The sequence below is a fragment of the Gopherus evgoodei genome, chromosome 2, assembly GCF_007399415.2.
Source record: "Gopherus evgoodei ecotype Sinaloan lineage chromosome 2, rGopEvg1_v1.p, whole genome shotgun sequence".
Classification (NCBI taxonomy): domain Eukaryota; kingdom Metazoa; phylum Chordata; order Testudines; family Testudinidae; genus Gopherus; species Gopherus evgoodei.
Genome location: NC_044323.1, coordinates 100,499,575 through 100,643,753, shown reverse-complemented (window position 1 = coordinate 100,643,753; position 144,179 = coordinate 100,499,575). Strand labels below are relative to the sequence as shown.

Sequence of the window (144,179 nt, the reverse complement as noted above, 5' to 3'; positions counted from 1 at the left end):
TTCTGTAAGGTATATATTTATTTCTATAGCCCAAGCTGATGAAGTTCCTGGAAAATTATAGTGTTTTTTTAAGATGATAATAGAATTCCTCTGTCTATGTAGTCTACCTATCGTTTTAAACTAGCGAAAACCTCTAATGTAGATCCACTTTAAACTGGGTTAAACTTTGCTTATATCAATTTAACTTAATTCGGAAAAGGTATAAACTGCCTTAAGTGTGTGCACATTAAGCATTTGCACCGATTTAACTAGATGGATTTTAAATTGATTTTAGTTAACACAGTGCAACTTTCTAGTATAGACAAACCATGATATAGAGAGCAGCCTGAACCTTTACTGGGATCCCACTAAATACAATCATATATGTCATGTTTATCTTGTGAAAGCCCATAGGCAACAAAATTGCTCCCAAATGGTGGTGTATTTCACAACTATGAAATTCTGCTCTCTTCAACTGCTTGTGCTCTTACCTGTTTCACTGCTTTTCTAAGAACAATTGTAAAATATTCAATGACAACTAACTACTGAGCATTTTCTTTGGTGTGTTTCATTACTTTTTTTGTTTGTTTGTTTTAATAAGGAGGTATCAAGTCAGTTGCCAGCTGTTAGTAGGCATTCAGTTACTACTGTGATTCGTGCCAGAGAAATGCCAGTTAACTAAATAATTAAATCTGCACAGACTGTTTTTCTGAAAATGTTTACAGCCGAATATTCAACAGTGTATGCTGCTGAACTGTTGGTGTTCTCTAATGTTCAGAGACCTGTCTTTATGTCCTATCAAAAGACTGGACTTCTGGAGGACCACAAAATACTCTACAGCAGTGATTCTCAGGCTTGAATCTTTGGAAAAGCAACGGTTAGCAGAGCCCTTTATGTGTATCTGAAGAATGAAACCATTTGAAAACCAAGGTGGCTGCGGTGCTGAGAATGGAAATGGTCCACTAGGAATACACAAGTGTTGATCAACCTTGGTAAAGTTCAAACAGTGGTCCAGTCTAGGTCAACACCTGAAAGTAGACAGTTCCTAAAGGAAGCTGCAAAAATCTCTGTGGTATGGAAAAACCTGCCCCTAAAGGAAGCTTTTTCCTAAACCTCTTCAGTTACTGGTTGGCTTATACCCTGAAAAAAGTATCCTATGTGGATCAGCCATATACATGTTATATCCCTTTTTATGAAGCTCTTGGCCTTCATAACATGTTGTGGCATGATTTCCACAGGTTAGTTGTGCATTGTGTGTAGGGGGGAGGAGTAAATAAATATTTCGTTTGTGAGTTTTAAATGTGTTGCATTTCAGTTTAATTGGATCTGCTCTTGTTCTTTTAGTATGAAGAAGGGTAAGCAGACATCCTGCTTTACTTTCCCCATGTCATTCAATATTTTACATACCTTTCTCATATCTATCTACCGATCTCATCTCTTCACTGAACAGTCCATCTTTTCAATTTCTCTTCAGATGGATGTCTTTCCATGCTTTTAAACATTTTCATCAAGTCCTCAGCCCTCTTTTTTTAATTTTTCCTGTTTTTGAAATTGAAATGCCAGAACTGAGCACTGTCCTCCAAGTGAGGGAGTACCAGGGATTTGTACTTAGAAAGTGCCTTGAAAGTTTTATAATGTCAATCCCATTCCTTACACCTTCTAAAATTGTATCTGCTTTTTTGGCCCATTGAGCAGATGTTTTCATAAAGCTACCCACAAAATTGCATTGCTCTTTTTCCTATGTAGTTGCAGTTAATTTTGAACCCAACAATGTTTAAATTATTCCTTCCAGTTTGCATCAGCTTGCATTTGTCAACCATCTATTCATCTGCCAATCCTCAGACCAGTTAGAACATCTCATTACCATGTAATCAACATAATGATCAAACTGAAGAATTGGCACTCCAGAGGATCAAGGCATGGTCGCAGAATGACTTGATAACCCTTTAGGAGGCCAAGATCATCTGTCAATGGGCTATACATCCATTCTACATCTGCATGATGTGCTGAATTTAAGAAACTAAAGATCTTTATGTCAAATGTTCTAAGACTTGTGTCTCTCCGTACTATAACCTCATTACACTTTCCCTCTGCTGCAGTAGGTGAGCATTTCACAGCAACTCAACAAACACACAATCCAGAAACAAAATACTCTCAGAAAGATGTGAAAATGTTTTTGGGATTTTTATTTACACAGGGTTAAACTGTCATGGTGCTACATTGGCTGCACAGGGGACAAGGGGAATAAGCCCTCCACCCCATCTTACCTGCTTAGCCTTGATTCTAGCCATGGTGGGTAGAGGAACATCTATCTACTCACCTGACACTACCTGCTGCAAGCAAAGGACAGTTTAAGTGTTTTTTAAAAAGTCAGGTTTGGCTGGCACAAATTGTTCTTTAATTTATATGATTTATTTGTATTACTGCAGTCTCCTGAAGTCCTACCTATGGACCAGGACCCTGTTGTGATAGGCACTGTACAAGCACAGAACAGAGAGACAGTTCTGACTTCGATGAGCTTACAAAGTAACCCATATTGTAACTCATCTCTACAAACCTATATTGTTCATGGCTTCCCATGTTTACACAAACATCCTTTTTCAGCACTGGTTATGTTTTACCAGAGACTGATGGACTTATCAGATGTTTCTATGATTGCAAAGATTGGCCTAGCCTGCTGCATTTTCATCTCTCTTTCCTTCTCTCCCACAAAGTCTGATGCTATATTTGCTTTTTTTCTATTGCTTTGATTCCTCCCTAGTTCTCCATGACTTCTTAAGAGTAAATGCAATTAGTTCACCAAGTCAACCTAAGTCTCTTAAGATCATGTAACGCATATCATCCAAGCCATATAATACATATTAATGCAATTTTTCCTACTATTCCCTCTTACTTGCTTTTTAGCAAAAACAATTAACCATAACCCTTCATGAAAAAAGAATAAGATCAGGAAAGTTGTATTTGACAGAAAATGGTAGAATACTTGTGAATGTATAGTTTTGTACAAGGGCTGCTATCAGCCAATGTTCCACTTAAATTATCAAAAACGTAACTACCTATAATGTGGTGGGGTGGAGGCAGGCAAAAAAGAGTCTTTGCATTTTATTATGCTTAAGGCTGTAAGAAAATTGTGGGCCATGACTTTTTTGTGGAAACTACAACTTTTAACACACATTGCAACTTATTATGGTTGCTGCAAAATAGAATGGCATTGTGACCCCATGTGCCAGGTTTCAGTGCTACTCACTCACAGGGTCACAATGCCACTCAAATTTGGCCCCTCACCAAAACAGCAACTATGAAAAACTATGGCCACAACTTTTGAAACAAAAAGTTACAACTTCCTTAACAGCCTTAGTTATGTTGTATTCCCAATTCTTAGAAACTATCAGGCATTCATTTACTTCAATGGGACTATTCCTGTGAAGAAAGTGCAGCGTGTGCATGAGTCTTTGTGGATCTGGGCCTTAAGTGTAGCCACTTCACTCCTCAGTGAAATACAGCTGCTTCTGCAGTGAAACTTGGCAACAACTTAATAGCATATAACAACACTACATAGTTTAGCACAGGAATAGTGTATCTGTTTGAAAATGCCAAGGGAAATTGAGTAAGTAGGATGTAATTATCTAGGTTAGAATTTGGCCATACAACCAAGTTTATCATCCCAATTTCCATGAAGTCTTCTTTGTGACCTGAACTGGTCAGGACCTTAGTTTTATGTCTCCTCCAAGAGACAAAAGTTTGGCAGCTCAGTGGCCACCTAAAAGCCATGTGGAGGGCAATGATTCAATGCTGGTTCACAGGGGAAAGTGCCAACTACCGAATCACAGACAACCATCCTGTAGTAGCTAGAGTCGGCATTCCATGATCTAGCCTAAAGTGAGCTCTGACAGGCTCCCAGCACAGAATATGACTGCAGACTATTAGATGTAGCCTATAGTGCAGTGAATCTTCCTTTTTTTCCCCTTAAGACTGAAAAAAGACCAGTCAAAGTTAGCAGTGGGGTGGAATATAGAAAGGTTAGTTAAACTAACAGTAATAATTTCTGATAACCCACTACCATCGGACCAGCCAAAAGAGAAATTTTTCTCAGCTTGTATATAAATATCTGAAAACAGTATATTATCTAAGTTAGTATGATTTCTTTTACTAGCAATAACAAAGCAAATTATCATCATATATCATGCATTTTGTGTCACAAACAGCAACCAACATTCATGACATCATCTGCCTCCATTTCTTTGAAAATTTAGAAGACGGAATGAGATCTTAGATGGCAACAAATGTGCATGATGGGAAATATAAACAAATTACTAAGCAGTAATCGCTCTCTAGTCCCTTGTATTAAAATATTGTTTCAGTTGATAGACAAGTTAGAGAGCTGTTTTTTAAGTGACTTAACAACAAAATTATAATGTATCTGATGTTGCAGAAACAATTTTTTTTTTTTGGAGGAGCTTCTTTTTTCCCCATTGCTCCTGGCTATAATTTTGAAAATTTCTTCTTTGAGAAAATGCAGCAGATGGCAGTAATGTACAAAGAAAACGCGATCTGTTGCTTATCTCAGGATTACGGCAAGCATATAGACTTTATCACTCCTCACACAGAGCTGGTGAAGTCTCCATTTTATTGTCTAGATTTTGAGCTGTTTCAGTATATTGTCAGCAAGTGTCTTTAAGCTGAGAAACAGAGAGATTCAAAGCCACATCCCTCTACCTAGCCCAAAAGAACATATTTTTGATGCTATCACAATTTCTTATTTTTAAAGAAATAGCTATTTATTGTTAAGACACACCTATTCAGAATAAGAATGTCATTTTGATTTTATTTTAGGCACTTCCTACAATACATGTAGCAGACATAAGGGATTCAGTGAAATATTTCCAATTTCATTTTTTTTTGACAGTTCAGTTGTATCATGGATTCATAGATACTATGGCAACAGTTATTAGAAACAGTTAAAAAAAATACCTGGCCCACTTTCTGTCATTGTGCCTTTTCATAGCAAACATGTAACTAAGGCCTTATCTACACCGGAATTTGAGCCACTGATGTAGCTCCACAAGCGCAAACCTCTAGTGTTCACATGATTTCTACCTCTGCACATCATATTGATCTGGTCTGAACCACGTTTATACTAGGGGTTTGCACAGGTACAGCTATATTGGTGGCTGGAATCCCACTGGAGACAAATGCAGAATTGTCAAATGCAGGGGCTCAAACATCATGAGTCAGGCCCCCCCCAACCAAGGTATTTCACAAAATAAAAAAAATGTGGGTTTGTTTATGTGCCTTCTGGTTTTTAAACCTTTTGGGTCCATGTTTTAAGTATTTTTCTTTGCAGTCAAGAGGGCTAGAAATTGAGATTCTCCTGTGATCACATCTCAAAGTACCTTCTTGTATGATTTTGGCTAAGGAATGGAGAACTAGAAAAGTCAGGCCTCTCTTCAGTTTTACCTGGGACTTCAGTTGTAAGAATTCCTTTGGGCTACTGTATTTGTCAAGAATACGATCAATGAGCCAGTATTTGATAAAACTAATTAACTACACAGGACTGAAGAAAATACTAGATCATTTCTATCTCTATCGGTAATTTCTTCAAGCGTCTTTGAACTATATTAAAAGAGATTGTGGCATTTTCCATCTAACCATACCCACTCCAAAACTATCTAACAGGCTAACATTCATGTATAAATGGAAAAGAGTAAAATTTATTTTTTAAATTACAGCTACATTTTTCATAAAATCACTGTGCCAGTCACTCCCATTCCAAACAAACAAATCACCTGTCCTTGTGGTATAAGTAATACAGAACACTAGGCAACATCAGTGGTGGCTGGAATGTGCAAATGGACAGATACTAGTCTCTACCATAGTTAAGATTTCTCAGTGAAGAGCCCACATCTAGCAGACTAATAAGATAATTAGGTGAACTATTAAGGGGAAAATCTTTGTTAAAGTGGATTTGAAGCTGTATGTACGAATCAGTAACTTAAAGTCAGATAATTTTGCAATATATGTACTAATTTAGCAAGAACATTGTAATGTTTGCCCCAGGATGCAGCAATTGCCATTAGTACCTTATAGATGAGCCAGAGGTTAACATATCTGCTTCAACACAACCCAGTGAAAACAATGCTTGAGTATTTCCTTCTGTTTGGCATTAGCACAGAGTCAACCTTCTCTTTTTAATAATGGAAAGGACTGGTTTGTTTTAAAAGACACCCATCTTTCACATATTGACTTCACTCATAGAAAGAGAAAGAAAGAAAACTCTTAAAAAAAAAATATAGCTAGTCAATGGTAGTGGTGGGAGGGAAAGCACAATACAATGATAACCCACCAGTAGCGGACCAACTGTGTTTCTGCCTGATTTAATCCCTATATATGACACACACTTTGATGACATTTTATGGTTAGGGGCTATTTTGCAATGCTATTCCCATTCACAAAAGAAAATACAACTGTGATTTCCAGCAGCAATGTAATAGAAAAAAAGGTATACTACTGCCTCTAAAATTATATTAGTTGAAATGATATAAAGTACCTAGCATATTTTGAGCTTTATTTATCTACTAGTGCATTATGGGCAATGAATATTTAAATATGAAAGCAAAACCAACTAAAAGTTTCACAACAATGAAGACTTTGGACAGTAGCTGTTCAGTCGTTCTAAGGATGAAGTTATGCTGGAGAGACTACTATATGAGCCACACCAATTCAGAGAAGGTAACAAAGATGAAATACTCCAGCTTAATTTTCTTTAAATATGAATGAGTATATTGTATTTTGAATACGAAACTACAAAAAAATTACTCCCAGCATTTTTGCCTTGAAGAACATAGAGGGTGATCTCTTACTGCCTGCAGACTTCTAGAAAGCATAAAGCATAAGACACAACAGCGTGTGATAAGAAAAGATCTTCATTCTTATTATTGTACATTATGGCTTTTTATTTTTAAGTTAGAGCTGTAAAATTATTTTAATGTCTTTTTATGATCTATCTCCTACTTTTTTACAAATAATTTATTAAACAATATTTTCTAAAAAGCCAAACACATTAGAGAGAGATATAAATCAAAACCTAGGTTTCCAAATATCCCCAGCTTTTCAATATTTGAAATTCAGATGTGGATCTCCAGTTGGCAACTTAAGCCCATCTCTAAATATGGTAAAATAGAGATGGTCTGACTCTAGCAAGTGTCATGCTGAAGCCAGCTCTTTGGGTCAAGCTTTTGCCTGTGGGGAACAAGGTATAACTCAATATCCCCTGTCATTGCAGGCAGGGGCAACTCCAGGCACCACCACGCCAAGCTCGTGCCTGGGGTGGCAAGCCCCGGGGGGCGCTCTACCAGTCGCCGCAAGGGCGGCAGGCAGGAAGCCTTCGGCGGCATGCCTGCGGAGGGTCCGCTGGTCCCATGGCTTTGGTGGACCTCCCGCAGGTGGGCCGCCAAATCCGCGGGACCAGGGACCTCCCGCAGGCAAGCCACCAAAGACAGCCTGCCTGCCGTGCTTCGGGTGGCAAAATACCTAGAGCTAGCCTTGATTGCAGGCTGACACTGCAAGAGGAGCGATTAAAAAGAAATGGTGAATCATGTAATGGAAGAAAATTAGGAAAGGAGACACACAGGAAAAGTAGCAAAAGGGTAAGATAACAGGTGAACGGAGAGGAGTGTAGAAGAGTCATGATGGATACAAATGCAGAAAAGGAAGAAAAGATAACAGCTTTATTAATGGTGACCTTAGATTTGGTACTGTGTGTTTCTAGTTACACATCTTTCAAACAGATTTATAAAATGAAATCTGATAGAGAGTGGGGAAAATTACCAAAAAATGTAACTTGGGGATGTTCACTGGATTACAATGCAATAAAGTCATTAGTTTGTTTTGTGGAGTTAAAGAGTAGAGATACAGTATATATACATCATACATTAAATATTGTTACACTATGTTAGTACTGTATACTAATGTAATATACAGCATCTGCTTGAAATGATAGTACACTAAATAAGTACATTAATTAGTACTGAAAGTCAAGGCTGAGCCTCAATAGATCAGGATGGAACCTTAATACTTCTCAGGATAAAGGACACATCACTTAAAAGCTTGGGCCCTTTTACTTTTGACAGTTGAGTTTCTATATAGATATTAATTGCAGCTCTGTAATTAATTCCCGTGAAATCAACAGGAACTAGGGTTTGGGATTTTCTATGTAGAGGCCACCAGAGACTTGGGTGAGCATGGGTTCTTTTAGTCTTCTGTTCCCCTGACCTTATGCCAGCTGGACTTTCTGAAGACAATGACTCTGGTTTTCTTTGGGCCAAAATAGGGTTGGCAACGCTTTCCCTCACTTTGTGATTTTGGATGGCCTTTATACAATGCCTTCCTCCATAGCAATCTCCTATGCAAAGTACAACGGTACTCCACTCACCACCACCACCAGGAGAAAGAAAATGCTGCAAGCTACACCCCAAATTTCTCTCCATTCAAACTGAGTAAAGTATCTCAGTCCATCTCTGAAGCTGCCTTGTTACCAGCTAGCAATGCAATCTGTGATCTGACAATGAAGCTGGAGTCTTTCTGCCTCAGACACCGTCACTAGTAATAAAGATTCCACAATTAGAATTTAGGTGACAATTCTGTTGATGACTCACAAGCCTGAATAGAAATTAACTGGACTGGATCTGCCATGCCAACAGGAGTAAGAATTTGTTTTAGTCAGCAAAGCAAGTGGGTGAGAGTCAGAGATAGAGCAGATGTGTTGTGTAGGAAGGTAACATTTTTATAAACACACGTAAAATAGTATCTATTTATAATATAAAACTTTCATTAATAATACAAGTATTTTAAATTTAAGTGTTTTGTGACATTATGATTTTTCAAAACAAAATCCCATGTCTTCAAATCAGTGCGTATACCTAACATTTTTGCCTGTTTTATGGAAATTCAGAATATAAAATAACATTGACTTAATTTAACCAAGTATTTTATGTTTATTTGTCCTTGTTTTATTATTCCTATTTCATAACTGTCACTGACTTCCTGCACTCATTTAAAATACTACATAATCCAGAAAGAATACCCTATAAAACACCACTCTACCTTCCTGTAGATGATAATAGCAGGAAACTGACAGGCCCAACCAACTAATATGAAATGAGTGATTTTTTTCTAAAGTTTAATTATGTTCTGATTTTGATCAGAAGAAATTAGATATTTCCTGCCCGCAATAAGAATAATTGAGCAACCGAGAAGTGAAGTATAGACAGCTGTGCACATTTGGTTTTTTACCTTGGTCTCTGTGGGACAGACATATGGAGGACATTTTTTTTGGAGGAGCTTCTTTTTTCCCCATTGCTCCTGGCTATAATTTTGAAAATTTCTTCTTTGAGAAAATGCAGCAGATGGCAGTAATGTACAAAGAAAACGCGATCTGTTGCTTATCTCAGGATTATGGCAAACATATAGACTTTATCACTCCTCACACAGAGCTGGTGAAGTCTCCATTTTATTGTCTAGATTTTGATCTGTTTCAGTATATTGTCAGCAAGTGTGCTAAGCTGAGAAACAGAGCGATTCAAAGCCACATCCCTCTACCTAGCCCAAAAGAACATATTTTTGATGCTACCACAATTTCTTATTTTTAAAGAAATAGCTACTTATTGTTAAGACCAGGGCCGGCGCTTCCATTTAGGCAACCTAGGCGGTTGCCTAGGGAGCCAGGATTTGGGAGGGCGGCATTTTGCTCCCCGCGGCGGCAATTGGGCGGCGGGGGGTCCTTCCGCGCTCTGGGTCGTCGTCGGCAATTCTGTGGCGGGTCCTTCACTCGCTCCGGGACCCGCCGCTGAAGTGCCCGGAAGACCGGGAGCATGGAAGGACACCCCCCCCCGCCGCAGAATTGCCACCAACGACCGGGAGCGCGGAAGGAGCCCCGCCGAGGGCGCCAAAAACCCTGGCGCCGCTCCTGGTTAAGACACACCTATTCAGAATAAGAATGTCATTTGATTTTATTTTAGGCACTTCCTACAATACATGTAGCAGACATAAGGAATTCAGTGAAATATTTCCAATTTCATTTTTTTTTTGACAGTTCAGTTGTATCATGGATTCATAGATACTATAGCAACAGTTATTAGAAACAGTTAAAAAAATACGTGGCCCACTTTCTGTCATTGTGCCTTTTCATAGCAAACATGTAACTAAGGCCTTATCTACACCGGAATTTGAGCCACTGATGTAGCTCCACAAGCGCAAACCTCTAGTGTTCAAATGATTTCTACCTCTGCACATCATACTGAACCGGTCTGAACCACATTTATACTAGGGGTTTGTACAGGTACAGCTATATTGGTGGCTGGAATCCCACTGGAGACAAATGCAGAATTGTCAAGTGCAAGGGTTCAAACATCATGAGTCAGGCCCCCCCAAACCAAGGTATTTCACAAAATAAAAAAAATGTGGGTTTGTTTATGTGCCTTCTGGTTTTTAAGCCTTTTGGGTCCATGTTTTAAGTATTTTTCTTTGCAGTCAAGAGGGCTAGAAATTGAAATTCTCCTGTGATCACATCTCGAAGTACTTTCTTGTATGATTTTGACTAAGGAATGGAGAACTAGAAAAGTCGGGCCTCTCTTCAGTTTTACCTGAGACTCCAGTTGTAAGAATTCCTTTGGGCTGCTGTATTTGTCAAGAATACCATCAATGAGCCAGTATTTGATAAAAACTAATTAACTACACAGGACTGAAGAAAATACTATATCATTTCTATCTCTAACAGTAATTCCTTCCAGCGTCTTAGAGCTATATTAAAAGAAAGCTAGTCAATGGTAGTGGTGGGAGGGAAAGCACAATACAATGATAACCCACCAGTAGCGGACCAACTATGTTTCTGCCTGATTTAATCCCTATATATGACACACACTTTGATGACATTTTATGGTTAGGGGCTATTTTGCAATGCTATTCCCATTCACAAAAGAAAATACAACTGTGATTTCCAGCAGCAATGTAATAGAAAAAAAGGTATACTACTGCCTCTAAAATTATATTAGTTGAAATGATATAAAGTACCTAGCATATTTTGAGCTTTATTTATCTACTAGTGCATTATGGGCAATGAATATTTAAATATGAAAGCAAAACCAGCTAAAAGTTTCACAACAATGAAGACTTTGGACAGTAGCTGTTCAGTCGTTCTAAGGATGAAGTTATGCTGGAGAGACTACTATATGAGCCACACCAATTCAGAGAAGGTAACAAAGATGAAATACTCCAGCTTAATTTTCTTTAAATATGAATGAGTATATTGTATTTTGAATACGAAACTACAAAAAAATTACTCCCAGCATTTTTGCCTTGAAGAACATAGAGGGTGATCTCTTACTGCCTGCAGACTTCTAGAAAGCATAAAGCATAAGACACAACAGCGTGTGATAAGAAAGATCTTCATTCTTATTATTGTACATTATGGCTTTTTATTTTTAAGTTAGAGCTGTAAAATTATTTTAATGTCTTTTTATGATCTATCTCCTACTTTTTTACAAATAATTTATTAAACAATATTTTCTAAAAAGCCAAACACATTAGAGAGAGATTTAAATCAAAACCTAGGTTTCCAATTATCCCCAGCTTTTCAATATTTGAAATTCAGATGTGGATCTCCAGTTGGCAACTTAAGCCCATCTCTAAATATGGTAAAATAGAGATGGTCTGACTCTAGCAAGTGTCATGCTGAAGCCAGCTCTTTGGGTCAAGCTTTTGCCTGTGGGGAACAAGGTATAACTCAATATCCCCTGTCATTGCAGGCAGGGGCAACTCCAGGCACCACCACGCCAAGCTCGTGCCTGGGGTGGCAAGCCCCGGGGGGCGCTCTACCAGTCGCCGCAAGGGCGGCAGGCAGGAAGCCTTCGGCGGCATGCCTGCGGAGGGTCCGCTGGTCCCATGGCTTTGGTGGACCTCCCGCAGGCGGGCCGCCAAATCCGCGGGACCAGGGACCTCCCGCAGGCAAGCCACCAAAGACAGCCTGCCTGCCGTGCTTCGGGTGGCAAAATACCTAGAGCTAGCCCTGATTGCAGGCTGACACTGCAAGAGGAGCGATTAAAAAGAAATGGTGAATCATGTAATGGAAGAAAATTAGGAAAGGAGACACACAGGAAAAGTAGCAAAAGGGTAAGATAACAGGTGAACGGAGAGGAGTGTAGAAGAGTCATGATGGATACAAATGCAGAAAAGGAAGAAAAGATAACAGCTTTATTAATGGTGACCTTAGATTTGGTACTGTGTGTTTCTAGTTACACATCTTTCAAACAGATTTATAAAATGAAATTTGATAGAGACTGGGGAAAATTACCAAAAAATGTAACTTGGTGATGTTCACTGGATTACAATGCAATAAAGTCATTAGTTTGTTTTGTGGAGTTAAAGAGTAGAGATACAGTATATATACATCATACATTAAATATTGTTACACTATGTTAGTACTGTATACTAATGTAATATACAGCATCTGCTTGAAATGATAGTACACTAAATAAGTACATTAATTAGTACTGAAAGTCAAGGCTGAGCCTCAGTAGATCAGGATGGAACCTTAATACTTCTCAGGATAAAGAACACATCACTTAAAAGCTTGGGCCCTTTTACTTTTGACAGTTGAGTTTCTATATAGATATTAATTGCAGCTCTGTAATTAATTCCTGTGAAATCAACAGGAACTAGGGTTTGGGATTTTCTATGTAGAGGCCACCAGAGACTTGGGTGAGCATGGGTTCTTTTAGTCTTCTGTTCCCCTGACCTTATGCCAGCTGGACTTTCTGAAGACAATGACTCTGGTTTTCCTTGGGCCAAAATAGGGTTGGCAACGCTTTCCCTCACTTTGTGATTTTGGATGGCCTTTATACAATGCCTTCCTCCATAGCAATCTCCTATGCAAAGTACAACGGTACTCCACTCACCGCCACCACCAGGAGAAAGAAAATGCTGCAAGCTACACCCCAAATTTCTCTCCATTCAAACTGAGTAAAGTATCTCAGTCCATCTCTAAAGCTGCCTTGTTACCAACTAGCAATGCAATCTGTGATCTGACAATGAAGCTGGAGTCTTTCTGCCTCAGACACCGTCACTAGTAATAAAGATTCCACAATTAGAATTTAAGTGACAATTCTGTTGATGACTCACAAGCCTGAATAGAAATTAACTGGACTGGATCTGCCATGCCAACAGGAGTAAGAATTTGTTTTAGTCAGCAAAGCAAGTGGGTGAGAGTCAGAGATAGAGCAGATGTGTTGTGTAGGAAGGTAACATTTTTATAAACACACATAAAATAGTATCTATTTATAATATAAAACTTTCATTAATAATACAAGTATTTTAAATTTAAGTGTTTTGTGACATTATGATTTTTCAAAACAAAATCCCATGTCTTCAAATCAGTGCGTTTACCTAACATTTTTGCCTGCTTTATGGGAATTCAGAATATAAAATAACATTGACCTAAGTTTAACCCAGTATTTTATGTTTATTTGTCCTTGTTTTATTATTCCTATTTCATAACCGTCACTGACTTCCTGCACTCATTTAAAATACTACATAATCCAGAAAGAATACCCTATAAAACACCACTCTACCTTCCTGTAGATGATAATAGCAGGAAACTGACAGGCCCAACCAACTAATATGAAATGAGTGATTTTTTTCTGAAGTTTAATTATGTTCTGATTTTGATCAGAAGAAATTAGATATTTCCTGCCCGCAATAAGAATAATTGAGCAACCGAGAAGTGAAGTATAGACAGCTGTGCACATTTGGTTTTTTACCTTGGTCTCTGTTCGACAGACATATGGTATTACTTTAAAGTGATATAATGGAATCATAATAGGACGATAATAATAATGCTTCTTACTTATATAGAGAGGCATCATATAAGGGTGTCTAAGTGCTTTAAAAAGGCATATAAGTATAATTAGCCTCAATAAACAGAGAAACTGAGGCATAAGAGGGGTGAAGTGAGTTGGTTTCACTATCACACGGGAAAGCGAAGAACACCCAGGTCTCCAGAGTCCCAGTCATTTGCCCTATTGTGTCATCAAGCATTAAAAGTATTAAGGGAAGGTTGGAATTGAACAGTGGACCTCTCACTTCCATGAATTGGTTTGAATGCAGCTTGGCAGTAACTGAAAGTTGTTATTTATTTTATGGTTGATCGCTGATGTATGAAAAATGGCTTGATGGTCTCTATTAAACTCATAATAGGCAGAGATCTACATCAGAAAAGAAATAAAAAAGACCACCACGCTGTGCACCCACATTGGCCCTCTCAGCAAGTGAAGGGAGGCCAAAGATTGAATCAGTATAAAGATTATATTAGCTTCAAAGCCCATAAAAAGCCCCTCCCTGGCTGAGGCACATTGGCGAAGCCAGGACACACAAGAGACATGTTTCAACGATTAGTTAAACAAATACATTATCATCTGCCTGACTTGTGAGTATAAGGACAAAAACATTTTAATTCTTGAAATATCTAAAATAAAAAACCAATACCATACAGCTGCGAATGCAACATTTTGTGCTCTGCTTTGTTGTGGTTTTGTCTGTTTCTAGTCACTTTCACAATGCAGGCTATGTTTACACTGGCAATTGTAGACAAAACTTTTGTCTTTCAGAGGTGTTAAAAAACAAACAAACAAAGCCCCCTGAAAGACAAAAGTTTTGCCTCAACAAGCACCAGTTTGAACAGCGTGTTGTCAGCAGGAGAGCCGACAAACAGCGGCTACACTGCACGACTTTTAGAGGCACAGCTGTAGCAATACAGCCCTGTCACTAAAAGCCGTGTAGTGTAGACAAGCTTACAGAGTGGATGATTTCACATTCCAGGGGACATATGTGGGTTAGGGATGGGGTAGAGGGGGTTACATTTTCATTAGTTTTATATAGCGAAGTAGGCTTTCTTAGCAAAGAAAGATTAAGGCCTGATTGAATGCATCAGCCAATCCTGGCCCTGTGCTCTGAAGTGAGTGATAAAACTCCAGATGCTACAGACACACACATACGTATATATTTTGTTCTATTTTTAAGTGCTATACTTAAATGGTTTTCTGAATCAGGGTCTACAGCAGTGGTGGGCAAACTGCAGCCCGCCAGTGGTCTATGTAAACAAACTGACTCATGGCCCGCCAGTGGTCAATGTAAACAAATCTGCGGCCCGCCAGTGGATTACCTTGATGGGCCACAGGTTGCCTACCACTGGTCTATAGTATTAAGATATGATAGTGTGTCTTTTTTATATAATTTGGCTTAAAATAAATAGGAATTGCTTCCACACACAAATTTAGTATTGCAAAACTACTTGTTCTGTAGTATTTAGTACTAAACTTTAGTACTAAACAATTTAGGGCCAGCAGAGAAGAGAAGATTTCAACCAGTTTAAATAACATCTGAATCTGGCCTTCAAAGCTTAAATACATAACTTTCATACTCCTGGATCATGTGATAGCCACAATAAAAGTATGTGAAGGTAACTGGAAGGGTTTGACTTAAGCCCACAAGAACAAGGGAAAATATATTCAGAAGGGCACAATAAATCTGTTTAATCCTAAAATTATATCTGCCACCCTATGCTTGTTCTAGACAGCATTTCATCATAAATTGATGTAATTTAATGCAACGTTGTTTTACAATAGTATACATATATATTTTTAAATCATCAGAAAAATTCATTGATAGCAGCTGTAACCCTAACTCTTCCAAGCCATTACGATCTAATATGTTTTAAATTACATTTTTTTAGAGGTGTAGAGAATATTTGGTAATAAAGTAATTGGTATTTATTCTTTGATGGCTGTTACAGACGACTATGTAAGCACATAATTGTGAACTCGTCGAAGTACATTATTTACTTGCTAGCCCAGAACAATAGGTCCTAAGTATCTTCATGAAGATCCCTAGGCAACTTTGAAAGGGTAATATTTTTTCTTGCATGACTGAAACAGCTCTGACTATGGATTAATCTATCTGTGAGTAGAACTTTTTAAAAAAAATCTGTTACATATAAAACAAAATCAGAGAAAAACAGCTAACAACCAAGGACAATGAACCAAATCAAATAAGTACCTCAATAAACTATATCAGTAATTCTGAGCCTTTACTTGCAACCCTTACTCACGTGAGTATTCTGATTGAAACTGGATTTCTCATTTGAGTAAGGATTGGTGAATCAGGCCCCTTGTGAGTGTACCATTCCATACATAGGTGGTGACTCTGTGAGTGCTCCAGGGCTGGAGCACTGACAGACAAAAAATAGAGGGTTTTCAGCACCCACCAGCCACAGCTGTTCCGTGGCAGCTGACGATCAGCTGCTTGGTGGTTCAGGAAAGGGCCTGGGGAAGGGCAGACAGCAGAGAGCAGTGGGCAGATGGGGGCCTCAGGGACGGGCCAGAGCAGGGGAAGGAAGAGGCATAGTGAGGACAAGGCCTTGGGGAAAGGAGTGCAGTGGAGGTAGAGTACCCCCCAGGGAAAAATAAATGTCAACGCCTATAATTCCTTATCGTCTGGTAAAAACATGCATTTCAAAATCAGTAGTGAACAGTTTAAGATCAGATTGGTACCTTAATTTTTATTTATTTTTAATGAGAATTATATTCCCCCTCCTCCCTTGGTGACAAAACGTGTGTATGAATGTGCGTGGGAATGGTGACTCTGGTAAGAAGTGATTAAGGTAAACAAGTGCACTTGCTAAACCACAAATTTTTTTAAGTAAACCTGCATCTATTTATAAATGCTATATAACACTTATTTTCTTTGTTTAATTGGAAGAGCTTGGGAGCAGTTCAAACATCTAATGTGAATAGAGCTAGATAAACCTTTATAGAGACACTTTATTTAGCCAATAAACCATATGAATGCTTGAATAACATGAAATTTAATGGTCATATAGTGTAAAAATGCCTACAAAGTATCAAGAAATGTGTTATTATAGCGTGTCTGGTGTGTTTGCTGTTTTTTAAATCTTACACCTCAGTTGATTTCTTTCATCCAAAAAACTTTTTAAAAGCAACTAATCCATAATATTGTTTGGAAAAAATTATTGAGAAATGTAAACAGTTATTGAATTAAGGAATATATAAATGATGTGCCGGATCCTGAGAGATGATGACTTCAAATACAGATGCAGAGGCGCAGTGCCTCTCAGGATTTGTCTCAGTGTCATTAACTTATCAATGTACTTTTTTGTACCCCTATAATTCAAATTAAATTGCTCTTCTAAGGTGAGATCTTGTATGTCAAGTTTCAGCCCTGAGCAAATTTTATGGATGGGTTACACTTGATAAAAAGGACTGATGATGGAAATGCAGACTTCAGTGTCATGAAATAGGTACCTTTCGAATATGTTACAAAAATATGGGCAGATGAAGCTATAGAGGTGTTCGCTCTAATTTATAACAAAATTCTCAAAGGTATTGAGGCACGTAATTCCCATTGATTTAATAGGAGTTGGGTGCCTCTACAGCAGTGTGTCCTAAGTTTGAAAACACTGTTCTATAGCTTTGAAGACCTGGACCAAAATGTCCAATTTTGTAATCACTATGCAGAGGAAACTCCCATTGAATTCAATCCATCTAGAAAACAAATGCAACATCTGTTTCATGAACCCAGATTCCTTCCTCTGAACTGCTGAGTAGGAAGGAACCCAGAAAGTATGGCTCTTCTGGGCAACTGTCACAACCTACATGTCATCATACCATACCTCTCAAATGTCTTTCATTTCAAGAGACATCACTCATTGATCACAAAACCAGCTCCATATCACATATATTTGGTGTTCCTTCACTTTTATTCCTGAAAATTATGTATGTCTGAAAAAATCATGTAACTAAGGTTACAGAAAGAGTCACTTATTAGGGAGGGAATCACATTATTTTCCCTGCATTGACTAAAGATTTGCATTTTCCCCGTTCTGGATCTTTGCCGTATGTTGCATCTCGCACTTGGGCATTGGCAGGTTGAGAGGCAGGATCACAACTCAGTGATATGTCTGAGTCCTGGTTCACACTTAAAATTTGGATTGACCAAGTTATGTTGCTCAGGAGTGTGAAAAATTCACACCTTTGAGAGCTGTAATTAAGCTAACCTAACTCTTTAGGTCAACGGACGAACCTAGCTACTGCCTCTTGAAGAGCTGGATTCCCTTCATCAATAGAAAAACCCTTTACATCAAAGTAGGAAGCATCTACGCTATAGTGCTACAGCGACATAGCTGCAGGCATGCCCTGACATTAAAAGAACTCAAACTCACAAAAATACAGATTTAGTTCAAGAGATTTCTGTTACACCCTGGCACCCCAATATTCACCACTGTCATGTAATTAAGATATGTTTTGTACAAAGTATGCCTTGTGAGGTATCATTCTAAAAGTCTTGATCTGCTAGACAGTAATATCTCATTGTATTGTATGTGCTATCATCATATGTGAAGTTATAAAGTTTGACTATGCATGTGTTACTGAAACACGTTGTGAGGTTGAAAACACCCACAAGCAGCTTTTCAGGTACAACAGTAAAAAGGCCAAACAATGTTAACAGTTGATTGAGGAAATGCACACAAGCACAAGGATTACACTCGGAACTGTGTACAATAGAAACCTCTCAGAGATAGCACTACACAATGGGAACTGTTTGACTTAGGTCAGAGCAAAAGAGCTTTCCAGCAAGTGGGAAGAAGATATAAAAGGGGGCCAATGACATCATGATGGTACCTCACTTTCCCTACAACAGCACACCTGGAAACACCTGAGGTGGAAGGACTAAATTGTGGGATGTTAAGGTCCCAGGCTAGAGGGACTTTTAGCCTGTGTATGAAAACCTGGAAAAGCCAAGGCAGCTTGTGTCTTAAGAATCTGCCAGCCTGTTTATCACTCAGGGTGACAATTTGCTAATTCATATCCTACATATTTAGTGTGTTATGCTCAGTTTGCAGTTTTGTTTATTTACTAAGGTAATCTGCTTTGATCTGTTTGCTATCACTTCTAATCACTTCAAATCTATCTTTTGTAGTTAACAAATGTGTTTTGCTTTCTCTAAAACCAGTGTGTGGAAATTATAACTTGGGGCAGAAAGCTGTTGCATATCTCTCTCCATAGGGAGGTGACTTTCATAAGCTTACGCTATAGAGTTCTGTGAAGCGCAAAATGGTACAATTTTAGGTTTACACTCCAGAGGCGGGCCTTAGCAACTGGGAGGTGCCTTAGCTGAGCCTTCCCATGCACAGCTGATCTCAGCATCTGTGTGTGAATCTGCAGTTGGGTGTGTCCCTACCTGTTTGCTGGTGAAAGAGGAAGCTTGGAGAGCGTGGCAATTTATCACAGTACCACAGTGTGAAAGGGAGCCCAGGGTGGTAGGTCAGACGTGCTCAGTGGTATCCCAGTTTCAAGTGGCACCTTGGGGGGAACGATCACAACTACAACAGGACCATTTTTAGTGGGTTCAGATTCCTCAGTTGTTTTCACAGCCTGCTATGTAGTCCCTGTTAAAAATTTTAAAGAAAAAAGAAATATTTAAATTATACTTTTCACAGGCAAAAAAAAACAGCAACAACCCCGAACAAAACAAAACCATTCATTTCAGGTGGCAGCTTACAGAACAGATCTCCACCTGTCCTCATCTTCTTTCACTTTCACAAACAGAATTTTAAATTACTAGGTAACAGGAAAAGAAGCCTAGAAACCTAATATTTTAAACTCCTAAGGGTCTGTGATCTTGCAAACCCTTACTGTGACACACTATGCCTAATAGTTAGGGTTTACATGATGGACGCTAATACAGTGTATTAGTTGAATATGCATCTGTATTTTCTCAATCGTACCTAATTATTCTTGTTCACATTAATAAACTATAACTGTTGTAATTCTATTTTTTATTCTTATTATTCTGGTAACAATTATCCATGTGTGGGTGTTTTCTCAATTTACCACAGGCAGTTTCTTATATCGTGCTCATCAGCATGCTATCCAAGAACTTTCCAGGATCAGGAAATTTAATAAAGGGGCTAAAGGTTGATCTCCATCCCTCTCTGATCCCCTCTTCTCCAAGGAAAATCGTATTGGTAGTATGGGTGTAGATTTTGTTTGTGTTTCTTTAATAAGCTCAAGTGTTATGTATTTTTTTCTCCTTAGGGAAAATGAGATTGAAAAAAATGCACCCTGCTTTTGAATTGGTTGTGGTAGTTGCTGTAGGAAATGATTCCAGACTGTTCCTGAGCCATTCCCTAAGAAAGCCTTATCACCATACAAACTTTGCCTTTTAGGTAGATTTCTGAGAGAAGAACCAGTGAGAGTTGTGGTCCCAGAGGGTGATCATGGCAGAGTTTATGCTCCCTGATTGGAGGACTGAATCATTTTAAACAAGAAGATGACATATAAATAGTGATTAATGTGCTTCTGGCACAAATGTTCAGCTGAGTAATCAGGGAAACTTTTAAGATGAGCAAACATTTTCACAAACCTCTATTGGCTATGAACAATGAATTATAAGCCCACAGATAACAGCTAACCAAATTCACCACTAAGGGTACGTCTACACTATGGGATTATTCCGATTTTACATAAACCGGTTTTATAAAACAGATTGTATAAAGTTGAGTGCACGCGGCCACACTAAGCACAATAATTCGGCAGTGTGTGTCCATGGTCCGAGGCTAGCATCGATTTCCGGAGCGTTGCACTGTGGGTAGCTATTCCATAGCTATCCCATGGTTCCCGTAGTCTCCCCCGCCCCTTAGAATTCTGGATTGAGAGCTCAGTGGCTGATGGGGCAAAAATCATTGTCGCGGGTGGGACTGGGTAAATGTCGTCAGTCATTCCTTCCTCTGGGAAAGCAACGGCAGACAATCATTTCGCGCCCTTTTTCCATGGATTGCCCTGGCAAATGCCATAGCACGGCAACCATGGAGCCCGTTCAGCATTTTTTTTTACAGTCACCGTATGTGTACTGGATGCTGCGGACAGAGGCGATGCTCCAGTGCTACACAGCAGTATTCATTTGCTTCTGCATGATAGCAGAGATGGTTACCAGTTGTTCTGTACCATCTGCTGCTAGTGTAATTTGGCAATGAGATGACGGTTATCTGTCCTTCTGTGCTGTCTGCTGCTATCATGGGTGCCCCTGGCTGAGATCGGCCGGGGGCGCAAAAGCAAAACTGGGAATGACTCCCCGAGTCAATCCCTCCTTTATGGTTTCTAAAAATAGAGTCAGTCCTGCCTAGAATATGGGACAAATGTACTAGAGAAGCAGTGTATCAGAGAGTACAGCTGCTCTGTGTCAGATCCCGCAGAAATGATGAGCTACATGCCATTCACGGGAGGTGCCCCTGCAACAACCCCACCCGTTGCTTCCCTTCTACCCCATCCTTCCTGGGCTACCGTGGCAGTGTCCCCCCCATTTGTGTCATGAAGTAATAAAGAATGCAGGAATAAGAAACACTGAGTTTTTAGTGACATAAAATGAGGGGGAGGCAGCCTCCCGGTGCTATGATAGTCCAGGCAGGACATTAAGCAGTGCGGGGGAGAGGAGCCCAGCATCCCACTGCTATGATAGTCCAGACAGTACAGAATCTTTTCTTTTCACATGAAAGGGAGGGGGCTGATTGAAGCTCAGCCCCCAATTGCTATGATGAAGATGGTTACCAGCCGTTCTGTACCATCTACGGGGAATGACCGGGAGTCATTCCTATTTTCACGCAGGCGCCCCCAGCCATCCTCACCTAAAGCCAGCCAGGAGCACTCACGGGTTGATAAGAAGGACAGCTACCAGTCCTACTGCACTGTCTGCCACCGGGGAGGGGAGAGGAGCAGATACTTCTCTTCACTGCTGCAGCATAGCGTCTACCAGCAGCATTCAGTAGACATAGGGTGACATTGAAAGAAGTCAAGAAATGATTTCTTTCCCTTTTCTTTCACGTGGGGGGGGGAGTAAATTGACGAGCTATTCCCTGAACCACGCCGGACAATGTGTTTGAACCTACAGGCACTGGGAGCTCAGCCAAGAATGCAAATACTTTTCGGAGACTGCTGGGGACTGTGGGATAGCTGGAGTCCTCAGTACCCCCTCCCTCCCTCCCTCCATGAGCGTCCATTTGAGTCTCTGGCTTCCCATTATGCTTGTCACGCAGCACTGTGTAGCCTGTAGATTTTTTTTTCAAACGCTTTGGCATTTCGTCTTCTATAACGAGCTCTGATAGAACAGATTTGTCTCCCCATACAGCAATCAGATTCAGTATCTCCCGTACGGTCCATGCTGGAGCTCTTTTTGGATTTGGGACTGCATTGCCACCCATGCTGATCAGAGCTCCACGCTGGGCAAACAGGAAATGAAAATCAAAATTTCGCGGGGCTTTTCCTGTTTACCTGGCCACTGCATCCGAGCTGAGATTGCACTGTGGGATACCGCCCGGAGGCCAATACCGTCGATTTGCAGCCACACTAACTCTAATCCGATATGGTAATACTGATTTTAGCGCTACTCCTCTCGTCGGGGAGGAGTACAGAAACCGATTTAAAGAGCCCTTTATATCGATATAAAGGGCCTCGTAGTGTGGATGGGTACAGCATTAAATTGGTTTAACACTGCTAAAATCGGTTTAAACGCGTAGTGTAGACCAGGCCTTATTTTCACAAATCACTTTTTTCATTATTCAACAGACCCTAAAGATACATCTACAACTTTTAAGACCTGGAATTAATTTGAAGTATAATGATTCTATGGACACATGTATTATTGAAGTGTTAATTAAAAGCTGTCGCTGAGCTTAAGGACTGCTGTAGCACCTGAAATGATCAGAATCAATTTTTGATCTTAGGTGTAATAGTAACCACCAAACTCAGTGGATGTGATCCTCAGGTGAGCGGGACCAGGAAATACAGTTGAGTAATTTACCAGCACTTCTTATTCTTACACATTTATCATAATACGATATTTTCATGCAGCCTAATGTACTATCCTGTCTTGAATGCAGAATATTTTCCCATGATAAAAAACATTTAATTTAGGTGAGGGCCCTTTGATTATTACTTATTGGATCAAGTGTATTCAGTCCTAACTTATATACCAGGCAGAGTATAAGATCTCAGGGACCAAATTCTACCGTGGTGTAACTACACTGGCTTCAAAAGAGTTGGCACCACTTAAATCAAAGGTAAATATGGCCCTAAAACTTTTATTTGTATCCTCCCTTATATGCAAACTTGTTCAGATTATAGCATATAAAATGCTAGTAAATATGTAATGAAGAACTGAATGTTAATTAAGTCAGATATTTTAGTAACTTGTAGAAATATATCAATATAGCAACTACCGGTACTTAATGACAGAGGCACAGGGAATTCTCTTTAGATTAATAACTTCCTGGGAATTGTTAATTTGGGACTATTAACCAATGTCAGATACATTTGGAACAAATCGCACAGATTCTAGTAGGTCCAGAATTCACTAATGCAGGATGTCAACAGCCAGGAAATGCAAATATTAAGTCTCTACAATAACCTTAACTTGGCTACATTGTACATCTGGTATGTTTTATGGTACACATTGAGCCACACAAATATAGCAAGTGATTTGTTGAGTTTTAGCTTACTATTATGCAGAGTTCTAATTCTAGTTCTCATAACACTGCTCTACAGCCAAAATGCTTCTGAAATAGATGTGGTCCAGCTTTACTAATTCTGGGTCACTGAGAACAAAAATGATGCTCAAAATTGTTGATTGGCTCTAGTTTTCAAGATATGCTATTGGGTCAGTATATATGACTCTTGACTTGGGAATGGCAGAGGAGAAGTGAGTTATAAAGGGAAGGGATCTCAATTTGAACCAGAAATGACTAAAATACATCTTTGACTGGATCTCTGAATAAATCTATGACTGGGTTTGGACAGTACTTGCTTTTGAGGCAAAACAATGAATGATGCAATCTGAAGCTGGTATTGCATCATACATGATATGAATTGCATCATGTTATTCCTAGAAGTCATGGATGATGCAATCATAATGAAGCTTACATCACTCTGCTGAACAAATTGCCCTATATCAGCTCTAGAAATCATAGTGTTGTGCTCTCTTATTTGTCAGTGTTTGATTTTGCAAAGGGACACATTTCTGTTTAGCCAAAGTGAGCAGAGATGCCTCGTACTTGTGTGAACAGTGCAGATAACTTCTGCTATGTTTGTGGTGAAGTGACTTTTGCATCACAAAAGTGCAGTATAACCACTATGGTTAAGAAAGCCTATCACCTTTCTTTTGGCTGCAAAATTGGAGATCAGGACAAGAGGTGGGCCCCACACATATGCTGCAACACTTGTGCAACAAATCTTCACCAGTAGTTGAACAGGAAAAGGAAATCTATGCCTTTTGCAGTGCCAATGATTTGGAGAGAGCCAACAGATCATACCAGCAATTGTTACTTCTGCATGGTACCTCCAGTTGGGAAAGGCGTGTCAAAGAAGAAAAAGTGGACTGTGCATTATCCAAACATTCCATCAGCTATACGCTCAATACCCCACGGAGAAGGACTGCCGGTTCCTGATGCACCAGAATCATTCTCACTTGAGTCAGACGAGGAAGAGGATGAAACTTCTGGTCCTGAACCATCAATGTCACAGGACCCACATTTTCTCCCCTCCTCCTCCTCTGAAGCACACCTCATAACACAAGGTGAACTGAATGACCTTGTCATGGATTTGGGACTACCCAAGAGTAAGGCAGAGCTGTTGGGCTCCAGACTACAGCAGTGGAATCTCCTGGCAGGCTATCAGGGCAAATGGAGCCCATCAATGCTTGCAGACTATTGCTGGACAGTGACAAGAGATGCTCCATTTAATGAATACAAGAGACAAGCCAAGAAGCGCCAAGTAGACACTGAATAGGACTGAACTATATACATAGTAGTTTTTTGCCTTTTGTTTCATAATCAATTTTATTTATATAACCCTTTTGCTGATTTTTAAAGTGTTACGTAAACAGGACAGGTGAAATATTATCATCTAAAGCAACCATAAACACATGAAAAGACCTAGGTTTACAATTTATGATTGAAACTCTACTATCTACACAATCTACATAGACATAAAATGTAAAAACTTAAATATCTTAGAAACAGTAGCCAGTCAGTTGTTTTAATTGTCATATTTGAATTCAGCACATCAAAATACATAATAAATATCACATTTTATCTCTGAAGCAGACGACTTCTCAAAAATTGTAGACCAGTGTAATAAGAGCATAAGAGCATCTCAGTAAGTTTGTGAGAAATGCTAAAATAATGCTAAAATATTGTTTTAAAAATTGAGGCACACCTGGACTCTGAAATAAATTTGAAAGATTGGCACCTAACAAGAAAAACAGGAATGGAAAAGACTGCCTCTGTGCAATGTGGTAGAGTTGACCCAGGAACATTAATGTAACAGGGTGCTGGCAAGGAGAAACAAGCCAGGCCCCTGTTAGCCTTGTTCCAGAGGAAGAAGGGTATTAGTTGGGCTGGCTGAGGGGCCACGACCTAATTACCAGAGTGGATCCACCTGCAGGCTTGGGTAGCCAGCCTGCCCTATAAAGCTGGCTAAGAGACAGGAAGCAGGGAGAGACAGGAAAGGGAGGAGTGTAGGCTCTAGATCCCTGCTGTCTGGGAAGTTAGTAGTCTCCCAGGGTGTTGGTCTCCGTAAATACCTGTAAATAATACGTGGTGGGAATGGACACAAACAATAAAAGGACACGGATGCTGCACTTCAGTTGGTATCTGACTGCATTTGTGGAGGGGCCGGGAGCAGGCACTGCTACAAATAACTTTTGCATTTCCTGACTAACTTTGCATGAATGTAGGATTTTGCTTGCTTATTTTTGGATATAATTTTCCAGAGTGTTTTTAAAAAAAGAGAAAAGCAAAGTCCTCAGTTTACCAAGTATAATTAAGTTAATTTTGTGCTTTTTATGTGGTATCCTCCACATGCTGGTTTGGGTACATAGGGATAATTGTATGTTCTTCCTCTGTGGCTTATGAGGTAGCTATGAGCTGCAACAGTCCTTGATGTGTAACATGAGTTTCAAGTTTAATAAAGTCTTTGTTTACCTTCAGATATGCCTCCGTGTGGTTTCTCAGCAAAACACAGCACAGCACACAGGAAAGGTAATCAATTCACAGTGCCAAAAATGTGTTCTATTCATCCATAGCATAAACAGCATCAATACAAGACTCCTCTATACTGAATATTGCCACACCAATGTTTCAACTGAGTTTTAGAGATGCCACCTTTATGGTGAGAAAGTAAGGCTATGTTAACACTGCAATTGAATGACAAAACTTTTGTCTGTCACAGGTATTAAACACCCCCCCGCCCCCAAAAAGACAAAAGTTTTGCCACAACGAGTGCCAACGTGAACACTGAGTTGTCGGCAAGAGAGCACTCCTGCCGGCAATGCGAACACCACTCATTGGAGGTAGAAGATTTTTGTTGGCAGGAGAGCCAACAAACAGCGGCTACGCTGCGTGACTTTTAGCGGCAGGGCTGTGGCCACACAGCCATGTCACTAAAAGCTGTGTAGTGTAGACATAGCCTAAGTCTCTGTGACCTTTTGGCCTCTCCTCTGGGAATGTCAAAAAGAGTGCTAGCTTATTGCAACTGAGGTAGTATTGGCCTGATATCATATAGGACAATGGACAGCTGTCAAATGCTAGCACGTCTTCCTTATTATCAACCCTGTCTGCATTCACACCAATGAACAGCAAGTGAATAACCCACTACCAACCTCCTAAACAATCCAGTCCCCAAGACACAGAAATATTCATAGATTCTCTTATCATGTAAATTCAGCTATGAGGGAAAACTCAGACAGAAAATTAATTCATATTGACTTTTATGAATTGTTCAGATTTGTACTCATTTTTGTATATTAGAAATGAGTCTATTTCAAATTGATTGCAATGTGATGGGGCCCACACTGGGTGCATGTAAGCAAGTTACCTCATGATATATTTCTAGCCTCACTTACAGCCAGATCTGCAAGAATTACACAAATACAAACATTTGCTTGCTATGTAGTTTTACTGACATGGCAGAGTGCCCTTTGTTATCTGAAAAGCTTTTTTAGTTGATCCAGTTGTGGGCAGGGTTACTCTCTCCATATATTTGACCACCCAGGACAAATATGGCATGCTTTAACCCCTACTATGTTCTCTGTCACTCTACTCCGATATGTCATTCAAGCTTTCAGATACAGAATGGTCTTGCTAGTCATATCATTATTTTACATATAATAACAATTACAATTTATTATGACAGCAGATATCTCTCAAATAACGATATCTTGCAATTCTAAGGATCTCTACGCACTTTACAAATATTTATTATGCCTAACTTTGTATCTGTAAATATGATCCTCATTTTAAAAATAGGGAAATTGAGGCACAGAGAAGTGTAGTTGCTAGATGTCACATAGCAAGTCAGAAGAAGAACGTAGAGTAGATCTTTACCCCCAGTCCAGTTCTCTAATCACTCCAGGATCTCAGCACTCCAGGATGTCAACAACTGATCGTAAACCACAGAACTAAATTCAAGTAGACTAGAGAATAGTTAGAATGAAGGAATTAATTATTTAAAAAAAACAAACAAATAGGTTAAATATCATGTAAATGCTGTCCTGTCTTCGCTATCAAATAACAGGGTTTTAGAATTGTTGTTGGGAGCCTCCCCTCTCAGAATAATGTTGATGATTCTTCAACCATTAAGAGTTAATAAGATAGCCAATGCTCTAACAAGTAAATATGCATCCTATCTAATAGTAAGACATATTTTTATAGACGAGATAATAGCAAACACATACTTCTTTACTTAGGAGATAAATGTGAGAACGTTCCCTGTTGTTTACCAATCAATATAACACAGAGACCAATAATCCCTACTTCTCTAATATCAGTGGAAATACATTTTTAAGTGGAAAATCCTCAAATTGAACTTTATTTATCTATGGTACCTGTCATTTTTTCCCTTTTATACATTAGTAAAATCTCATCCTGGGTTTACCAGTAGGTAGAAAATGAAAAGATATTAACAGAAGAGATGAGAGCACAAGCCATGAAGTTTTAATTCAGAACTAATCCTACACATACACTAAGGATGAATTTTGCCTATACAGTCAGATAGCCCTTTCAGCTGCACAGATTCATAGATTCATAGACTCTAGGACTGGAAAGGACCTTGAGAGGTCATCGAGTCCAGTCTGCTGCCCTCATGGCAGGAGCAAATACTGTCTTGACCATCCCTGATAGACATTTATCTAACCTACTCTTAAATATCTCCAGAGATGGAGATTCCATAACCTCCCTAGGCAATTTATTCCAGTGTTTAACTACCCTGACAGTTAGGAACTTTTTCCTAATGTCCAACCTAAATCTCCCTTGCTGCAGTTTAAGCCCATTGCTTCTTGTTCTATCATTAGAGGCTAAGGTGAACAAGTTTTCTCCCTCCTCCTGATGACACCCTTTTAGATACCTGAAAACTGCTATTATGTCCCCTCTCAGTCTTCTCTTTTCCAAACTAAATAAACCCAATTCTTTCAGCCCTCCTTCATAGGTCATGTTCTCAAGACCTTTAATCATTCTTGTTGCTCTTCTCTGGACTCTCTCCAATTTCTCCACGTCTTTCTTGAAATGCGGTGCCCAGAACTGGACACAATACTCCAGTTGAGGCCTAACCAGCGCAGAGTGGAGCGGAAGAATGACTTCTCGTGTCTTGTTTACAACACACCTGTTAATGCATCTGTCATATACAGATAGTTAAGGGTTAATGTCTCTTTTACCTGTAAAGGGTTAACAAACAGTGAACCGGACACCTGACCAGAGGACCAATCAGGAAACAAGATACTTTCAAATCTCGGTGGAGGGAAGCCTTTGTTTGTGTTTTTTGGGTTTTGCTTTATTCTCTCTGGGTCCTGGAAAGGACTAGACATGCAACCAGGTTTCTTGCCAATCTCCCTGCTACAGTCTCTTATATATTCAGAATAATGAGTATTTAGTAAGAAAGGCGGTTATAGTCTTTTGATTGTTTTCTGTATTTGCAAATGTGTAGTTTGCTGGAAGTATTTTAAATTGTATTTTTGCTGGGGGGAGGCTTCTTTCTAATGTCCGTAAGCTGACAGACCCTGTAACTTTTACCATCTAAATTGCAGAGATAACTTTAATTTTTTTCCCTTTTTATTAAAAGTTTTGCTTTTAAGACCTGTCTGATTTTTCCCCTTGTTGAGGCTCAAGGGAATTGAGTCTGTACTTAACAGGGAAGGGGAAGGGAGGGGAGAAGGGTGGAATCCCTTTGGTTTAGATTCACGGAGCGTGAATCTGTCTTTCTCTCCAGGAGCCCGGGGGGGAACACCTGGAGGGGAAGAGAAGGGAGGGGAAGTCTGGGAGAGGCAACGGTGAGGAAAGGGGTTTACTTTCCTTGTGTTAAGATCCAGGGGATCTAGGTCTTGGGGGTCCCCAGGGAAGGTTTTGGGGGGACCAGAGTGTATCAGGCACTGGAATTCCTGATTGGTGGCAGCTTATCAGATCTAAGCAGGTAATTAAGCTTAGAGGAATTCATGCTGGTACCCCAACTTTTGGACTCTAAGGTTCAGATTGGGGAAAGATACTATGACAGCATCCCAGAATCACATTTGCTTTTTTTGCAACAGTATCACACTGTTGACTCATATTTAGCTTGTGGTCCACTATGACCCCTAGATCTCTTTCTGCCATACTCCTTCCTAGACAGTCTCTTCCCATTCTGTATGTGTGAAACTGATTGTTCTTCTTCGAGTGCTTGCTCATATCCATTCTAGTTAGGTGTGCGCGCGCCGCATGCACGCTCGTCGGAGACTTTTTACCCTAGCAACACTCGGTAGGCCAGCAGGTCGCCCCCTGGAGTGGCGCCGGCATGGCGCCTGATATATACCCCTGCTGGCCCGCTTGCTCCTCAGTTCCTTCTTACCGCCCGTGTCGATCGTTGGAACTGTGGAGCACACCTAGCCGTTCTCCACCTCCCTAGCGTTTCACTCTTCTGTAGTCTAGTGTATATAGTTCAGTTATTATAGTGTTAGTTATAGTTATAAAGTTAAGTAAGTATAGTTGTAAATAGTTATACTGAGGATCGGGGGTTCGCCCCTTTTTCCTCCCCGCGGTGCCGGGGCCCATGCCTGGTTCACCCGGCTTTAAGCCTTGTGCGGCCTGTCATCGGCCGATGCCAACAGAAGACCCGCACAACTCCTGTCTGAGGTGCCTAGGCGAGTCCCACCTTGTGGACAAGTGTTGGATCTGCAAGGCGTTCAAGCCCCGAACTAAGAAGGAGTGGGACAGTCGCCTGAAGCAGATCCTGATGGAGGCAGCGCTGACTCCTCCACCGTCGGCACCGACTCCGGCACTGGGACCAAGTGTTGTCTCCGCTCTGGACCGCCCGGCGCCGGCGAGGGCTCCAACTTCCCGCTCGGCACCGGCCCGGCACCCTAGCCGGCACCGCTCCCTCTCCCCGAGGAGCAAAAAGCAAAAAGTTGCCTGCAACTGCACCACAGTCAGAGCGTGCCTCGAAATCTGACCGCCCGGCACCGTCATCTGCCGTGGCACCGAGCGTCGCCGCACCGTCGACTCCGGCCCCTCAGAGACCGTTGAGTCCGGTACCATTCAGCTCCCCGGTGAGGACAGGGGTCAAGCTCGTCGCGCCCTCCACGCTGGAGACCTTCTCAGCGGCACGCGACATCATCGCATTGACAGAGCCCGAGCTGCCCCAACCCCCGGCACCGCCGGTGTGGGTTATACAATCGCTGGGCAAGCCCGCCATGGTACGGCTGCATTCGCCAGGCACTACCGAGCAGCAGTCCCGATCTAAATCGAGGGACCACTCACAGCGTCGCCGCTCGAGATCTAGACGCCGCTCGCAGTCCCGGGACCGCTACCTGCGACACCAGTCGTACTCGCTGCACCGTTCGAGATCCCGGTCACCGTCGTACTACTCTCGGCACCGGTCTAGATCACGGCACCGACGTTCATACCGCAGCCGATCCCGGCACGGCAGTGGACGGCACCGGTCGACCTCCCGGCACCGAGCCGGTAGCAGGTCCCAGTCTAGATCACGGTACCGCCATGACTCCCGGTACCGTTCACCGGCACCGCGCAGCAACGTCGGGATGCGCAGAGGCCTGCCAGTCATCAGCGGCTCCTCCCTGGCCTTCGAGGCACTCGTCCGCTTCGTCCCATATGGACAGCGCGTCTTACGGGGGTTCAGATGTGCACGCCCTCACGAACCAGGGTCCACCTCAATGGTCCTTTTGGACGCCCTGGGCATACCACCAAGCCCAGGGCGAACCTTCGGGACAAGCTCGCTCCAACCCATCGGAGCGTCGTGCACCAGAGGCCACAAACAGTCGGCCCCCCCCTCAGGTACGGAGGAAGACCCCACGGATACCATGGGGCAGCAGGATTCCCGGGAAACGGAGGCCCCTCTGGACGAGGCTTCAGTGCAAGAACCGCTTCTCCCTGGGGTGTCTTCGTCCTCGTCCCCGGATGAGGCAGTAGCGGGCACGTCTTCATCAGGGCCCCTGCCGATCGATCTCCGGGCACATCAGGACCTGTTGAGGCGAGTGGCCCAAAACATAAACCTTCCTGTAGAGGAAGTCCCGGAAGTAGAGGACCCGGTAGTAAGCATCCTCTCGGCGGAGGCACCGACCAGGGTAGCCCTCCCCTTCATTAAGTCGATCCAGGCAAAGGCGGACACCATCTGGCAGTCTCCGGCCTCCATTCCACCCACTGCCCGTGGCGTGGAAAGGAAGTATATGGTACCATCCAAGGGGTATGAGTACCTCTACGTACACCCCGCTCCCTGCTCCTTGGTGGTACAGTCAGTCAATGACCGGGAACGCCACAGCCAACAGGCTCCTGCTCCAAAATCCAGGGAAGCCAGGCGCATGGACTTGCTGGGATGTAAAATTTATTCTGCTGGAGGCCTTCAGCTCCGTGTGGTGAACCAGTAGGCCCTCCTGAGCCGTTACAGCCACAACACCTGGGAGGCTGTCGGCAAATTTGCAGAGCTACTCCCTCAGGACTCACGACAGGAATTTTCATCTCTCCTGGAAGAGGGCAGGAGGGTTGCCAGCACCTCGCTACAGGCGTCCTTAGATGCCGCGGATTCAGCACTGAGGACTCTGGCGTCGGGCGTAGCCATGCGCCGTATATCGTGGCTGCAGTCTTCCGGACTACCGCCGGAGCTACAATACACGATCCAAGACCTGCCATTCGACCAGCAGGGCCTCTTCTCTGAAAAGACGGATCCCAGGCTACAGAGCCTAAAGGATAACCGGGTCATCATGTGTTCTCTGGGAATGCACACGCCCCAGACTCAGAGAAGGCCATTCCGCCCCTACCATCAGTGCACTTACACCCCGCCTCGCCCCAGACAAGACTTCAACCGGAGGCGAGGCCGGCCAAATCGCAGAGGATAGTCAGGTCCTCAAAGGGGTAACACTTCCGGGTCCGAAAAGCCACCGCAGGGACCCAAGGCGAACTTTTGAAGGTGCGCCTGAGAGCAGCATACCAATCCCCTCTCTGGATCCACTCCATTTCCTCAACCGCCTCCGCCACTTCCTACCGTCATGGTCCCAGCTGACTTCGGATCGTTGGGTCCTGAGCACGGTGCAGTTTGGTTACCATCTTCAGTTTGTTTCTCCACCCCCCTCCCATCCTCCCTCCTCGTCCCTCTTCAGGGACCCCTCTCACGAGCAACTTATCGTCCAGGAGGTTCACAAGCTCCTGTCCATTGGGGCTATAGAGGAGGTGCCAAGGGAGCTAAGGGGCAAGGGGTTTTATTCCCAGTACTTCTTAATCCCCAAGTCAAAAGGGGGCCTACGACCCATCCTGGACCTGTGAGGCCTGAACAAATTCATCAAAAAGTTCAAGTTCCGCATGGTAACATTAGGAACCATCATTCCTTCCCTGGATTCCGGAGATTGGTACGCCGCTCTCGACATGAAGGATGCGTACTTCCACATTGCGATCTTCCCCCCGCACAGACGGTATCTCCGCTTTCTGGTGAATCAGGACCACTACCAGTTCACGGTCCTCCCCTTTGGGCTCTCCTCGGCCCCCCGGGTATTCACCAGATGTATGGCGGTCGTCGCCGCTGCCCTGCGACATCGTCGTATCCATGTCTTCCCTTACCTCGACGACTGGCTCATCCGAGGCACGTCGGAAGAGCAGGTGACCAGACACATCGCCATCATCACGGAGCTGTTTGCGAGCCTAGGCATGACCATCAATCTGGACAAGTCCACTCTGGTGCCTACGTGGAGCATAGAATTCATAGGGGCAGTGCTGGACTCCAACCTCGCGACGGCCAGCCTCCCCCTGCACCGATTCCAAGCCATAGTGTCCATGGTCACAAGCCTGCGGGCCTTCCCGACCACATCTGCTCGAACGTGCCTCGCTCTCCTGGGGCACATGGCCGCATGCACCTTCGTCACCAGACACGCAAGACTCTGCATGCGCCCGTTGCAGACCTGGCTCGCGTCGGTCTATCGGCCACGCAGGGATGCCATAGACACAATCGTAACGATTCCACCGAATGTTCTAGGCTCCCTAGGCTGGTGGACAATGCCCTCCCAAGTGTGTGCGGGCCTACCGTTTCACGCCCCACAGCCATCAGCGTCCCTGACAACGGACGCATCATCGCTGGGCTGGGGGGCGCACCTGGGGACCCTGCGTACACAGGGCCTGTGGTCACAGAGAGAGTTGACTCTTCACCTCAATGTGCGGGAGCTACGGGCCGTTCGCCTAGCATGCCAGACATTCCAACACCATTTGCACGGTCGTTGTGTTGCGGTATTCACGGACAACACAACGGCCATGTATTACATCAACAAGCAGGGCGGGACCCGGTCCTCCCCGCTGTGTCAGGAAGCAATACGTCTGTGGGACTTTTGCATAGCCCACTCCATTCATCTAGTGGCCTCCTTTCTCCCGGGAGTGCGGAACACCCTAGCGGATCACCTGAGCAGATCCTTCCTGTCCCACGAATCGTCCATCCGTCCGGACGTCCTCTATGTCATTTTCCAGAGGTGGGGGTTTCCCCAGATAGACCTGTTCACCTCCAGATCGAACAGGAAATGCCAGGTGTTCTGCTCTCTGCAGGGTCGCTCCCCGGGCTCCCTGTCGGACGCGTTTCTCATACCGTGGATGGGTCGCCTTTGCTACGCCTTCCCACCCTTCCCTCTCATCCATCGAGTCCTGATCAAGGTCCGGAGAGACAAGGCCTACCTCATCCTGATCGCTCCGGCGTGGCCGTGGCAGCCTTGGTACACCATGCTGCTCGATCTGTCCCTGGCGAATCCGATTGCCCTACCTCTTTGGCCGGACCTGATCACGCAGGACTTCGGCAGGATGCGCCATCCGGATCTACAGTCCCTCCATCTGTCTGCATGGCTCCTGGCTGGTTAAGCCAATCCGAGTTGCGCTGTTCCGATGCAGTACAACAAGTGTTGTTGGGCAGCAGGAAGCCTTCCACGCGTTCAACCTACCTAGCGAAATGGAAACACTTCTGCTGCTGGTGCAGTCAGCACAGCCACGATCCACTCGCCGTACTAGTCCCCATCATCTTGGACTACGTGTGGTCTCTCAAGCAGCACGGCTTGGCGATCTCCTCCCTACGCGTCCACCTCGCGGCTATATCCACCTTCCACCCAGGCGAGGCTGGCAAGTCCGTCTTTTCTCACCCAATGGTGTCAAGATTTATCAAGGGCCTGGAGCGGCTCTACTCCCAGGTCAAACAGCCTACCCCTACTTGGGACCTGAACCTGGTTCTAACCAGGCTCATGGCGCCCCCCTTCGAGCCCTTAGCCACATGCTCGCTGCTGTACCTATCCTGGAAGGTGGCCTTCCTAGTCGCTATTACATCGGCCCGGCGAGTCTTGGAGCTTCGGGCTCTGACTGTGGACCCTCCATACACGGTGTTCCATAAGGACAAGGTACAGCTGCGACTGCACCCGGCGTTCCTCCCTAAGGTCGTTTCCGCCTTCCATATTAACCAAGACGTCTTCCTGCCAGTCTTTTACCCAAAGCCGCATTCATCCCGAAGAGAGCAAGAGCTCCACTCCTTGGACGTCCGAAGAGCTCTCGCGTTCTACATTGAGAGAACAAAACCCTTCCGGCGTTCACCACAATTGTTTGTGGCAGTAGCAGAATGCATGAGAGGCATGGCAATCTCCTCCCAGCGTATCGCATCCTGGGTCACGTCCTGCATCAGGACATGTTACGACTTGGCCAGTGTGCCAACGGAACCCCTGACCGCCCATTCTACTAGGGCTCAGACTTCCTCGGCCGCGTTTTTGGCTCATGTCCCCATACAGGAAATCTGCCGTGCGGCCACATGGTCTTCTGTGCACACCTTCGCATCACACTATGCGCTGGTACATCAAGCTAGAGACGATGCCGCTTTTGGCGCAGTGGTTTTGCAGTCCGCAACGTCTCACTCCGACCCCACTGCCTAAGTAAGGCTTGGGAATCACCTAACTGGAATGAATATGAGCAAGCACTCGAAGAAGAAAAGACGGTTACTCACCTTTGTAACTGTTGTTCTTCGAGATGTGTTGCTCATATCCATTCCACACCCGCCCTCCTTCCCCACTGTCGGAGTAGCCAGCAAGAAGGAACTGAGGAGCGGGCGGGCCAGCAGGGGTATATATCAGGCGCCATGCCGGCGCCACTCCAGGGGGCGACCTGCTGGCCCACCGAGTGTTGCTAGGGTAAAAAGTCTCCGACGAGCGTGCATGCGGCGCGCGCACACCTAACTGGAATGGATATCAGCAACACATCTCGAAGAACAACAGTTACAAAGGTGAGTAACCGTCTTTTCCTTCCTAAGTGGAGCACTTTGCATTTGTCTTTATTGAACTTCATCCGGTTTACCTCAGACCATTTCTCCAATTTGTCCAGATCATTTTGAATTTTGACCCTGTCCTCCAAAGCAGTTGCAATCCCTCCCAGTTTGGTATCATCTGCAAACTAAATAAAAGTACTTTCTATGCCAACATCTAAGTCATTGATGAAGATATTGAACAGAGCCTGTCCCAAAACAGACCCCTGCGGAACCCCACTTGTTATACCTTTCCAGCAGGATTGGGAGCCATTAATAACTACTCTCTGAGTACGGTTATCCAGCCAGTTATGCACCCACCTTAGTAGCCCCATCTAAATTGTATTTGCCTAGCTTATCGATAGGAATATCATGCGAGACTGTATCAAATGCCTTACTAAAGTCTAGGTATACCACATCAACCGCTTCTCCCTTACCCACAAGACTCGTTATCCTATCAAAGAAAGCTATCAGATTGGTTTGACACGATTTGTTCTTTACAAATCCATGCTGGCTATTCCCTGTCACCTTACCACCTTCCAAGTGTTTGCAGATGATTTCTTTAATTACTTGCTCCATTATCTTCCCTGGCACAGAAGTTAAACTAACTAGTCTGTAGTTTCCTGGATTGTTTTTATTTCCCTTTTTATAGATGAGAACTATATTTGCCCTTTTCCAGTCTTCTGGAATCTCTCCCATCTCCCATGACTTTCCAAACATAATAGCTAGAGGCTCAGATACCTCCTCTATTAACTCCTTGAGTACTCTAGGATGCATTTCATCCGGGCCTGGTGACTTGCAGGCATCTACCTTTTCTAAGTGATTTTTAACTTGTTCTTTTTTTATTTTATCTTCTAAACCTACCCCCTTCCCATAAGCATTCACTTTGTTAGACATTTCTTCAGACTTCTCAGTGAAGACTGAAACAAAGAAGTCATTAAGCATCTCTGCCATTTCCAAGTTTCCTGTTACTGTTTCTCCCTCCTCCCTGAGCAGTGGACCTACCCTGTCCTTGGTCTTCCTCTTGCTTCTTATGTATTGATTTCATTCTTCTTCTTGTTTCCCTTTAATCCCATAGCTAGTTTGAGCTTATTTTGTGCCTTTGCCTTTCTAATCTTGCCCCTGCATTCCTGTGTTGTTTGCCTATATTCATCCTTTGTAATATGACCTAGTTTCCATTTTTTATATGACTCCTTTTTATTTTGTAGGTCATGCAAGATCTCGTGGTTAAGCCCAGGTGATCTTTTGCCACATTTTCTATCTTTCCTACCCAATGGAATAGCTTGCTTTTGGGCCCTTAATAGTGTCCCTTTGAAAAACTGCCAACTCTCCTCAGTTGTTTTTCCCCTCAGTCTTGATTCCCATGGGACCTTACCTATTAGCTCTCTGAGCTTACCAAAATCCGCCTTCCTGAAATCCATTGTCTCTATTTTGCTGTACTCCGTTCTACCCTTCCTTAGAATTGCAAACTCTATGATTTCATGATCACTTTCATCCAAGCTTCCTTCTATTTTCAAATTCTCGAGTTCCTCCCTATTTGTTAAAATCAAGTCTAGCACAGCTTCTCCCCTAGTAGCTTTTTCAACCTTCTGAAATAAAAAGTTGTCTGCAATGCAGTCCAGGAACTTATTGGATAGTCTGTGCCCTGCGGTGTTATTTTCCCAACATATATCTGGATAGTTGAAGTCCCCCATCACCACCAAATCTATACCTAAGAAGATTCAAAAGAGTTCCTCCCTCGAAAGTTAGCAGCATAGATTAAAGCATCCAAAATCAAAACCAAATCCAATTGGAAAAATGGTAGCATATCAAGAACATCAGCTTTTTGCTTAATCACTTTTTGGTTACCAAGTCCTGTCCCTTTTCTGGAGATCTGCCATCCCAAACCTGGAGGACATGCAAAGTTGAAGATCCTTGCTTTTCTGAGAATGGCAAAATGTTGTCAGATCATAAGATGCAGGGAGAAAAAACAATGCCAGCTGCTCAATTTACTGAAAAATTCTGAGATAGATCAGAGGAAAGATTTTGGCTTAGGATCAGAAAAATGTTGTACTGGACTATTTAGCTTAAAAGAAGAAAAATTGAAATGAAGCAGAGGTAAAATATTTAACATACATATGTTTGCCATAACGTCAGTCTAGAATAAGGAGTACTTGTGGCATCTTAGAGAGTAACACATTTATTTGGGCATAAGCTTTCGTGGGCTAAAACCCTCAAAAGCTTATGGTCAAATAAATGTGTTAGTCTCTAAGGTGCCACAAGTACTCCTTGTTCTTTTTGCTGATACAGACCAACATGGCTGCTACTATGAAATCTAGAATAGTTTACAATAATAAAAAGCTCGCCTTAGAGCAGGTCTAGACATCATGGTAGTTAAAAAGCTCTTGGGCACCAATTCCTTGTCTACACTAGTGTTTCCAATATTGCTGCCACTGGCAACAACAACAGGAATTTTTTTCAGAAAAAGGATAAATGCAGACCAGGCCAATGGGGCTGTGTGGGATAAAAATGAAGTATGTCCCATAGTGAGGAAAACCAGAGAGGTATAGTGTCACAGTTCCCAAGATCACTGCACTTTTGATCCCTTTGTGGCCTCTCTCACAATACAGGTCAACTGCACTTTTATTCTCCCTTTGTGGTCTAGCTTCTGGCTCCCCAGCTGTTGCCTGTCCTGGGTCTCTCTCCCATCTGATTTGGGTATTTCCAGGCTGAACAGTTGGGTATTTCCAAGCTGAACAGTTCCCTGACTATATTGTGACCTCTGCAGCAAAAGACAGGCCTGCTTCACATCTTTCCTCAGAGATGGTACACAATGTAGTTGCCACGGTTAAGTTACCACACCGCCCTTAATAAACAATCACATGTATTCCTAAAGTGAATGCATTACAGATAAAACATACTAAAAACAATAAAAGAACTGACACATATCCCTAAAAATGTAAATTTAATTCAATAAGGTTTGTCCAGGATATTGCAGGACATTCCCAAATCTGTCTTTGAGGACATCCCTAACAGGTCTCAGATCTCTAGCCATCACCTTTCTTGGGGCAGGAACCCACATTTCTTTCCCTCCAGCTTTGGGATTTAGGCTGCAATTTCCTCCTGCATATCACTGTGATCATCTTTAGCAAGCCTGAGTTTCATTCAGTATTTGCTTCCCTGTTATCGTTGAGGAGCTATGAGAAGATTTACCAGTAACCAGCCAGCCTTCATAAAGCAAAGTATTTATTTACAATAAAATAATTACAGAAAACACATTTATTGAAAAGAGAAAAGTTTACATGCACCCATCTTCCACAGAGAGACCCTTGTAGATTTCAAAGTCCTTCAAACCCTTTCATCAGGGTCTGTCCTGGCTAAAGTCTCACATCAGTTCTTGGATTTAGTGAGAGTGACCCCTTTTCCATATGGAGGTTGCCCACTTTAGACAATTCATAGTTCTTTGTTTGCTGGATCTCTTGACTTGATCAAAAGAAGTATTTGCAATTTCCCCTGGGGGTGGTACTTCTATAGACTTTGTTGCCTGTCTAGGGATTTGCATGAAGTACCCGCTTGTGATGTTTGTTCCTAGTAAATCCCATCATTCATATTTAGCATCTTCCCCTCAGTCACTGCATTGTCTTGTTTCAAGAATGCAAATAACCCCTTCACATCTGGCAGGTAACAACACAAGATGAGAAGAGAAACTGAGGCCATGTCTACATCTAAAATTTTGCAGCGCTGGTTGTTACAGCTGTATTAGTACAGCTGTATAGGGCCAGCGCTGCAGAGTGGCCACACTTACAGCAACCAGCGCTGCAAGTGGTGTTAGATGTGGCCACACTGCAGCGCTGTTGGGCGGCTTCAAGGGGGGTTCCGGGACGAGAGAGCAAACCGGGAACGCCGCGGTTTGCTCTCTCGGTCCCGGAACCCCGAGCAAGCAGGTCTCCTTCCCTGCGGTTTGCTGGCTGGCTCCGGGACCGAGAGAGCAAACCGCGGCGTTCCCGGAGCCAGCCAGCAAACCGCAGGGAAGGAGACCTGCTTGCTCGGGGTTCCGGGACCGAGAGAGCAAACCGGGAACGCCGCGGTTTGCTCTCTCGGTCCCGGAGCCAGCCAGCAAACCGCAGGGAAGGAGACCTGCTTGCTCGGGGTTCCGGGACCGAGAGAGCAAACCGGGAACGCCGCGGTTTGCTCTCTCGGTCCCGGAGCCAGCCAGCAAACCGCAGGGAAGGAGACCTGCTTGCTCGGGGTTCCGGGACCGAGAGAGCAAACCGCGGCGAAGCTGGTTTCCTTTCCCGGTTTGCTCTCTCGGTCCCGGAACCCCGAGCAAGCAGGTCTCCTTCCCTGCGGTTTGCTGGCTGGCTCCGGGACCGAGAGAGCAAACCGGGAAAGGAAACCAGCTTGATTACCAGAGGCTTCCTCCTTCCACGGAGGTCAAGAAAAGCGCTGGTAACTGTCTACATTGGATTACCAGCGCTGGATCACCAGCGCTGGATCCTCTACACCCGAGACAAAACGGGAGTACGGCCAGCGCTGCAAACAGGGAGTTGCAGCGCTGGTGGTGCCCTGCAGATGTGTACACCTTCAAAGTTGCAGCGCTGTAACTCCCTCACCAGCGCTGCAACTTTCTGATGTAGACAAGCCCTGAGTCAGACATGCTTTCATAACAATAAATCAGATGTTTCCCAGTTCTGCACATATAGAATTGTATTGCTTTGATTTGAATGGATTTTAATAGGTTCTTTGCTAATTTCTGTTCCCTTTTCTTATTTGCATGGAAGCATTTGAGAAGTGGAACAGCAGATGAACCAATTTAGTAGAATTTAGGAAAGCTTTGGTTATTACTAAGTAAGCATTTAGAATATGATAATTATTGCTAAGCTTGGTATGTATTTTGGAAACAATAAAGCTGATGTAAGACAATGGCCAAATTCTTCTTCATTATACAGGCGTAAGAAAACAGAAGAATGATTCATTGCCTTATATTTCTTCCCTTTATGTTTGACTACTAGGTCTGCAATAAGATATGGTCTGATTTGGGTAATGTCTGAGCCTCTTCAGAGCACTGTAACCAATATGGATCTATCTGATTGAACAGGCTAAAGGCACCCCGGGTGAAACAGCAGATTGCACTTTTCAGAGTTATATGAATGTAACTAACTGCCGACTTAGGCCCAGCATCTTACATGTTTCAGCTTTGTTTCCAAACTATATACCAACATTAGCCATATTTTACATACTACAATATTCCAAATACTTGCACTTCAGTGTAATCAAATGATGGAAGGACTACAAATGTATGGATTATTCAGTACTGATTCCCATGCATTCATACACATGTAATAGTACAGTCATTCACTCATGGATAGAAATGATCACAGAAGCAAATGATATGCTGAATCATTTACATAATTAATCAATCGCTGATTCATTCATTTTTTTGAATCTGTCATTTGTTCTTAGAGGCTTAGAATCTGATCTCATTTCCACCTGTAAGAAGTAGGAGTAACTCCAATTAAGTGAATGGAGTCACACAGCTTTAGAGCAGCAGAATCAAGCCCTCAGTCTCTTAGGCCTTGGCCACACTTGTGAGTTACAGCGCAATAAAGCAGCCCCAGGTGCCGTCCCCATCCACACTGGCAAGGCACGTAGAGCTCTGTGACTCTGCAGCTACAGCGCTGCTGGTACTCCACCTCAGTGAGTGGAATAACATTTGCTGTGCCCCCGCTGGAGCCAGTGTGAACAAGGTGTTGCGTTACTATGCTGCAATCAGCCTCCAGAAACGTCTCATAATCCCCTTAAGTCAAGTGGCCACTGTTGTAATTGTTGCCGGCTGCTTATCAGTTCCAAGAAAAAGCAAACATTTACTGTTTGCTTTGAGTGAGTGTGGGGGAGGGGCGGGGGGTTTCTGAACTTACAAGACAGCAAGCTGGCACACTCTCAGCACCTCCAAAACCCTACTCTCTCTCCCCCCACATACATACAAAATACACCCTGTCACATTTCACCCCACCCCTCACCCCCATTTAAAAAGCACATTGCAGTCATTTGCATGCTGGGATAGCTTCCCATAACGCACTGCTCCCAATGCTACTGCAAGTGCCATAAATGTGGCCACGCCAGTGCGCTTGAAGCTATCAGTGTGGACAGACTGCAGCGCTTTCCTTACTGCGCTCTACGAAGGCAGGTTTAATTCACAGCGCTCTACGTCTGCAAGTGTAGCCATGCCCTTAGATACTAAACACTGCAAAATAACTCTTTGAAATGACTTTGCACTATTTTGAGGTATTAAGTAGGACTTAAGTGTTGCACAAGCCTTGTCTGGCCCTCTGTGCAGGGGTGAATTGCCTTGAAGCTGAAAGATCAGATTCTAGTCTCAGATATTTTAAATTTACACCAGTGTAACTTATAGCAAAATGTGATTTGAAGAATAGATTTTAGCTGTTGTGCAGCTGTCCACTTGACAGCAGTCCGTGAAGATGGGTATCAATGTCAGTGCATGCAGAGTACTGTCTTTCCTTAAAAAATGTTCACGTCTAAAATCCAATGCATATAATTGGTTAGGTAATTCCTCCAAATTGGAGGCATCATCTCCAACATTACAGCCCCAAAGAATAAATAATAAGTTTTCTAAATTGTTAGACAGAGATTAGCTTTTTTATCCTATGCTGTAACTTTGATATAAGTTTAAATTTGGGATTTTTCTTTTACTCAGCTGCCCATAATTAATGCATATACTAATTGTCAAGATTCTAGTTCAAATGCAACATGGTAATTAATTATGTCAGTCATTTACCCTGTTACAAATTCTGTATTTTTGTGTACTAGATTTTGATATATAATGCTGTTAGATTTTGGACTTTTTTAAATTCAAAAGAATCGCCTCCTACTATACTATGAAAATAGTAATGCTTTCCATCATAAAACATGAAATCTCTTATTTGTTACCCACTGATTCAGGAACAGAATATTGTTCTCTAAATAATGGTTTTCCCTACCGATAGAAGTGTAATCTTTGTTTTCACTATTTCTATCTGCTGAGATATGTACATAATAAATTAAGTTGAGGATCAGATTCAGTGTTTTCCTCCATAATGATTGTCAAATACCTACAAATCCTGGACTAGAAGGAATTAAATTGATTGACACAAAACCACCACAGCAAATGGGCCAATATTTTTTTCTGAATTTGCATTTATTTCCAGACATTTTTATCCAGGGCTTGGATTGTGCTGGTGCATATGGATCTGGAGTATCTGCATCTTTCTGCAGGTACTTTCTTGTTCTCCAGAATCTCAGTATAACTGATGCAGAAATGTCTATGGCAATGTCCAGACTAGGATTTAAAGATGTGCTGGCCACACGTTATCTAACATGTGCTAACTAACATGGCTATTAGCCAGGATGGGCAGGGATGTTGTTCCTAACCTCTGTTTGCCAGAAACTGGGAACGAGCAACAGGGGATGGATCACTTGATGATTATCAGTTCATTCTCTCTGGGGCAGCTGGCACTGGCCACTATCAAAAGACAGGATACTAAACTAGATGGGCCTTTGGTCTGACCCAGTATGGCCGTTCTTATGTTCTAACTTGGGGTATGTCTTACTAGAAAAAAAGTTGTGCTCTTACCTCTTGTTATCTAAGGGCTTGGCTACACTTGCGAGTTACAGCGCATTAAAGGAGCCCTGGGCGCACTAGCCCACTACCCGTCCACACTAGCAAGGCACGTACAGTGTTCTAACTCCACAGCTAGAGCGCTGCTGGTACTCCACCTCAGTGAGTAAAATAACGTTTGATGCACCCCCTGCTGGAGCGCCCCAGTGTCAGTATGAATGAGGTGTTGCATTACTGCACTCTGATCAGCCTCCGGAAACATCCTATAATCCCCTTAAATCAAGTGGTCACTCTTGTCATTGTTTTGGATATGCCCTTTGAAAACTCCATTAGACAGCTGGCATGCTTATCTGCTCCGAGACAAAGCAACCATTACTGTGGAATGTTGTGTGTGAGAGAAAGAGGTGGGGGGTGGGGGGAAGGTCTGCTGATGTCTGAATTTACAAGACAGCATGCTGACATACTCTCAGCCCCCACCAAATCCCACTCTCTCTCCCTCCACATACACACAACACACTCCCTGTCACACTCCACCCCCCTCCATTTGAAAACCATATTGCAGCCACTTGCACGATGGGATAGCTACCACAATGCACTGCTTTCTGTGGTGGTTGCAAGAGCTGCTAATGTAGCCACACCAGTGCGCTGTCAGCTGTCAATGTGGACGGACTATAGCACTTTCCCTACTGCGCTCTATGAAGGCTGGTTTAACTCAAAGCACTTTACATCTGCAAGTGTAGCCATGCCCTAACTCTGGTTTCAAAGAGGAGGTAAAATCCTAGTGAAGATACAGTAGTCTGTAGTCAACATAAAGACTGTGGAGGAGCTTAAAACTTCATCTGCCTTGTCTTCCCTAGGATTTTACCTGGTGTTAATTACCACATTAGCTAATACAAAGTAGGTATGTGGCTTAATCGCAGTTAACTCAAAAAAAATTAATCGCAATTAAAAAAATTAATCATGATTAATCGCAGTTTTAATTACACTGTTAAAAAATAGAATACCAATTTAAATGTATTAAATATTTTGGATGTTTTTCTTCAATTTCATAGATATTGTATTCTGTGTTGTAATTGAAATCAATGTGTATATTATTTTTATTACAAATATTTGCGCTATCAAAATGATAAATAAAAGTATATTTCAATTCACCTCATAAAAGTACTGTTGTGCAATCTCTTTGTCGTGAAAGCGCAACGGAGTGTTGTTCTTTTAAGACTTCTGAAAGTATGCTCCACATCTTGTCCCTCTCAGATTTTGGAAGGCACTTCAGATTCTTGAATCTTGGGTAGAGTGCTGTAGCTACAGTATCTTTAGAAATCTCACATTGGTACCTTCTTTGCATTTTGTCAAATCTTCTGTGGTAATGTTCTTAAAATGAACATTTGCTGGGTCATCATCAGAGACTGCTATTACATGAAATATCTGGCAGAATATGGGTAAACAGCAGGGGACATACAATTCTCCCCCAAGGAGTTCAATCACAAATGTAATTAATGCATTATTTTTTTAACGAGCATCATCAGCATGGAAGCATGTCCTATGGAATGGTGGCAGAAGCATGAAGCAGCATACAAATGTTTAGCATATCTGGCATGTAAATACCTTGCAATGCCAGCTACAAAAGTTCCATGCAAGAGGTAGGACTGAGTGGACTTGTAGGTTCTGAAGTTTTACATTGTTTTGTTTTTGTGTGCAATTATGTAACCAAAAAATTTTTTTTTTTAAATTGACATTTGTAGGTTGCATTTTCACAGCAAAGAGATTTCAATACAGTACTTATATGAGGTGAATTGAAATATACTATTTCTTTTGTTTATTATTTTTACAGTGCAAAAATACATTTTGATTTCAATTACAAAACAGAATACAATATATATGAAAATGTAGACAAACATCCAATATATTTAATACATTTCAATTGGCATTCTATTGTTTAACAGTGCGATTAAAATGGCAAGTAATTACGATAAATGTTTTTAATCGAGATTAATTTTTTTAGTTAATCACGTGAGTTAACTGCAATTAATCGACAGCCCTAGTTTTGGAAGAATACAATCATTTTTTTTCCCAACTTGACCCTGCTTTTATCAAGGATATTTCTTAAAAGTATATGAGATTATGTTCTTTAGAGTATACTATATTGTCCTCAGAAACACTTAACAGGGAATTAAATCCATTTTTAAAACGTGGAGATTCTTGAATAGCACCAGAGACTGCAAGTCACATTTTTCAGTTTCATCAAGTTTGTGCTGTCAAGCAATATTCACATTATTAGCTTTATGTGTGCCCTAGATTTTGAGTCTGTGAGTACATATATATGGAAATAAGTGACCATGATTACATATTTTAAGCACTATTTAGGTCAATGTAACTACTAAAATTTCTTAAATTGTCCAGCCTATTCTAGGCTTTAAACATACCTTTACAGAAAAAAAAGGGAGAGACTAGAAATAAATAACAACGGAGGGGCAGGGAAGGAAGGTTGAGGCGGGGAACAAGATGCTAAGAGTGGAGCATTGTATAGAGAAAATTCCAAAAAGGTGGGTGTAGTGACTGGACATGGGGAGAATGCACAGAGGAGTGAGATATTGGACAGAGAAGGGAGGTTTCACACAAGCACTCTGTGATAAAGTCTTTATCTTTAAATGCATTGTTAAACTTTACTAGTTAAAGAGACATTCTGCAATCAGGTAAGATTGAAAAATTTGCCTTCTACCAATGAATTTTTTAATCCTGGCCCCCTGGCTCCTAACTGAAAGAGTAATTTGATTCTTGTCACCATAGCCCAGCCCTCTTTATCTAGATTTGATTCCCTCAGGCTGAAGGGAGGCCAACAATCAAAGATCTGAGGAAACAATCATTTGCATTCTTGAAGGTTGCACATCCTTTTCAATGAATGGAACATCCAACTTCACCAGATAGGCACATTTGCTGAATATTTCTGCTAGTAAGGAACAATTACTGACATTTAAATGCTTATTCTTAAACTTTCATGTTAATAAATCACTGAACTAATGGGGGCAATTCACAAAATACACTGGTTTAGTCTGTGTCTTCAAATTGCAGGTATGTGTGACAAGGAGATGAGATGAAGGCTAGTTTTCAAAAGAATGGGTTATTTTTGTTCTACAAATTCAGGAATCCATGAGACTGCAAAATAAATAGCAAAAGATCCTTTCAAAACAAAACTATGCATACTTTAAAAAGCTTACTTAGAACACTTTAGAAAGTTACCTGAATCTGGCTTTTAAAGTCAAAATCATTTCCTAATTAAAATGGGTGGGAGTCAATTTCTTCCTTTCACAGCTGACTTCACACCTTAAAATGCATGACCCTACCCAGTAAGCTTTATCTCTTATAAAATTAACAATGTTAATTTGAAAGGGAATTCAGTTCCATTGTTTTTGTTACAAGTTGAAGTGATACTTACATCAGAAGCAAAAATACTGGAGTTTTCTTTTAAATCCCACAATTTTAAATAAAAAATCTATTATCCTCTATTTGCTGCAACGGCTTAATTTTAGAGTGAATTTCTGTGTATTGCTCTCAGTTCCACCTTTGCTGTGCAACCCTTTTCCTCCAACGGAAGGTTTTGTAGTTAAATTTTCTCTGAACTCTCTGTACAAGAGCCTACAGGTGAACTGGTCCAGGATACTAAAAGCATCTTGGCCTGTCTGCTAATTTCTCTGAATAAAATATGTTATATATCTATATTATGAGACGAGTAATCATTTAGAGGCCTGATAGTTTGTATAGCACTAGGGGATTAACCTAATCCCATCGGAAAACTGAGAACCAGCTGCTTGTGATGTCAGCTACATGAGACTCACACAGGCCCTCAAATTGCATGGACAGGTGGGAATTCTGATGTAACACCACAGGGCTAAAGCCCTGTAGTGCATTAGCTATGTAATCATTGTATCTTTTATTTTCTTCCTCTGTGTACTGCAAACAGTGTGTCTATGCTTGATTTTTTAGTTGTGTTTTACTTTCCCAGTATGATGATCAATTCAGTGAACACACACTGTGCCGTCTCATGGAGACTTTAGTTGTCTTTGTTTTAAGTTCTCTTAATCGAAACTAAATGTCATTGTGACTAAAATTATGTTTGTACTCTGTGTCTGGAAAAAACATAACTGTACAATTATGATTATTAAATTAACTTCTAAAGAAAAACATATGTCTGTGAAAATATAGAAGATACAAAATTAACTTTTGAAACTATGTATAAGGTTGCATTTCCTTTAGGGAAAATAATACCAAGTAATATTTGAATGGACAAACATTTGAAACAGAAACATTATTTTGTAAAGGAAAATTGATTTTGAAATTTATAATTTTGTAAAAACTTTCACCTATTAAAAGTATATTACTAAATTGATTACCAAAGTTAGTGCACTTAATGAAATAAAGATTATTTTTAAATGATTTGAAGATTATAAAAACAGAGGTTGGGTTGTGTGGGAGGGGAAAGAATGTATACTGCCTTTCACCTTGTAAACATGATAGTTGTGGATTGGATTAAGATAATGCTGTTATTGATTTAGGCCCCCATCCTGCCATCAGTTCTACACAGACAAACACAACCGTGAGAGCAGAGTCACAGTGAATTCATGTGGATTTGATTGCCAGATTTGGGCCACGAAATCTTATTGCTCAAATTGTCATTGATGGTTTATTGATTTAATAGAATTACAAAACACCAGTTTCTGAAAAAGGGACCAATAACTTCACAGGGAAGATTCACTTTTTCAGCTGAGACATAAATTGACGTGTTTAAAGACCAGCATATCAGAATATGTGTAGAGCAGTACTATGAACTAAATGATTGGTGTATCTGGAACACACTTGCCAGTACAGATACACAGAGCAGCTTATTTAGATTGCTACACCCATAGGCTGCCTACTGTACAAAATAATGTCATTATTATGAATGCCTGAGAGATGTTGGATGCATATAAAAAGTGGGAGCAGCTGGTGTTAATGTTGATAAATACAAAGTGGACCTGATCCTACTCCAATTGAACTAATGGGAACTTTGCAATCAACTTTAATAGGAGAACTGGACCTAGTGTGTTTCAAGTCGACTAGGTTGCACCTTGTTATAAACCCACCAGAAAAAGAAAATAAATAAACTCAGCTTTGGTCTTTAGTCACAGCTGGATCTCAAAGCAGTCAGCAGGGTCTGTGACATAATCCACAAGGCAGTGACTTAAACAATGTGTGTTTCCTCATAAGAGCAATAGCATGAGGTATGAACTCCTGCTGTCAGTCATCACATCAGGGGTGGAGCTAGCCTACATTGCTCCCTGCTAGCCAGGCAGGAAGCACTTTCAAGCTAAGGCTGTTCCCCCAGACAGAGATATTACCTAAGCCCCTCTGTGCAGAGATCAGTAGTGAAATTATTAGATGAATAATTATAAACATACTGCTGTAGAGAACAATCTACGTTTTAAAATTTTTGATTTACTTTGACATTACAGTATTTCTTTGTGAAAGTACCTCCAGATGTTAATATCGCTTTACAAAATTGTACTCCTCTACACTCAGGTGTGTGCAACTTAACAACAACAAAAAAAGTGAAGACATGGTATCTGTATGCTCCTCTGTAAATGATCACAAATAATTTTTTGTGGTTTTTTTCAAAACAGTTGGTTTTTATGGCCATGTGCATTGGTGAGAAGTCTCTCTTATTCCTCATGTCTAATCAACAACATTCAGCAGTAATATTTTATTCACATATTCAAATATAAACAGAGATGTTTCATTGGTGTTTTTGGACCCAATCCTGATAGTATTGAAGCCATTTTGAATTTCGTCATTGATGTCAAGGGGAACAGGATCAGGCCCTTTAATACTCAATATTTTATATAAAATTGATTATGTGATTGATAGAAAAAAGAAAAAAATATTTTAAACAATTCCAGAAGGCTGCCATATCCCATTCTGATTTTCTCCAGATTCTGATTTTATTGACATTGTCATTTAATTTATAAATGTCTTCGAACTTAAACATTTTTGAAAATGTACTACTTTTACATAGTTTTATCTTCATAGAGTTTTTAAAAACTAAAATTCAAAGAATAACTCCTCAAAATATCAAAGTTCAAATTCTTGTCAGACATTTCCTTAGTAATTGTTACATTGTGAATGTCTTGTAGATGTTTTCTTTTTTGTGAAGTAGATTCTTAGCTAAACAAATATTCATCCACCATGAAAATAAGTTAGAAACAAAAAAGCCACTTGGGTGGCTCTGCTGAGTGCAAAACAGCTGCCAACATTCTGTTGGTTGTTTGAAACTGACTGGGAGGGTGATCAGAAAGTCTGCTTGGATTTTTTTCCAATTGTTTTCAAATACAATTTAACATTTTAAGACTTTAGAACTGAATTTAAATGGAAAGATTCTTTTATTCAAAACCAGAAACAAATAACTCCTCCCCTCACCCCCCAAAAGCCAGGTCTTTCAGAGTGTTTGGTAATATTTAATTTCCTAATCAGCACTAGTTGCTTTCAAAAAGTAATGGGCACACAAATCATTCCATTCAAGTGCAGATAGAAAAGTGGAATGACATCTGTGCTGAGATGAGATCCAATGCATAGTACATATACTGTAATATTAATGTACTGGATCATGTGACTAAGCCAATTACAATCCATTATTTTAAAACTTATTCAATAATGACTACTTATACCTCCTAACTGAAAACAAAACTAAAAAGTTATCATGAAATAAAATTCTGACAATCAAAATAAAGTATACATTCCAAACAGTAAAGGAATGTGATAGCCATCTTGAATTTGGCAGCCATCTTGGGGTAGTTTTAAATAACTTCATATCCAGGAGTAATAAATAAATCACATTTTACAAATGTGAAAGTTTTGGTGGTTTTAAAGCTGAACAACAACTTTTGAAATTGTCAGTCATTGTCAGGAATTCAAAGAAAGATAGGGCAATCTGTCACTGACGTTACTATGAGAAGAAATTAGTTCAAATATTGTTGAACTCTATGCTTGCAAAAAAAGTTGTTAAAATTAAAGTAAACCTAGTATAAACCTGCTTACAAGATAATGAGCTAAAGACAGGATATAAAATCAGTGTTGCCAACTCTTGTGATTTTACTGAATGTCTCATGCTGTTTGGTATTTTTCTTAAAGGCCCAACTGCTGGTTGGAATCATGTGATTGCATAATAAACTCGACTTTTTTTTTAAAGTATATTTCTAGCCCTCATGGTTATAGAAAATAAAATTTGAAGCAGCTATAAGGGAAATAAAAAGCACCTAAAATGTAGTATTTAAAAGAAAAGGATGATTTTAAACCACGCTTGTGCTTTTGAGGGCTTGACTCATGATTTATTATATTACATTATATTATATTTTATATTATAGTGGCACCTAGGAGCTCCAGACATGGACCATGGATCTCATTATGCTAGCCACTGTACAAACAGAACCAGAAGACAGTCTTTGCCCCAAAGAGTCTACAATCTAAGTATAAGACAAGAGACAACTGGTGGATACAGACAGACAGACAAACAATGGAGCACAAGAAAACAATGACACAGTGCTGGTCAATATGATAGGTTGTGATCTCAGAACACCATCTGCTTAATTCTTAACTCTTAAAGGAGTTTTAAGAAGGGATTTATAGCTTAATAGACTGCAAGGCCAGAAGGGACCTCTGATCTACAAGCCATAGAACTTCCCCAAAATAATTCCAAGAGCAGAGATGCACAAACTCTTTGGGCCGAGGGCCACATCTGGGTGGGAAAATAATATGCAGAGCTGGGACAGGGGGTTGGGGTGTGGGAGGGAGTGTGTGATGTGGGAGGGGATGTGGTGTGCAGAAAGGGGCTCAAGACAAGGGATTGGGGCAGAGGAGGGGTGCGGGCTGTATGAGGGGGCTCGGGGAATGGCGTTGCAGTGCAGGAGGGGTTCAGGGTGCAGCAGTGGGCTCAGGGCAGGGGGTTGGGGTGCACAGGGGTGCAGAGTGCAGCAGGGAGCTCAGGGCAGGGGATTGGGGTGCAGGAGGGGTGTGGGATGTACAAGGGGGCTCAGGGCAGGGAGTTGGGGTGTGAGGTGCAGGCAAGGGGCTCAGGGCAGGTTGTTGGGTGGTGGGGTACAGGAGGGGTTCGAGCTCCTTCCCCGCTTACCTCAAGCGGCTCCAGGGTGGTAGCGGCACGCACTGGGGCCAGGGCAGGCTCCCTGCATGCCTGCCCTGTCCCCGGCCGCGTGCCGCTCCAAGAAGCACTGCGGCCCCTGGGGGTGGGGGGGGGCGGAGGGCTCTACGTGCACTGCCCTTGCCCGCACCTCCTGATACCTCCCCACAAGCTCCCATTGGCCATGATTCCCTGTTCCCAGCCAATGGAAGCTCCAGAAGGCGGTGCCTGGAGGCAAGGGCAACGCAGGGACGTGGTGCTGGTGGCGCAGTGGGCCGAATCCAAAGCCCTGAGGGGCCAGATCCGGCCCACAGGCCGTAGTTTGCCCACCCCAGTCCTAGAGCATACCTTTTAGTGAAACATCCAATCTTGGTTTTAAAATTGCCAGAGATACAGAATCCACCGAGACCTGTAGTAAATTGTTCTAATCGTTAATTACCTTCACTGTTAAAAATTTCCAGTATTAATTTGTCTAGCTTCAACTTCCAGCCATTGGATCAAGGTATAGTACCATTCTATGCTCAGTTGAAGAGCCCATTATCAAATATTTCTTGTTCTCCATGTAGATAGTTATAGACTATAATCAAGTTACCCCTTACTTGTCTCTTTGTTAAACTAAACAGATGGCCTCCAGGAGATCAATCATTGTAAATCATGTTTTCTGATCTTTTAATCATTTTTGTGGCTCTTCTCTGAACCTTCTCCAGTTTATCAATGTCAATATTTAAAGGAGAATATTGAGGTACCTTAAAATTCTAGGGGTTTTTTTGTAGATAATGGAGGTGTGTGTGTGCCCAAATTCATGTCCAAGAGGGTGCTGCTGCAGGGCTCGCTGTGTGCTGCTCAGTCCCTAGTTGGCATAGTGGGGGCAGTTCTGCAGGACAGAGGCTGGGTGAGAGGCATGCTCTGCACGCCCGGGAACACGATGGGTGGAGGGAGGGGGACATCTCAATATCAGCTTCTGCCTGGCTTTGCATAGCGGAACAGGAGCCAGGCGCTCAGTGCCAAACAGCGTGGCCAGCTGCGGTTCCATGGAAGAGGGTGGTGAGAAGGAGAGGCAAAGTGGTGGCTGCAGATGGCAGTGCCAGGACAGTGGGGGGAGAAGGGACAACAAACTTCACCCCAATGTGGTACAAAACTTGCAAGGGGAGTCCCCCTGCCCTCCCTAAATGTGGTGCCTGCTGACATCACTGTCAATAAGAAATATCCTAAAGTGAATGAGAGATTATAAGTATAGTGACGATAGGCTTTGAAGGGCCTGGAAAATGAAGACAAGAAGCTTGTATTTGTTGTAATGGCAAAAGGGGAGCCAGCAGAAGGACACAAAGAGAGGGGTAACATGGTCAAAGTGCCAAGCTAGGATAGAGGTGGGCAAACTACGGCCTGTGGGCTGGATCTGGCCCGTCAGGGATTGCTACCCCTGTGGTACCACAGGCCCCATGCCGCTCCTGGAAGTGGCCAGCACCATGTCCCTGGAGTCCAACAGGTTGGGGGGGGCAGCACGCTTTGCATGTTGCCATTGCCTGCAGGTACCACCCCCTGCAGCTCCCATTGGCCAGGAATGGGGAACCGCAGCCACTGGGAGCTTTGGGGGCAGAACCTGCAGGTGAGGGCAGTGCACGGAGCTCTGCCCCCCCTCACTGAAGAGCCACAAGGACGTGGTGCCTGCCGCTTCAGGGCCAGGGCAGGCAGGCATTCTGCCTGAGACCTGCTGTGTGCCGCTGTCACCCCAGAGCCACTCCAGGTAAGCGGTGCCAGGCCAGAGCACACACCCTGAACTCCTCCTGCACCCCGCACCCCAACCCCCACTGCACGCCTCCTACACCCCAACCCCCTTCTCTGAGCCTTCTCATATACCCCACACCCCAACCCCTGAGCCCCTTCCTGCACACCACACCACACCCCACACTCCCTCCCGTACCCCAACCCCTAGCCCCAGCCCTACATTCATGGCCCTGCATACAATTTCCCAACCCAGATGTGGCCCTCGAGCCAAAAAGTTTGCCCACCCCTGAGCTAGGAAAATGACCTTCACAGCAGTATTTTGAATTGATATGAATGGGGCAAGCTTGTATTTGTCAAGGCCAGAGAACAGATGTTGCAGTAATTGAGATGAAAGATGATGAGAGCCTAGACAAGAATTTTATAGTTATTTATTATTTGATTCTCATAATACCTAGGATTCCCAGTTGTGGACCAGACCCTATTGTGTGAGGCACTGTACACATAGAGAACAAAAAGATGGTCCCTTCCCCAAGTGCTTGCATGGATGGATTGGAAAGGAGATGATGCAGAAAGAATCAGCTAGATTTAAACACAGCCTGGATGTGAGGTTCTATAGAGGGTAAGTTAAAGCTGAAGACCAGATTATGGGTCTGAGTGATGGGGAAGGTAGCGGCATTGCAAGGGGTTGGCAATACCCTCAGAGAGGATATAATTAAAACCCCATGATCGAGCAGTGAGGTGGACCATACATCTTGCTGGTGCTATGATTTTTGTGTTTTGTTAACGTGTGAGGGGAGGACCTGGTGGGCTGTGGTTCACAGGCAGAGAGCACCACATGGAAGAAGGTGTGGACAGAACATATAGAAGACAGAAAGGAGTGGTTATCTATATGGTTTAGGTCAGTGGTCCCCAACCTTTTTCGTCTGGTGGGCGCCAGACGAGCCACGGAGAACTGTGGCGGCGGACAAGTATCCACCAAAATGCCAATGTCGTGGAAAATGACCACCACCCAGTTGAGTTGATCAGACAGCCTGAGGCTCCTTTATTGATTAATCAAAGAATACAAGCATATATGTAGGGAGAGACGACAAAGTCCCCTAGCAAGGGGAAGTCGCTCTACCTTACAGCAGTGATACCTGGGTTTATATAGCCAAAAACCGCACATTACCGTATGAACTCATACATCCGAAGATACCATATTTGGTTAATACAATGACATCTTTTAACCATCTACTAAAAATATATCGGTTATGAGCTAATTTGCAAGCTTGCTCTTTGTAACTTCCCCTTTTTACGGGTTTTTGTGTTTGTCAGGACTTTGACACCTGGTGTCCACCTACTTGCGGTTTTAGCAGCTGTGTTCCAAAACAAAATTTTGAGGAACTTGGGTCCAAAAATACATGTTTGTTCCTTTGGCCAAGTTATCTGGGGTTATTTTTATGCTTGCACAAGCTACTTAATAAACTACAGTGACCTAGCAGTTGTCAGTCTATTCCGGCAGTGATGGATGGGTTATTCAAGGGACTTTATGTCAGTTTAATCCCTTAAAGCAGCATTTAGATTGTTTAGCAGCATTTAAGTGTTATGTAGTGTATTAAGCCTCAGGCGAATTAATGATTGATTATTTTCCTACTTTTTCTATGTTAGTATGATTGAGGCCTATTGTCTTGATTTAATTTTTGGCAGCATCAAGACCTGGCTTTTGGGCCTGGGGTTAGTTTTCTTTATCACCAACAAGCTGCGTTATCCACAGGCGTCACCGCTGAAATGCCAAGCATCATCATCCAGAGGCATTGCCACCGAAATGCTGCCGAAAATCAGTGGCATTTTGGTGGCAACGCTTCTGGATGACACCGCTTGTCAGCAGAATTTTGGCGGATGCTTGTTCGCCGGACAGTACATGGGCACAATCAGACGCCCCGTTAGGCACCATGGTGCCCGTGGGCACCACGTTGGGGACCCCTGGTTTAGGTGAAGGACAGAGCAGAGATGACCGGAGGTAAGGGGCCCATCTACACTAGGCAACTTTTTGATCAGCCAGGCCATATCCACATGCACTAGAGGCCTGGCACAGATGCAGTTTTGAATTACTTGACCCATTTTTACTGAAGTCAGCTGCTTCTGGAAGCTGGCTCAGTCACGGCAGGTCCGGCTGCCTTCCAGGGAGCTACAGGGCGGCTCCACAATTGGTTTAGCCGAGCTCGTTTGGGAACTGGTTCAGCGAAGCCAAGGTCAGAGGCGGGGCTGTGATCGATGCAGGGCGGAGCGCGCCAAGCCCTGGACTGCCCGCCCGAGAGTGGGAAGCAACAGGCAGCAAGGAGGGACGCGGGGCTGCTGAGCTCCCCGCGCCTCCCTCCCGCGCGCGCAGAAGCATGACAGTTAAAACCGTTACAGCTCCCAATTTCGAACTGATTCAAACTCTCAGCAGCGCCGAAGAGGGCGGCCCCTCCCTTGCCGGGCTCCGCGGGCGCTTCCTCTTTCAGCAGCCCCCACGCTCCTCACCCGCAGCCAAGGCGGCTTCCAGGCTTTCCCTCCCCGCGCGCCCCGATTCCCTCGCCCACGGGGACTCAGGAGCGCGCAACGACTAACAGAGGAGCACAGAACTCGCCATCACCCCAGCCAGCGCGAGAACAAAGAGAGCCCTTCCACCCCCTCCCCCCCCGCACGTGGGGAGCGAACTCCCCGCCCCCGGCTCCGCCTCTAGCCGCTGCCGATTGGCTCAGGCGGCCCCTCCACGTCCATCCAATCGGGGCGGTGCTTGGTTCTCGCCAATGAGCGCGCTGCCGATTGGGCCGCCGGGTTTGGCGCTCGGTCCGGGAGGGTGAATCCGGCGGCCGGAGGCAGAGTGGAGTGGAGCGGGGACCCGGAGGCGGCAGCACCGGCGGGGGTTGGGGTGGTGAGTGAGCGCCCCACCGGCACCGCGCGGGCGGGAGCCGTTATTATAACCGGCGCCCTTTATACTGGGGGAGGCGGCGGCGGCGGTGGGAGGAGTGGGGGGTGGGAGCAGAATGAGTAGTGGGGGCCCCAGCCGCGAGGAAACTCACCCCCCCATCCCCGGGGACAGGGTGGCGGGCCGCGGGGGGAAGCGGCCGGCGGCGGGACACGCTCTGCCGGCCGGTGACAGCTGACGAGAAACACGGAGCGTGAAGCGCCCTTTGTCTAAGTTGGCTCTGCCCACCCTGGTGGAGGGGTCCCCCCTGGACCGACCCGGCTGAGACAAAGGCGGGACTAGAGCCGCGGGCTTGGGACCGCTTTGGACCCCTAGTCAGAGCGGGCGCCTTGGGGGATACGTCTGTGATTCTCCTCCTCAGACCTCCCCATTGACTTCAGGCTAGTGGCGGGAGCAGGGGCAGTTTGACCGAGGGGACGCCCCCCGCTCCCTCTTCAGTCCCCCTCAAAAGGGGAACGAGGTTTTAAATCCCCTGATTGAAACGCCACAAAATCCTTCGTTCCCTGAGGATGAGACGGGAAAAAATACAATTAACCTCCCCAAACGAGGGGGCCTCCCTGCTACGGGGAGAGGTTTGGGCATTTGAGTCTCATGTGCTCTTAGATAGTCTCCCGGAAGCTGATGTTCAATGCGGAGCTGTCTGTGGGTTGTTCCTTCTTTTGCTGTTTCACACGAGTTGCCGCTCTTGATTCTCCACTTTCCTCCTCTCTTCTCTTTGTATATGAAAATCCCGGGTGCAGGAAGGATGTTAAATGCAAAGGCAGTGGGGATGGTATTACTGGCAAACCTGCCCAAAGGCAACTCGAGTGAACTTCTAAGGACAGTAGTGGGTCCCTGTCTTCCCCAGCATTGCATGGCATTTCGCAAGTTCAGATAGGCTGGCGACTGTGATTCTAGAACAAAGTGTGTTGAACATGAGGCATGCTCTTACTAAAAGCATGGTTTGTCTTGAGTCATTTTGGTAGGTGTAAGGGGGTGGTGATGGAAAGAAAGAGCTGCCTTTTTATTACAATTGTAAGATCAAAAGAGTGACAAATATGACAAAATAAGATTGTTGCGTGATCTGGTATTATTTTGAAGTGTTTGATATTAACAGTTGCCTGCAGTGATTCAGAAGTTATTGGGAGTGAGAAGGAGAAAAAAAGCTTGTAGGTGTGTTTATGTAAATTAATTTGGGTTTTGTTCCAGTGGCTTCTCTCTTCTTGTTCTGGAATACCATCCACATTGTTCTGGAGTGGGAACAATACAATATAGAGCTAGAGAGTTGGGAGTTCAAATCTCTCTTCTCTTCCATCTCAGAAATTAAGTCATTGGAGACTTCATTTTTATATTTGAATTTCACTAATACATCTTTTGTGCTACTTCACTGAATGGTGTTGTATACAAATGTATCACTATATAAATGTACAGGGATTAAAATACGTACTGAGAATTCTATCGAATTTCTAAACTGGGATTTCCATATTGATTTCTAGGGTGTAATGCTTTCTAGAATCTGAATGTAATTTGTAAGAGTTAATTAAAAGGCCACTCTTTCTGTTTATCCCAAGTGTCCATATCAAATTGGGAGCCTCTGGAATGTTTATTTGTGGTAACCAGAAAGCATGTTGTGAAGGGTGAGTACTTGTATGCATTGTACTGTAAGTACTTTCAATGTGGTCTGTTAAAATTTGAATACGCAAGACCTGCTGATATCTCATGAGCAACTCTGCAATATAGCACACGTACTTGTGTTTTTCCTGCAGTATTTTAGTGTGGAATCTTGCATGTAAATAGGCTTTTTAGTAAAAAGTTCAGCTGTTTTCTTATGTGCTTTTTTAATCTTTCATGTGCTTAGCTGTTGTGAAGATGATTGTGACATCAAATAAACGGTTGTATCTTTAAATAATAAGACAGATTCTTAAGAAACATAAATTCTGTTTTCACAAAAAATGTCCCTAGTAATTAGAGAGCAGTGATGGAAGTTTCTACTTAAACTTTTTTTTTTTAAAAGCTTTACATGAGGTGTCAACAATTGTTGTCTTAGAACTATGCCATATTCAAGATCCCAGTTTTCATTAATAGAAATCTGTAGGATTTGGGTTTCTCACAGGGATATTAAAATATAGCTGTACTCCAAAAAGTGACTTTATGGAATTCCACTTTATCACTGACTTGCAAATCAAATTTGCGTAGTTTATCCAATCTATCTAAACCCCACACTGTAAACTGAGGCTGGGAACTTGAAGGTCAAGCTGTTTTCTTTTCTGTCTCTCACTAGAACTACTAAAGACTTCAACTGGAATTTAGTTAGCAAGGTTGAGAATAGAAACCAGTTCTCTCTGATAACATTACAAAGCAAGGAAGACTGAAATATAGTGCCCATTACATCATTACAGTTAGGCAGCGTATATACTAAGATTTAAAGGTTCTGACTATTGTGTTCTAATTTTTTGTCATAGACAAGGCAATGTAGACTTCAGCAACACTAGATTGAAAACATGTTAAATCTTTAAATCCTAGTCTAGACATTACTGTAAATACTCAGAAAGTAGATCTCTTGAATTTGAAGGTGTTGCCATATTTAGTGTTTTTTGTCGGATTCTAAGATTTAATTTGCAAACATCTGAAGTGTTTAGGCTTTCTGGTTGTGAAGATAACCTTCTGTGTAAAAAAACAATGTTCTTAAGTCCTCATCTAGCCAGACAAACGCAGATGTTAAAGTGAACAAAATTAGGCTTCAAAGTTAAAAATTTCCAAGCTGATTGTACTTGTCTGGTGTGGCTGGACATATATTGACTTTCCAACATGTCAAGAAGCTAAGCTATAAGTCTCAAACATTATTATTGTATTATGGTGATTGCTAGGAGCCCTAGTGATAGACCAGGACCTTATGGTGCTAGGCACTATACAAACTGACCCTTTCCCAGCGAGCTTACGGTATATAATAAATATTTGATATTTCAGTTGGTAAATTTTAAAAACTAGGGAAAGTGTTTTTATTATTAGATACTGCTGCATTCCCATGGTGCAATTAGAGCATTATTGTGGATTTTTTAATAATAATTGTTGCAGTAGTAGTAAAGAGGATAACTTTTTAATAGAGGTTTGCTTGCATAATGCATAAATAGCATCATGGGACACTTCACAGCTAATTATAATCTACATATGTAAATAAAAGGAAATAATAGGTTACAGGTAGCATTTATAGATATTATGACACATAGAATGATTGAGCATGGGGAAATAAATAGGCAAGAAGGATTTGAAAAGATGGAGTCTGCTAGGCTTTCTTTACAAACTTTTGCCCACCCACGCAAAAATTTGTTTACTAGCTCTTATAAGGATGGAATGGGCAGAGAGTGAGTTTAGGTAAGCTCCTTTTTGAAGGGCCTCATTAGGCACCAAGACAGTGTCTGCACTAGAAAACTGAACCATTGTTAATTAAAACAGTAGGACAGAATCTGTTTAAACACGTGTTTCAGTGTGTCCATAGTAGCTACTCTGATTTGGGTTCTGATGAGATGCAGTTTTGCCTTGTGTCCACACTAGCAGTGTTCTAAACAGTTTTATACGCACTGTAACTGTCCCAGAGGTCCTGGGATAGCTTCCAGAAGTAGTGAATTCTGGGAGATTTTGAAAGCCCCACCAGTTTGATGTGGTAGAGTCATGGAGGGATTGTTTAAGCATTTTGTGCTTTTGCCAGCAACCTCTGTTCCCCGTCTCACTAAACTAATAGTGGTTAGACTTGTTGACAGCAAGCCTAATCCAGATGGTATTTGGGACCCTTGTACATGGTTTTGAACAGTTATAAAACACTTTGCATCCACACACAAGTCTTCTAGGAGGACCAAATGGTGAGTTATTCTAATGTTGTCAGGGTCCAAGAGATAATTCGAAATAGTGGAGTGGGGGAGGGGAGAGGAAAAGGAGCTGGGAACATGACAGTAGACATATGATTTACTACCCATTTTGGAGAGAGGTGCAAGGAGGGAAAAAAGCCTGATGTGAAAAGTATTGAATGGATGCAAGAATAGAAAGATGGAGGGGAAGGCAAATTCATGGAAGAATATGAAGATATTGGTCACTATTTAGCATGTGTTAAGCATGCATTCATTTTAAATAGATGTGTAAGTGTTTTGCTGAATCATGGTTTAAGAGGGAAACTTTATACTAGTTCCTGAAATAGATATTCTGTCTGCCCTCATGGACACCTACTGAAGATTTGAGATGAGGGCAGTGTATTCATATGAATGGCTTAAGATGAACTGCTCCACTTTAATTTGGACAGTTGAGATGGCAAAAGAGAGAACTGTTGGGATCCAGACAAGGGGAGCTGAAACTGTAGCTGAAGCTGGAGTAGACGTAGCCTAAGTCTTGGCCCGGGCTCAAGCCAAACCCCTCTTGGATCCACACACCAATTGTGGAACCTAGGGTCTGAGCTCTATTGCTTTCCTGTCTGCACGCGATACCAGTTTGACTCAGATCCCAGAAGTCTTCTAGATGTGTCCCAGAGTTCCTTGGGGCCAGGGTTGATTTGATTTAAATCAAATTGATTTAAATCACTAGTCAGGAAGACTTGATTTAATCATGGATTTCTACATAAAAGTGCGTTCTTCTTGGTTGTTATACCTTAATACATATTCTTCACAACTCAGAGATAGATGTAGGTTTCATTTTTAGAAGGTACACACTATGCATTTTTAAAGTGATTTATTCTGAAAACTTTTCAGATTAGTTTTACAACTATATCAGAAAATGAATGGTTATTTCATTTACCAAAGGTAATTGAAGCAGATATTTATGAAGTCATTGAGAGGTGAACTATCTCCAGTTCAATAGGCTAATCATTAATATTTGGAGGATTTTCTTGCCGTGCTATATTAGCAGGAGAACATCACCAGACAGACATTTAAATCGTTTTATTTAACTAAAACAACAACGTTATGTATTGTGGATTTTTTTCCCCTTGAACAGCAAACATAATATTTTAACAAAACAAGCATATAAATTTTTGTGTTTAGTTAAACATTCAAGCTTTTTTAAAATTAGTTTTGTTTTTGTTAAAATTGTTTAACTAAAATAGTTAAATGAATTAAAAAACAAAAAAATTAAATCGACTGTCAGACATGAGAAACTTAAAATATTGGCTTCTGCTGCTAACTTAGTTATCTTCTTCATTTTCCTGTTTGTTCATAATCTGGAAAAGAAAAACAAGCTTTCCTGCTTTTACAAGTCCCAAACGATTTCTCACTTTAGAATAAATTAGTCCAAAGGAAGAAAATATTCTTCGTATACTGACAGAAGAAGCTACTGCTGTTAAAAATGAGATTATCAGTTCAACAGTCTCTTCCAAGTGCTTAAGTGACTTCCACCAGTTCACTTGTGTGACTTTTTTTAAAACATCATCAGCAAACATATATTTCTTGAATGGTTCACTCTTAGCTCTGAAGTTTATTATACATAACCACAACATTAAGTGAGGAGTTAATGTTGCTCAAAAATGCAACTTTAAGTGAATTGATGTTAAACAAATCTAATTTTCCCATAAGATTTAATGTAAATATGAGGGGTTAGGTTCCAAGGAAATTTTTTTTGGCAGACAAAAGGCATTATATACTGTATAAAGTGATCCTGGCTTATCCCAGGCAGGCACAGCCCGCTACAAGCTAGGATTCTAGGAAGCACCTTTGCAGCAGCAGCGACAGCTTCCCCGGAGAAGAATAGATGCCATGTTTGCCGGGAATGCTCCAGGCTCGCCTCTTCCTATCCCCACTCTACTCCAGGTCCACCTCTTCCCATCCCTACTCCACCTCCTCTCCAGAGCATGCTGCATCCCCACCTGAACGCCCTAAGCGCTGCCAAACAACTGTTTACCGGTGCTTAGGGTTTTCTAGGGGGGGAAGAGAGGAGTGGAGCTTCCCCGCTCCTCCCCCTCCCTCCCAGCGCTTCACACTTAGGACTTTTTATTTAGATAGGTTTTTTCCTCAAAGCATTTTGTCAAAAAAAGTGATTTAAATTAATTTTTTTTTAAAAAATCATTGATTTTTATACACCCCGCTTGGGGCAATTTACTTGGTCCTCTGTATGCTGACAATCTGTGGTGCAGTCTATTGCAAACAGAAGTCACACCTCCCTTTGCAAATGGCAGCAGCTCAGGTCAGTGTTAATGCATTGACTATTGAACACCAGTCTGCAAGCACACTATCAGAGAGCCTGCAAGGTCTCAAAGGAGATAGGTCAGAAAAAGCCTTTTGCAAAAAAGAGCTGTCTCTTGGTCACAAGATTTTGGTGGAAGGACCAGAGAGCAGAGAGGGAACGAAGTGGCTGGCCTGCAGGGAAGTGCAGTGGCAGAGCTCCTGGTTGAGCACAGCTGGAGGAGGATAACTCCAACACCTCAGCCACTTCCCCTCCCTGAAGGGAAGGCACTTGGTCCCTGCTCTGCTCTTTGGGCCCCCCTGTGCCCTCCCTAGGTCTGCATGTGTAGGGATGCCCAGGCAGCCTGTAGAAGCCAGTCCCAAAACCTCCCCGCAGCCTCTTGCAGTGGTGGCGACCCTGGCTCCTTGCTGCCAGGCAGAGTTCGTTCAGAGCAGGAGGCAAAGCTGACAGGGAGGATGTGGCTTCCAGCTCTCAGAATGTTGGGGATCATCCCTGAGCTGGAAGCTCTGCCACTTCCCCATCTCTCCCTGCCGGGCAGCTGCTAGGTCCTGTGCCGCTGTCTGTCCCATGCTCCCAGGCTCCTGCCTTCCCTGGGGCTGTGTGTGCAGAGGTGCCTGCGCAGAATGCACTGTGAGGGTGGTGAATGGGAGCTGGACCCGAACTTTCCCCACAGCCTTCCAGGAATCCCTTATCCATGCCTTCTGGGGTGCGGCGGAGGCAGGGATAATGGATTGGGGGAGGGTCTGGAGCACACTGCACTCCAAATTCTGGTGTTGCACTTCACCACTCTGCAGCCAGCAGCAGCCAGACTGAGGCTCTAAAACCTTTTTCCTCTAAAACCTACATTTTATGTCATACTTCATAACAGACAAATAACCAACCAAACAAAAACACCTTAGAATTGCAAAGTTTCATTTTAGTTGTTTGACAGACCTGGAGACTGATGTTCTAATTAACCTCAGAACAGGTGCACATGGACATTTTCTTGCCAGTATAACTCCACCTAGAGCAGTGATCCCCAACCTTTTTGTGGCCAGTAGTGCATTCATGTTTTCAGAAGAGTGTGGTGGGCGCCAACAATTTTTCAAGGCTTATTTTGAATTTGTACATTAAATATTATGAAAAACATCATATTTAATATTCTTCTCACTCTGGGTTGAAATAATATGTACGTTGTCTCTTATTTGAACCACTCATTTTGGAGCAAAATGTTAAAAAAATAAATAAATAAATTTTGAAGCACAAGAAAACAGCAGTATCAATGCAGGAAGAATGCTCACATACAGAGCAGGCTCCAGGCACCAGTGGAGCAAGCAGATGCCTGTGTCAGCACATGCTACGGGGCAGCATTCGGTCCATTTTGCAGAGACGGAGTGTTTTTTGTTGGTTTTTTTTGACAGCAGTTCTGGGCGGTGCAGGGAGAAGCCTGAGAGAAGCTGCGCAACCTGCAACCCTGGAGTACTCTGTCCCCAGAAGATGGGGGGGGGCCCTGGCATCTCTCCCTTGCTGGCCACTAGGCGGGCACCGCGCCTGCCTGGGACAGAGAGCACCAGCTCCTGCAGCCCTGGAGTTCTGTCCCCGGCAGGCGCAGGGCCAGAAGAAGCTGCAGCTCCGCGCCTGCTGGGGACAGAGAGCACCGGCACCCGCAGCGCTGGAGTTCTCTGTCCCTGGCAACTGCAGGGCCGCAGCTTCTTTCCCTTGCTGAGCGCTAGGTGGGCGCACATAAATGCCCCGGCGGGCACCGCGTTGGGGACCACTGACCTAGAGGTAGAGAGCTCAATTTTCAGGTTAGATGGTAGTTCAGTATAAAACCTTCTCAAACTGCTGTCGTTCTACTGAGATCCCCAACAAAGGAGCTAATTATGCCGTTTATGTACTTTGTATTCCTTATAGGCTCCTGAGTCCCCATCAATAGCACCATCACAGTTAGGAAGCACGGTGGGCGGTAGAAGTTCCCTACCGTGCAACAAATTAATAGGCCTAGAGTGTCGACACTTTGGGATAGTGTTACTTTGCCTTGGGTCTGTACACTGCAGTGTGGATGCCAGAGCCCAAGATTCGAGTGTGGGTCAGAAAATCCTTAATCTACGTTTAAAATGCAGTGTAGATACTGTACTTAAGTCCATGATTCCCAGACAGGTTGGTTGACTCGAGTCCTGTTAAATCTAGGTTTATATTGTTGTGTAGACATACCCTAAATCAGTGGGCCCCCAAAGGTTTCCTCTCATGCTCCGCACCCACCTTAGAAGTAATAGAATGTGTCCGTGTCTCCCCAGGCTGGGAGTGGAGCCGCAGCCAGGAGCAGGGGCTGGGGGCCAAGAGCAGGGTTGGGGATAGAGCGGGACTGGGTGGTGCTACCTCTCCACCCCCTCATGGGCTTGTCCTGGGCCCCACTCCACCTCCTTGGACATTCCTCTGTGCCCCCATATGGGGGTACGCCCCACAGTTTGGTAACCACTGCCCTAAGTGTTTCTGTAAAGTATTGAAGGAGTGGCTGGTGCTAGCAGGCAGTATGACAGTGTCACAGACCTAGGTATTAGGGATGTAAAAGGGTAACCGGTAAGCATTAGGAAAATGCATGTTGGGGATGTCTAATGGTACAGGTGTCAATTGCTAGTCGTAAAAAACCAAATCTTTACTTTAGAGAACAAGCTGTCCATGAAATTGCTGGGTGATTAAGTAATATGAACTCTTTGTAGTGAGCTTCTTCCATACAGTGTTACGAATGCACTTACATCAGATTAGTTGGTTCTCCCTGTGCAAGGGAAAACTGCAAAAGTGGGAAATAGCAGACTTGTATAGGAGGAACTCATCTTCCTATTTTACTGGCCTTTTACTTATAATATATTAAACATTAAAGATCTGCATTCATGAGACAAAAGTTCCTTGTTCATCCCACACATGTAAACTGACTAGTATTAAATATATAATGTTGTATGGTATACATCTCTCTGAATGGTGAAATCAGTGGTGCATCTAAGGTTACAAGTCTAATACTGTTCATGCTGTAAATACGGTAGATAAGAACTTTACGCAAATTCAGTAAAATAAAGTGAAATCTGTCCAATGAAGTATTAATTGCTTAGGAAGATGAGATACCAATACTTGAGCCGTTTATTTAGGTGTGTAAATTAATCTGACTGGGGGAGAATATACTGCCATTTTATTGCAGCCAAATAAGGATGTATCAGATATGGACTCGACAAAGTCATGGAAATTTAGAAATACTTTGTAATTTCAATTTTTCTTCAAGTGCTTGTTCATGTCCATTCTAATGTAGGCGTGTGCTTGCCCTGAGTACTGCCGCCATAAAGCTTTTCCCTCAGTGGTATCCGTCGGGTCGGCTCTGGTACCCCTTGGAATTGCACTCTCATAACGTTGGTATAGAAAGCCCTGCTTCCCCTTCAGTTTCATCTTACCGCCTGTGATGGTGTCTGGAACTTCTGTTCGTCCTTGTGTTTGCACAAGTATTCTCTTCAGTGGACTTTTCCTTTTCCTGTATATAGTTAAGGACAGTAGTTAGAATTTACAATTTAGTGTTATTTAGTAGTTAGACCCCTGGTCGTCGGGGTTATCCCTTTCCCATACTAGGGCATGTGTGGGTCCCTGGGGTTTAAGGTGTGTGTGGCTTGCCATCAGCCCATGTCTGCTAGTGACCCCCATTTTAGCTGCCTTAAGTGCTTGGGGAGTCCCACCTGTGGAGCAATGTAGGATTTGTAAAGAGTTCAAACCCCAAAACATAAAGAACAGAGACCGGAGATGTAAATACCTCCTTATGGAGGTGGCTCTCCATCCCCCCTCAGAGCTGAGCCACACCGACTCAGCACCAAGCACTTCTACCTGAGTGAGAAGTGCACTGGCTTCTCAGAGAGACAGGCAGTGCAGCTTGGCATCTTTGGCATCAAGGAAGGGACTCTTTGTCCATGTTCCTGGACTCTCGGCACTGCCAGGGTTCTCTGGAGGAGGCTTATGCCTCAGTGGCAGCACTGCTCCCAGTCACTGGTGCTGAAGAAAAAGCAAAGGAAAATGGACTTTAGGGTAGCCCTTGAATCTTTTAAGCTCTGGAGCTTAGATCTGTCTGCTCTGAAAAGAGAGATATGCCTTCAAAAGAGAGGTCCTGGATGGTCTGCTGCACTTGGTGTGGAAGGCTTGAGGCCTGCAACCATGCGTTTCTGCTCATGACCACAGCTGAACCCATGGTCTGGGCAGCAAAATCTGCCCCATCCAAATACCACTTGGAGGGATGCTTTCACAACTGGTTTACCTTTCTCGAGCAGAGCTGAAAACTTGGCCCTGGATTACTGTGGCAGCAATTCCTTAAACTTGGTCATTGTTCCCCAAGAATTCAAATAATAGTGGTGGTTGGTTCATCTTGAGTTGGAGACCCCTCGTGAAGTGGACCTTCCTATGAAACAGATGTAGTCCCCCATTTAAGCCCTTAGCAATATGCTCTCTACTGTACTTGTCCTGGAAGCTAGTCTTCCTGGCGCCCATCACCTTGGCTAGAAGAGTCTCTAAGGTTAGGGCCCTTAATTCAGAACCTCCATACATGATTTTCTTCAAGGACAAGGTCCAAATGCGCCCTCACCCGGCCTTTCTCCCCAATGTGGAGGAATTCCACATTAGCCATGCTTCTACCAAGAGCCACATGCCAACAGGCAGGAACAGCGGCTTCATTCACTAAATGTTAGGCAGCTGCTAGTGTTCTACATAGAAAGGACTAAATAGTTTAAGAAACTACTCAGCTTTGCGTGGCGGTGGCAGATAGGATGAAAGGTCTCCCAGTCTCAACCTAGAGAATTTCTTTGTGGATCACTTCTTGTATCCGTATGTGCCACTACCTCGGAAAAAGTCCTTGATTCTGCCCTGATGACACATTACACAAGGGCACTAGCGTCTTCAGCTACATTCATGACCCACGTTTCCATCCAGGATATCTTAGAGTGGCAATGTTGTCTTCAGCCCATGCTTTTGCAACTCGCTATTCTATCACTCAGCAGGCCAGAGACAGTGCTGGATTCGGCAGAGTGTTGCTGCAGTGTGCTTGTCATTGAACTTCAAATCCTCCTACATCTGCTTGGGGGTCACCTACATTGGAATGGACGGGAGCAAGCACTTGAAGAAAAAACGGTTACTAACTTCCATAACTGCTGTTGTTTGAGGTGTGTTTCTCATATCGATTCCACATCCCACCCTCCTACCCCTCTGTCAGGAACTGAAGGGGTGGTAGGTTGGCAGGGCCCTGTATACCGGCGCTATGAAGGCACGACTCTAGGGGGAACCAGAGCCGACCTGAGGGATACCACTGACAGAAAATCTTTCTGGTGACAGTGCTTGGGGTGAGCACACACCTACGTTGGAATGGACATGAGCCACAATTCTCTTAAGAACAACAGTTACGGAAGGTTACTAACTGTTTTTTACTTGGCTTTTTTTAGACATCATGCATGTTTGATTGATGCATTTTTTTTGTAAATACGCAAGTGAGGGTGTCACAAGGTACTGTCTACAGTCAGACCCTTTAAAGGGTATTATTACTGTGCACATTTTAAAAAGTCATAAGTTCATTAAAGCTTTTGTAAAACCAGAAACAGATGAGTTGCTTATTTTCCTTTGATCTCTTGAGGTCCCTTCCAACCCTAATATTCTATGATTCTATATGTTGCTCTATCAATTCCACTTTGTGTTGCCTTTATTTCCTTCTCCCATTATGTTTCTTCTATGCTTGGAACAATTTCTATGTACCATGCAATCTCCCTCTTCAAAGTGTACATCTTTTCATAATCTTCAATTTCTCTATCAAAACAATTTGATGTAACTTTAAAAGTACAATTTTGTTTCTTTGAGACAAGCAATCTCAATCTTAATATGTATAAGCATTCCATTCCATTTGTTTTATCTTGAGAGGGGGAAGGGCCTGATCTAGAAAACTTTACATGAGAAATTCTTAGTCACGTGAGTAGTCTTGGCTTCACGAGGGACTATTTTTATGAAAGATTGCATTATCCTTGGGATTGGGACCTTGTGTGTTTTCTTTGAGGCTCTGTGCATGCTTTTTGGTACCACAATCAAATGTAAAATTTGTGTATAGGGCTGAATTTCAAAAAGCAGATTGAATGCTTAAAGCTGTTATATCCCCCAGGTTCTATGGTGCAGATAAAAATATTTTTTCTAGTTTGTTCTGTGTTGTAATTTCCTCCAATTAAATGTCAACCGTTTGTACTTTTGATATATTTGATTGGTGCACTCTAATGTTGTCAGAGTAGGACAAAATTCACATTTCTTACGAACATTGTGTTTAACAAATCATTGGAAGGGGAAACTGATGACAACTGAATTTGTTTGTTTCTACTTGAAAACTTCTGCATATTTATTGAATACAGTATAGATTCTCGCTCTTGTGCCTAAAAAGATCTGTTTTAAGTGCTATGGATCAGAGTTCAACTGTCTCCCATCATGCGATTGACACTATTGGTAATCCAGTTCTACAGCTTGAGAAACTGAGCACCTTGTGCAAAGTGTTTCTTTTTTCCTTTGGACGAAAACAATTTTTCTTTAATTTTTCACTTAAATGTTAAACATACTGTGAGGGTGAATGATATAATCCATCAGGCTTATACCCATATTGGTCTGTGTTGTGTCAAGACGTTAGACTGAGATTTGGCAAAATAACCATTTTTGATTACTTCCACTGTTTTAAGGCATATTCCTAAATATTTCAGACCATTTGGGAGTCAAGATGCTCCTTCATTTCAAAGGTTCAATTAAGACTGTTCTCCAGTAAATGACTTCTGTGGAGTTAGAACACAGTATTAATTAAGCTTTCTTCCAGTATGGTGATGGTAGTGGTGAAGTATTTCATGACTTGGAGTATGTCTACACTACAGCCGCCACAGTGGTACAGCTGCAGTGGTGCCACTATAGTGCCATAGGAAGTATCTATACTACAAGGGGGTTTTCCATCAATATTTTTAGTCCACCTCTCTGAGAGGCAGTAGCTAGATCAGGGATCGGCAACCTTTGGCACATGGCCTGCCAGGGTAAGCACCCAGGTGGCCCGGGCCAGTTTGTTTACCTGCTGCATCCGCAGGTTTGGCTGATTGCGGCTCACACTGGCTGTGGTTCGCTGCTCCAGGCCAGTGGGCACGGCGGGAAGCGGTGGCCAGCACATCCCTCGGTTGCTGATCCCTGAGCTAGATAGATGGATGAATTCTATACCGGGAGTAAGGTCTACCTATCTATATTATGCAGGGCGCAAAATTGTTCACAGCCTTGAGTGATATACCACAGTTGATCTAATTTTGAAGTGTAGACCAGGCCAAAGTGCTTCAAGCAATTATTACTTGTCTTCCAAGTTATTACACTGTTTGTCAAAAAGCCTTCTGTTTTGAGAAAATGGAGGTGAGCAATAGTCGTTGTTGTTTAGAACAGGGGTCTCAAACTCCCAGCCTGTGGGCCATCTGCGGCCCATGAGCCTCTCTAATGTGGCCTGTGGGGCTCCAGCAGTTTTGGGGCTGGGTCCTCTCCCTTGGCCACACCTGCTGCCCCTGGGCGCTGCCCCTGGGCGCTCCCCCCAGGGGACCCCAGCAGCGCAGCGGAGCTGAGCGGCATCTTCCTGCTTGCTCCAGTGGCTGCCGGCCCCTCCCTGCAGCCTAGGGGCAAGGCAGGGCTGTGCCTCCGCACGCTGCCACCGCCCCGAGCACCTCGGTGGCCAATGGGATGCTGCAGGGGGCAGTGCCTGGGGGCAGAAGTGGGTAGAGGCCCCCCTGCCTGCCCCGTCTTGAAGCCCCAGGTAAGCACCACACCCCCGACCCCCTCCCAGAGCCTGGACCCCCTCCTGCCCAAACTCCCTCCCAGAGACTGCACCCCAATCCCCTACCCTAGACCTTCTCCCGCACCCACACTCCATCCCAGAGCCTTAGGCAGGCAAGGGGTGGAGTTTTGGGGGGATGGGTTCTGAACAGCATGAGTAACATTGGCCCCCTGGGAGGATTTGAGGACTGGCAGTGGCCCTAAGGTAAATTGAGGTTGTGACCCCTCCTTTAGAATGTGTATTTATTTATTTGAAGTGCTACAGAATTATTGAATTAATTATTTGAAGTTCTAGAGAACATATCCCCTGGTCACCCATGAATGCATGCATATATATTATATATACACACGCTCTTGAGGGAATTCTTCACCTCAAAATTCTGCACACAATATTTGATAATTCTGCATATTTTATTTGTCAAAATAACACCACATAATCATGCCAGATTCAATTATGTTGGTAATTTATTTCAAAATATCTGTTAGCAAGTATTTGTTACTATACAGACCCTCCACCAAAGCAGATTCTGGTAACTTTATTTGTCCAAAAAAAATAAAATAAAATAAAAAAATAAAAAAATTCCTTACTAGGAATATTAATACAGAACTTTGTGTAATTCATTTAAATTACAATACAGAACCGTGTTTCCTGCACAGAAGCAGTGCACGTTACTAGTCCACCGTGGCACTAGAGCAGCTGGCATAAAGGCAGATGGCTTTTCTGACACCACAACGGCCTCTGCTGGGCAAAAGGTGGAAATGTAGCATTTCTTAGGTAAAATGTTTGTGTGGGAAAATACAAAATTTTGCGAGACAGAGGAATAATGGTGATGTGCGAAGAATCTGAAGAGAAGCCTTTAAAGAACTAAAGTAATCTTTCATTTGGAGCAGAGGTGGGGAAACTACGGCTCCCAGGACAAATCCAGCCTGCCAGGGGGCTCCGCTCATCAAGATGCCCCCGCCCCAAGTGCCGCCCCCGCAGCTCCCATTGGCCAGGAACTGCGGCCAATGGGAGCTGCAGGGACAGTGCCTGAGGACTGTAGGAGCTGGAGATAGGACATGCTACTGCTTCCTGGAGCCACTAAAGGTAAGTGCTACCTGGAGCCTGCACCCCTGAGCCTCTCCCCCTTGCCTGAGCCCTGATCCCCCTCCGAACCGCTCGGTCCCAGCCTGGAGCACCCTCCTACACCCCAAACCCCTTATCTCCAGAGCCTGCACCCCCAGCCAGAGCCCTCATCTCCCTCCATCCCAGCCCAGAGCTCCCTACCGCACCCTGAACTCCTCATTTCTGGCCTCACCCTGGAGCCTACATCCTATACCACACCCCAACCCTAATTTTGTCAGTATTCATTGCCCAACATACAATTTCTATTCCCAAATGTGACTGTTAGGCCAAAAAGTTTGTCCATCCCTGGCTTGGAGGCATATTTTAAAATTATGTATGAAAAGTAGTCAGACTTGATTCACGTCTTGTTTTAGATATTTAGATATTTAAAGACCTACAAAAGACTTTAGCAATACTGGGTTCATGTCCATTTTTACTTCCATGTGAAGTGTGTGTGTAAAAAAAAAAAAAAAAAAAAAAAAAAAAAAGACTGAGAGGGGAATGGTGGTGGCTTTCTTTTTAATTTTTTAAGAAAACAAATTGTTGGGGTATTTTACTTTAGAAATCAAGTCAGATCTGGTGTTTTTATTATTTTGCTGAATGACCTGTGGGAGGCATAAGGGGTGTGTTTCGTGTGTGCTCTTATAGTTTAACTGAAGGGGGATGGAGAAGTTTATCAAGACATCCTTAATCAAATAACTTGTTAGATGTTTAAAAGCTTTAAATATTCTCACTGAAAATTTCTTCCCTTCAGTTGCTTAGCTTTCACTTTCTGGGTTCTTGTGTGTCAGTTTAATTAGTTCTCAAATTATAGAATCTTCCAGCCTAGGCAAAATTTAAATTTTTAATTTAAAAAACAAGCAGAAAAACCAAAACCTTTTCATACTTCATATATCATAAAATACTAGCTATTACTACATTGGTTGATTACTTTTAAGTGAAATCTAAGCCATATGTCACTAACTTAATGTCATTTTCCACCCCTATGTAGAGTTGATCAAATTCAGATTAATTAAGTCAGTCAACTGTAGTTTAAACAGTTCTTCAAATGCACTCTTTTAGGTGTAAAGTATCCTCAAAATATACTCTAACTGTTCATGCCCAGAAGTGGGCTTTTGTATCAAAGTATATGTGTTTCAGTACTATTGGATTTGAGGAATTAAGGGACTTAAATGCAAAAAAAACTTTTGCAAAGGTTTGGTTAAAGCAAGCACCATTGTTTGTTTAGTAAAATGTCTTTAACTCTATCTTACATGTGTCAGGTATTGTGTTGACTAAAGCTCCTTGTTTGTATTTTCTGCGGACATGACTAAAAAATAAATTGTCTTCAGCCTTTTTGGAAAGTTGAAATTAACAAAACTATGTTTTTTGGGACGGGGGAGCTGCAAATCAAGAGGAAAGTGAATAGTACGTTGCTTAATTTTTGGTAGTAGTTATATTTGATTTTTTTGGGCTACTAATTCAAACTTCGATAAAAGCTTCCTTTTAAATTTTTGAATCTCCACTTTTCCATCTGAATGACATCTTGATCACATGAATATATATCAGATGCATATATCCAGTTGGCTAAAATGCGCAAAATGCCCTGGCTATATATCTTGACAGTAATCCAGGTTTCCTAAGTTTCTGTAGCATTTCCTTATGCTCAAGATTTGTGTTGTCTCCTGTAAGAGAGATTTTGCTGACTCCATGCTGAACTGAAGTCAGATTTCAGTGGTAGGCTCAGGAGTCCATATTAGCTTGTGGTTAATATTAACTGTCCAGTCATTCGCTACTTTTTTGAAAAATAGCAGCACTTAATAGTCTTAAATGAAGTGTTTTATCACAAAACAGTATTTTTGGTTGCAAAGTTTTATTCCTACTAATTCTGGAGAAAAGCAATGAAACAGAAGATGAAGGAATTTCATCAAGATTTACTCAGAGGTGTTCAATAAGTAAACTCCTTGTGTATTTGGATTTCAGAAAATCCTGTAGCCATAGGTTTATAGAGAAAGGTCTTTCAATATTACACAGGAGATTTTGCAGATAACTTACAGCTCTCTTCACTGTAGAACTTGGTCAGCCTTGCTGTGGAAACAGGCTATGATATGCTGCAGCATTCTAGTGAAGAAATGTGTTTGTGAGAGGTTTCTAGGTAAATATTCGGAAGCAAGATTTTTTATTTTTAATTTTTAAGGGATTAGATTTTGTCTTGTTAGGCTATATAATTTGAAGGGCGTATCTTGGGGCGGGGGTCTAATAACATCTCTTGAAATTTCTCACTGTCAGATGGAAGTACTGAAAAGCTTTTCCCTCAAGAATTTAGGAAACTATGAGGGGAAGTTAACACCTGGCCTCATTAGAGGACACTTAGAGAATTAAACCAAAGCCTGATGTGAAAAAGCAACAAATCCAGTGACAGTGTGCACGCTCCTTCTCATCTCCACAACTGCTGGAATCTGGAAAATGTTTGGATTCTTACCAGGGGCTCAATCTTGTATAAACCTTTTGTAGTAAGAGAGTGCCTGAAACTTTAGAGAAGGCTATAAAGGATTTTTATTAAGATTGGGCTTGTAGGTTGTTTGTTTTTTGCTCCTTTATGCTGTCAGGCAGACCTGGATAAATACTTTGTTTTTGCTTTACAAATACTAGGAATGTCAAGTCTGTCCTCCTTGATTTTGCTGGAATACTTCTGGTAGGTCTCAAGGATGTTTATTGTAGGCTCTAACACCTTAATTGAAAGGGAAAGAGCATTGAATCTTTTTCTGTATCCCAAGTGTTAAATCAATGAAGTTAAATAGTTATTGAAGTTATTTCACTAGTTTTCCAACTTAGCCAAGACCCAACTTCTTAATGTAAATTTAAAAAGAATATTTTTTTGGAAAAAAGAGTATAAGCCCAGTAGTGGTTTTTTCTTTTTCCTTTGCAGGTCACCTTTAAATCCCCTTCTGGTTGTTGTGAAGGAGAAAGGGTTGTTTCTTCTTCCCTCACTCCTGTGATTCTCGTGTGTGTGTGTGTGAGTGAGGGTGTGTGCGCTGCTGGAAAGAGGGACCTCTACTTTCCTCCTTCCAATTGTTTTGTTTTTTCCCCAGAGCTCTTACCCCATATATATTCAGCTTTTCTAAGCAACAGAGAAAGCAGATTTGCATGAATTGTGTAATTTTCTGTCAGTGTTCCGAATAATAGCTGTAAAATGGATCATTGTGGTAGGGGAGGCATATTTACTCTGCTGTTTTTAGGGAGAGTTCTGAGCATCAGTGGATGCACTTGAACTTGTCTACAGGCTCAGAAGCGGCATTTCATTGGTTCACATTTGGAAGATCATCTATGCAACCACAAGCTAAGTTCCCTCTAAGCTGCACAGCTGCCTATTAAGCCCTGTGCAGGGGCTCAGGGCTGTGGCAGGGAAAGATTCCTCTCCCCCAGCATGGACCCGCCCCGGTGTGGAGAGGCACCCCTCCCCGCCAGCCCCAGTGCAGACCCACCGTGGAAAGCAAAGTCATCCAAATTGTGATTGTAACTGGTTCTGTCATTTAGTAGTTTGATGCAAGCCCCATGGCCTTGCCTATATGATGATAATTTCCAACAACATTGAATCCAATTGGATTAGTAGCATAGACAGAGATTCAGTGAACAGAGCCATCTTTATAACATGTTTTTAATTAAACTTACTTTCAGCAGCTTAATTAAACCAGTCTGACATCCATCACTATCTTTTTGACTTGTCTACATGAGCACATTCAAAGTGTTCTTCCAGTATTCGCCACATCCTGATATTAACTGGAAACTGAGCTTGGAAACTACATAGATTACTAAAGCTTTGTCCAGACTAGTGCCTTTTTGTAGTGGGCTAGAAATATCTCCTCATTGCCCTACTCCTGGTAGTAATTGTGGGAAGACTAGTGTAGGCTGGATTGAAGCATCCGTCAGCATTTTTACCTCTGTCATCTAATTTTGCTCTGAGCAGGTTTAAGACTAGTGCTCTACCTTATTAGTGTTCTTCTGGTTATTACCACTGTTACTATTTGCAGTGATGGAGGATCTGAGGTTAGTGTAAATATAGCTGTAACAGAAAATGTGATACCTATCAATAACTTCGATTTGATTAAAAAGTAGAGATCTTGGTAAGAGGGGTTACTAATGCAAAAAATGCTACCTTTGTAAGACAATGAATTTAACAGCTGAAACATTGGGTGAAGAAAATCACCCAGAGAAAGTGGTAAGAGGCAAAAATGGACTGAGTCTACTGTAGTGACTAGACCCTCCTAATAAGCATTTGAAAAGGAATGGAGGAACCAAGAAGTCTCTTAAACCAATTTAGCCAGGAAAATGGGCATAAGAGTATTATCTTAAAAAATTGAGATGGATATCACATACAGGAAAGTGGTAACTTTCCCACAAGTGATTATAGAGGAAAGATAGTCTTGTATAATAAATCAGAACTGGGTAAACATCTTTGCACAGTGTCAGGTATATATGACCAAGGACTAGTGCAAGGAGGAATTGGAGAGACCCTTGAAGTCTAGAGAGGGAAATAAAATTCCTGATATGTAGTCTCTGACAAAAGGGTCAGAGTAGACTGATGCACAAGAAATATCTTGCAAGCTGCTCCAAATATGTGACAGTGGGAGAAAATCTCTTGTGAGTGATGGAGAAGGAGAAAGGGTGTTTGGAATCCTATCTATAGCTTAAGGTTTTGGTCAAACGGTTCTTATTCGAGAAAGCATCACAATAAGGGCTTCACTATGAAAATAACCTCAAGGATCAGAAAGGAGGTGATTTTAAAGAGATGCAGGTGACAGCAGATTCTAGCATACTGACAATCCAGAGAGGTGAGGGTCTGGTTTAACAAAAGTGGCTTTTTCTCTAATTTGCTTGTGGTAACAGAAAAGACTTTGAGAAACCAATGAGGACATGACACATTTTCCAGGCTTGGGGAACAGAGAGAGAACTCTACAGTGACAGTGTAAGTGCTGTTCTATATTTACAGCTTCTTATCCTGTTTAGGGGTATTTAATATTGTATTGTATGAGTCTTAAATCTGCCTTTAAATTAAGAAAATAAATTTAGAGTGTGACAAGTTACTTACATATTGTTTGCATATTACAAGGGAAAGAAACGTACTTCTGATATTTAAGAATGTCAGAGGTGTAATGGCTTTGAACAATCACAGCAGAGATTAAAAAATGAAGGGAAATAAAACTTGAAAGGGCTTTGGGGCCAGGAATACATACCAAGGAGATGGTATGCTTTGGCATAAAATAGCAGTCCAATGAATTCTTTCTCCTATCCAAGTAGTAGTTGAGATTTCTGCTCCCAGTCTTCCCACTCTTTCTGCCAGAATCAGAATTATTGAAGGATGCAGCTGAGGGAAGTTTTTCGTTACTTGTGGGAATGTCTCAGCATAACATTTATGTGACATCTCCGCGTCTTGTGCAATGCTCTGCTGCATATATTGTTAAAGCAACTTGCCAAATACTTGAAGTAGAGGCAAGTGCCATAAACAAAGAAAAGACCATTATAACGGGTTGGATCACAGAACCCCCCTTGGGAACTGCCAACTGATATGCCAAGACTACTTCTGCCCCGCTTTCCCTGCCAGTCTGGGACTTCAGCCCCCTGTCTTGCTGAGCCAGACACGCCAGTTTGCTCCAACATAGACACAGGATACTTGTCTTTAACACTCAGATGCCCAACTCCCAATGGGATCTAAACCCCAAATAAATCCGTTTTACCCTGCGTAAAGCTTATACAGGGTAAACTCATAAATTCTTTGCTCTCTATAACACTGATAGAGAGATGCACAGCTGTCCCCCATGTATTAATACATACTCTGGGTTAATTAAAAAGTGATTTTATTAAATACAGAGAGTAGGATTTAAGTGGTTCCAAGTAGTAACAGACAGAACGAAGTGAATTACTGAATAAAATAAAATAGAACACGCAAGTCTATGTTCAAGAAAACTGAATACAGATAAAAACCTCACCAGTTCCAGTAAACTTCCTTTTACAGACTAGTCTACTTCTAGTCTGGGTCCAGCAATCACTCACACCCCCTGTAGTTACTGTCCTTTGTTCCAGTTTCTTTCAGGTATACTTTGGGGGTGGAGAGGCTATCTATTGAGCCAGCTGAAGACAAAAATGAAGGGGTCTTCGACAGGCTTAAAGAGACCCCCTCGTTTCTCCTATGCAAAGTCCAGCTCCAAGATGGAGTTTTGGAGTCACATGGACAAACATGTCCATCATGACTGAGTTTCTTACCAGCCAAGCCACATTCCTGGGAAAACGTCAGTATGGATTGGCATCTTCAAATTCATTGTTGGCTTAAGTGGTTCTTGATTGGGCATTTAATTTGCACATTTCTTTCTCAATAGAAATCAAGCAAGTGTATACGGACAATATTCCTAACTTCAAGTACAAAAATGATACATGCATACAAATAGGAGGAATGTATTCAGTTGATCATAACCTTTACATAGATATGTTGCATGGCATATATAGCATAAAACATATTCCAGTTATATTATATATACGTTCATTAGCTTATTCCCATGAAGCCTTGTGGGGTACAACGTCACAACCATAATACAAACTAATTGGTAGTTCACCATGGACACAATTATTTTTGCATTGTGTTTATGAAGGAGGATGGGTGTAACCACACTTCAATCGATTTTCAGTTTCCTGTTGTGGATACAGTTCCATCTAAAATTTTAATGATGGTGAAGTGATGGTCTCACAAACGAGACGTACAGGAAATTACTAAAGTAACGTGGTAGTGTGAGACAAACTTGAACTTGACATTATTTACACTAGCCTCTTTTATTGCAAAATCTTCTACCATTGTACTTTTACTGGGGCACTAGTGTAGAGAAGTAAGTGTTTTTACCTCCATGTTGTTTACTCAGAGCAGGACTAAATGACCAAATAGAAAAAATGCTAGCCACAGCTGTTGCTTGGCTGTACTTGGAAGTGAAGGCAGAGGCAAACACCTCAGAGGGGTGGTGCTACTGCAAAGAATGTTGTTATAGTTATAAATTATGGCCTTGGATAAACATCCTTTAAATGCCCAAACTAACAAGACACAAAATTAACTTGGTTTTTGTCCTTTCCAATTAAGGGGGAGAGTTTTTGATTTTACGAGCTGCAGTTAGTTGTCTTATCTAACTTGGATAGTACCTGGGAATGTCAGTTTTCTCCTTCCTGATAACATACAGGCTTGCGTACAGCATATATGTTCGTCCTGTGTACTTAATCTTTTCTCCTCCCTCACCCTCCAATAAAAGAGATTGTGTTTTGGCAGAGGGAAATACTGGCATAGCTGACATAAACTGGCCACAAAACAGCTGTCAGTTTCCTCAGCAGGAACAGATCTGGCTTTACCATTTTTATGTCCCTGCCCTCTAGGGGATTCAAGGGGTGAAAGGATGTGGTTGGTGTGTTCCTATATTCCTTTTATTCCCTAATAGCACAGCAGTCCAAAGGGCCCATTGCAGTAAAGGCAGCCTTCAGAGCTACTTTCACCTATGCTGTGGGTTGAACTACCCATTGGTAAACTCAGCATTTGGGAGGAGCAGGCAAACTCCCTTTCCATCTCTTTACCTGACTCAGTGCCAACACAGGGATGAATTTCCTCCACTATCTTTTTCCTTGCTGCAAACCAAGGGATCTATGTTCTTCTGGGGAGTGCCTCTAAACTAGCTCTTGCAGCCTCTTTTTACAGGACAGATTTGGCTTCCTTATGAGTCTATGAATCTTGTTCTGAAATGAACTTGAAGTCAATTTGTCATAAATCATTAGTGTGAAATAGAAAAATATTTAAAATATTTTGTCTTGTTCTAGGATGTCTTTCTAAGACTACTCAATACTGAATGTAGTCAAATCATGATATATTTTTAACTGCTTACTTTTTTTTAGAAAAGAGTGAAGGCATAACTAGCTCAGAAGACAGCCCTTGGGTTACTCGCAGTATGTAAATAGCTGTCCTGAGAACATAGCCTAGGGTATGTAAAGATTAGACTGCATGTACATTCATTATAAGCTGCAACTTGCATATCTTCTGTGATTTCTTTAAAAAAATAAAATAAAACAAAACCAACTTTGATTTGAAGAGAAAGTGGCTTCACGACTTGGGCCCTGCGGAAGTAAATTCCCTCTGTGCCTTCTGATCTGCGCGCACACATTTTACCAATTTAACTAAATCTGTTTTGAAATGTATTTAGCTGAATCTGTGTGTCTCTCCTGTGTTGGCACTCTTAAATCTGTTTTAGTTGCTTATATCCATTTAGCATAGTCTGGGTTTGTTGTTGTGGTTTTTTTTTTTTTTTTTTTTTAAGTATCCTCTGTTGCTCAGGTGTGCCAGGTTGAAGAACTCTTTGTCCAAGTGGACTGATGCGAGGTAACTGCAATATAGGTCTAAATCTAGGCCATAGCTAGTAGTAATTTGTAGTTCTGCATCATGGGAGAAGGAGAGTGTAGGAAGAAAAGTTACTAACTGGAGGCTGGAAGACGGTGCGGTGGGGTGACTTTCATTGTGTACAATACCGTTGGTTCCCTTCCCTGTTGTTTTTGTCATCTTTGCCACATCCTAGTTACATGAATTTTGCACAGCCATTGGATGCCAGATAGTTGTTACTTACATCAGTTGCCAAATCCACTTAGATGATGGTGTAAACCACCAATGAATACATTCCATAGATTTCAGTTAGAATTGTACCTGTTTACACTCTGGTGGATCAAAGCAAGTTCAATGTAACATGGTTTTACCAATAATGTGGTAAGATTTTTTGGCTCCCAAGGACAGCGTTATATTGAGGTAGAGGTGTATTAATAAAATACAAATATCACTTTTTCACAGAAAGAGACTTACTTATTAGCAAGTCTTTTAAAAAAAAAAAAAAAGCAAAAGAAGCAATAACGAGGGACAGGAACATGCAAAACACATTATTTGATTCTGTTCTGTTTCGGCCCAGTAAAGAACAGAGAAAACTGTAATTATTTTTATTATTGAGTCTGTGAAGAAACCCTGCATAAATAAATTACAATGATTTGGACATGTATATATGCATATTTATTTGTTTTCCTAAAGTTAATTGAGTATTAACTCAAAATTGTGAATGGCATTCTGAGGCTACCAAAAAATTTTGTGAGAACCCCTGGTCTAGACCCTATGCTTACTCCAAAAGGAAGTTTTCAAGAGTCCCTCAGTGTCCATTTAAAAAAATTTGTCTGGATTGTGCTAAAAATTAATTTGTTTTAAATAGTAACGTTGAATAGACGTTACTTTCATTTGAGTGCATTTTGTGATGCTGAATCCAGTAAGCATCTATAAGTAAGGCTACGTTTTAATCACAAGTATATTTGGTAAAAGTCATGGACAGGTCACGGGCAGTAAACAAAAATTCACGGCCCATGACCTGTCCATGACTTCTACTATATACCCTTGACTAAAACTTGGGGAGCAGCCTGGACGCGAGAGGGGGTTCTATGGGTGCTGGGGGTGTGTGTGGGTGCTGGGGAGGAGGGTGTGGCCTGGGAGGTCCTGCTACGGGCGCTCCTGGCGGGGAGTTGTGGCCCGGGGTGGGGCGGGGTGGTTGGGACAGGATCTCTACCTGGGAAGCAGCGACCCCAGCTCCATGTGCTGCCTCCACTCCGCCCCAAACCCCGGTTCTGCAGCTGCCATTGGTTGGGAATTGCGGCCAATGGGAGCTGTGAGGGCAGTACCTGCAGGTGAAGGTAACACATGGAGCTAGGAGCAGAAAGAGAAGAGTTTCTGTCATCTTTCTGGGGAGCTGCCCCACCCCCAGGTAAGCACCGTGCCCAGTCTTGAGCTCCACTCATACCCAAACTCCTTCTGTTTGGGGAATATGGGGTGGGGGGAGTCTGAGGGTATGTCTACACTATGGGATTATTCCGATTTTACATAAACCAGTTTTGTAAAACAGATTGTATAAAGTTGAGTGCATGCGGCCACACTAAGCACATTAATTCGGCGGTGTGCGTCCATGGTCTGAGGCTAGCGTCGATTTCCGGAGCGTTGCACTGTGGGTAGCTATTCCGTAGCTATCCCATAGTTCCCACAGTCTCCTCTGCCCCTTGGAATTCTGGGTTGAGAGCCCAGTGCCTGATGGGGCAAAAAACGTTGTCACGGGTGGTTCTGGGTACAGCCTCACCCCTCCCTCCGTGAAAGCAGCAGACAACCGTTTTGCGCCTTTTTTCCTGGGTGAACTGTGCAAACGCCATAGCACAGCAAGCATGGACCTTGCTCAGATCAAGACTGCAATCGTGGATGTTGTAAAAACCTCGCGCATTCTTGTGCAGTCTATGCTGAACTAGGACCTGCAAAGCCAGGCGAGGAGGAGGCGGCTACTGCAGTGCAGTGACGAGAGTGATGAGGACATGGACACTGAATTCTCTCAAACCGCGGGCCCCTGCACTTTGGAGATCCTGCTGGTAATGGGGCAGGTTCTAGCCATTGAACGCCGATTTTGGGCCCGGGAAACAAGCACAGACTGGTGGGACTGCATAGTTTTGCAGGTTTGGGACGAAACTTGCGCATGTGTAAGAGCACTTTCATGGAACTTTGTGACTTGCTTTCCCCTGCCCTGAAACGCCATAATACCAAGATGAGAGCCGCCCTCACAGTTGAGAAAACGAGTGGCAATAGCCCTCTGGAAGCTTGCAACGCCAGACAGCTACCGGTCAGTCGGGAATCAATTTGGAGTGGGAAAATCTACTGTGGGGGCTGCTGTTATGCAAGTAGCCAAAGCAGTCATTAAGCTGCTGCTACGAAAGGTTGTGACTCTGGGAAACGTGCAGGTCATAGTGGATGGCTTTGCTGCAATGGGATTCCCTAACTGTGTAGGGGGCGACAGATGGTACCCATATCCCTATCTTGGCATCGGAGCACCAGGGCACCTAGTACATAAACCGCAAGGGGTACTTTTCCATGGTGCTGCAAGCACTGGTGGATCACAAGGAACGTTTCACCAACATCCACGCGGGTGGCCAGGAAGGGTTCATGACGCTCGTGTCTTCAGGAACACTACTCTGTTTAAACGGCTGCAGCAAGGGTATTACTTCCCAGACCGGAAAATAACAGTTGGGGATGTTGAAGTGCCTGTCGTTATCCTGGGTGACCCAGCCTATCCCTTGATGCCATGGCTCATGAAGCCATACACAGGCAGCCTGGACACTAGTCAGGAGCTGTTCAACTACAGGCTGAGCAAGTGCAGAATGGTGGTAGAATGTGCATTTGGCCTTTTTAAAGCGCGCTGGCGCACATTACTGACTCGCTCAGACCTCAGCCAAACCAATGTCCCTATTGTTATTGCTGCTTGCTGTGTGCTCCACAATCTCTATGAGAGTAAAGGGGAGACCTTTATGGCAGGGTGGGAGGCCGAGGCAAATCACCTGGCCGCTGATTACGCGCAGCCAGACACCAGGGCGATTAGAAGAGAACATTGGGAAGCGGTGCGCATCAGAGAAGCTTTGAAAACGAGTTTCATCACGGGCCAGGGTACGGTGTGACTGTTGTGTGTGTTTCCCTTTGATGACCTCCTCCCCCAATTGACTCATTCCTTGTAAGTAACCCACCCTCTCCCTTCGATTACAGCTTGCTTGAGGAAATAAAGTCACTATATCGTTTAAAAATCATGTATTCTTTATTAAAAAATCATTATAAAAAGAGGGAGAGAACTGACAATGTATCCTGGTTGTGGTTTGGGAGGAGGATAGGAGGGAAGGAAAAGACCACTAAAAACATTTCAAAGTAATGACAGCCTTTTGGTTGGGCTGTCCACGGGGGTGGAGTGGGCAGGTGCACGAAGCCTTCCCCCACGCGTTCTTACACGTCTGGGTGAGGAAGATATGGAACATAGTGCGTGGTGAAGGTGGTTACACAGGGACTGCAGCGGCACTTTGTGACCCTGCTGCTGTTCCTGAAGCTCCACCAGACTTCGGAGGATGTCAGTTTGATCACGCAGCAGTCCCAACGTTGCATCCTGCCACCTCTGATCTTCCTGCCGCCACCTCTCATTATGAGTGTCTCTCCTCTCCTCATGTTGGTCCCTCCTGTCCTCACGTTCACTGGCATCTTTCCTGTAATTTGATACCACGTCCTTCCACTAATTCAGATGAGCTCTTTCATTGCGAGTTACTTCCATGATTTCCGAGAACATTTCGTCTTGCGTCTTTTTTTTTTTCCTCTGCCTTATCTGAGAGAGCCTTTGGGATGGAGTAGGGAGGCTTGAAAAATTTGCAGCTGCATGAGGGAGGTAAAAAAGGGAGAGAAGTATTTAAAAGGATACATTTTACAGAACAATGGTTATACTCTTTCACAGTGAACAACACTATTCACCTTACATAGCACATGTGATTTCACTACAAGGTCACATTTTACATCTTAATATTGAGTGCCTGCGGCTCTGGTGTTAGAGATCTCACAGACGCAGGTCTGGGCATCAGAATTCAGCTCGCATGCGGCTATGGTAAGCCATTGTCTTTCGGCTTCTGCAGCCTTCATATACACAGTGCCCTCCTTTCCCAAATACCAAACAAATCCCGTTCAGTGATGCTTATTTCCTGTTAACATGCAGCAGCAGAAACCACCCCCCCATCCAATTCTCTGGGATGATCACTTTACCCTCCCCCCCAACTGCATGCCTGGTATCATGGAAGATCACTGCGAATCACCTCCCCCCCCCTCCCCCCCCGCGTGGCTGGTAGCAGGTAAGATCCCTGCTAGCCAAACGCAAAAAAGCTCAGCGCCATTTCCCCACCCTCCCCCACCCCCCGCTTGGCTACCTGCAAGGAAGGATTTCTTTTAAGCAACAGGCAAACAGCCCAGTAGAAATGGCCATCTCCGTCCCCTTAATTAAATTCCTGAATTTCAACCAGGTTACCATGAATGATATCACTCTCCTGAGGATAACACAGCGAGATAAAGAGCAAATGTTGCTTGAATGCCAGCAATCACCGGGACCATACGCAGCTAGGCTTTGTCATGCAATGATAGCAGATTACTTGCTACATGCATGGCGTGGTCAAGTGTCCTATCATGGTGGACGGAATAAGGCTGCCTTTCCCAGAAACCTTCTGCAAAAGCTTTTGGAGTACCTCCAGGAGAGCTTCATGAAGATGTCCCTGGAGGATTTCCGCTCCATCCCCAGACATGTTAACAAAGTTTTCCAATAACTGTACTGGCCGCGATTGCATCCCAAGTCCTCAGGGCAAATCAATCATTAAAAAACGCTTGCTTTTAAACCATGTTTTATATTTACAAAGGTACACTCACCAGAGGTTGCTTCCGTGGCTTCATTATCTGGGCTACTGACTTGGGAGGGTAATTCTGTCTGGGTGAGAAAAAGCTCCTGGGGTAGTGGTGACGGACCCCCCTAGAATTGCATGCAGCTCAGCGTAGAAGTGGCATGTTTTTGGCCCTGCTCCGGACCTTCTGTTTGCTGCTTTGGTTTTCTGGTAGGCTTGTCTGAGCTCCTTAACTTTCACTCTGCACTGCACTGAGTACCTGGTGTAGCCTTTCTCCATCATAGCCTTGAAATGAAAAAACATTTGAAAAAATTTCCGTCTTTTGGAACGGAGTTCTGTTAGCACAGAATCCTCTCCCCATATAGCGATCAGATCCAGTACCTCCCGTGCGGTCCATGTTGGAGCTCTTTTTTGATTCTCAGGAGACTGCATTGTTGCCTGTGCTGATGAGCTCTGTGTGGTCACCTGTGCTGGTGAGCTGTCCACGCTGGCCAAACAGGAAATGAAATTTAAAAGTTTGCGGGGCTTTTCCTGTCTACCTGGCCAGTGCATCCAAGTTTAGATTGCTGTCCAGAGTGGTCACGATGGTGCACTGTGGAATACCGCCCGGAGGCCAATACCATCGATTTGCGGCCTCACTAACCCTAATCCGATATGGTAATACCGATTTCAGCGCTACTCCTCTCGTTGGGGAGGAGTACAGAAACCGGTTTAAAGAGCCCTTTATATCTATATAAAGGGCCTCGTTGTGTGGACGGGTGCAGCGTTAAATCTGTTTAACTCTGCTAAAATCGGTATAAACACATAGTGTAGACCAGGCCTGAGACTGCCCCAGCAGTGGGTGCACCTGGCTCAGGGGCCACCCCAGCTGCTCAGCAGCCCTGGGCCAGGCACACCGGCTGCTAAAGAGGCCACAGAGAGATCAGAAAGTCACAGAATCCATTACTTCTGTGAGCCTTATCTATAAGTACTCCAGTGGTTAATCTTCTGTTATGATATGAATGTATTTATCCTGAGTGAGGCCAAGACATCTTATTAGAATCTTTTCCAGTCACTCAGTTTTAGTGTACATAGTCTTGTAATTGATCCTTTATAAATAATCTAATAATAACTCATCAGACTTTTACCTTATAGAAATCCTAACTCTCAGGCTTTGTGGTTCCATGATCTTACACAGAATCAGAGCCTATTATTTGGGGTTCAGTGAACTGTATTTTTCAGTTTGTAGTCAGTGTTTGACAAATTTTTATCCAAGACGTCTGCAGCCAAGAAGATTTATCCTATTCACTGCTAATACTCTGTGTGCGTTTAGGATTTGGGTGGTCAGGCAGAGATAGAGTTGAGGTCTCAGAAATTTGGCGTAGAGCAGTTTCCAGACAGTGAAGGCTTGTGTGTTGTGCACTAGCGCACCCAATTAGTGTCCTTCACTCACTACGTAGCACCAGCTGCATCCAAGCTACTCGCTGTTGGTCTATTTAATATGTCCTTATATCCATACTTTGGCTGATGATTCAAGGTGTAAACTGTCAAAGGTGACAGCTCACGTGACTGTTGAACCTCCTTAGCTCCCTGGCTGAGAGTCCATGTCATGCTTCCACCTACCTTATTGCAGGTGTCTCATCAGAGCATTATTATCAACTGTTAAACTTTAAACTGTGAGTGGTTGTTCCCTGGCATCAGTGAAGAGTGGTCCACTTGGAGTAGGAGACTTTAGGGGTAGGGAGAATGTGACTGAGAGGGCTGAGGCTACTAATAACTACGAGTAAGAAACATTCTCAAGTGAAATTGTCAAGCTATGATGAGAAAAATTGCAACAAGGAGTCCAGTGGAGACTAACAGATTTTTTGGGGCATAAGCTTTTGTGGGTAAAAAAACCTTCACTACTTCAGATTTTTTTTTTACCTACAAAAGCTTATGCCCAAATAAATGTTAGTCTTTAAGATGCCACCGGACTCTTTGTTGTTTTTGTGGATACAGACTAACACGGCTACCTCCTGATACTTGAGAAAAATTGGTTACTTTACAGGCAGAATTGGAGGCAAGAGCTTTTAATTGTAAATCTGCATTTTCTAAATGTTCCAGATTTTTAGTACCTACAATGTTATAGTGTTTTTTTAAATCATCAGGTCTGTGGGTAGATTTTAATTTGATGGTGAAAGGAGATTTTTTAAAAAAACTTTATTGTAAACCAAGGTCTTCTATAGAAAATTGTTCTTGTCATCTTACATAGTATAGACTAGTGAAAAATTATTACGTATTTATTCCCACCTTTTTTGTGTGTGTTTGTGTCAACTAGGATTGAATTTGCTTTGATGTGTCTGTGTTAATGATGAAGTGTATAAGTATAAAGTATATTAATCTTCTTCTGTGTTTTATATATCAGAACTAGGGATTTTTGGAGGCAGTCTGGTTTGGTGTCTGAAATACACAGGTTGGCTGACCTTGGAGAGGCTTTTTTCCCTATGGAAATAGGATGTGCTACAACATGCAGATAAAGATGAAAGAGAGCTGCAATTTTGTTTTCTTTAAAATAAAAAAATCAAGTTTTTAAATAATACAAATAATGTTGTGCTATGCCAGTAGAACTGTAGCTGTTTAGGCCCAGATGCCTGTCTCCTTCCTAGGCTCCAGAGTGATACACAAACCAAGAAAAGATAGGTAATTGGTTGTCGTGCAGAGCCCAGCGCTGTAGATGTGATCAGAGGCTGCTGACTAGATCAGGCCCTATTCAGAATTTGTGGGGGAGGAATGCAGGAAGTGGGGTCATGGTGCCCATCTTACAACTTTTAGCCCAGTGGTTAAAGCACTGATATGGCATGTGGGAGACCCAGATTCAATTCCCTCCCCTCTGCCAGTGCTGGGAGATAAATTGAACAGGGCTCTCCCACCTTTCAGTAAAGTGCTCTAACCACTGAGCTATGAGAGATGCTGATGTATAGCTCCCTCATTCTCGTTGAAGCTATTCTAGTGTGGATAAATAGAGTGATTAGAGCAGTAGGACTGGACCGTGTGTGTGTGGTGGGGGCAGTGCCCTAACCTCTGTACTGCAATCATGCTTGCGCTCTCGGTCTCTGTCCCAATGACTATATATGTAGCCACAGAGGAATAGTCTGAGAATGTGTGTCCTCTTTTAAATTCAGTGTGCAAAATAAAAATAGTTGTGCTGAAAACTCAGCAACTTTTTGTGGAAGATATTTTTAAACAGGGTTTGACTTATGCAAATACTAGTTATCCATCGTTGGCGAACTGTTCTTGGTGATAATTAGATTTTAAGTAGTATACAGGAGCAAAATAGTCTATTTTAGAAATTGTAAACTACAGTCTTTGTAAAGTATAAATATTGTTGCAAAATATAAAATATAAAAGAAGGGGAAGATACTTTAAGGTTATTTTTATTGGAAGACTGACTTTTAAAAGGTTTTCTTTTCTTAGCTAAAAAAATAAATTTTGGTACTCTTACTGAGCCTATTTTTTAACACAGACGTTTTGGGAAGCACGGTATCAACTTTTTTTTATGCTTATCAAAAACTTAAGTTTGTAGTTTTTCAAGTGAAAATCCAAAGGATCCAATTCTGCCCTCCATATTTCAGTGAAAACCATGTATAGATAGGAATAAGAACTATGTACAAATATTTTAATGACTGAACTTGGTTCAAAACAAGGATTTTTTTTTTATGGGCTAAATGCAGGGAAGACAAGATAACATCTACTGAAAAGACAAATGTTCTGTAGATGTTTCAGGCTACAGTATTTCTCATTTACAACTTCTCTTTGGAAAACTGAGGCCTGGTCTACACTGGGGAGCGGTCGGAGGAGGAGATCGATCTAAGTTATGCATCTTTAACTACGTGAATAATGTAGCTGAAGTTGGCGTACTTAGATCAACTTACTGTAGTGTTTTCACCGCAGTGAGTCGACTGCTGCTGCTCCCCCGTCAACTCCTCCTGCACCTCTAGTGGCGGTGGAGTACAGGAGTCCATGGGAGAATGCACAGGGATTGATTTATCGCATCTAGACTAGACACGATAAATCGACCCCCACTGGATTGATCACTGCCTGATGATCCAGTGGGTAGTGTAGACATACAGTGAGAGTTAAAGAATTAAAAATATTGGTTGGGATAATAAAGCTATTACTACACCAGTGCTGTTTAAGAAATTTTGTGACATCCTATGGACAACCTTTTCTGTACAATGCATTAGAAGTGTGGATCAGAAGCAGTTTATTGTGCATGAGTATGTTTTGTTGCATGCATGATATTTACATAACTGAAAATGTAGTAATGTTCATATAAGTGTCTAATATTTGTCTTAAAATATTGCAACAATGCCCCATTTTGTACTCTTGGGCAAGGGTTTAATTTGTCTTTATTAGTTATTCTGATGGGAGATTCCCAGCCCCCCTTTTTGCCACTTTTAGAGTGTTTTTATAGATCATCTTTAATTGGATTGATATTCAAGAGACACTCAGTCTTCTTTAAATCAAGCAACCTCTCCAACCGGTTTAGCCGTGATAGTTTCCCATATGCTTGTGCGTCTTTGATGAATGCTTCCATGGTTGCTGAGAAAAATAGGAGAAGATTTTTAAACAAGGCTGTCTTTTTTTTTTTTTTTGCTTTCAGTAGCAAAATGGCATGAAATTGAGCTGATTTTCTGCGTTCACTTGCCTCACATTGTGACTGGAACATGTATCACATGTCAGCGTGCTACTCGTAACAGATGTATTAACTGGCTATGAAAATTAGTTCTAATTTACATCCTTGGCTGCTGTAAGTAAATAGAGCCCTGCTTAAAATTAATAGTAATTGGTCTCTAGCTCACTTTAGCATGTAGGGAGGTTATCTTAACTACATTATGAAACATTGAGCAAAACTTGTGACAAATTAGGGCAAGGTTTGAAACAAAAGTACACAAATCACATGTTCAACACTTGCCATTTTAAAATTAGTAGAGGGTGACAGTGTTAGAAAGATGAATTCAGTTTAAAAATCACTTGTATTTGAATGTTTTTACTGATTGTAATTAAAAATAAAATTACTATAAGTGAGTATTTTTTTGTTGATTGTTTTTACTTGTGTATTTGATAGCAATCTACAAATCACTTTTTGTCTCCCTATATAATCAGTCGAGGCACATTTTACATATGTAATTTTGCTGTCTGAGTAAAGCTACTTGTATGTTTCCAGGATTGGGCCCTTAATTAGTTTCCCGTCTGTGTAGGTGTTTCACACAGGAATAGAAGTGAGAAAGATAGGAAAACAAACATGATTGTAAAACCACAGGAATTGGCCAGTGGTTGCAAGGGTTGCATCAGTATAACTAAAATCTTTTTAATGCCACACCTTAAGTAAACTTCTACAGCTTTGTGTGTGTATGCGCCTGTAAGCCTGGTTTAAACCAAAGTAAGTGTAGACACGCAAAGTTGTAGAAGTTTTAAGTAAGTCTGTTTAATCTCTTGCCTTTAATTAAACCACTGCAATTTCTGTAGTCAGGCCCTGAAATGATTTCTAATTTTATATTTAAAATTGAGTGGTTGTGACAACTTGTCCCTTTAATGCACTAGCCTTTCAATTTTGTAGTCATGGATGTAAATCCAGTTGTTCTTTGCATGTCCCCTGTATACTTCAATTAACAGGATGCACTGACCAGATTCAGCTTACACAATGGAACTCTAACTAGCAGTGCCCATTGGTGTGTTTACCCTCCCCCACTTCTCTCACCATTCCTGAACATTATTAGGGTGAGGTTATAAAAGGGACAAGGTACTCCAGCTGTCTCAGTTCCTTCCTATCGTAACCAGCTGTCAGTTCAGAAACAAACTTCAGGCCCTCCTATTTCAGTGCCTTCTGAATAGTTTTAGCATAGGCTTTTAGGATAGTTTGTGTATATAGTGTCAGAGGGGTAGCCGTGTTAATCTGGATCTGTAAAAGCAGCGAAGAATCCTGTGTGTTACCTTATAGACTAACAGACGTATTGGAGCATGAGCTTTTGTGGGTGAATACCGATGAAGTGGGTATTCACCCATGAAAGCTCATGCTCCAATACGTCTGTTAGTCTATAAGGTGCCACAGGACTCTTTGCTGATTTGTGTATATGGTTATTTTTAAATAGCATTAAGTTTTTTACATTTACATATATATTTAATGAAGTATTAGATTCAATCCTTCAGTTTTGAGATAACAGATCTGAATATTAAGAGGTTGGGATTTAACAGATGTAGTATCCATTAGTGTTTTTGACATCCAGTATGCATACTTATGTCTAGGAACATGATAGTCTCTGTCAGGGTGTTCAAGATATTCTGTTTTTATTATAAGCAAGGATGCTGTGACAGAAGAAACTGCAGGCTATACTAGTGCAGGAAGCATTGGCAGCTGCCAGAACTGATACTTCACTAGTATCTAAGAGATTCCACAAACTGGCTTCAGTCCCTAATGCCTCAGGAGACAAGAAGCCACAAAAATTTCTGCAGCTTCAGTTCCATGCTCTACAAAAGTTATGAGACAGGATCCAACATTACCAGATCCAAAACCTAAAAGCAGAAGACCCCTCACAACTGTCGGTCTCTGTATCCAGAGCCAGTCCATGAGAGAGAAATTCTTCAGAACCATGTCTGCCTGTGCGGCTAAGAATCCAGTGAGGAGAAAGGATTCTGTTACAAGCACCAAGAAATGTTCTGTGTACTTTCAGATCTGACCATTTGGATTCTAGAACTCCCAAACTGAAGACTAAGCACAAGGAGACAGATTCTCAGATACAGAAAGAGGGAGCTGAGTACTGGTTCCAAACTGGCTTGCCAACGGTTTGTTACAGGGATTGCACAAATCTACCACGTGGCTCTACACCATCATGTGTCAGGTCTGGCAGCATCGGATAAACGTTTATTCAGAGTAACAACCATGACTCCGGTCATGTATGCTTGATACTCCACCACTGACAAAAAGAAAGAGTAAAAGACATATGAATTTCTCTACCCTTTCCTCCACCCACGACCCTTTCAGGATTTCTGAATAAGTACTTTCACCATTTTCAGTCCTGCAGGTGGGATCACTGATAAGCCTCTACAGTTGGGATCGTAAACAAGTTTGAATCTGTAACTGGACTTTGAATCTGAACTAATCCCATGTCATAAGGAGAAATACACTTCGACAGAAGTGTATGAAAGATCCTTATCCTAAATTCTATTGCATGGATCCAAATATGGACTTCTGGCTGGAGTGGCAAGTTCCTCCGTGGGTGAGATGGCCATACTGGCCCTTCCCTGGACAACATAGAGAGCTTGAGTATCCTTTTTATATAAAGAATCTTTCCCACCTAGGATTTGAGAGAGACTGCAAGAATTCGATCCAGTTTCTGGATTAGTCTATTGGTCAGAAAACCAGTGCCTACTGTCTTACTGGATGCTCTTTTAAAGAAAGAACAACTGAGGATAGCTGAACAAAGTTATGAAACAGATAATGAATTGGAGAATTAGACAGCCTCAGATGTTACCGTGGGGGGAATTACAACTTATTTTTCTGCTCAGAGGATGCAGTTTTCTTTCACAAGCTAATTGACAGGATGGCAGTGATGCTGGGATTTCCTTTGTCTATTGAGGAGACTTCTCACCCCATATATGACCCCCTGGGGTGCATTCTCTAGAAACAGAACTATACTTCCTCTCTGATTTTTGCTGAATGAGAGAGTCCATCTGATCTTCACCTGCCTCAGCACAAGCTATGTCAAAAGAAAGAAAAACTTTATCTTTCCTTCAGAAAGGCTTTTCTATATTCTGTACACATCCACCCCCAAACTCCATTGGTGGAAGCCAATAAACCACAAATACAACCTCAGTTTTGACACGAGGACAGAGAGGTGTTTAACAGGTCCCACCTTAGCTTTTCCTACCCCAACTGCAGATAACCTGTGCCATTTTTAGGGCAACCAGCAATCAATAACTTTGGATGGGTAATTTTTAGAGAGAGTACACGATGGATAATGCACTTCAGTTTGTGACCGTTCTGAATCCCTCCTCCTCCTTTTCATGAGATCATGTTGAAAATAGAGTTCCCTCTCTTTTTACAAGCAAGTATGCTACAAAGGAAATGCTGAGCAGTTTCAGAGGGAAATGTTTTTATTCAAGGTATTTTCTAATTCTAAAAAAAGACGGAGGTCCCTATTGAACATTAGGAAGCTCAATTCATTTATAAATAGTTTTTGATTCCATATGGTGTCCATAAGATATTATTTCTCTTATTTCTGTATCTCATCCCATCACATTTTGTAGTGTAAGGAAATCACGTCTAATATAAAGTCCTCCTTTTTGGTCTTTCTACCACCCCAAAAATTTTTATGAAATGCCTTCCGGTAGTTGTGGCACATTGAAGGAGACAAGGGATTTTTGTCTTGCCTAATTAATTTAGACAATTTTCTGATTAAAAACTCCATTCAGAAAAGACAGCTGTATCCCAGATATGCTCTCTCTGAGAGACTACGACATATAAATAATGTCAGAATAAACTGAGAAAAGACATTGTAACATCCAGCCAATAGTTTCTGTTTATAGGAGGTGTGTTGGACTCAAAACTTAAGCAGACCATTCCTTTTAGAGAAAAGATTTGTAAACATATGGTCAGCCATCACCATTCTACATCATTCTCTATAGCAGATGATCATTTTTCTCACTCTGATAAGGGGTTCTGATTTCTGTCATGGTGCATAAAGTCTTATTCCTGTTGAAGAATGAGGTCTTTACAATACTGGTTGGCAAAGAATTGTAAACCCAACTCAAACAGTATATTTCAAAAGGAAATCCCAGCTGTGGTGGACTCACTGTCACAATGAAATGAAAGTAGCTTTCTTCAATCTTCTGACAGTCAATTATAGTCAGTATAGATGTCTCCAGTCTAGACTGGAGAGTTCATTTAGAGAGCTGGACACTCTGGGATCATTGGACTCCTACGAAAAAAAATAGTTATCAGTGTGTGTTTTTTGGTCTTTCTCCAACAACGTACCCAAGCATCCATTTTTGTTTAACACATCCTACAACATTTCAGATTAATATATTTCCTTCTCCATACCCTGCATAATAATTGATGTCATAATAAACATAATAGATTTTTGTGTAAACAAGTATTTCAGATTTCTTGAGACTTTTATATATGACTAATCTAAATATAAATGAAGGAGAAGTCATTCTAAGATTTATTAGACTTCAGCTTTATAGTTGTTACTTATAAGATTGTCCAAAAGTCCCTCTGAACTTTTCATGTTCTGTCTATACTGGGAAACCAAACAGTTGCTAAAATCAGTTCTTTGTCTCCTGAAAACTTTATTAGTGTAACCTGGACACAATTGTTTTCAGTACTGTTTCAGAAAGTGTGGCAAAGTTCTGACAAACGGCATAGGCACTAAAACCATTTGGCTCTAGATTAAGAAAGACAGTTCTGCATTGGTTACTCAGGCTATGTCCTCACTAAAAACACTTTAGCGCTTCAATGTAGATGCTAATTAAAGCAACGGGATCGCCTGTCACTGTAGTTATTCTACCTTCCGGACAGGCAGTATCTAGGTCACTGAACAAATTCTTCCGTTGATCAGATGTTGCCGATGCTGATTGATATTTCCCATCTCTGAGTGACATAGCTGGGTCAGCCTAACTTTTTAGTGTAGACCTGGCCTTTAGTTTACATTTAGGAGATTATCTTCACAACCACAAAAGCGAGAAATGATTCTGCAAAAGTTGATGACACTTGGCTAAGAGCTTCCTACTTTTGCTGATCCACTGGATTTTTTTCAGCTCTGCTAGCCAGTGTGGTTATTGTGAATATGATGCACTGTTGCAGATTAAAGTTCAGATAAAATACAGTTGGCTGTAGTCATTCATTTCTTTAGTGTAGGTAAGTCTTGAGGGAATGGCTTTGTTTTAGGAGTTCTAGCATTGTTGGCAGCCAGGAAGTGCAATGTACTTTAAATGTTGACAGCTATTTAAAGTATTTGGCATTGTTATGAGACTATTACATAGGTATATTGGCAAAATGTGTAGATTGTTTTTAATACAAAGCACACATGAATCTCAGATTTTTTTTCGTTGTCTGGTTGTTAATATTTGTGTGAAAAAACTTGTAAATAAATGATATGCGTGTCCTTTCCTGTATTTAGAACGAAGTGTATGTAAATAGCTTACTTTACTATGGTTGGAGAATTTTTTTTGTCTATCTTGTGAATTTATTCAGTTTTAAACTCTTACCTCCATAATACTTGTTTACACAATAGTGTGTTTATTGTTAAAACATTTTGCAATGGTACTGCTGAATAGTAACTAATTGAAATAGCTTATTCTGGTTCCCCATATCCCTGATGAGATTCACAGTAATGTGACTTCCAGTTTGAGACTCAAATACGAACTATAACTAGAAAGTTTAACTTCCCGGTACTTTAGTTACTTCATAGTGTGAAGCGTTTCTCAGCATCCGAACTTTTCCATTGGCTTCCTGAGTAAGGGCTTGATCCTCCAAGGTGCTGAGCAGGGTGGCAGTTAAGCATGTGCTTAACTGTAAGCACATGAGTAATCCCGTTGACTTCCAGTGCAATTGCTCCCATGCTTAAAATTAAGAACATGTTTAACTGCTTTGCTGGATTAGGACCAGACTGTTCAGCACCTTACAGGATCAAGTCTTGGAAGGTTAACTGTTTTCTATAAATGTCTGATTTTTCTTTAACCCATTGTCCATCTATCTGCTCAGTCACTGTAAAATGATCTATAAGACACTATCCTATCTATAGTGGCTAGGTCAGTGAATTTTAACATGATATTGTTGATTACAGGATAATCATGGGTCAGACAGGAAAGAAATCTGAAAAGGGACCAATTTGTTGGCGGAAGCGTGTAAAATCGGAATACATGCGACTGAGGCAGCTCAAGAGGTTCCGTCGGGCAGATGAAGTTAAGGTATGTCACCTGTACCTCCTTCATGAAACTCTTATATGGTAGACATTGGGATGGATTTTCTTCTGAAATATAAATTAGAATTCTTGCACTTAACAAAATATATTTTATGTATATATTTGTTGGAAAATATGATTTTTCTGAAGGAGAAGAGATAAATACTCATTTTTTAAAAAATAAAAGGTGTTGCACATCTCAATTAACATTAATACAATTTTTGGCACGCAGTAGTTTGTCTAATTAGAATTATGAATTTGTAGGCAGGCATTTACACAATACGTTTGTTTATACATGTAATTCAGTCAGAGTGTACAGCCAAAGTCAGTATTCATTCATGCTTGAAAAATCCTTGCAGTTTTTAGGGGAGTTGACTTTGTGGAGAGTGGCAATATCCTCCCTGTCCTGCAGCATCATCATGAAACCCTAGGTCTCCAAACATTCAGAAATGACGTGCATGTAGGAGGAAGAATAGTTAGTCTCAGTACCTCTCCACAGACAATATCGAGTCAATTCAGTGCTCTTCCTCCATGCCCCTTCAACCCCATTTTTGTTTAATTCCTTTAATGTAGGGGGAAAACAGTAGAGATAGTTGTCCCTTTTTATTTCCACTTTCCCATAAATCAGAGATGACTGACTGTACTTTCTCACCTTTAAGAAAAATAAAGTCATATCATGGCTGAGATCAAGCCTGAGTAACTTAAAATTGAGTTATTGAGAATGGAAGCATTAGATCATGAAGCATAGTGTTGGTAATATAAGCTGAGTGTAAAAATTGTAATCTTTACAATAAAAGTGACAGTAGGATCCTTAAGTCTGTTTGCCTTTTATATCATATGCATTAATGTCAAGGATTTTTGTGACTTTATATATAAATCAGTGCACCTGAAAACTATGAAATATGTTTATCTGTGATTTGTATTGTTTAATCATGGAAATACAGGATCCCTCTTTTTGCCAGTGAACATGGCTAATTTAAAGAAAAAAAATAACTGTTCCATAATTCTATATTTAAATATTTAAGAGGGAAAAATACTTTTCAAAACAGGTAGAAATGCTGAAAATTATTTTTCTAATAAAATTTATGTTCATTTTATGTATTATCATGGTGCTGCTTAAGTGCAGTTAGTGTTTTCAAAGATGTATGCTTTGTTAATAAAATAGACCTGATAGTACTTGAAGAGGTTATTAAATGAATTTTTTATCCTTTCTTATTTTGCTTGCAACATTCACAATTTTCTTTCATTCTTAGAGTATGTTTAATTCTAATCGTCAGAAGATACTGGAAAGGACAGAAATCTTAAATCAAGAATGGAAACAACGAAGGATACAGCCTGTACACATCATGACTTCTGTGAGCTCATTGCGTGGGACCAGGGAGGTTGGTTAACGTGTTGTGGTAATTCTAGTTACAAAGTTGTCAGCACATTTTCGTTTTACTGGTGAAAAATTGGCTGGCAGATCATGTTAGCCACTGTTCTTTTTTCATATGAAGACCTAGCACCTTTCTAGGAATTACTGATTATTACTCCTATCAGATGCTCACTGGGAAGAAATCAATAAAATGCTACTTAGTTAAGATCCTAACATGCACAAAATTTAAGTCCTTTTTGCAGCAGAAAATGCTTAGGTCACACATTACCATCCTTTAATCAGGCCTTGTCTCATGGGAACTTGGGGTCTCATCTAGCTGCCACTAAAGTCAATGGAAAAAAATTGGTTACCTTAAATAGCAGCTGGATCAGGCCCTCACTTCATAAAAGAACATGCATGAAAATAGTGAACAGATTAGTTTGCATAGGCCTCACTTAAACTAGAAAAGTTTCACTGGTTTAACTAAGTAGTTTGAAAATAGATGTAGTTTAAACTGGGGAAAGTAACTGAAATACTTTTCCTCATGGATTGTATTTTCTAAATGGACAACCTATCCTAAATTCTCAATTACTGAGGGACAGTTTTCATTCATTGATGTATGTGCTTTTCACAACCAACTCTCTGTATAACTTTTCGTGAGTGATGTACCCGAATATTTGGATGCTAATATCTAAACCAGGGGCAGTCAAACTTTTTGGCCTGAGGGCTTCATCAGGTTTCGTAAATTATATGAAGGGCTGGTTAGGGGAGGGGGCTGGCATTGCACTGGCCGAGCGAGCTGACGCTGAGAGGGAGAGGAGACAGCAGGGGAGGGACTAGAGGCGAGCCTCCTGGGCCAGGAGCTTGGGGCCAGGCAGGGCGGTCCCGTGGGCTGGATGTGGCCTGCAGGCCGTAGTTCGCCCCCCTCTGTTCTAAACTGTATTCTTAAATTTACTCACCAAATTTGAGATACATATAGTGCATAAGCAGCAGTATCTTATGATTTTAAAAACAAACTTTATATTTGTAGATAATTAAAGCACTATACCCAGATATACAGACACTCTTTTCTCAACTTGTGAATTACATAATTTTAACATTAGCTTTAATAAAATTTTTAAATCTGTTCTTAAACTGGTGCAAAACCCTAATGTCAGCAAACTTAAACTAGTTTAGCTTCTGTAGGTAGGTTGACTTTTTGATGTGAAATGATCTGATGACAGGGAAAATGTCTTCCTACTCATCAAATTGAGATGGGCTTGCCATAAACAGAAAGTGAATTTAATTGACAAATCTTCTGTGTTTTGGGAGAGGGATGACTTTTTATGAAGGGGCAAAAAATAACAGAAAATCTGAAATTTTTAAAAGGGAGTTTTTATACAATTAGTACTTTTAGCCATAACTATGTCTTCCATTTGTCGTCTTTTTGAAACTATTTCCAGTCCCATGTGTCTTAGTGTTCCTTCTACACCTCTCTTATGAAGGTAATCCTGCAAGCAAAAATGGAAAACAGATGACTGGCTCCAGTCCTACAAAACAATGCACACAGGCAAAGTCACACTGAAGTCAGTGGGACACCATACTTGCATGAACTACACCCACATACATACAGGATCAGAGCTTTTGATAGTATTTACAGTTTTAACAAATGCTGAAACAAAAAATTGTTGTAAGGGTCATGCATCAATTTTTCAGTTCTTTGGAAGAAAAGGGTCAAATTTCACCTTCAGAGTTATGATTTGAATATCAGATTTTGACTTGTTAGTTTGAATTGCCTTCTTAATCAAAGGGAAATTTATGTTAATTTCCTGTCTGAATCAATGAATTGATTATTGCATTCTAATCCAGTTTGTCTCAGAAAGGATTCAGAAGAAATCTACTCTCAATACTTGATTTAAAAATTTGCCATAATTTATAATAGGAGGATTAAGACAGGAAAATAGTATTTATAAAAATGTATCTGAATCTTTTAAAATAAATGTAAATATTTATTTTAGTCTCAAATACATTGGCTGGAAACTTGGTATCTTGTGTGCATTTTTCATGAGGGTGACACACTCTGTGTGGGTTGGTGACACTCCTCTGTTTCTGTGGAGCCAGAGACCTTGGTTTTCAGTCGCCTCCAGTGACTAGACTATTGAGTGGCATAGACCAGAGCCACTCCCACGAATGTAATTTCCTTATTTAATGATTATTGAACTGAGTTCAAAAGCAGGCAGAGTATCTCACAGGATCATAAAGGGGATTTAAAATACTGACTTTGTTCTTAACTTTGCATAAACATAATGTTGCCTTAAGATTTTTAGTTATATTCTTTTTTTTAAAGGACAAAATAATTTTTATAATTTTGCATACTTTCTAGACTTAAATGATGGCATGAAAAATTTGCTAGAGAGCTACTTGTCAAAGAACTAAATCTAAATCAAATTTCTAAAGACACCAACTAGCCAGAGATTGATACAACAGATAGCCTTCTAAGTTAAGGTGCCTTTGGAAATCTGAAGCCTACCTTGCTGGCTTTTGGAAGAAAGCTTTCTGTCTCCCCTTCCTCTAATCTTCCTCAGTACTCTGATGGGAATAGAGGTCCACTATTGTACCCCTGCAGCAACATAAAGGCTTCTGAAAAGCATATGGTGAAACTGATCAATGTCTTGTTAATTTCACATTGCTCCTGACTGTCAAGTACAGGAACAAAGGTACTGCAGCTGTTTGGCTGTGTACCCAGATGGAGTAGTTTGCACACTGTAACATTCTCTTAAGGTGTTTAATATGAATAAAGTTGTGAAGTCAAATACTCAAGAGATGGGGAAATGCTAGAACTAAATTTTTCCATACAAGCTTCATTTGGTTCCTCTTTGTGTATGCATTATGATAGTCTTTACTTGTATGATCCCATACTGTTTTTTTCCCCCCCAGAACCCCTGCGTCATTCATGTATGGGACAGACTTTCTCTGAGGATGAATTGAGGTTGTATAGTGAAGGAGAAGGCTGTTGTCTGTAGGATCTGTCTCACTTGTTGCAGAAGTTGCAAGGTGTATACTGACAGACAGAGATGTGCAGGAAGAGAGAGGATGGTTTCATGGTTCAAGCCGTTGAATGTTGCTCTGAATTCTGTCCCTGCCTATGCTGCAAAGTTCCTGTGTGGTGCCACATTTTCTGGATACCCAGCTGGAGATCCTGTGGTTTTATTTACAGAAGTGCTGAGCTTGCAGCTGCAACTGAAGCCAATTGGTGTTTTTTTTTGTTTTTTTTTTTAAATATTTTATATATAGATACTATAATGATGAGTGCTGTAGAAAAGCCTATGAGGAAATTAATAATGCTGTTTTCAGAGCAGTGTTTGAATAGTGTGCAGTAAATAAGGCATGTGGCCACACATTAAACAATGAAGATAAAGCAAAATACTGAATAGTTATCCATTCAAGGAGAATCGTCTGTCCTATGTACTGAATAAGGCAGGTGTCCTGTGGAAAAAATATGTGATAGTTTAAAGATGGTATAATACATATGTACAAGAGCATTGAATTAAGATTCTATGGACAGTCTTAATTCTGGCATTTCCTAACTCTTGACTGCTTGCAACCTTAATATTATTTTTTAACATAATTATTTTATGTTTGATTTTTGTACAATGTGGGGCCTTTTATATGTTGTACATGTCATACAGTGATACAAAGGAATCTCTTCCCTCCCATCCTTGCTGCACGTCAGCTTGTGGCTCCAAACCATGGAGGTGTTAGAGCTTTTCAATGAAACTTTTTTTTTTTTTTTTAAAGTATTTAACATGGGTACAACAATGTGTTTTTCCCTAAACATGTTCTGAGAAATGGCTGAATTGTTTGAGCTGAAACTAAAAAAAAAACCAAAAGAAATCAATAGCAACGAGTCAGCCAGGCAGATACCTGGCATGAAAAAATTCAGCCTGAGTGGTTAGTTTGGTTAAGTTATAAGCAACTCTAAACAAGGTTCCCAAAGGCAAAGTGTTGAGCAGCCTTAAGTATAGGCACTGTTGCCACCTCTGCCTATAATTGAGAAGGTTACTGTTGCATGTATAAGGGCTAGAAACTTTAAAAATAAAACCTGCGGAAACTAGGTGTGTAGGTTCCCCCAGTTATAAGAGCTAGTGGATTTTTCAGGCCCGGGGTTAGAATGTTCATATATTATTCTAGGACTAACCAAATTTATTAATTGTCCAAATGTTTCATTTTAAAAATCTTTTTTTCATTTCACATTTTGAATGTTTTGTCCTCTGTCACCCTTTTTGTGACTTCTCTTCCTTCCAGTTCTAGGTGTGCAAAAAAGTGAATCGTAAAAGAATGTCATATTGAAAGCACTGTTTGACAGTTCAGAGTTCAGTATTAGAGTAAATTTCACTTTACTGTTGTCCTACGCACAATATACAGTCAAAGGTTTTGGGATAGGATAGGAATACAGTGGAGGTCAAGACTTACAGACAAGTTAAAGTGATAACTTGTTGAAATATCCTTTTTGGTTTTAAAGGATCAACATATTTAATATTTCTAAAAAAAATTCTTACTTGAGCTCAGCGGTGCATTAATGTGAAGCCTGGAGGAATTCTTTGTCTCCCAGACATCTAGTTAATACACTGTAAACATCGGATAAGACACTTTATCATCAAGTACTAAATCTGTTTTCGATAACCAAATGAAATGATATTTTTTGGTTAAGTAGCCTGAGTGTAATGGTACATGAGAGCCTGGATATCCTTATATGTGATAGTAAACAGAGAACTATGGAAGCTATTAACACATATTCTACAAACAAAATAATTTGTATCTCTTGCTTATTAAACCTATTCCTAATGCTACCACTTAAAAATTGAAGCATTTTTCCAAAGACAGACTTACCTAATTCTGATATGGTTTAAATTTGATAAATTGAAACATCTTTTTGTATTTTGTTATCAGAATTGCTACGAGGAGAGAAGTGTAATTTCTACCTCTCATTTCAGTGCTCTGTTACCAGTGACTTAGATTTTCCAAAACAAGTCATCCCGCTCAAGACTCTGAATGCTGTTGCTTCAGTGCCCATAATGTATTCTTGGTCTCCCCTTCAGCAAAATTTTATGGTAAGTGTCACATTTTCAGGTTAATTGCACCTATATTCCTCCACCCAAAGTCCACTCCAGGAATATCACTCAGGTCTGCCCTGTCTCCTCCTATCTCTTGGTAGGAATCTTTTTCCCACTCCCTTCTGATTGGGTTTTTAAGACTACAAAGACCTCTGCCATCCACTGTGATATCTCCAGCAAGCCAGTCTGATTTAAAGGCCAGCTCCTGCACTGCTTTCTTTCAGACGACATTTGATAGTGTTTTTCACAGTGATCATACAGCTTTTGTAAGTAAGCCCATTTATTCATAGGGCAAAAGCATTACAGAGAAAACAGAGATTTAAATCCACTTTAAACGTACCAGAAACCATCCATCTTCCATATGGGGAGTCTGATATGCCAACATTCCTTCTAACCCTTTAGCAAGGGTTGGGTCCTCCTTTTGGACAGAGAGTGATGTCCATTTGCTGACTCAAAATAAAGGCCATGAGCCAATTCAAGCTCATCCTTTTTATATCGGAAGCCTTTTCTCTCTTTCCCAGTCGCTGGCAAACCTAGCCTGATCCAGAACATGCAAACTACCTGAATGGTTGGAACTTCTCTGGAGTTGGTTAGTCTCAGTGACTCACCATATTTTAGTTTCTGGAGGAGCTGTTAACACTTCCCCCGGTATAAAACACAACCATACATAAACCATTCGTACATGTAATCCACGTGTCTCCAAAGATGCTGCCTGGAGTTGCAAAATCTGTTAAAGTAAGTTTTAAAAATAGAAGCTGTGTGCGTTTGGGGAGATAAATTACAGTGTAAGTGGAAACCAATAAATTAGTATATCCAAAAAAATAGAAATCTATTCCATTTATTTTAATAGTTAGCTCTATATAAAATTCCTGAAATATTGCTTTCTGCACTGCTTTACATTGGTTTTCTTTTCTTGCTCTACTCAATTTCATTTTTTACCAGTTACTTCATAAACTTGAAAAAGTATGAAAAAAGGTTGAATATTAGAAAGGTGGCTGGATGGCAGGTTTTTCTGAGCAGACAAAAGTTTTAGTACTGATTCATTTTTAGAAAGAGGACATTTTAAAGATATTTGTTATTTACACTTGGTGAGTGTTAATGCTGAAGCCGAGAGAGAGAGAGAGCGCACTGGCTATGGACTTAACCTTTCTCACCTAAATCTTCCAGGGTTCCATAATGTGGGTATTGCAAAGTTAAGGGTATTCCAGTCCTTGGCCTCACCAGGATAGAAATCCTGATTATGTACAATGGCTTTGTATTTAGGACAGATGTCAGTTAAGGTCTAGATTTTGACCTAAGTCAAATTTGAACTACCTTTTTAGAAATTAGGACTAGTGCTTTGTGTCCAGAAGGAAGTCCTAATAAGTTGTTGATTATTCTTGCATAATCTACTGTCAGTCTCCATTAAGTGATGTTAATTCTCTGAGAGCCAGGATTTATTCTATGATCTGACTACTTATATTATGAACAGACATGTAAATTGCTTAGGGAACTGCACTTTTGATACAGTACATATAATTGGTCATCCTTTTTCATGTTAGTTTAGTGCATGAAGGCAACCATTTTTATTTAGAATAAAAACGTACAAAATACACAAATTACTATATGTGCCTCAAACTGACCGATCTTATTATTAGAAGTGATTTTTAACCCAAATAAAATCAGCAGCTAATCTACAAGAAAACTCAACTCACAAGGAAATGTTTTTCTCAACAAAAACGAAACATCAGCCCTCTATCGCTGAAACCCAAAATTAAAAGTTACACCTATCTTATTTAAATTAAATAATTGTAAAGGCATTATTATCAACAAATATTTAATCCATTTTAGACAACTGATTACACTGCTCTACAGCCAAAATGCTTCTGAAATAAATGTAGTCCAACTTTACTAATTCTGGGTCACTGAGAATGAAAATGATGCTTAAAATTGTTGATTGGCTCTAGTTTTCAAGATATGCTATTGGGTCAGTATGTACGACCCTTGACTTGGGAATGGCGGAGGAGAAGTGAGTTATAAAGGGAAGGGATCTCAATTTGAACCAGAAATGACTAAAATACATCTTTGACTGGATCTATGAATAAATCTATGACTGGGTTTGGACAGTACTTGCTTTTTAGGCCAAACAATGAATGATGCAATCTGAAGCTGGTATTGCATCATACATTATATGAATTGCATCATGTTATTCCTAGAAGTCATGGATGATGCAATCATAATGAAGCTTACATCACTCTGCTGAACAAATTGCCCTATATCAGCTCTAGAAATCATACAGTGTCGTGCTCTCTTATTTGTCAGTGTTTGATTTTGCAAAGGGACACATTTCTATTTAGCCAAAGCGAACAGAGATGCTGCGTACTTGTGTGAACAGTGCAGATAACTTCTGCTATGTTTGTGGTGAAGTGACTTTTGCATCACAAAAGCGCAGTATAACCACTATGGTTAAGAAAGCCTATAACCTTTCTTTTGGCTGCAAAATTGGAGATCAGGACAAGAGGTGGGCCCCACACGTATGCTGCAACACTTGTGCAAGAAATCTTCGCCAGTGGTTGAACAGGAAAAGGAAATCCATGCTCTTTGCAGTGCCAATGATTTGGAGAGAGCCAACAGATCATACCAGCAATTGTTACTTCTGCATGGTGCCTCCAGTTGGGAAAGGTGTGTCAAAGAAGAAAAAGTGGACTGTGCATTAATCAAACATTCCATCAGCTATATGCCCAGTACCCCACGGAGAAGGACTGCCGGTTCCTGATGCACCAGAATCATTCTCACTTGAGTCAGATGAGGAAGAGGATGAAACTTCTGGTCCTGAACCATCAATGTCACAGGACCCACATTTTCTCCCCTCCTCCTCCTCTGAACCACACCTCATAACACAAGGTGAACTGAATGACCTTGTCAGGGATTTGGAACTACCCAAGAGTAAGGCAGAGCTGTTGGGCTCCAGACTACAGCAGTGGAATCTCCTGGCAGGCTATCAGGGCAAATGGAGCCCATCAATGCTTGCAGACTATTGCTGGACAGTGACAAGAGATGCTCCATTTAATGAATACAAGAAACAAGCCAAGAAGCGCCGAGTAGACACTGAATAGGACTAAACTATGTACATAATAGTTTTTTGCCTTTTGCTTCATAATCAATTTTATTTATATAACCCTTTTGCTGATTTTTAAAGTGTTACATAAACAGGAAGGGGGAAATATTATCATGTAAAGCAACCATAAACACATGAAAAGACCTAGGTTTACAATTTATGATTCAAACTCTACTATCTACACAATCTACATAGACATAAAATGTAAAAACTTAAATATCTTAGAAACAGTAGCCAATCAGTTGTTTTAATTGTCATATTTGAATTCAGCACATCAAAATACATAATAAATATCACATTTTATCTCTGAAGCAGACGACTTATCAAAAATTGTAGACCAGTGTTATCTGTTAACATAATGAGTATCCTGTTGAGAATAAGGGCTTGTCTACATGGGGGGAAATTGATCAGAATAGTTATAGTGGAATAGCAATTTCACTGTAGCTATGCATCAGTAGCTGCTCTTGTGAGTATTCTGTTCCAGAAAAAGAGTGACTTTATTTCAGAATGATTACGTGATTATATGGAATGCCACTTGTCATTGCAGGTTTGGGGCAGTCACACTGCTGAAATGGGGGACTCGTCAAATATTTTTCTCATGTACTCCCTGAGAGAATATCTTTGCTTCTATTGTAATCATAAATCTTTCCATATTACTTTTAGGTAGAGGATGAAACGGTTCTACATAACATTCCTTACATGGGAGATGAAGTGCTTGACCAGGATGGAACCTTTATTGAAGAACTGATCAAGAACTATGATGGAAAAGTACATGGAGACAGAGGTGAGTGCAACACACCATGTATATCAGTCATTTCTTCCTACCTAAACATCATTAATACAGCTGCTTCTGTAGCAGTCAGCTTTATTATATACACCTCTACCTCGATATAACGCTGTACTTGGGAGCCAAAAAATCTTACCGTGTTACAGGTGAAACTTTGTTATATTGGACTTGCTTTGATCCACCAGAGTGCGCAGCCTTGCCCTGCCGGAGCATTGCTTTACCAAGTTATATCCAAACTCGTGTTATATCGGGTGGCGTTATATCGAGATAGTGGTGTGTTTTTATTTGTAAGTTAAATATCAAAACTGAAGTATGATTCCTGAGGACTTACTATTTACTAATACAAATTACTGTTTAGTATTCTCCATCATCCCCCTATGCCATGTCGAATAGTGAGTATAACAATCTTCCTTAGCTTTTTTACATGGATTAATATTTATGCAGTTGTTTGAAAATATAAACTAAATCCTCACATCAGTCCTGAGAGGTGAAATAGCGAGGTTAACTTTGTTTCCCAGAGCATACAGTTAATCATTGTAATAGCTGGGCTTGAGATTAGATAAGTGATGAAACATTTCAAGGAGAATCCAGACATACTCCTATCCCTTTTGACAAGACTTCTGAATTATATAGGGCAAAATGGCATAGCCAGATTGAGCCAAGAGATAGGGTGTTATGCTCTTTGGCATTTCACTTGCCTTTACTGTGTATGAGTGAATTCCTCTGGCATGCGTCCTGGGTGGGTGGTGTGGATGATTGGGGAGAGGATAGCAGTGAACTACCAATCACCTCTCTCCTCATTGCCAGTATGGCACAAAGTGACCAGTACCCCAACCAGCCCAGTCCCATTTATCTTATAGGAAGCGTGATATTACTAGAGCTTTATTTTTCTATTCCTATTTTCTGGTAGAAGGATTTATATTCCCTCTCTTGACTGGCATGGAGGGATTTGGGAAAAATCCCTCAAAATTAACCAATAAGAAATTATTGATTCTTATTCATCCTCCTGCTCAGCCCCTCTTGTCTTGTACTGAATTTATGGATTGTAAGGTGCTGTGAGCACAGGATCTGATAACTCAGGGGTGGGTGAACTACGGCCTGGATCTAGCCCATGGGAGTGCCACTCCCGTGACATTGCGGGCCCCACGCTGCTCCTGGAAGCTGCTGGCACTACCTCCCTTTAGCCCCTGGCGGTGAGGGGCAGAGGGCTCTGTGCTGCCCTTGCCTGTAGGCACCGCACCCTCAGCTCTCATTGGCCCCACATGGGCTGAAGGGATGTGCTGCCTGCTGCTTCCGGGAGCAGTGCGGGGCCAGAGCAGGCAGGGAGCCTGTCTTAGCCCCTCTGCGTGCTGCTGCCACCCTGGAGCTGCTCCAGGTAAGTGGTGCCGGATCAGAGCCAACACCCTGAACCCTTCCGCACCCCTCCTGCACCCCAACCTCCTGCCCTGAGCCCCTTGTACACCCTGCACTCCTCCTGTGCCCTTGCCTTGAGCCCCTTCCTACACCCTGCACTCCCTCCCATACCCCACCCCTACATTCATGGCCCTACATGTAATTTCCCTACCCAGATGTGCTCCTCAGGTGAAAAAGTTTGCTCACCCCTGTGATAACTAAACATATAATCATAGTTGTTCATTTTTAAAAAACTGAAATATGGGGTAGAAATAAATACTTGGTATACACTTTTCTTTGTTTTTGTTTTTGCTTTACTTCCAATCTTGCTGAATTTCAGAATGCGGATTTATCAATGATGAGATATTTGTGGAGCTGGTAAATGCACTTGGTCAGTATAGTGATGATGAAGATGATGATGATGGAGATGATAATCCTGATGAGCAAGATGAAAAACAGAAAGACCAAGAAGGCAACAGAATGGGTATGTCAATCCAGTAGATTTTAAAAACCTCTGTTATTGTAGCAGTTTTTCCTGTATTTATTTCCTCAATAAATGGAAGATGTTCAGATTTATATTTTTGTATTTATGATCAGTGATGTTAACAACATTATTTCGTCTAGTGATTGCACACATCCATTCCACTTCAGGTGTGTGCATGTCTGGTGCACTGTTGAAAACTTTTCCCTCAGTCGTATGCACTAAGGCAGCATATGTGCATTCTGCTGCCTTGTGCCACCTTGCAGTGGTATAAAAGGCAGAGCTGCCCCTGATTCCACTCAGTTCCTTCACTGCTCATGATGGTTGTTGGAATGTGTTAGCTTGCTATTGCAGGCTTTTCTTAAATTGTCTATTTTGTATATAGTTGGTTCTGTTTTTAGCCATAGTTCTAGTGGTAGGGTCTTCTAGTTGGGGCCTTACCAATTTCACGGCTCTGAAATACATGTCACGGACTGTGAAACTTGCTCTCCCCTGTGAAATCTGATCTCTCGTGCTGCTGGGAGCCTAGGGCTCCTAGCTGCTAGTCCAGCCACACTGGAGAGGGACAGGATTTGTCCTGCATGGCTGCTCTGGCTGCTCTTAGTGGTGAGGGATAGGTCAATAGTCCTGCTAGTGAAGGCAGGGGGTTGGACTTGACCACCTTTCGGGGTCCCTTACATCTATCTCATAGAACTGGATCTCCATATATTTTACACATCCTGCAGTGCATCATGTGCCTCATCCTTCTGAGTGCTTACTACCTCTGGCACCCACCAGAGGCTTCATCTTGGCCAGCCACTAAAGCCTGGAAGAAACTGGTCTCTGGGATTGCTAATCAGTAGGCATTGCTATGATTTCTACCTCTGAGACAATATCTGAAAGTTTAAGGACAGGTTGCCAGAGGGCAAGAGTTCGTTGCTATGGTGGATGAGAGTAAGTTGGTGCCCAGAACCTCACTTCAGGAGGGTTTGGATGCTGCTGATTCTATGACCAGAGCCATGGCGGTGGCTCCAATCATTAGCCTTCCTCAAGAGGTCGGTCAACCAACCATTCTGTGTCTTCCCTTTGAGGCTCCGTCATTTTAGGAGGGGAGATCTCTCTCTTCCCCCCAAGTCCCTCTGCACTACTATCCAGTTTGCAGGCAGCCTGGTGTCTTTGGTGTGTTTTTGTCAAGGACTGTTTCACCTACTCCTTTACCACCAGGCTGTCACACTATCCAAGTGCTTGGTCTTACATCACTACAGATCAGTGTGTCTTAAGCATGGTGGAATTGGGATACAAGCTTCAGTTTACTTCGGTCTTCCCATTGCACCACCTTCCCAATCCTTTTTTAGGGATCACTCTTACAAAGAACTTCTTCTTTAGAAGATGCAATCTCTCCTCTAGCTGGAAGCCATAGAGGAAGTTTCTCAGCAATTGAAAGGAAAGGGGTTTTATTCCCACTGTTTCCTGATCCCAAAAGGAGGTCTCAGACCATATTAGTCTTGTGACAGCTGAACAGATATCTGAAGAAAATAGTTTCACATTGTCATGCTGCTTCCATTATCCCCTCCCTGGAGACTTGCATGCTGGCTTCAACTTAAAAGATGCATATTTCCAAGTGGCGATACATCAAAGCCAAAGGACGTTCCTCAGATTCCTGGTCAACCAGTCTTGCTACCAGTTGGTAGACAGGCCAAATGATAGTACTGCAGCTCTACATGTTTTTAGAAAGTGCATGGCAGTCGTGGCAATGTTCCTGAGGAAATCAGGAGTTCACGTGTTTTCCCACCTGGATGACTGGCTGGTGAGAGGCTGGTCCAAAGTTGTGGTGCTGACCACTGTCTCTCCTACAATCCACCTTCAGCACTCTAGGGTTGCTTAGCAACACAGAGAAGTCAATCCTGTCACCTGTACAAAAGATGAAGTTTATAGGAGCTGTCTTGGAGTCTCTGGAAGTCAAAGTCTTTCTTCCACAGATAAGATTGCAGACTCTGCTGTCCATTGCTTTAAATCTGAGGGCCCATCCTATGACAGTGGTACAAGTTGCCTCAGGCTTCTGGGACATATGGCTTCATGCACTTACATTGTTCATCTCGAAAGCTGCAAAAGTGGTTATTATTGGTGCACGCTTCAGTTGTCATCCTCTAGACATAGTAGTTTGAGTACCCACACGTCTTGACCTCTAAGCTAGTGGAAAAACCATTCATGTGTGTATGGAGTGCTATTTGTTCCTCCACAGCTGGCTTTGACCCTAGTTATATACGCTTTTGCCCTTGGTTGGGGTTTCACCTCAGGTCCCTGGAGATGCAATATCAGGGAATTAAGGGCCATTCAGCTAACTTGTAAAGCCTTCATTCTCCACATCAAGGAAAGAAATCTGCTCATACCTACAGACAACATAGTGGCCATGTTCTTTGTGAATAGACAAGGACGAGCCCAGTTTCTGCTATGCTAGGAGGCAGTGAAGATTTGGGATTTCTGTATCACTATCTCAGTCCACTTTAAAGCCTCTCACTTTCCTGGTGTCCAGGGTAAACTGGCAGACTAGTTAAGCAGATCTTTCACCAGTCACCACAAGTGGTCTCTCTGCCCAGACATTGCCAGATTCATTTTCCAACAATGTGGGACTCCCCAAATAGACCTGCTTGAAACAAACGTCAACAGGAAGTGCCATCACACAGGTCACAGCCCAGAGTTCCTCAAAAGATTCTTTCCTGTTGCCCTGGGTGGTCATGCTGCTGTATGCATTTCCTCCAGTTCCACTCCTGCCCAGAGTGTTGTTGAAAATCACTCGGACTGTGCTTGAGTCATACTTGTAACTCCAGTATGGACTTGGAAACACTGGTTTCCTACTTTGCTGATCCTCTCAGACAGGTCTGTTGACACTACCCTCAGGACCATGGTCATCTCCTCCACCCCAACCTGCAGACCCTCATCTCACAGTCTGGATGCTCCGTGGCTAATGCCTCAAGAGGAGGCTTGCTCAAAGAGAGTTCAAGATGTACTTTTAAATAGTAGAAAACTATGTACTTCATTGGGAAATTGGAAGACATTTTCCATCTCGTCCCAAAAAACAGGGGTTTCTCCAGTCTGAGCTCCCATACATCGTGTTCTGGACAATCAGTTACACCTGAAACAACATGGTCTGGCAACTAATTTCATCAAAGTCAAACTAGCAGCTGTCTTGGTTCACTTCCCAAAGCCCCATGCTCAAGGATGAGGAGACACTCGGTACTACAGGTGTTAGATCATTGGTGGTGGTCTTGAACAAGACTAAGCAGTTTAGATTGTCCTCATAATTATTTGCAGCAATTGCAGACAGAATGAAGTGGCTTCCACTCTGTTCTCAAAGTCTCATTCTGGATAGCCCCCTATATATGCTTGTTACAAATTGGACAGTGTAGCTCCACCAAGCAGAGTATTACTACATTCAACAAAATCGCATACAGGCTTTGCAACCGTTTTAGCTCTAGTGACTATCCTAGAAATTTGTAAAGCCTCAACGTAGTCTTCAGTACATACTTTTGCTTCGCACTAGGCCGTCTTTCAGCAATCTAGAGATGATGCGAGATTTGCATATGTGGTCCTTTAGGCATTTTTCAGATAGACTCCGATCCTACTGTGGCTTGACCTGCTTGAGTGTCACCTGAAGTGGAATGGGCATGTGCAGTCACTTGAAGAAATGGTTACCGATCTGTTCCGTAACTGTTGTTTGAGACATGATGTACATATCATTCCATGACCCGTCGTCCTTCCCCTCTGTATTGGATTCTGTCGAGTAAGAATGAAATGAGGGAGGTCAACAGTGGTTCTGCCCTTTAAACCATCGTGCAGCAGCGGGCACATGCACCATCTCAGTGGGCATCGCTGACGGAAAAATCTCCAACAGTGTACTGGGCGCATACACGCCTGAAGTGGAATGGACATGTGCAGCACATCTTGAAGAACAAGAGTTACAGAACAGGTTAGAAATAGTTTCTTTCCTCAGAATTTCCCTATACCTGTCAATCCCAGATTAGCATAGGGTGTGTTGCAAAATGTGGTGTTGCTAATCATTGACCACTGCCAACACAGGGAAATGGTCAACTCCTTCACTGTCGTTGAAGGATACAGTGGTGCAGTATTTTACTGAGGAAGAAAGCACCATTCATCAAGCAGTTACGTGAATGACTGCTGATAGCAAAATAACATAATTTATCATTTGTCCAGAAGAACCTGTTGGTAGGAAAAATCATTTTAAACTCCTTAATCTGACTTCTCTGTAATTATAAACCGAAAGCGTCAGATTTTTGAAGTGCTAATTCTTTCTTTGCTTTGTACTTTAGGTTCTTGGTCAACTTTTTTCATCCTTAAATATTGGTATAAACAGTAAATTTACAAGTAGTTTAACATTTATAAAGCTACTGTGGGAAATACCAAAGGAGCACAATGTTGTTCAGAAAATATTTCCTGTTAGTCTTTATATTTCTTTGTCTGCTTCTCTGTGCAGACAGAGAGAGCCATCCACCTCGGAAGTTTCCTTCTGACAAGATATTTGAAGCCATTTCCTCGATGTTTCCGGATAAGGGTACAGCAGAGGAATTGAAGGAGAAGTAAGATTTGATTTCTTAAGAGGTGTTGGTACGCTGCATAATATGGTATTTGGATTTCTGTACTGTCTAGAAAAGAGCTACAGTGGAACCCCGTTTATCTGTTTTTGTTTTTTTTTTATTGGGACCAGAGCCATAAACAAAATAATTTGGATAATCGCATAAATAATCGAATAAACACAAATTTGGATAATCCAGAGAATGGATGGAGCTTGGCTCAGATAATACGGCAGAGGTGGATAATGGAGTCTCAGATAAATTGGGTTCTGCTGAATTAAAGTTTATTGATGTTTTGAGTAGGATCTGATCATTCTAGCCCCAAGATTGGGAAGTTATGAATAAACTGACTACAGCTGTACGGTTTATGTAGGTAATACTTGAAGGGTGGCTGTTTCAGACATTAGGGAGGCAGTGAGACCTAGTGGATAGAGCACTGGACTGGGACTTGGGAGACCTAGTTCTTTTCCTGGCTTTGGCCCGGCCTACTGGGTGACCTTGGGTGAGAGCTGTCACATCAGGATATGGTTACTGACCTTGTTTGTAAAACATTTTGTGATCTACAAGTTAAAAGTGCTATATAGAAGAGGTGCTGGTATTATTTATTATTGTTAGCCTTCCCTATAAGCAGCCAGAAATCACTTTTGTCCTCTTGGTATGATGAAGGAAAGAGGAAATGCTTTGTTTCAGTGATCCTTTTTTGGGGGGAGGGGGTGGAGGGGCAACGGGGCTGGTGGAAGCATTTGTGGAAAACATTTTTGAAAAGTAAATACATCCCTCCTCTGTGATTCTCATCCCCCCCTCGCCCTGCCTCAGGATTAATAAGTACAGAGTTACTTAGTCATGCCTTTGAATGTAGCCTTTACTGATAAACTTTACGTAATATTTGATTTAAGTACTTTTGCTTTTGACTTAAGCTGTAGTATCACAGACCAAAGATAACTTAACTTCACATTTTTTCCAATTAAATATTGTAGAACAACTGTTTTATTGTAAGTGTCTAGTGCCAGATTTTTCTTAGTTAAACCAGTAAGTCCAGAATAAATACATTAAAGTCAGGACTTACTTTGGATTTGCAGTAGTGTTACAGCAAAACTTGACCCTTTCTGAATAGAATAAGCAATGCTTTTTATTTACTTTTCTTTTTGAAGATACAAAGAACTCACAGAGCAGCAGCTGCCAGGAGCTCTTCCTCCTGAGTGCACACCAAACATAGATGGACCAAATGCAAAATCTGTTCAGAGGGAGCAGAGTCTGCACTCCTTTCATACGCTCTTCTGTAGGCGCTGTTTTAAATATGACTGCTTCTTACATCGTAAGTGCAATAGCCTTTTTGTAAATCTACATTTCATTTTATGAGACCTCAAGAAACTCTAAAGTAGCCACAGAGTACAATACAGAATAAGAAAAGAGAACAATAGATGTGCTAAAATCTGCTACCAGTGAACATGCTAACTTCATTGTGGTATGAAAATTATAGTTTCTGATCTTTGAAATATTGGCTATATTATTTGGTGTAGTTTGATTTCACATTTGCATTTTTGAAGTAGATAGTGTGCCTGGCCTGTAGTAGTGTTTCTCTTTTACTTTTTTTTTTAAAGAGAGAAAATTTGTTTCCCAATACTATTCCAAAATTATCATACTTATCTCTTTTTATCATAGGGAGGTTGAAAACTGACCAGATGTGTGTTGGAGAGATTTGTTCTTTTCCTGTTCAGATTTTTTTGGTCCTCAGCAGGAGAAATAAATATCCGTGAACTGCTTTATTCTTTTATTCTTTTCTGAGACCACACCAGAGGTTACTTCTAGCCCACTTAGTCTTATGGAGTGGAATTATTTTTAGACAGGTGTCCTAGAAATCATTCATAAATGATGCCCTATTCACTTATAATTCGTATTGCCCATACCTTTTGAAGAAATCTTTTAACAAAGTGTTGAGAGACAGTCAGTTTCCATTTCCAAGTGGGAACAATAAAGGACTTCTCTGAGTACCATCAGAGGAATGGTTCTTTTATTTCCTCATCCTGAAGCCAGAGACCCAGAATGTGTGAAGGAACTAGAGAATGAGTGCAAAGGATTTTGAGCTGTCTGAATTTGACACTGAGGGGAGTACAATATACAGTTACTTGTTAGTGAACTCAAGTCAAGAGACTCATTAACCAGTAGCTTCCAAATGAGAAATTGTCTTGAGGTGATGACCCACTTGAGGGTGGTGAAATCATGAAGGATTGGGCCAATAACTTCCAGTCTCAAGAATTTTTTTTCTGAGTTCAGGAGTTAGAGAGAAAATTCCATTCATCTTTGAGTGCTTGCTCATATCGATTCCAGTTAGGTGTGTGCGCGCCGCCTGCACGTTCGTTGGAAGATTTTTATCCTAGCAACACTCGGTGGGTCGGCTGGGTTCCCCCCTTGGAGTGGTGCCTGAAATAGAGGACCCTGTCGTGGACATCCCATCGGCTGATACACCTACTAGAGTGGCTCTTCCGTTTATCCGCACCATACAGGCTAATGCGGACACCATTTGACAATCCCCAGCCTCAATTCCACCTACAGCAAGGGGAGTAGAGAGAAAATATATGGTCTCCTTAAAGGGGTATGAATGTCTCTACATTCACCCACCTCCTTGCTCTTTAGTGGTGCAATCGGTGAATGAAAGGGAGCGTCATGGCCAGCAAGCCCCGACTCCTAAGTCAAAGGAGGCTAGGTGCATGGACTTCCTAGGCCGCAAAATATACTCGGCCAGGGGCCTCCAACTTAGGGTGGCAAACCAACAAGCCCTCTTATGTAGATATAACTTTAACACGTGGGTGTCCTTGGGGAAGTTTACGGAGCTTCTTCCCCAGGAGTCCCATCAAGAATTTACGGCCCTACTTGAGGAGGGTAAAAAGGTAACAAGAACCTCCCTCCAAGCCTCTCTGGATGCAGCGGACTCTGCAGCCAGAACTCTGGCATCAGGAGTGACGATGAGGCGTATCTCCTGGCTCCAGGTATCAGGCCTTCCTCCTGAAGTACAACAAACTATTCAGGATTTGCTCTTGTAAGGCCAGGGCCTGTTCTCAGATAAGACTGACCCCAGATTGCACAGTCTGAAGGACAATCGCATTATAATGCGCTCACTGGGTATGCACACACCCGTGACCCAACGCAGGACCTTCCAGCCCAGCCACACCGTCCTTACGCCCCGCCTAGGCCACGTCAGGACTTTAGCAGAAGGCGTGGTTGAGGGAATCATCGAAGACAATCTGGCCCCCAAGGAGGTCAAAATCAGGAGCCCCCTAAACCACCAGTAGGGCCCAAGCAGAACTTTTGATGGGACGCCCAAGGGCAGCCCACCAGTTGCTCTGCCGGATCCTTCTCCTCCCTTTTTCAACCATCTCTCCCAATTCCTCCCTGCCATATCAGTCTGATTAATACCAAAGCAACAGGATGTCTTGAGTCTTTCAGAAGTTCAGAGAATAAATATCATATTCCCTGTTCGGTTTTGAGGGAATAGAGTCTAAAAGTTGAATTTACCTTGGCATATAGATATTCCTGCTCTGGTCCATGGTGAGGAAGGTACTACAAAAGATAGCCAGGCCCACAGAACATATTATCCTCATAATTTAGGACTGGCCAAAATGACACTAGTTCACAGAATGGGTGAATCTGCAATTGTCATTTTGGCTTCCAGCAATAAATCTCCTCACATTGGACTTTGTCAACCACAGTGATCAAACTTGCTTCAGGGATATGGAATGGCTGTAAATAAACGTCAGAATATCCTACAGTACCATATTAATCTTGATAAATGCACCTCTACCTCGATATAACGCTGTCCTCGAGAGCCAAAAAATCTTACCGCGTTGTAGGTGAAACTGTGTTATATCGAACTCGCTTTGATCCGTTGGCGTGCACAGTGCCCCCCGAAGCGCTGTTTTACCGCATTATATCAGGTCACGTTATATTGGAGTAGAGGTGTAATCTATCCGTTGCAGTATGAGAATTTGGAAGGTAGTGTGGCAATATAGGTGGTATCCCTATGCTGTGTAGGAAGTTCATTTATCCTGGAATTTTGGCAGGACAGTTGGGACATAGGGATGAATGCTGGCTCACTGAAAGTTAATTCAGCAGGAACTGTAACCTTTCAGGTTCATGCAGATAATGTGCCATTGGGGGGCTCACTGCATCACAGGTTTTTTGGTTTTTTTTTTGTTTTTTTTTTTGTTTTTTTTAAGACTGATGAAATTGAGAATGGTAATCAATCCATAATGAAAAGGTAATTTGGTCCTACCTGCTATCTACAAGCTTCCTTCCTACATAGTTTTATCAGGATAAAGTAGCACTTAAGATAGCGCCACATGCTTTTTAACGAAGTTCCCCTCCTCTTTCCTTCAGAAGCAGGATGTATTTGCTACTTTCCTTGTCCTATCCCCAGTAACAAGAAAGAAGCAAGATGGCATTGTTTGAATGGAACTAGAACTTGAAAAATTTATCTGAAAAGAACCCAGAAATTCAGATTGTCTGACACCTTTCATTTTATATGAAGGTGTTAAAAAAGGACATATAGCCAAATCCACCTTGTTGAATTGGGACTAAACAACTAATTGGCAAAGTTTACTTCAGTAGTGAGAAAATAGTGTTGGCAGCATTTAGGGTCCACTCAATATTAATGAGCTGCCTCTTGGACAAATAGCAATCTGTTAAAATGTCACTGTGTGCTACCTTCACACCTTTGCTGAGCACTGCAGGATGAAGTCAAGACCTCAGCGGATGCAGTTTTTGGAGGAAATGGAGGAGCCCACTGTGGAGTGCTAATTCCACCTTATAGCAATCAGAGTGCTACTTTGGGAGGTCCAAAGGTCTGGAATGGCATAGAGAATCAAAGAGAGAATGGAAATTACCCACTTGATCTGTGTTTTTTTTTCTTTTAATCCTCCTGTTTATCAGTACAGACCCCCTTCTTATTGAGACTAGCTAGCATCATTTTATATAGTTTCAAGTTTTTTATCCAAATATTCTGAATTTCTAGTAAAATGCTGGAAAGAAGTTATTAACTTTTGAAATGTCAAGTACACTTGATGAGCTGGGTACCCCTTTATTTACAGGTGATGACATTACTGGAACAGTGTGTATTACTGTCTTCTTTTGCTCGTAGTTATACCTAATTGTCTGGAATAATAGAATTTAGAAGAGGGATAATTATAGGGTGTAGAGAACTTCCCAGAAAGCTTGTTTATAGAACAAGAGTACATTCCAGGCTAAAATGCTGCCTATGCATTTACACCTTCATAAATATTAGGAATGAGTAAGGTCTTGACGATTATGAGCCAATTGGGGACAATGCAGATCAAAAATCCCAGGAGAAGATTGCAATCTTGATTGAAGAGATCCGGCTATGGAATGAACTTCCAGACTCTAGATCCCTAGGAAACTGAAACCTTCCACTGTTGGGGAGAGAAAAACAACAAAAACTTTTTACTATAGCAAGAATGACATTCACAATATTGACATTCCTTCTATGCGAATGGGTCCTCTAACTGGCCCCGCCACCCAGAAACCAACCAACAGCAATAAAAAATACCCAACAGAGTTTTGACTGATCTAGACAAAATTCTTGTGGTGTAGGTTTTAAAGTATTTGTATGTTAACTCCCGATGCACCTTCTTTTTCAGATGTCCGTGGTGATGTGTTAAAATGCTGAAATGCCTAGTTTGCAATAGAACAGAAGCACAACAGCAGAGATTTGGTTTTTGGTTTCGTTTTTTAAATTTGCTTTTGTGCAGACCAGGGAGAAAATTATTGGCACATTTTTAGGACAAATATAGCCGTGCCCATAAGAGTTCATAATGGAAATGTTCACATGTGAAACTGATACATATAAAATAGTTTTGATTTCTGCAGATTGCTACAGGCTTGTATATCACTTGCAACCAGTGTTCCCAGCTGTATTCTCAAATTACTGCAGAGCCATTTTCCTTGTGGATTGTGGGGAGGAGAGGAGAAAGTGTTAATATAGAAGAAAGCAAGTCTTTCAGAACAATAAAAAGTCCATATTTTCAGCCCTAAACATTTTAAATACTGAAAGACTTGCTTTTCCTCTGTTACTGCTTTCTGTTTTCCTGCTTCCCTTCATTATTTTTAGAAACTGAAAAATAATGTTTAAAACTTCTGGCATTAAATGTTTTGAGGTATAAGATTTCTTTGAGTGTATATTTCATATATTTAATGTACAAAACTTCAGAGATGTATAGGTGCAGAATACATACATGCATTCCAGAAACTACATACAATATTAAAGCTATAAACTTCAATGTAGGGGAAAAAGAAATGGTAAAGTTAAGTATAATGCATACTTTAAAGGTGGCAGAGCTGAAGTTGTGCATTTATCCTGAACTTTGGCACTTCCTAGTAACTGAGAGTTCAACAATGCAGCTATTACTTCTAAATATAGTGTTTGGTAAGGAGTTATTTAACATATTTGGGACTCCTGGTGGTAAGAACTTTTTAACTAAAATAGTATTGTTAATATTTTATTTGATATTTATACAGCAATGTAAAGACTTACGGTGCTTAAGAATCACAGTTTCAGACATCAGATTACAAAGCCTACGTGCAGCAATACAAAGTATTTGGGAACAGTCCGAGTCTCATGAATGTTCTCTCTCCCTTGCCTCCCATTATTATTACTATTTTTTTAAATTGTACTTATTAAGTCTCAACTGGGCTTTATTGCTAACTATTAGGTTTAAATTGGAACCAAATATACCAATTCCTTTTAGGTTGTGGGATTAAAAAGTACCCTAGAACTACACTAATTTCAAAGAGGATAGCAGGTCCTGGTGTAAATTGGTGCAGTTCTATGTTAGTCTTTGGAGCTGTCGGTTTACATCAGCTGAGGATCTGGCTCAGCATGTTTAGTGTTTCAGTCTTCGTGATATTGAGTTCAAACTCTCTTCTCCATATTTTGCTGTATGTACACCTCTAACCCGATATAACACGAATTCGGATATAACGCAGTAAAGCAGTGCTCCGGGGGAAGCGGGGCTGCGCACTCCAGCAGATCAAAGTGAGTTCGATTAAAACGCGGTTTCACCTATAACGTAGTAAGATTTTTTTAGCTCCCAAGGACAGCATTATATCGGGGTAGAGGTGTATGACCATAGTCTAAAATTTGTTACCTTTTGTGCTTCAGAATTGTGCAATCTGAGTATCATATTTTCACTATGGAATTAAATTGCTTACCGTTGAGACTTGACATACAATCTTGTGAATCCACAGCAGTTGCTTTTACATCTTAACTATTGCTGCTTGAAAATTCATGTTATTCAGATTTTCCCTATACTAAATTGAGGGAGAAATGTAAACACTGCAGTTATGTTAATATGGCAAAATTGTAAAAGATCTTTAATAGCCTTAAAAATAAATATTAGTCAATGTATACTAGAGGTTAAATTGAGGCTAGTTATCTTTTCAGAGCCTGATTCTCGCTCTATTTGTTTTCTTCATTGTGTATAATAGCCCACTGGAAATACAAGTGACATTCAGTTTCTTACCAATTTTTTCCCCTCTGTCATTGGATTCCTCTGAAAAGGAGTTGATTTTTATCTTCCTTCCTGGCTATATTTGTTCAGTTCAGGCGTAGCTAATACAGAAGATATCCATGAGGTAGCTTATCTAGATTATGCTTCCATGGTGACCCTGATCTGTGGTTAAGAGGGCTAAGTATCTTTTGAACAAATGATCATATGAATGTCTCTTGAAATATTGACGATGAACCACAGAACAAAAGTGTGTTCTTCCTTGCTTTTTTATGATGTATAAAGATGACCTCAGAGATGGTATTTAATCTTCATGCACACCCTCTTAAAAAGAAATTGGAAACATTAGGTCATTTCAGTTTTCCCCTCAAATACCGGAGAACTAATTGAATAACCATCAGGCTGCATGTGGAATTTTCAAAAGCACCTGCATAATTTAGAACACACGTTCTATTGACAGTGTAACTGCAAGTTTCCCACACTACTTAGGAAATTACAGCAAAAAGAGGAAAGTCAAGATATTCGAAAGGGCTTATTTTTTTTTATTGTATTTTTCTGTGGTGAAGAGTTCTTTTGAGGTGGTCTTTGGACATCAAAGGAACAGTTAAGGGAATTATTACATCTCATTTTGCATCTATGTGAACACTGAAGTCTCATCTACACTAAGGCATATTTACACTTTCAGAGCAGTGTGAAGTGGCCTGGAAGTGGGTATAGTAAAAATTTGCTCCCACTTTAAGTTCCAAATGTTTAATGGAAATTACATCTTTGATAATTGTAAAATTCAGGATTGATTGCTTAGGTGTCAGCCATTATTTGTCCTGGTCTTGAAGCAGGAAGGAGCATGTTCTTGATGGAGAGTCCCTGAATAAGAAGTTTGATTCCCACTGGTAGTACCAATGCTCTGTCTGAAAGAGGGCAGGGGAAACAAAACTAACCCAGGACCTTGCCCCTGGGTGTGTGTGTGTGTGTGTGTGTGTAAAGGGTAATCATTTTTACTTAAGATGGTGATCTGAATAGGTGGAAACACATACTATAAATTATCAGCTTTGCACAATTTTACTTGCCCATTCATTTTTTTTTAAATGGTAAATAAAATACCATTTAGGTTTTTCTTTCACTGTTACCATGGTTGTCGTCAGGCCAGTTTTGGTGAAGTTCAGATAAATTTTCAATTTTGCAAGTATTTGTTGATGAAACACATTTAAAAATACTTGAGAAATATTTTTATTTTACAGCATTCCATGCAACTCCTAACACTTACAAACGGAAGAATACAGAAACAGCCTTAGATAATAAACCTTGTGGACAGCATTGTTATCAGCATCTGGTAAGAGAACTTATTTCATTGGGTAGATAGAGAGTTGGGAGTTTTTTTGTACTTTCTATTTAGCAAAAAATAAAAATCAAGTGTTTGAAAAAGTTTAAGCTTGTAGTCAAATGAATCTAGTCAAGACATAATATGCAGTGCTGTAGGAAACTCTGATGATTAGTGTCCCACGTGGTGTTAGAAGATACTGTGCTAATGAAGATGTAAAATTTAGGTGATAGCAACTTGCAGTCAAAGCTTTCATAGCACTTTTCACAAAAGTAAGGATAGTGACTCCAGTGACCAGGCCAAAGTTCAAATTGGGAAGTTGAATTATTTCATACGAAAGTATGTACCTCTAACAGTATAGGGTTACCATATTTCAGGACGGAGCTGGAGGGATGTGTGTGTGTGTGTACTGGGAGGGAGTATTTGGGGGGTGTGGGAGGGGTTTGAGAGTGTACTGGGAGGGGCACCTGGAGGGGGTACTTTGCTGCCTCACTTTCCAGGTTGCGGGTGGGGGGAGAGGGAGGCAGTGTGTTGCTCCCTGTAGTAGTGGCAGGGCAGCTGGCGCAGGCCCAGAACATGGTGCCTGCAGTCTGTCAGCACCTCCCTGTCTCTCCCCCTCCCCAGGCCTGGGAGCTGGGGCTTGGGTGCATAGGATCCAGCAGCAGTCGGGGCAGGGCAGGCCCCACACCCGCACCCACCTACCTCTCCCCCGGGGATTTCCTAGCCACCCACAGACAGTTCAACCCACCTGCCCCCGATCTCTATGGAGGCCGCCCTGGGACCAAGCAGCGCAGTAGCCGCCCCGCCCCCAACCAAAGGGAGGTTTTGTGGGGGGATGTCTTGGCCCAGTCCATCCCCCCCGCCCTCCCGAGTTACGCCTCGAGCCCAGGCCGGGTGACCCTCCCCTCGCTCAGCACTTCCGGTTCTGCCTTGTGGCCAGTGCTTCCCACCTCAGGGGGTCCCGGAAGTGATGCATCCACTGTACGCCAGGTGGGGGAAGCGGAAGACAGAGACGTGCAGTTCTGGCCGTTAGGGTGGTTGGAGTGCGGCACGCGCAGGGCTGTGAGGCGAAGCTCCTCCCACCCCCCCGGGGCAGAGGACGAACCCAGCAGCCCCACCCTGCCGCTTGCCTGCGGGCCGCACAGTGGGCTGCATTTTGTGCAGGCCTGCTATGCGTTCTCTCAATCATATCCATCTCAAAGAAAATGAGAGAAAATACTATGCTGTAATCCTCTTTCCCTGTCATACCAGACTTTTTTTTAGCTATAACACCTTAACAGTTCCCAACATTTCTGTTTTTGGCAATGGACTTTATGCTGGAAAATTTTTATTTGTCCATCATCAAAGATGAAAGTGTGTTTTTTTTCATTTTTTTAAGTGAAAATAGAATTTTGGTACTAATATCACAGCTAAGTAAATTGAGATCTCAAACTGTGTGTACTTTATTGATGCACACAGTAAAGATCATGAACATGAGACAACTGAAAAGCATTGTAGATAAACATTTTTGGATTTATTTTAAAATATGTAAATAGTTATTTTATCTGAAACCTGCTGTGTAAATTATGCAGGCTTTGGCTTTAAGTGACTAGTGATCCATTCTCACCTCCTTCCTCCTCAAATTAAAACATTTCAAACCCACGTACTGAAGACTCTTATTCTTTATTTAGGAAGGGGCAAAGGAGTTTGCAGCTGCACTGACTGCTGAGCGAATAAAGACGCCACCAAAGCGCCCAGGTGGCCGCCGAAGAGGAAGACTTCCAAATAACACCAGTAGGCCCAGCACACCAACAATAAATGTGTTGGAATCAAAGGACACAGATAGTGACAGGGAAGCAGGAGCAGAAACTGGAGGTGAAAATAATGATAAAGAGGAAGAAGAGAAGAAAGATGAAACATCCAGTTCTTCTGGTGAGGCCAGTCAATGCTTTAATAGGAAATGAATTGTGATTTGTGAGGAGAGGTCTCAAACCATAATTAAGCAACCTTAGAAGCCACATATTTTTGGGTATATTTGGACTTTTAATTTAATTAGAAGATATGATATGGTATCTTTATCACAGAGAGCCTTATAATGAAAGTTCAGAATAACTTCATTTGTTCAGCACTGTCTCCTGAATACTTTCAGAAGCTAGACTGTGCTACCTGATTTCTTCCCACTGTCTGATTATAGCTTCTGTCTGTAGATGTGTTAAAATTTCTGTATGTGGTGTCTTCTCACTTAAAAAAAACAGGACTTTGTTCTGTTACAGTTCACATAACTTGATGTTTTTAAGAGTCATGGAAACTTAAATTATGAGTGCTCTTGATGTTGCAGAGGCAAATTCCAGGTGTCAGACACCAATAAAGATGAAGCCAAATATTGAGCCTCCTGAAAATGTGGAATGGAGTGGTGCAGAAGCCTCGATGTTCAGAGTTCTCATTGGCACCTACTATGATAACTTCTGTGCAATTGCTAGATTAATTGGGACCAAAACATGCAGGCAGGTAAGAAGTGAAAATTGCTTATTTAGGTGGCAGCATTCCATTTTCAAAACTGGATAGAAAATATGTTAATACTCATTCTTCTTATAAGAGAATTTATTAACCAACTTGGTGTTCCTGAGAACCCTGTCTTTTCTGATTTTTAAAAATTTGTACAATGAATTTTAGTGATTTGAATGTATCATACAGTTTAAAATACACAGCTATTTTTATTTGATCATTTAAGATCAAATCAGATAAAATAAGAGACATATCTATAAAGAGAAGAAATTTTGTGGCTTGTTATAATTTGTAAGGTGTTGGAGGAAATCATTCTAACATAATAGAAAGCTTCATTTTCTATCAGTGAGATATATGTTATGGTATCTCTTGCTAGGTGTATGAGTTTAGAGTAAAAGAATCTAGTATTATTGCTCCAGTTCCTGCTGAAGATGTTGATACTCCTCCAAGAAAGAAGAAGAGGAAGCACAGGTAAATCTGTTAATAAATAACCTTAGAAGCTAAACATGATAACCCATAGGACAGGAGTTCTCAACCTTTTTTCTTTCTGAGCTCCCCCAACATGCTATAAAAACTCCATGGCCGCACATAAAAGCCAGGACCAGTGTTAAGGGGTAGCAAGGAGGACAACTGTCTGGGGCCCCATGCCACCAGGGACCCCATGAAGCTAAGTTGCCAGGGCTTCAACTTCAGCTGTCGGCGTGGGGCCTCAGGCCTCAGCCCCATGAGGTGGGGCTTTGGCCTTCTGCTCTGGGACCCAGCAATTTAATGCCAGCCCTGCTTGGCGGACCCCCTGACCCTTGGTTGAGAACCATTGCCAAAGGAGACTTATTGAACCAGCAGTATACAAGTAAGGTCTTTGAAAGAAAAGGCTGCTTATTTCTTCTCTTTATTCCTTTGCTATCAAAGAACATCAATGAAACAAAATTGTCCAATTTCTCAAAAACAAAATAAAACAAACCCCTGTTCTACCTTTATAAATAGTCAAGTTTTTCACAGGTGCTTATAGGCTTATTGCAACAAGTAAATTCAAGTTAGGGTTAGATTCACATTATTCCAGACAATGTTATAATAATCAAAAATTCACATTGGTGTAGAATAGGTTAGGTTTTATTGAATTTAAAAAAAAAAATACTACCACTTAGTAGATTTTTTTGGGCAACATTCCTTGATTCGTTGAGGTATTTTTTTTTTTTAGAAATAACACTTCAGTAATGAAGTCATGTGACTATAATGTCTTTTCCCAATAATAGTCAGAATCAGTAGTGAATAGAAGATGTTCTGCAAATTAGTATGCCGATTTTGTCCGTATGGTAAAATGTAATGCTTCAAACAAGCAATAACCTGTAATATGCTGGAAAAGTAAGACACATCCTCCCTTTAAAAACAAAACAATTCTTGATCACCTACATGGACTCAGACATTCCGGCTTATTTACCAACTACATACTTAGTTGAAGAACTATGCTGGGAATCTACTAAAGTTCCAGTACAAGACAAAAATAATATGGCAACTTATCTACATTTATTGATATAAGTAAGTGATAAGGAAAGCTGTTATAAGGCTCTTTCTGAGGATATAAAAGGCCCATCCAAAATTAACTCTAAAAGTTTTTTAAAATGCTCCCTTTCCCCTGTTGTTGTCCATCTACTTTGCAACATGTGAACACTTTTGATGGGGAATTTCTTAACTAAAACTCTGTGGGCCAACAGAAACGCAAGCATGGGACAGTTCTGTGCGTCTTCTGGTAAATGTTTTTATTCCTAGAAGGGTGAGAGGAAAAAAGGAGACGAGAACCCTCAGTAGCCAGTAGACCTTTGAAAAACTTTTTCTTTCTATATTTCCTGAATGGCTGCCTGTTTCTCCCCTCCCCCTACTTTTTCCAACAATTAATCCCTATTACTTTCCTGGCTCCTGTCTACTTGTTTCATAGTCTTCTTGCTCAAGGAGAGCCTTTCATTGATCTTTGTGTAGACGCTGCAACAGTGATAAAATGAGCTGACTGCTTGTAGTGTAGAGACAATCAAACCAGGGTAGGAAAAGGGGGTCAGTGAGCAGCTAGAAGCGGTCCTGCTCTGTTCAGATCACAATAGTGCCATTGCTCCCTCTGCTTCATAGCTCTCAACTGTCCTGAGGCATTTGGTGGGCAAGATTTTCAAAATCTGAAATTGTCCAGCCAAACTGGACAGTTGGCAGCTCTGTTTAGGAATGTTGTTAGCTTTGCATTCTGGTTTTCTCTGTTGTTCTGGTTCATTGGGTGGGGAAGTGCTATACACCAATGTGTTCTTTCTGACTGGTTGCCAGTGTGTCAGTGATAAGTGATTTCAGAGCGTCTTTAATGCTTTTACAACATCTCATTGGATTCTGCATTTTACTATGTCAGCTCAAAGACTAATGGGTTACTTTTCCTCCTATGTAAGAAGCATCTTGAGTAAAGCAAAACAATATTGTCACACTTGTTCATGACGGTTTTCTTGTTTCTCTGCCTTCTTGGGAGAGATGCAGTTAGAGGTTTACAAGTGGCTGAAACACTCTGAAGAGGTAGAAAGTGTTCTTTATGTTGTTTCCAGTCTTTATGTTGTCCCGGAGCCAGACTGCTTAAATTGTGTTGAACAACCTTTCTCTGACTCTCCTAATTTTGGGACATGGTTTCCATTGCAGGCTCTCCAGAGCCTGCTGCACACTCCAGTTCCGTTCTGCCAGAAGACAGGAGAGAGCTTGAAGAACAATTCATAGTGGCTTCCTACATTCACAGGCACCATCTTTCTGAAGGAGAACTCAATTCGTAGAGGAGAATAAGCAGCAGCAGGCTCAGTTTGTAACATCTTTCCTACCTGACTTGGTAGCACTTTTTCATTAAGCTTTCTGTTTAGTCTGGGTGGCCCCTTTACCAATATGCTGAAACTGTCTTGCAAGCTAAACTGCTATTATTTACTCCACATGAGCACTACCAAACTTAACTTCCTGCAGCTTCGGATTCCCACACCATCTTAGCATCCCAGTCTGCTTAAAGAATAGAAAGCCTAGTAGGAAATACAGCCTACTCATTGTCTTTATGTACCGTCTCTGCAGCCCAACAGTTTGTAAAAACTATTCTTACTAATTAAACCAAGAAGACAGCTCTGTATTAGAGACAACCAGTTTAACAACTTCAATAAAGAGCAACAATTCCACCAACTCAAAAGAATGTGACTATTTGCTGAGAGGAGAGAAATTGGTACTTTAGTCATTCATTCTCACGTGCTTACATCCATATCTAGTTGATACGAATGAAATAATTACCAATCTCCCTCTGATCTCACCGGATTAACAATCAGCTGTAATGAGTTTTCCCTCATAAAATAGGACTTGACTTCATTTCTTAGACTACACTTAAATGAAGAAATATTCTTGAATATTTTCTATCCAGATAGATTTCATTTCAGTTCTTCTTTCTGTCCTTATTCTTCAGGGATTGGTTGTTCACAGCACCTAGCTATAGCTTTTGTATATTATTCTGCCAAGGATACTGAGGATCTTGTCCAAAGGCATCTTAAGTATCATCGTGCCCTGGCAAGCAGTGTGGCTGATGTCTTGACCCAAATTACTTGCATTCCCCTGTAAAAGGCTGCATCTTTAGAGCGAGTCTAGACACAGCATCTTTAAGGAGTCTAATGAGAACAAAAGCAGAAAAGCAAAAACCTACTTTTCCAACAGATCTAACTACATATACCAGTTGGATTTTCATTTCTGAACTTGAGACAGATTCAGTGTTGTCCTCATGCCTTTACTGGGGACAGATTTTAGCAGTTTCCCCAGAAATGTCTATAGCTGCTATCCAGTTGATGTCAGCATCTTCTGGATTTTTAGCCAGAAAGGTCAACATATTTGACAAATGATTTCAGTAATCAGAAGTGAACATAACCCAGAAGTATTCAGTTATTAAATGTGCAGGCAGGCAGGAATCAGATGTAGAGATCAGTTTGTCTCCCACTTTGTTGGAGATCCGACATCAGTAATTGGCCTATTGTTCCTGATACCTGGATTTAGGAACAACGCTTGTGAATGCTATCTCAGCTTCCAACATGTATTTATATACTGAAATTGCTCTTGCCTGAAAGATTCTCCAAGTACCACTTCTTGGTAAGCCTACCTCATCTGGCTTGATGTTTGTAACACCTCCTGACTATTACTGGGGAAAATGGGAGAAATGGCATGTACAGTAAGAGGAAATTACTCACTAGTAATTGTTTGTTTGTCATGGTCCAGTATTTATTCCATCCTACATCCCATGGGAAACATCACTTGAAGTTCCTCTATTTTATATTATCCTACTACTTCTTTGCTGTGGAAATCTCCCACTTGACACTTTTGCCTCTTCGCTTCCTGGTAGTTGAAAATTCAACATTGTCTTCTGTTGCTGAGTAGGGAGAAGAGATAACAAATAGAATTACTGGTGAGAAATCTCTCACCCCCACCACTTGTCCTATCCCCAGTATGTCACTCATTGAGGCCATTAAAGTGCTTCCAGGCAACCTTCTACCTCTTAGTCATTCAGTTTCTGAAAGCCACCATGCTAATAGGGTTTATGTTGCCACCCGTCACCAGTATCAAAGAGCACTAGTCAGACCTCTAGTTATCCCAGTTGGCCCATGTTGAAGCGTTCAGTTGGTCCCTAAATGTCATTTTTAATTTCCCCTCTGAACTCATAGTCACAATATACGTTTAATCCTTAACTTTCAGAGTACTGTTTTGGTGGCCCATGTCTCCTTCAGAAGAGTCAGTGAGCTGGCATAATTCATCACAACTTCCATATCTAATTTTCTACCACGTAAAGTTATTTTGATTTTGATCTTCTTGGCCAAAGTGTTAATCTTTCATTTTAATTCATCTCCTTGCCAAATTTTCTATGAAATCTAGCGCGTCTTTAGAAAGGAGGTGGCACGCCTTGGACCTTTGCAGGACATTAGTACCGTATATACTTGTTCAGAAACTGAACATTTTTTGTGTAAAAGTGACGCATCAAAGAGTGGGGGTCGGCTTATAAATGGGTTTACACCAAAATTAGATGATTTTAAACTCTATGGAATCATTGAATTGAGTATTTAATACATTGTTTACCTGGAGCGTCTGCAAGCATGGAGTCCCTCGGCTCCCTGTGGCTACGGTTCGCTGTTCCCAGCCAATGGGAGCGGCAAACTGCAGACACTAGGAACTGAGGGGCTCTGTGCCTGCAGACACTCCAAGTAAACAAAATATCCAGGCCTTCTAATGGCTTACCCTAACAGGCCAGAAGCCAAAGTTTGCCAGCCCCTGAAATATAGGGTTAGCTTATGAAAGCGTCATATAGTTTTTGCTATTTTTACCTAACCATATTACGGGGAGGAGAGGGGAAAGCTTATAAACGAACGGGCTAATGAACGAGTATATACGCTATGTTACTTTGTTAGAATTGGAGAAGCACTTAATTCATAAACACTTTGTAATGATCAAAGGTCTGATTTAAGTTTTGCATTCATGAGTCTTATCTATGAAAATCTTCCATTACCGGTAGGGAATTTGGCATACTACTAATCCATATTGTCATCTTGGGCCAAAAGAAGGAAAGCTTCTGTGGCAGAAGTATTCAGTTGTGTAGTCTTTTCTACATTTAATTTGTCTGCAGTGTTTGGCGAATGTAAGATGATCATGTGAGGTATAGTACATTTTCTGACTTGAAATCTTATTTCTTCCTTCAAGTACTTGGGAAGCAGAGTTCTAGAGAGGTTCTGTATCTCTTAATTGAAGTAATACAGTGCAGATATAGGAATTTTTACCTGTTTATAACCTTTTACTTCAGTATTATACCCGCTTGGAGTGACCCACCTTGAAAAGGAATTAAATCTGTTTTTGTATAACATTTTTTTAAAGAAAAGTTATAAATCCGAAGAAATTAAGAACCTGAACTCTTGAATCTCATAGTTATCTTGACAAGAGTCTACTGAATTGGATGGAGAACAGGTTAACACACATTTAATGTTTAATCATGTTGCGTTTGGTTAAAGCTGTTGGGTACACAGGAGGAAAAAGCAGTAATCCATTAGAATCCAATTTGACGTAATGCTATGCAGAAAGGAAATTAACAGGTAGAAATTCCTATTTGTTTAAACATATATTTAAATGTATCTAAGCTTGGAAAGAAGAACTTCTGGGTGTTTATAGGCATTGGAAAGAAATGCAGATTCATGGTTCTGTTCCTTAAACATTTGAATCTACCCTGAGAATTTCTCACTACACACAACACTCTGCATTACGTGGATCAGTTACAATAATTAACTCTCTCTAGAAATGGAGATCTATACAGAAGCAAATTGACAGCCTGTCCCATAGTCACAAACAATAGAAATTTAATGTCGGTATTTAAACGTATCAATTAACTCCTTGGGAATATAAATGTAGGAAATCCTGGCTGCAAATGATTTAACTTTTTATTATGGTGAAAGTTGGTAGTTCAGTAAGTTTTAACTGCTAAAGAAACAATATCTTGGAACTCCAGCTTTAAAGCAAAATTAAAAACACTGGTTTCTAACATAATTTTTAGTAGATTGTAAATCGCCTCAAGCACATTGATGTCACCAGATTTTAGCAGTAAACTGGGCTAGTGTGGAGGTTATTCTGTAAAACTTTGATGTAGGTGGTTTAGGAATTCTTGTTACAGAAGACTTTCCCAGTTAAGTGATTTTGTAGGTACCTAGAACTGCAGCTACATTCTCCAGCCCAGTACAGGAGGAGTTCCTGTCAACCTTCTTGTTTGTTTTGTGTTTTTGCAGGTTGTGGGCTGCTCATTGCAGAAAGATACAGCTGAAAAAGGGTTAGCATCTTTCCATTCAACTTTGTCCTGAATTTTTAAGATCCTACTAATGTTTTCTGAATGTTAGGCCATTTTATACTTTTCAGGGGGAGTCAGGGGTCACAAGGAGACTGAAGAATAGTAACCATACAATACTGATATAGCAGGGACAGCGGATATTCCACATTGTTTATGCAGCTGTTCAGAAAAAGCTTTGCATATTTTAAAAGAAAATAAAACTAAATAGGAAGGAGGCAATGAATTCATAACACGTTAGGCAGGCCTTGTTATAGTGCAAATAACACAGCACAACTCTTATTGTGATGAGCTGCATTTGTGTGGGTTTTCTGTTTTTTATTTTGCAAGATGCTCTACAAATTTGTGGGGATGGGAGAGACTGATTAAAGAATAATCTTCTGTTCAGCGGTGGATTTTTTTTTTTATTTTTTTTTTGCGCTGCTTGGTTGTTATCTGAAACAGATATAACATTATACAAATACACCTAAACCAGCCTAAGTGCTAGTGGATTGAAGGCAGATATTAATTTATATAGCACCCAAAGTTTATTAGCTGCTCTACAGATAAAGTGAGAGACACAATGCCTGCTTTCAAGAGCCTAGGACTTATCACAGGGAAATTGACCAGCAGAAATATAGCGGTATAATTGTATGGGTATTGCTAAGCAGTATAATTCCTCTTGTGGAATAAAAATGACCTTAGTTTAGATCAGTGGGGGCAGCCTGCGGGCCACACACGGCCCATCAGGGTAATCCGCTAGCAGGCTGCCCAACAGTTTGCTTCCATTTGCATGGCTGCTCGCAGCTCTCAGTGGCCACAGTTTGCCGTTCCCAGCCAATGGGAGCTGCAAGAAGCAGCAGCCAGCACATCCCTGTGGCCCGCGCCACTTCCCGCAGCTTCCATTGGCTGGGAACAGTGAACTGTGGCCACTGGGAGCTGTGAGCGGCTGTGCAAATGTAAACAAACTGTCTGGTGGCCTGCCAGCAGATTACCCTGATCGGCCGCATGTGGCCTGATCGGCCGCATGTGGTCTGCAGGTTGCCTACCACTGGTCCAGATTGTTCACATACAGAGCTATAGTGTTCACAGGTGCTGGCTTCTAATTTTCCATAGGGGCACTCAACCCCAGCTCCACCTTAGGCCCCACCTCTTCACCCCCTGCTCCACCCCTACTCAGCTCTTTCTGCCCACAAGCGTGCCCTGTCCCCGCTCCTCCCTCTCCCAACTCCTACTGCATGCTGCTGAACAACTGTTCCAAGGCATCCTGGGGTGGGTGGGTAGGGGAGGAGTTGATCGGTGGGGGGCCACAGGTAGGCAGGAGTTGGGGGAGGAAGGTGGTGGCTGCTGGTGGGTGCTCAGCACCTGCTACGTTTTTTTTTGTCTGTGGTTGCTCCAGCCCTGGAGCATCCATGCAGCCAGTGCCTATGCTAGTAATTATACAGCTATAGTTCTGCTCCTCAATTCCCACTGTAGACGAGCTCTTAGGTTCTAAATACACTACAGAGTAGTAATATGAGGGGTGAGGTGCAACAGCAAGCAAGCAATTCAGTAATTAAGTTAACATACATCTTGTTACTGCCACAATTTTTCTTTCGTGTACTTTTCTATTATTAATACTTTGAGAAGAGTAGGTTTGATAGGCCTTTTTTGTTTAAGTGAATTTTAAGACGGGACTTCCCATTTGAAATTTTTGGTTAAACAAATTTAAAGTTCTCTCATTCTTAATCTTTTCAAATTATTACTATTTTTATTCAGATGGGTCATCTAATCATGTTTACAACTACCAGCCATGTGATCATCCTCGTCAGCCTTGTGACAGCTCATGTCCTTGTGTAATTGCTCAGAACTTTTGTGAGAAGTTTTGTCAGTGCAGCTCAGAATGTAAGTAATTTTGGAAGGCATCTGCAATTGAGTGTCTTTTCATAGACTAGTGTCATTGGTAGCCACAAATTTGCTGATATTAAATAAAAGGCCTACAAAGGGCAAAACAATGAGCTTTTGCCATTTTTTTGCTGTTTTTTGACATTGAAAACTTTCCAGGCCGCCTTTAAGAGAGTTTTTTTCTTTCTCTTGTGCCCCCCCTTTTAAAAAAACAAAAAACAAAACATTATTTCAGGTTATATGTAGGTGACCAGAACCATAAATGATGACATTACAAGTAAGGAGTGAAAGTGCTTTTTAGTCTGTTTACATCTCTTTGGTTGTCGTAACTCCTGTTTAACTTTAATGGCTAATTACACTTTGAATAGGGTCTTCATTATAAATTCAGCACCCTCACCCATTCAAGTAGGGAGTTGAAAGCTCAAAATAAATCCTCTGCCTCCAAGTGGTCCTCCAGCAAAACCAGAAAAAAACACACTTTTCCTTACTGATATTTCTAAGGTAAGAAACAAGGGCATACATACACCCGTACCCTGGCTTCCTGGTTCTTTTCAGAATTTATAAAGATACAAAAATCGCTAAATAAGTTAAACATTAACAACACCAAGTACAGCAACATCTAAATGGCTTTGAAATACTTACTTAAGGTGTCAAGTATCAGAGGGGTAGTTGTGTTAGTCTGGATCTGTAGAAGCAGCAGAGTCCTGTGGCACCTTATAGACTAACAGATGTATTGGAGCATGCATCCGACAAACTGGGTATTCACCCACGAAAGCTCATGCTTCAATATGTCTGTTAGTCTATAAGGTGCCTCAGGACTCTTTGCTGCTTATACTTAAGGTGCAGATTTTAATAAGACTATGTGCTTATAGTGAAACGTGTTTAAATGAATGCAGGACGGGGGCATTAAGGAGCAGTGAGTTGGTTATTCTTGAATATAAAGCCTGTGTAAAGAAACTTACCATCCCTCTGTTTAAAGGGAGAGTCTCAAAACTAATGCATAGGGCAAGCACTGTTTCATTCAGTAGAAGATTGCAGAGAAAACACCCTTAGAGTATATCTACTCAGCCTCTGGTAATGAGCCTCCTGGCGTAGGTCAGCTGGCTCAGGATAGTGCTCCAAAAATAGCTCTAAGATATACTTGGAGGTTGCAGCTTAGGCTGGAGCTCAGGCTGTGAAGCCCACACCCCTCCCTAGGCTTCAGAGCTCAAGCTACAATGTCAAAGTGCTGCCTACATAGTTATTTTTAGAGCACTAGCCTGAGTCTGTCAACCTGGCTGGGAGGCTCACAGCTGCAGGCTGCCTAGTCACCCTGCCTGATTCCGTTCACTTTGTATTAACCTTAAGTATTGGGGAATTGAAACATCTGGAGCAAGGAATCAGTGTATTTTTGCTAAACTTTAGCACCTGAACTGTGATCCTTTTTTTACATTTACTTGTTTTTTTCTTTCCTTTAAAGGCCAAAACAGGTTTCCTGGATGCCGCTGCAAAGCACAGTGCAACACTAAGCAGTGTCCATGCTATCTGGCTGTACGTGAATGTGATCCAGACCTCTGTCTGACATGTGGAGCAGCCGATCACTGGGACAGCAAAAATGTTTCTTGCAAGAACTGCAGCATTCAGAGGGGATCCAAAAAGGTGTATATGCTTATCTTTCTACACACATCTTCCCATCTCCACTGTTTTTGCCTTTTTACATCATGTGAACATTGAGGGGAGGTGCCTAATATCGTTTTCATGCCAAAAAAAACCCAGTGCACTGGAGTTTGGACTCTGCTGTGGCTTTTTTTGTGGCCAAGAAAAAGAGAGAGACTAGCCTCAAAGGGAAAGTAGTTTCCACCAACTTTGCCATTCTGAGTTATGTGCTACTTTAGTCCTCTTTGTACAGCTCCTTATGCAACTTGTGCCACTATGGAATGGAACATCTACTGTTTTCTTCAGTACTAACTTGTGTGCAAAATATCTGAACTTAAGCTGAGCATCACCTTTTGTAGGCTGAAAAAAATATGCATTTTTAAAGCACTGGTTCATGGTTTCCATAATCAGATTAATATTGAAGTGGTAAATATTGCAGTTGTACAAGCAGACTTCTGCAATCTTAAAAATCGCTTAATTTTCCTTTTTTTCTTTTTTAATATTCTGAGCTGAAGGCCTTTAGTACAGACGGACAGTTTTGCATGTGTCTTTTTACTTGGATTTCCCCTGTAATCAGTGGGTTCTGTGGTCCTGTGGGTCCTCCCCTTAGGCTGGGGGGGGATCCTTTAGCAGTGGGCGGGCTTTGCCCGCCCGCTTCCCAGACACCCAATAGTACAGTCAGTTAATGGTGGTCTTATTTTTCACTTTCAGACCCTCTGTCCATAAAGTGGTCATTTACGAGAAATACTTGGATTTGTAAGCAGTTTCTACCCTGGATGTTTTTTTCATTAGCACTGTGTCTGGTCTTTTTTATGTGCACCTTCCTTCTCCCTCCACCTCCCCCCTTCCCAAATGTTAATGACTATGTATGTTTATCATTTAAGTTGACCATTCCAGAAAAACCAAGTCAGATCAGGATGACTCCAGGCCCCCGCACGCCAAGCGAGTGCTTGGGGCGGGAAGCCGCGGGAGGCACGCTTGCCGGCACAGTGAGGGCGGCAGGCAGGCTGCCTGCGGATGGTTCGCTGGTCGCAGGCACGCCTGCGGAGGGTCTGCCGAAGCTGCCGGATCAGCGGACCCTCCGCAGGCAAACTGCCGGAGGCAGCCTGCCTGCTGTGCTTGAGGCAGCAAAATCCCTAGAGCCGCCCCTGAGTCAGATGATACATTTCTTGTTTCTCCCCTTCTCTAGCATCTGCTGTTAGCACCTTCAGATGTGGCAGGCTGGGGAATTTTCATCAAAGATCCTGTACAGAAGAATGAATTCATCTCTGAGTACTGTGGTGAGGTAAGGAAAGAGTACCTTTCAAGTCAGTGGTTTTCAGCCTTTTTACATTTGCGGACCTCTTAGGAAATCTTAGAAATAGTCCAAGGACCATGGGTTGAAAACCACTGCTTCAAATGTATGTTTTAATCGTTACAGCTGTACGTTGGCAGAAGAGTAAGACATTTGTTTTTTATACATAGATGTCTCACTAAAATATTCAAGGTCACTTTCTTCAGTGATGTATCAGTTTGTGACCTTGACTAATTATAAAGCAAAATTGGTTAAATAATGTCTCCAGGCTTGGGAACTAGCTTGTTTGTAGATTTAGTACCCTTTTGTGGAATAATGGAATGTTATACAATAATTCATAGCAGGTTTCAAGGTCTTGGCATTTCCAAGAGAATAAAAGTTTCCCTAGCATCTACTATGCATAGCTGAATCCACGGTTGATACTGCCATTTTTCCACTGGCAAGATTTTTCATGACTTTGGAGTGCCTGTGAGGATGAGGCTGGAAGAGAGGATGGATCTAAAGCAGGGTTTCTCAAACTTCATTGCACTGTGACCCGCTTCTGACAACAAAATTACTACATGACCCCAGGATGGGGGACACGAAGCCTAAGCCTGCCAGAGCCCCACCACCATGGGCAGGGGGACCAAAGCCCAAGGGCTTCAGCCCCTGGCAGGGGTCCTGTAGCCTCGGGCTTGGGCCCCAGACTCCATGCCAGCCCCGTTGGAACATTCTTGACCCTCTTTGGGGTCCCAACCCACAGTTTGAAAAACACTGATCTAAAGAGCAGTCCCAGTTAAAGCAAATCTGGAGTTTCTTGCAAAATCATTTGACTGCCAGCATAAGATGCTGCCAAGATTCAGTAGGCAAGACTGCCCTCTCGCCTGCCCCAAATATAGATATCAGGCTGTGTGAAAGGGAGAGCTAAGGCCCAGCAGTGAGTATCCTGTACAGAGTGAATTGATTTAAATGAAAGCAACTTAAATTGTCATTTTCAATCACAGTATGATTAAATCATGTTGTCCATTTGTATAATAGTTATTTTCCAAGTGAAAGGTCGATCCTTATTGGTTGGTAACTATTAAACATGTTGATTTGCGACTAAGTAGTCTCTACACTAAATTTGGTGCTTCTTTTTGCTAACCAGGAGAATACACTATTGCTGTACATACTTATTTAAGCAGTTAGGTAGCTAAACTTACATTTGGATTTTTAATCTTTATTTTTAGAAAATGAAGATGCATTTCTTCTTAACTAGATAATTAACTTTTGTATCAAGCTCTATTTTCAGATTTGATTGAAAATGCATAAAAACAGCTTCAGTTTTTTTCACAATTAAATAAAACTACCTTAAGTGTGCTGGCTATGTAAGAGGAAAAAATTACCAAAAGTTTATCAAAACATGTTTTGTAGTTAAAACTGATTTACTAAAGGAAGTAATTATCTGTTAGTGAATTGTACTGATTGCTTCTGGTTGCCATGACCTTTAAGATTTCAGAACTAGTAGATCTCATCCTCTCACACCTAGTTTTTATTCATAGATTGGAAGAGGAAAACAAGCTTTCCTGCTTTTTCAACTGCGAATGAACTAAACTGAACTAGCTGAATAAACTGAATCAAAGAAAATATTTTCTCTGAACCTGTAGAAGAGCCTATTGATGTTAAAAGCTGGTTTGGCACTTCAACATACTGGTTCCAGATGCTTAGCCAGTGACTTCTACCAGTTCAGTAGTTTCACCTTTCTTAAAATGTGGCAGCAAACATGTACTTCTTAATATTATTTTATGTATTTAATGTAAATTATAAGCTTAAACTTTAATATAAATTGTCTATTTCAAAATTAATTTTAAAGGGGTTGAATTGAAAAAAACTTTTTAAATAAAATTGGTTTTTGATTTTTTTAAAAATTTATATATCTTTAGAGAAACAGAATTATAAAATCTGTATGTCTTCCTTCTAGGCTGAACTGATGGTGCTGTTTTGGGCTACTAAATAAGAGAGCCCTAGTTAATGTAACTTCATATTGGCTGAATTGGAAATGTCTCCAAGATGACAGCTGTAGACTTTTATTAGTCTTGCAGTCATGGTCTTTGTATCCACCCACAGAACAGCATAGTCTAAGACCACTTGTCAGCCTTAGCTGTAGTGTTAGTTTTCCCTGTCTTAATTCCACTTGCCGTATAAATTTCATTCCAGAATGGGAAAAGTTAGGATGCCAGTTACGATGGGCTTTAGATGTGGAGCATGCTTGAGGCTGTAAGCTATTTCCATTACCAGCTGAAAAATAAGTGGCCTTTTTTAATATGCAATATTTCTTGCAGATTATTTCTCAGGATGAGGCAGATAGAAGAGGGAAGGTATATGACAAGTACATGTGCAGCTTTCTATTCAATCTGAATAATGGTATGTATGTCTAGCTATCCATTCTAATTGACACAACTAAGATTTTCAAAACCTCAATTTAGCTGCCACCTAACCCACAGGCACCTAAATTTGTGCAAGTGGCATGAACAAAACAACCTAAGTTCTGCCACTGCTGAGTGCCCATGTTCACTTCTGTGGCTGGGTGGGATTCTCAGAGTACGTGATTCCTGCTTATCTCACCTGGGGGGGCCTCATGTGCATGTAGAGTCCTCTGTAGCTGTCTTTTGTGGAAGGGTCTGTCCAAGAATCAGGTGCCTAAAAACCTTGGATAGATGGGGCTTAAGCCCCATCTCTTTCCTTAGCATTTCCTATTGTCTAGCTTAGGCCCCTCCCTGCTCAAGTTCCTAGTTGATTTTTTCAGAAGCCAGCAAGCTAACTCTCCCTATGCCCTGGGTGCCTACCTCATGGCTGGGGATTCTATAGGACAGTGTGGTGCTTAAAAGCTCGGTGTCACAATGCTCACTGTTGCACTGCCTAAGTCCCTTTGTGGATCTAGCCCTAAGTGCTGCAAAAAATTCATAAAGGGAGCTTTTTTATATAAAGGTCAGCACCTAACCCACAGGCACCTAAATTTGTGCAGGTGGCATGAACAAAACAACCTAAGTTCTGCCACTGCTGAGTGCCCATGTTCACTTCTATGGCTGGGTGGGATTCTCAGAGTACGTGATTCCTGCTTATCTCACCTGTGGGGCCTCATGTGCATGTAGAGTTTAAAAAGCTTGTAGACCTGGAAAGAAAGAAGAGATCCATCTAATTTAGAAACATCATTTGGGCAGGAGATGGAATGTGTAAAGATTCTCAGCAGGTGGAAACATCAGTTCTAGGAAGTTTAGAATGTTGTTTAACTACGGCGCCATGATATTTTAATATAGCAACTTGTTAGCCTTTCCTGAAGAAAATTTAACATCGGAGAAGGTTTTTCAAAATGACTTTCACGTGTGAAGCTGAACACACTAAAGTTATAACCTGGCAGGTGCATTAAATAGGCTGGGTGCTGTACAGCATTTTCTCAGATGTGCTTAGAAAGCTCTTTAGAGGAAACCTGTTCTAACTGCTTACATTCTCTTCTAGATTTTGTGGTTGATGCAACACGCAAGGGTAACAAAATCCGATTTGCAAACCATTCAGTAAATCCCAACTGCTATGCAAAAGGTAATACCAGAAACAATTAATCTAGGGTTAGTCTAACAATACATGAAACATCATTATTGTAGAATGTTGAATACATGTTTGTGGTGGCAGAATGTGTAAATCCTGCAAATGTGAGCTAAGAAAGATCCTGACCGTATACTTTCTCTCTCTTTTTTTTAAACAGTTATGATGGTTAATGGAGATCACAGAATAGGTATATTTGCTAAGAGAGCCATTCAGACTGGTGAAGAGCTGTTTTTTGACTACAGGTTGGTAAATTGTAGCAAGATCTTCATTCTAGGGCCACTGCGGCCAAGCCTGATTTTTTTGTCACATTATCAAATCTCAGATATTAAAGATTCAATGAATCTAGACACCTCCCCTTTTACTGAAATTCGTCTTTGGGTCTCAGTAGATTGCTTATGCCAGCAGTTGTCTTCATCTCTCAGTACTGGGATTTTGCTGGTGAAAGAGAAAGCAATGCACTTGGGGCACTTCTGGCTCTGAAACTCATAGGCACAGTCTAATTAAAGCGGCAAGGCACACTTGAAGCCCAGGCTTCATGGGGAGGACTATCCCCCTATGTATGGAAGAGACAAGGATGGGACAACTATCCAAATAACATATCCAAGTTTGCCAATTACAAAAGACCAGATCTACACAATAAATACAACATAAATACAACATTGGTGCTTTTCTAGTATAGATTAGGCTCGTCTCCTGTTGTAAACACACATGTGGAGCAAACAGCTGCTCCATTCATTGTCTAGTGCTGACTGCACACTGGGCCAGATTTTTTTAAGATAGTTAGGCTTTGCAACACTAAACAGAGCAATGCCTAAGTGATTTCAACAGCCAAGTGCTGTATCCAAAAGTGATTTAAAGTAGCTTGAGTAGCTTTAAAAATCTGGCCTACTGTGATTGCCATTCAGGGGAACACAAAACTGGAACAAACTTCCTGGGTCATCGAGTTCAGTCCCCTGCTATAACAGGCAACCCACCCTCTGTCCTGTTTATATTGTTGTCAAATTAGTGCAAGGCTGTTTCACTCCTGATGGTTAGGAACCTCTAATTTATTCATGATCAATTTTTATTTAGCCTTGGAAGGGGTTGATTTTTATTGGCAAATTTCAGTAAACGTCATTTTGCTGTACATACACAAACTAGTGAAAAAACATTTCCGTCAGTCAAAATTCACAGAAAGGTGAAGGGAGAAAAGTGCTGCTTGAGAACTTGTTTGATTTCAAGATAACGGTTTAGAGCTTTGCTTTGTGATGTTGACAGTTCATGTTGATACTCAAACTATGTGGTATTATTGTTCCTCCTCTTTACGCCCCCCCCCACTGAAAAAAAAAACAAACATCCAAAAGAAGCATTATCTTTCAGTTAAATGAAATTCCCCCAAGCCGCTGCATACTGATTTCTACCCCAAAGTCTGTTTTAACATGAATTGGGCTCTCTCAATGCTACTGCACTCTACCAACACCACCACCAAGGTTGTTCCTATGTTTCTTCTAGAGCAGCAACTTAAATGTAAGGGCACAAAAGCAACAGAATTGTGTTTAGCCTTAGTTCCCAGTATCTTTGAAAGGTTCAGCACCTTAAATGCCTCTTGAAGTAAGTTACTGATGATGATACATATCATATACAAGATTAATAAAGTTGTCTCTTTTCCCCCTCAGATACAGCCAGGCTGATGCACTGAAATATGTAGGCATTGAAAGAGAAATGGAAATCCCTTGATATCAGCTACCTCTACTTTTGAACAGCTGCCTTATCTCCAGGAATTTTCTAGTACTGTGGGCAATTTTAGAAATGATGCAATTTGAAATGTACTGTAACAGTAATTTATAGTCAATTTCAAAATCAACTTTTTATTGCCTTCTCACCAGCTGCAAAGTTTTTTGTACCAATGAACTTTTGCAATAATGCGGTGTGGTACATTTTTCAACCTTGAATAAAGGATACTTGAACTTCTTCATTTTTGAGTGTATTTTAGCTATAATGGTGGTTCTAGGCAGTTTATATACCAAAGTTTTTTAAAGTAAATCACTTGAGGTATACAGTGCACTTAAAATCACTTGTTGCTGCTTTTACCTTGTGTGGGACTTTCACACCATTAGCTGAGCAGGAAGCACAGGAAAATGCAAAAACAAATCGGGGCTTTAAGGCCAAGTTAGTCATCTTTATATTGGGGCAGGCATAGACCCTTTCTCCAAACTGTATGTGGGGGCAGCTTAATTGCCCTAAGTGACATTCAGCTAAGTTAGTCCATCTTAAATAAAGGTGTGTATTTGAAGAGTATTACTTTAACAGCCTTCACAGAGGTGTAGATTGGAAGTGAATTAAGGCAAGAACTAAAGTAGCCTTAATTCAGGCTAAAGGGAAAAAGTTGTAAGTATGGCACAGTGTCCTTCACTCTGACCTAGTGCTTCAGGGCAGGGCTCTCAACTTTTTCAGACTACTGTACCCCTTTCAGGAGGCTGATTTATCTTGCATACCCCCAAGCTACACCTCACTTAAACTACTTGCTCACAAAATCACAATACACGTCTCAGTAGGCTATTAAAAAAACATTGCTTACTTTCTCATTAATTATAAGATAAATTAATTGTACTTCCACTTTAGTGTATAGTATATAAACAAGTCCTTATTTCTATTGACTTCCCTAGTGCTTTTTATGTAGCCTGTTGAAAAACCAGGCACATATCTAGATGAGTTGATGTATCCCCAGAGGCATGAGAACCTGTTTTAGCGTATATTGTACACTAGAGCCCATTGGCCTCAGCATCCTCCTACTTGCAACTCTGAATTGAATTGGCTTGTTTTTTTTAGAATAGTCCTGGCTGATTTACTACTGCACAGCCATCAAGTTTGCAAGGGAACAGTTTTCCACTGGAAAATGATTAAATCTAAATATATTGATCTTGTCAGTAACTTGCTACAAAAGTTGACATTTCAATAAGGTTCAAAATGAAACCTTAAAGGAAAGTCAAAAACTATCAGTATACTATGATTTATTCTGTCCTTTCTCCAGTTGCAAGAGCTGCTATTGCCAACCCTGTGGAAAAAGCACAAATTGGGCTTGTAGGCCTACCACAGTCCTAAGTTGTACCCTGAGGGATCTAATCAGAGTGTTGGGGTTCTTAGGGATTGACTTGTTTTGAAATGGGATAAGCACCCTGACTCACACTAAACTAAAAATCAAGCTAATTTACCACAGAAAAGTTGGCAACTATGATACCAACCCTTGGCATTAGGTGTCTGCTTTTGATGCACAACAGCTGCCAGAGCCGTATCACTCAAAAGTGCAGACAAGGGCAAGGATAAACTTTCACAGAGTAGATGGGCTCAGTATATGAATTTTACTGCAAGAAGTTACACACTGGGTATTAGTCATATGCCAGATGGGAGCACAGTTCTCAAACCCCACTTTATATTTCACAGTGATCTTTTGTGTACTAACCACCTTGATCTCACACTCCTGCAACATCTGCCCTATAAACCTCTCTGACAGATAGCCGCCACTGGGGCGTTCCCAAACAGGTGCCATTAGAAGGCAAGTGCTGTAATGGCAGCACTACCCCACAGTACTCACAACTACAAGTTGTCTAATGTTAACTTTCATGGGTCTCTGGCTGACTCCTGGAACAACTTCCACCATCTTGGGATATTTTTTCAAAAGCTCCAGCAGAAAAAGACGGTTACTCACCTTTGTAACTGTTGTTCTTCGAGATGTGTTGCTCACATCCATTCCAGTTAGGTGTGCGCGCCGCGCGTGCACGTTCGTCGGAAACTTTTTACCCTAGCAACTCCAGTGGGCCGGCAGGTCGCCCCCTGGAGTGGCGCCGCCATGGCGCCCAATATATATCCCTGCCGGCCCGCCCGCTCCTCAGTTCCTTCTTGCCGGCTACTCCGACAGTGGGGAAGAAGGGCGGGTGTGGAATGGATGTGAGCAACACATCTCGAAGAACAACAGTTACAAAGGTGAGTAACCGTCTTTTCTTCTTCGAGTGATTGCTCACATCCATTCCAGTTAGGTGACTCCCAAGCCATACCTAGGCGGTGGGGTCGGAGTGAGAAGTCGCGGCCCGGAGCACTGCAGTTCCGAAGGCCGCATCCTCCCTCGACTGCTGGACCAGGGCGTAGTGGGAAGCAAAGGTGTGGACCGATGACCAGGTCGCTGCCCGACAGATCTCCTGGATGGGCACACGGGCTAGGAAAGCCAGCGACGACGCCTGCGCCCTGGTAGAATGCGCAGTCACACGGCCCGTAGGGACATGGGCCAAGTCATAACAAGTCCTGATACAGGACGTAACCCAAGAGGATATCCTCTGGGAGGAGATAGGAAGACCTTTCATACGATCTGCTACCGCCACGAAAAGTTGGGGGGATTTTCGGAAGGGCTTAGTCCTCTCTATGTAGAACGCGAGAGCCCTACGGACATCCAGCGAGTGGAGCTGCTGCTCCCTGCCTGAGGAGTGAGGTTTTGGGAAAAAAACCGGAAGGAAAATCTCTTGGTTGATATGAAAGGCTGAGACCACCTTGGGCAGAAAAGCAGGGTGTGGCCTCAGCTGCACCTTATCCTTGTGGAAGACCATATATGGGGGGTCTACCACCAGAGCTCGGAGCTCCGACACCCGTCTAGCTGAGGTGATAGCCACTAGAAAGGCAGTTTTCCAAGAGAGGTAGAGCAGGGAGCAAGTAGCTAACGGCTCAAAGGGGGGCCCCATGAGCCGGGACAACACCAGGTTAAGATCCCAGGTTGGAGCAGGGGGACGGACGTTAGGGAATAAACGTTCCAGCCCTTTAAGGAATCTCGACACCGTCGGGTGAGAAAAAACGGAGCGACCGTCCGCACCCGGGTGAAAGGTGGAGATAGCTGCTAGGTGGACTCGCAACGACGATAAGGCCAGACCTTGCCCTTTGAGGGACAAAACGTAGTCTAAGATTTCGGATACCGAAACTTCCATAGGGCGGAGATTTCTCTCTACGCACCAACAGGAGAAGCGCTTCCACTTCGCAGAATATGTGGCTCTTGTGGACGGTTTCCTACTGCTCAAGAGCACCTCTCTCACAGGCGTAGAGCAGCGCAGCTCGGAACCAGTCAGCCACGCAGGAGCCACGCCGCTAGGTGCAGCGACTGCAGGTCTGGGTGACAGAGGGTCCCGTGGTCCTGGGTAATCAGGTCCGGATGAAGGGGCAGGGGAACTGGGTCGGCTATGGCCAAGTCCAGCAGCATGGTGTACCAGTGCTGCCTGGGCCACGCCGGGGCCACCATGATCACGAGAGCCCTGTCCCTGCGCACCTTCAGGAGGACCTTGTGGACCAGAGGGAACGGGGGAAATGCATAGTACAGGTGGGTCGACCACTGGATGAGGAAGGCATCCGCTATC

The 144,179-nt window shown here is 41.8% G+C and overlaps 1 protein-coding gene across 5 annotated transcripts; it reads left to right on the top strand.

The window, feature by feature from the left end:
• Positions 1-56,152: 56,152 nt before the first annotated feature.
• On the top strand, positions 56,153-140,760 carry EZH2 (enhancer of zeste 2 polycomb repressive complex 2 subunit). Of its 5 annotated transcripts, none has more exons than XM_030551438.1 (21): positions 56,153-56,246; positions 57,851-57,916; positions 95,406-95,529; positions 96,776-96,877; positions 101,850-101,966; positions 105,730-105,850; positions 107,586-107,729; positions 112,198-112,300; positions 113,446-113,609; positions 121,050-121,141; positions 122,800-123,040; positions 123,447-123,616; positions 123,990-124,084; positions 130,402-130,442; positions 132,195-132,320; positions 133,780-133,958; positions 135,145-135,240; positions 137,550-137,631; positions 138,724-138,804; positions 138,968-139,052; positions 140,466-140,760. In XM_030551438.1, the coding sequence occupies exons 2-21, from the start codon at positions 57,879-57,881 to the stop codon at positions 140,524-140,526; spliced, it is 2,262 nt and encodes a 753-aa protein (XP_030407298.1). In that variant the 5' UTR covers positions 56,153-56,246; positions 57,851-57,878; the 3' UTR covers positions 140,527-140,760. The 5 variants fall into 5 exon arrangements, with proteins under 5 accessions (XP_030407298.1, XP_030407297.1, XP_030407299.1 ...); XM_030551437.1 differs by having other exon boundaries at positions 96,776-96,904; XM_030551439.1 differs by lacking the exon at positions 57,851-57,916 and having other exon boundaries at positions 96,776-96,904.
• Positions 140,761-144,179: the final 3,419 nt, after the last annotated feature.

What these genes read in the sequence shown, in the direction of transcription:
- EZH2 (XM_030551437.1), top strand. Translation starts at nt 57,879, where the DNA reads ATGTTTATTTGTGGTAACCAGAAAGCATGTTGTGAAGG. An exon ending in GCAGAGGAATTGAAGGAGAA is followed by an intron (nt 112,301 to 113,445) that starts GTAAGATTTGAT and finishes TTCTTTTTGAAG; the next exon opens with ATACAAAGAACTCACAGAGC. An exon ending in TCTATTCAATCTGAATAATG is followed by an intron (nt 137,632 to 138,723) that starts GTATGTATGTCT and finishes ATTCTCTTCTAG; the next exon opens with ATTTTGTGGTTGATGCAACA.